The sequence below is a fragment of the Jaculus jaculus genome, chromosome 1 (assembly GCF_020740685.1).
Source record: "Jaculus jaculus isolate mJacJac1 chromosome 1, mJacJac1.mat.Y.cur, whole genome shotgun sequence".
NCBI classification, from domain to species: domain Eukaryota; kingdom Metazoa; phylum Chordata; class Mammalia; order Rodentia; family Dipodidae; genus Jaculus; species Jaculus jaculus.
The window spans coordinates 229358092-229499409 of NC_059102.1; the positions used below are offsets into that span (position 1 = coordinate 229358092).

At 48.4% G+C, this 141318-nt stretch overlaps 5 protein-coding genes across 8 annotated transcripts in view; 4 read left to right on the top strand and 1 right to left on the bottom strand.

Annotated features, from left to right (window-relative positions):
• The window catches only part of Rpl13 (ribosomal protein L13), a 3339-nt gene extending 3240 nt beyond the window's left edge, over positions 1–99 (top strand). The window contains exon 6 of the mRNA XM_004666078.2: positions 1–99. This exon is cut by the window's left edge and continues 86 nt beyond it. Within this exon, the coding sequence (XP_004666135.2) occupies positions 1–73 (73 nt within the window). The 3' untranslated portion in view covers positions 74–99.
• A 20963-nt stretch (positions 100–21062) lies between these two features.
• Positions 21063–40674, top strand: Cpne7 (copine 7). Of its 2 annotated transcripts, XM_004665957.3 has the most exons (15): positions 21063–21251; positions 23358–23540; positions 28061–28135; positions 28336–28410; positions 29129–29212; positions 29747–29836; positions 30136–30234; positions 30895–30981; positions 31290–31349; positions 32117–32250; positions 32963–33017; positions 33504–33555; positions 33629–33762; positions 39166–39402; positions 40027–40674. In XM_004665957.3, the coding sequence occupies exons 1-15, from the start codon at positions 21084–21086 to the stop codon at positions 40162–40164; spliced, it is 1671 nt and encodes a 556-aa protein (XP_004666014.1). In that variant the 5' UTR covers positions 21063–21083; the 3' UTR covers positions 40165–40674. The 2 variants fall into 2 exon arrangements, with proteins under 2 accessions (XP_004666014.1, XP_045011643.1); XM_045155708.1 differs by lacking the exons at positions 21063–21251; positions 23358–23540; positions 28061–28135; positions 28336–28410; positions 29129–29212 and having other exon boundaries at positions 29819–29836; positions 30206–30234.
• Positions 40675–50360: 9686 nt separating this feature from the next.
• LOC123453761 (sulfotransferase 2B1-like) lies at positions 50361–82171 on the bottom strand. Its single transcript, XM_045131748.1, has 7 exons — positions 82056–82171; positions 81405–81559; positions 61008–61222; positions 60057–60183; positions 59800–59894; positions 53825–54005; positions 50361–51281 (listed from the first exon to the last, which is right to left on the bottom strand). Exons 1-7 carry the CDS (start codon positions 82073–82075, stop codon positions 51166–51168), a joined length of 909 nt encoding a protein of 302 aa, XP_044987683.1. The 5' UTR covers positions 82076–82171; the 3' UTR covers positions 50361–51165.
• Positions 82172–82896: 725 nt separating this feature from the next.
• Positions 82897–90349, top strand: LOC123458489 (ER membrane protein complex subunit 4-like). The gene is made up of 2 exons (XM_045142541.1): positions 82897–82941; positions 89548–90349. The coding sequence occupies exons 1-2, from the start codon at positions 82897–82899 to the stop codon at positions 90052–90054; spliced, it is 552 nt and encodes a 183-aa protein (XP_044998476.1). The 3' UTR covers positions 90055–90349.
• Positions 90350–91926: 1577 nt separating this feature from the next.
• LOC123454703 (sulfotransferase 2B1-like) lies at positions 91927–117553 on the top strand. 3 transcript variants are annotated; one of them, XM_045133584.1, is made up of 7 exons: positions 91927–92041; positions 92538–92692; positions 103869–104083; positions 104908–105034; positions 105198–105292; positions 114101–114281; positions 117275–117553. In XM_045133584.1, the coding sequence occupies exons 1-7, from the start codon at positions 92022–92024 to the stop codon at positions 117388–117390; spliced, it is 909 nt and encodes a 302-aa protein (XP_044989519.1). In that variant the 5' UTR covers positions 91927–92021; the 3' UTR covers positions 117391–117553. The 3 variants fall into 3 exon arrangements, with proteins under 3 accessions (XP_044989519.1, XP_044989509.1, XP_044989525.1); XM_045133574.1 differs by having other exon boundaries at positions 91965–92041; positions 92532–92692; XM_045133590.1 differs by having other exon boundaries at positions 91965–92041; positions 92544–92692.
• Positions 117554–141318: the final 23765 nt, after the last annotated feature.

The following is a 141318-nucleotide window of genomic DNA, read 5'->3' on the forward strand; positions in this document are numbered from 1 at the left end:
TGCCCGTCTCTTTGGCATCCGAGCAAAAAGGGCCAAGGAAGCAGCAGAACAGGATGTTGAAAAGAAAAAATAAATTTCTAATAAATCAGGTCATTGAAAGTTGGTCTCCATGCGCTATTCCTGTGAGCAATGGCTATGGTTCTGTGCTAGGTTGAAAGGCACTCCAGAGCCAGGATTGTGTCATTTTCTTTCAGCATTGGATTTTGGTTAACTACTGATTTCCTTATGGAGAGGTTGTGAGTGCTGACTTGGGGTTGGTATTACATACTAGTAGATGCTGTACTTCGAAGCCCTGCTTACTGGTTTTACAAAACAGGGTGTCTCTAGCTCAAGCTGAACTTGAATTCACTATGTAGTCCCAGGCTGGCCTCCACTGTGATCTTGAGTGCTGGGATTAGAGGTGTCCATCAAGCCCTACATTTCAATTTCCAGTCACTTCAAGATCTCAACTACTTGGAAATGGCCATTGAGGACATCTGTCTTCATGAGTGTCTTGTTTACTGTGGAAGGCTGGCCTCACAGTTACGTCCCCTCTGGCCATACATACGGCAGCCAGGTCCCATAGGCCTTCCCTATGTTCGATTGACTTGCTGTTATCTGCATACAGCAAAGTCTGCTATTGGTAGCTGTAGCCAGTACAACCCCCAAAATATCTTGGGTCTAAGTCTTCACATTGTTTCCTTGTAACATTGCTACCACTGCCAGGTAGGTTTGGGTGCTGGTCTGCTCCTATCCTAACGATTCACTGAGTTGAGGTGGTGGTCCAGAACTTGTGCTTGGTCAGGAACACAGGTGTTGACTCCCCTGCCCCACCCACACATACAAGGCAGGACCTCAGTAGAAACTGAGGTGGGGTTACCTGATACTGCAGGAGTCTATGGAGTGTGACCCTGTGCAACTTGCTGATTGCACATCCTAGATGAAATATAGCAGGCATCTGCTGAGCCCTGAGGCCAGACCCTGGCTACCCGGTCCTATGGAACTGCAGCCTTAACAGGCACTGGAAGCATCCCCTGTAACGCCTCCAAAGAGGTTTCATCTTTGGAGGGTCCCTGGAGAAGACCTGTATTCCAGCCTTGTATGTATTTCTAAGCAGCTAAGTTTGTTTATTTGGTCCTCACAATGGGAAACTAAGTCCTAAGTTGTGCAGGAATCTTGGATGTTTATGCTCAGGCCAGTTTCCCCAGGATCTGGGCTTCTATATTCCCTACAGTAACCTGGTTTTAGTGCTAAGTTCCCAAAGCTAGTGGCAGGCTATTGCCTACAGTACCCTGGGTGGCCACAAGAGGGCCTATGCTTTTTTTTTTTTTTTTTTGCAGATGTGGGAAATAATCCTAGGAACACACTAACTTGATTGGGGTTAATTTACAAAATGTTCTTGAGCCGCGTGTGGTGGCACACAACTTTAATCCTAGCATTTGGGAGGCAACAGAGGTAGGGTCATGAGTTCGAGGCCACCCTGAGGCTAAATAGTGAATTTCAGGTCAGCTTCACCAACGCAGTGGATCCATACGAGAGCCCTGAGCAGCAGGGAGGCAGGTTTTTTTTTTATAGGGATTTGAACAAAGAAGGGGAATGGTTACATGATTGGTTGATTTAAGCAGTAACTGCACTTGTATTTTCTTAGGCTTAGGATACTGGTGGGTAGGGGGCTAGGGGATTTCAAGCAGATTAGGTAACCTTTATTGTGATTGGCTATGTGTATTTGAGGAACTTTAAGCAAACTTATCTATGACGACAGAACTGCATGGTACAGTCTATTTATCCTCATCAGGAGACTGACCTTGCTGGGAAGCAGAAATTTAGGCCTATTGATGATTCTGAGCTTATTGTGGCTTCCTGAGTCCTTCACTAGGAGCTTTGGGATGCTTCTGAATCCACCTTGCATTGGTACCAGCAAATTGGGATTATTGACAAGTATGCCACTGTGTATCCATTCTTAAATGGGTACAGAGGATCAAGACTTTGGGCTGTAGGCTTGGAGAGCAAAACATCTTAAAACTACTTAGCCATTTTTCCAGATGACTCCACTTGCCTTTTTTTGTTTTCTTGCTTAAAAAAAAATTTCTTTTAAGGGGCTGGAGAGATGCTTTTCAGTTAAGTGCCTGCAAAGCCAAAGGACCCAGATTCAATTCTCCAATACCCACGTAAGCCAGATGCACAAGGTAGCACATGCATCTGGAATTTCTTTGCAGCGGCTGGTGGTCCTGGCACGCCCATTCTTTCTCTTAAATACACAATTAAATTTTTTTCTAATTTTACTTGAAAGAGACGCATAGAATAGACATGCCTGGGCCTCTAGCCACTGCAAAGAAATTCCAGATGCATGTGCTACCTTGTGCATCTGGCTTATGTGGGTCCTGGGGAATCAACCTGGTTTCTTTGGCTTTGCAGGCAAGTGCCTTAACTGCTAAGCCGCTTAGCCCTCCCCCCCTTTTTTTAAAAAAAAGATTTATCTTTATTTGTTGATTGATTAGAAACGAGAGAGAGAGAGAGAGAGAGAGAGTGAGAATGGGCATGCCAGGGCCTATAGCCATTGCAAATGAACTCCAGACACATGCACTATCATGTGCATCTGGTTTATGTGGGACTTGGAAAATTGAACCTAGGTCCTTAGGCTTAACAGGCAAGTGCCTTAGCCACTAAGCCATCTCTCCAGCCCCCCCCCCACTTTTTTTTCTTTTTTAAGTTAATTAATTTTTTAAATTTTTATTAGCATTTTCCATGATTATAAAAAAATATCCCATGGTAATTCCCTCCCTCCCCCCCACTTTCCCTTTTGAAATTCCATTCTCCATCATATTACCTCCCCATCTCAATCATTGTACTTACATAAATACAATATCAACCTATTGAGTACCCTCCTCCCTTCCTTTCTCTTCCCTTTATGTCTCCTTTTTAACTTATTGGCCTCTGCTACTAAGTATTTTCATTTTCATGCAGAAGCCCAGCCCCCACCTTTTTTTGGGGGGGTTTCTAGATAGGGTCTCACTCTAGCCCAGGCTGACCTGGAATTCACGCTGTAGTCTCAGGGTGGCCTCGAACTCATGGTGATCCTCCTACCTCTGCCTCCCGAGTGCTGGGATTAAAGGCGTGCGCCACCACGCCTGGCCCCCACCTTTTTTTTGAGGTGTCTTGCTTTAACCCCGGCTGACATGTAATTCACTATGTAGTCTCACAATGGTCTCAAAACTCACAACGATCCTCCTACCTCTACTTCCTAAGTGCTGCCTAATATTTGCGAGTTCCAGGATTTGAGTCCCAGGATCACTGAAAGGGGTTAAGAAGCCAGACATGGTGATTATGCTTTTTATTCATCATTTTTTTAAATTAACAACTTCCATGATTGTAAACAATATCCCATGATAATGCCCTCCCTCTCCCCACTTTTCCCTTTGAAACACCATTCTCCATCATATCCCCTCCCCCTCTCAATCAGTCTCTTATTTTGATAGGTGACTATGCTTTTAATCCTAGCATTAGGGAGGGAGGCAGAAGTAGGATCACAGTAAATTGGAGGCCTGCCTGGGACTACAGAGCAAGTTCCAGGCCAGCCTGGGCTAGAGTGAGACCTTGCCTCAAAGAGATCATAAAGAAAGCCTTTAATCCCTGCATTGGGCAGCGATGCACAAGTTGGAGGATCTGTGAGTTCAAGGCCACCCTGAAACTATATAGTGAATTCCATGTTAGCCTGGGCTAGAGTGAAACCCTACCTTGAAAAACAAAAAGATAAAGAGGACAGCCAGTCTCTACTCTGTGCCAGGCCCTGTCCCAGGTTGTGGGGACATAGCACCTGAACTTTAAAATGACAGTGTTCACCTGCCTGCACTGTTTCCACTCTAAGCACAGGGTCTACCCCTGTTTCTGTCCCCTCTCAGGGTGCATGTCTACCTCATAGACAGCTGCCAAGTAGTCATAGTACTAGGCTTTGGGGACGCAGAATTCTAAAGGATATTAGTGAAAACAAGCTGCCATGACCGGCAGCAGCAGGAGCCTGGTCAGTTCCTCCCTCCTGCATGCATCATCCCATGGCTTCTGAGGCAGCCAAGGGAGACTGTCTGGTGACCTTAGGCCTGGGGATCTCCTAGAGACAGCCAGGTAGAGCAGGACAGCATGGCACCCTCCAGACTTTCTTCCTGGGAGAGGCTGGGAGCCTGGTCTCCGTTGCACAGCCTGTCTTAGGACCCCTCCTATAAAACTGACAGCTTAGTGGAGCCTGCCCTCTGGCCTAATGTGGCCCAACACTTGGTGCAGCAGGAGACTGTGCTGGGCAGAGAGGTTTTGTGTGATAACTAGCCCTGCCACTTGGCAGCTGGGGCCTGTGAGAGCCCTTCCTTGTCTGCTTTCAGACACACGTGCAGACAGATTGAGCTTAAAGACTAGGGAGGACATCAAATGGAGCCTATAGCCTAACCAATGCCTGCTCTGCTGGAGAATTCCCTAGAAAAGGGGGTGCTTCATAGAAGAAGGGAAAAGTAGGTTACTGATAAAAGGACCCCAGAAGAGTGGAGGGAAATGTCCAGGCGCCACCCTAAGCTTGCTCTTGCCAAGAATACCATCAAAGCTCTAGATGAGTCAAGTGGGACTAAAACCAGGCCGTCCATCAGCCGGGACCCGTCTGGGTATGCAGTGTGGGCCCTATTCCTGCCCGCCACTTCGGCCCACTCTGACTTTGCCATCACAAGACTAGTCTCTGGTCTCCCTGCTTTTGTCTTGTCCCCTGCCATGCCTGGAAGCCACTGATCTGGGACCTGGTAGTCGCACTCTTGTGAGAGCCCCTCCTACAGAGTGGGTCAGAAAAGCTGCTTCTGAGAGAATATGGCTGTCTGCTGTCTGGAGCCGTCTCTCTCTTCCTATCTCCCTCCCCTCTCTTTTCCTTTCTTCCCTTCCCCCACCCTCACCCCCTCTTTTCCCCTCCCCTCTCCTTTTCCTCTCTTCTCCTCCTTCCCTTCCTCTCTCGACTCCTTTTTCCCATTCTCTTCCCCCTTCTTACAATGCTCACCTGTTGGAAGCCACCTTGCATCACAGAAGCAACCCCAAGAGAGAGACATGGATGCCCCCAGAGGAATCCTGGAAGAGACCCTCTCCCATTGCCTTTCGCCATGATGGACCTTGCCCCAGCACCTCAGGCCACGGGATCCAGGTTCCTGGCACCGATGAACTGAAAGAGAGTAAGCACTTATTGTGTTAGCTGCTGCATTTTGGTGCAAACTGTTATGCATCAGTAGCTCACTAATCTGCCCACGGCTGCTTCTCCACAAAGCAGAGACTGATTGAAGTGTGAGCAACATCTCAGCAACCGCAGAGCTCCCCTAAACCAAGCAGCCGGCCTCAGGTGCCTTGTCCCTGGCCCTCCCGCTGTGACATCATGTCCCTCTGCGCTTCCTTAGTGCCTCCCGCCTGCCCGGTGTGGGCGTTCGTGGCTCTGGAGAATGGTGACTGCTTCGGTTCGGCGCACGTGGCTGTGGGGTGAGGGACGCTGGGGGACGCTCGGGAGGACAGGGCTGCTGTGCAGAGGGCTCTTTGGTTTCCCTGGGCCCCTGAAACAAGCCTCCTAGGAACCAGGTATGGAGCGGCTCGGATTTAGAAACCAATGTCTTACAGCCGCCGCCAGGGGGCACAGGTGGGCCACGTTGGGTGTGGTCACCAGCCCCTGGCAGCCTCTGGCCCTGTCAGCCAGAGACCTCTTGCACAGCCCAGGACCCTGGTGCTTGGGTACTCTTGACCTTCCAAAGAAGTGGCTTCTGAGACTCAGCTGAGGTAAGACTGACAGAGGAAGCAGAATGGGACAGCAGTCAGGAGCTCCTCTGCCCGAGTCCTGTGTCCCTGGAGTGCCAACATCTGGGTCTGGGCACAGTAGGCTCTGTTTCAGATGGCCTGGAGTGGGAGAAGAGCTGGTTCTGGCTCAGGTATGTGCATGAAGACTGGCCCACCATCCGCAGTAGGAGTCCTTCTTGGTCAGCCATGAGTATAGCTATGGTGGTGGGCAACAAAGCTGTCAAGACACATTTTATTTTTATTTTTATTTATTTATTTATTTGGGAGAGAGAGAGAGGAAAAAAAATGAGAATGAGTGTACCAGGGCCTCCAGCCACTGCAAATGAACTCCAGACACATGTGCCCCCTTGTGCATCTGGCTAACGTAGGTCTTGGGGAATCGAACCTGGGTCCTTTGGCTTTGCAGGCAAACGCCTTAACTGCTAAGCCATCCCTCCAGCCTTCAAGACACATTTGGTGGGCCTGACAGGTTAAGGAACGAAAAAGTATGGGTTCTGAGGCAGGAAAGAAGGACCAACAAGAGGCTGTGAGGGTAGTAGGTACCATTGCAATGCCCCTTACCCCTTGAAGGAGAATGATCCTACCACATCAGCATAACAGGAGCTACTGGAGAGGCTCACCTAGCCAGAGATGTGGCCTTAGGTGTGGCCAGCATCTGAATATCTCTTGGAGTGGCCAGGTGGTCTGAGCGTGTGCATGGTTTCAGGTCACTGTGTGTACATAAGTGTGAGTGTGTGTGTGCTTGGCATGGTCCTGGGTGCATGGGTTGTACACTGCCACAGTCCAAAGTGAGTGTGCACCATCAGGTCTCTGATGCTGTAATGAGGTGGCCAAGATCCACTCAGGACCTAATGGTGTTTTGTCATAGCCAGCATGGCTACACCAGGACATGGCAGACCTCCAAAGAAAAATGTCAAAACCTCTAGGACCAACACTTGGAAGGCAGAGGTAGGTGAATCACCGTGAGTTTGAGGCTACCCTGAGACTACATAGTGAATTCCAGGTCAGCCTGAGCTAGAGTGAGACCCCACCTCGAAAAACAAAAACCAAAACCCTTTAGGAGAGCAGTTGGCTGTAGACATGCTAGGATGCTCTGAGAAGGGAGGGTTGCAAGCAGCTTATAGAAAGCAGCTTCAGCTGGATACATGTAGACTTACTTTTTTGATTGATTTTTATTTTTTTATTGGCAACTTCCATAATTGTAGACAATAACCCATGATAATTCCCTCCCGTCCCTTTGAAACTTCAGTCTCCATCATTTTATTTATTTATTTTTATTAGAGACAGAGAGACAGAGAGAGAGAGAATGGGTGCACCAGGGCCTCCAGCCACTGCAAATGAACTCCAGACGCCTGTGCCCCCTTGTGCTTACATGAGACCTGGAGAGTCAAACCTGGGTCCTTAGCCTTTGCAGGCAGGCACTTTAACCGCTAAGCCATCTCTTCAGTCCCAGACTTATTTTTAAATTTTTGTTTTATTAACAACTTCCATGATTATAAAAAATACCCCATGGTGATACTCCCCCCCACACTTACCCCTTTGAAACTCCACTGTCCATCATACCCCCTCCCCATCTCAATCAGTCTCTCTTTTGCTTTTGATGTCTTAATCTATTCCTCCTCTTATGATGGTCTTATGCAGGTAGTGTTAAGCACTGTGAGGCCATGGATATCCAGGCCATTTTGTGTCTGGAGGGATCATGTTGTATGGAGTCCTGCCCTTCCTTTGGCTCTTACATTCTTTCCACCACCTCTTCTGCATTAGACCCTGAGCCTTGGAAGGTGTGATACAGATATTGCAGTACTGAGCACTGCGGTCATTTCTTTCCATCACCATGATAACTTCTGAGTCATCCCAAGGTCACTGCCATCTGAAAAGAGAAGGTTCTTTTTTTAAAACCTTTTTTTTTTTTAAGTTTTCTGTTCATTTTTATTTATTTATTTGAGAGTGACACAGAGAGAAAGAGGCAGATAGATAGAGAGAGAGAGAGAGAGAGAGATGGGCGCGCCAGGGCTTCTAGCCACTGCAAACGAACTCCAGACACGTGCGCCCCCTTGTGCATCTGGCTAACGTGGGTCCTGGAGAATTGAGCCTCGAACCGGGGTCCTTAGGCTTCACAGGCAAGTGCTTAACTGCTAAGCCATCTCTCCAGCCCATGAAAAGAGAAGATTCTTAACCAAAAGTGAGAGCAGCTTTAATATAAGGGTGTGAACATTAACAGAAGTGCTTATTGGGCAGTTTGATAAGCATAGTATATACATTTGGCCAGACAACAGCAGACGTTGCACCCCTAGGGCTCGTGACTACCCCTGTTTTAAGTTTTCAGTATCAGGGATGTATTCCCTTCCCATGGAGCGGGCCTCCAGTCTAATTAGAGGGCAGTTGGTTTGCCCCATAACAGACGTGCCACTTATTGCACCTGGTGGCTCATTTGGCCTGGCTGGCCAATTATAAGGCTTGCAGTGTCCACTGTTGAGTATCTTCACTGGTGATTTCTCTCTCTCCCATTGAACTGCATGCAGAATGGCTTCTTCCAGCTTTCTGTCAGCTGGTCTACATGGAGAGGTTATCAGCTCACATCCAGCAAGATTTCTCAGTGGCCTTACAGCCCAAGTATATGGAGTCTTCAGCAATAGGGTCTTACCATCTATTTCTGGTGGGAAACCAAGGGCCTCGGCAATGGCCTGTAATGTTTTGGGGGCATCAGGGACCTCCCTGGCCAACAACTCACTGGAAGATATCCCATCCCTGGCACTGAACTTTTTTTTTTTTGAGGTAGAGTCTCAATCTAGCCCAGGATGACCTGGAATTCACTATGTAGTCTCAGGGCGGCCTTGAACTCACAGCGATTCTCCTACTCTGCCTCCTGGGTGCTGGGATTAAAGGTATGTGCCACCACCCCCTGCTAGATTTCCTTTTTTTTTTTTTTTTTTAAAAATCCCATTAGTCAGATTGAGAGATAGATGGCTCAGCAGTTAAGGTAAAACCTAATGACCCATGTTTGATTTCTCTGTACCAATGTAAAGCCAGAAGCAGATGCACAAGGTGGCACATGCATCTGGTGTGCCCTGGTGCACTCATTCATTCATATTCTCTCTCCTTGCAAATAAATATAAAAAATTTAAAAAATAAAATAAAATCCACTAATGGTGCCACTCCCCTACAATTTCCACAGATCAAGGTGCCTTGGAGACAACCTCTTGCAAGCTGGCTGGCAGCCCTGAAGAGTGAGGAGGCCAGGTGAGGTATCCAGCTGTTTCTCACCTCTCACCTCAGCATCTAGGGGTCACCTTGAGCAACCTGGTGAGCAGAGGGTGCTGTACAGCCACACACTGAAGGAAATGGATTCAGATCTGCAGACTGGTCTGGCTATGACAGTCCTTCAAGCAAACCCTACCTATCAGAGCCAGGCCTAGAGTGGTGCCCACTTGTAATTCTAGTACTCAGGAGGCTGAGCAGGAGAATCAGTGCCAAGATCAAGGATACTCTGGGCTATATAGTGAGTTTCAGGCCAGCCTGGGATAGAGTGAGACTCTGCCTTGAAACAACCCACACACACAAACCTAGAGAGATGGCTCATGTAGTCAAATGCTTGTCATGCAAGCTTGAGGACCCAAGATTTCTTTTTTTAAAGATTTATTTAACCCTGAGACTCCATAGTGAATTCCAGGTCAGCCTGGGCTAGAGTGAGACCCTACCTCAAAAAACCAAAAAAATAAAAAATAAAAAAAAGATTTATTTATTTATTTTTAAAAATATATTTTATTTATTTATTTGAGACAGAGAAAGATAGAAAGAGTGAGAGGGAGAGTGAGAGAATGGGCATGCCAGAGCCTCCAGCCACTGCAAACGAGCTTCAGATGCATGCACCCGCTTGTGTATCTGGCTTACGTGGGTCCTGGAGAATTGAACCCGGATCCTTGGCTTTGCAGGCAAATGCCTTAACCACTAAGCCATTTCTTCAGCCCTTAAGATTTATTTTTGTTTATTTATTTATTAGAGACAGAGATATGGAAACAGTGAGAGAATGGGCCCCGCCACTGCAAGTGAACTCCAGACCTACGCGCCACTTTGTGTATCTGGCTTATGTGGGACCTAGAGAATCAAACCTGAGCCCTTAGGCTTCGCAGCCAAGTGCCTTAACTGCTAAGCCATCTCTCTAGCCCATGGACCCTAGTTTTGACCTCCAGCATGCACATAAATCTGGGTGTGGTGGTACACACCTATAATTGCCTGCTGGGGAGGCAGACAGGAGGAGTCCATGAGCCTGATGGCTACCTAGTCTAGCCAAATCTGTGAGCTCCAGGTTCAGGGAGAGACTGTCTAAAAAATAAGGTGGAGGCCAGGCGTTGTGGCACATGCCTTTAATCCCAGTATTTGGGAGGTAGAGGTAGGAGGATTGCTAGAAAAACCAAAAAAGGGGCTGGAGAGATGGCTTAATGGTTAAGGCAGTTGCCTGCAAAGCCTAAGAACCCAGATTTGATTCCTCAGTACCCATGTAAGCCAGATGCACAGGATGGCCACATGTGTCTGGAGTTTGTTAATAGTGGCTAAAGGCCCTGGCACACTCATTCTCGCTCTCTCTTTTTATTTGCTTCTTTCTTTCACATAAATAAAACTTTAAAAACTCAAAAAGGAGTTTTTTTAAAGTGGCTCATATGTCTGCAGTTCATTTGCAACTCTGGTGCTTCTTTTTTGTCTTGCCCTCCCTCCATCTTTCACATAAATAAACATAAATATTTAAAAATAAGATTGAGGTTGACCTCTAGCCTCCATGAATCATGTACATATGTGCCTATATGCATATGAACATGCACACCACACACACACATACAATACCTGCCAGGCATGTCAGCACATACCTATAATTCTTGGAAGGTAGAGACCAGAAGATCATAACAAGTTTGTGGCTAACCTTGTCTATGTATCAAGTTCCAGCTAAGCCAGCTGAGCCAGGAGTACCTAGCTAGACTCTGTCTCAAAAACAAACAAGCAAGCCGGGCTTGGTGGTGCACGCCTTTAATCCTAGCACTCAGGAGGCAGAGGTAGGATCGCGGAGAGTTCAAGGCCACCCTGGGACTACATAGTGAATTCCAGGTCAACCTGAGCCAGAGTGAGACCCTACCTCAAAAAACCAAAAAAGCCAAAAAAAAAAACCCAAAAAAAAAAACAAACAAAAACCAACAACCCAAGAAACAACAATGAAACCCACAAACAACGTATTCACAGTGAGACACATGCACCTTTATGTGGCCCAGGGAGCCAGGTATGAATGGCGTGTTCTGAGAGTCCTGGAGTTTGGGCAGAAGTGCACAGTACAGGCAGGGTGGCCCCTAACATGGCCCCTCTAGCCTGAGGACCTGGTATTAAGGGTGGGCTCTGAGGACCTTGCACCCCCAACTACTTCTTAGGCATGGGTTGCACTGGCTGTATTGAGGCCTCAGGCCCTGGTCACTGGCCCAGGGAGAGGAAGAAATGCTGGATTCCTGGAAATAGGGCAAGTAGCATAAACTCCAGGGTGTGTCTTTGAGGCACAGAGAAGGGGGGTAAGTCTGAGTGGGGTCTGTCAGGCCTTTTGAGACCCAGTGATAGCTGGAGAAGGGTCTTCCTGGTCCTTGTCAACCTTGCTAGTTTGAGGGAGCTGGGGACAGGGCACTCTCAGAAGATGGGAGGTGATCCCAGAGGCAGAGCAGGTAGGGAGCAGCCTCGGTCTATCTTTGTTTTTATTTTATTTTTTATTTTTTAAAATTTTATTTATTTATTTATTTATTTGAGAGCGACAGACACAGAAAGACAGATAGAGGGAGAGAGAGAATGGGCACCCCAGGGCCTCCAGCCTCTGCAAACGAACTCCAGATGCGTGCGCCCCCTTGTGCATCTGGCTAACGTGGGACCTGGGGAACCGAGCCTCGAACCGGGGTCCTTAGGCTTCACAGGCAAGCGCTTAACCGCTAAGCCATCTCTCCAGCCCAAGTCTATCTTTGTTTTTAAAAATATCTTATTTATTTATTTATTTGAGAGAGAAAGAGGAAGAGGTAGATAGAGGAAAAGACAGAATGGGCATGCCAGGGCCTCTAGCCATTGCAAACGGACTCTAGACACATGCACCATCTTGTGCATCTGGCTTATGTGGATCCAGGGGAATCGAACCAGGGTTCTTAGGCTTTGCAGGCAAATGCCTTAACCACTAAGCAATTTTCCCAGCCCTCACTCTATCTTTGTAACTTTCCTTCCTGTTTAGTGCCTTCACTCACTTGCCTTGGGTCTCCTTTGAGTGGGCTCAGGTCTCATTAACTCCTGGCGTAAAGAACCAGGCAACGGACAATACAGATCTGGACAGTGGGACCAAGCGGTGGGTGGAGGAGGTGTGGGCCCAGAGAGAGGGGGATCGGGGGATGGGGCAGACTGAGGAATTAGCCAGAGGAAGGAGCCTGCCCATGTAGGAGCATAGTAGCCTGAAAACCAAGTCTGAGTCCTTGATGCACTGCAGTTGTCCCTAAGACTGATGATCTAGAAACATCATCAGCTCTAGGTTAGCTTCACATCCATAAATTCAATCAGGTGTCCCCTGGGGAAAGCCTCTGGAGCTTCCAGCAAGGCCAGTGAAGCACACACAAAACAAATAAGCACTCCCCATCCATTCCCAAAAAGACAGCTCACAGGTCGGAAGCAGCAAGCCCCGTGGCCTCAGCCAACATTCAGTGAGCACAGGATTGGAGGATTACTTTGTGGTAATGCACTTGTCCAGGATATGTCAGCCTCTAATTTCTTTATTTTTTTTAAATTAATTTATTTTCTATTGACAACTTCCATGATTATAAACAATGTCCCATGGTAATTCCCCCCCCCACTTTGCCCTTTGAAACTCCACTCTCCATCATAGCCCCTCCCCCCCCCAAAATAAAAGACTTCTCTTTTATTTTGATGTCATCATCTTTTCCTCCTATTATGATGGTCTTGTGTAGGTAGTGTCAGGCACTGTGAGGACATGGATACTCAGACCATTTTGTGTCTGGAGGAGCACGTTGTAAGGAATTCTACCCTTCCTTTGGCTCTTACATTCTTTCTGCCATCTCTTCTGCATTAGACCCTTAGCCTTGGAAGGTGTGATAGAGATACTGCAGTGCTGAGCTCTCCTCTGTCACTTCTTCTCAGCACCATGATGCCTTCTGAGACACCCCAAGGTCACTGCCATCTGAAAAGAGAAGCTTCTGTAACCAAAAGTGAGAGTAGCATTAATATATGGGTATGAACATCAAGAGAGGTGCTTACAGGGCAGTTTGGTGAGCATAGTATATACACTTAGTCAGACAGTAGCAGACGTTACACCCCTAGGGCTCATGACTCACCCTGTTGTAGGTTTTCAGTATCAGGGATGTATTCGCTCCCATGGAGCAGGCCTCCAGTCCAAGTAGAGGGCAGTTGGTTTCCACAGTGACAGACGTGCCACTATAGTACCCGTTAGCTCATTTGGCCTAGTTGACCTAATCTAAGGCTTGCAGTGTCCACTGTTGAGTATCTCCACTGGTGATTTCTCTTTCTCCCTTTGAACTGCGTGCAGCGTGGCTTTTCCCAGCTTTCTATCAGCTGGTCTACATGGAGGAGGTTATCAGCTCAGTTCCAGCAGGATTTCTCAAGAAACCTTGTAGCCCGAGTATGTGGAGTCTTCAGCAATAGGGTCTCACCACCTATTCCTGGTGGGAAGCTAAGGGCCTTCTGCCTCTCATTTCTACCGTCAGTGCTGTAAAACAAAAACCATAACCAGGTGTGGTGGTGCACACCTTTGATCCCAGCCCTCAGTGAACAGAGACAGAAGAATTTTTGGGAGTTCATGACCAGCCTAAGACTACATCATGAATTCCAGGTCAGCCTGGGCTAAAGTGAGACCCTATCTTTGTGGCGGGGTGGAGGGTTGGAGAAAGATTTATTGCACACCAACTGTGTGCCAAACACAGTTCCAGGTTAGTGACATGGTTGTAAGTCAGCACCTACTGGCAGTCTGGTGTGCAATAACAAAACACCATAGTAACTCACCTCATACAGTGAGGGTCTGAGGCACTTGTCATAAAAAGCTAATGAAGCTGGGCGTGGTGGCTCACATCTTTAATTCTAGCACTCAGGGGGCAGAGTTATGAGGATCACTGTGAGTTTGAGGCCAGCCTAGGGCTACAGAAGGAGCTCCAGTTCAACTTGGGGATCATGAGTGCAAGGCCATCTTGAACTACATAGATAAAAAGAACCTCCTCGGGCTGGAGAGATGGTTCAGTGGTTAAGGTGCTTGCTTGCAAAGCTTAATGGCTGTTTTCAGTTCTCCAGTACCTATGTAAAGCAAGGTGCACAAAGTGACACATGTGTCTGGAATTCCTTTGCAGTGGCTAGAAGCCCTGGCACACCCATACGCTTTCTCTCTACTTGCAAAGAAATAAATAATTTTTTTAAAAGAGGGCTGAAGAGATCGCTTACCTATCAAGGCACTTGCCTACAAAGCCAAAGGACCCAGGTTCAATTCCCCAGAACCTACATAAGCCAGATGCACAAGGTGGCACATGCATCTGGAGTTTATTTGTAGTGACTAAAGGCCCTGGTGTGCCCATTCTCAGTTTCTATCGACTTCTTCCTCCTCCTTTCCTACCACCCTTCTTCCCTCCCTCCCTCTCTCTTTCTTTCCCTTCTCTCTCTCTCAAATAAATAAATAAATAACGTTTTTAGAAAATATTTTTTGTATTTATTTATTTATTTGGGAGCGACAAACAGAGAAAGAGGCAGATAGACAGAGAGAGAGTAGGCACGCCAGGACCTCTAGCCACTGCAAACAAACTCAGGCACATGCGCTACCTTGTGCATCTGGCTTATGTGGGTCCTGGGGAATCAAGCCTTGAACCAGGGTCCTTAGTCTTCACAGGCAAGCGTTTAACTGATAAGCCATCTCTCCAGCCCTCAATAAAATTTTTAAAAGGAACTCAAGCTGGGTGTGGTGGTGCACGCCTTTAATCCCAGCACTCAGGAGGCAGAAGCAGGAGGATCGCTGTGAGTTCAAGGCCAGCCTGAGACTACATAGTGAATTCCAGGCCAGCCTGAACTAGAATGAGACCATACCTTGAAAAACAAAAACAAAAAGCAAACAAACAAGAAAATGAAAAAGGAACTCCTCCTAAAAACCAAACCAAACAAAAAAAAAAATCCACAAAAGCACCAACTAGTGAAATCATTTGCTCGGGGCGGGCGGGGGTGGGGGGAACTGGAGGGATAAATACCAAAAGATTCATGTTTATCTGAGCACTGGAATTTTTATTTTTACCTGCTTATCTCCTTCCTTCCTTTCTTGTGAGACAGAAAGAAGCAGACACAAAGAGAATGGGTGCCAGGGCCTCTAGCCACTGCAAACATACTCCAGATGCATGTGCCACTTTGTGCATCTGGCTTTTCATGGGTACTGAGGACTTGGACCTGGGCTGTCAGGATTTGCATGTAAGTGCTTTTAACTGCTGAGCCTCGTTTTTATTTTATTTATTTATTTGCTTTTTAGATTTAGAAAATTTTTTGTGTTATTTTTGGAGGTATGGTCAAAGTAGACCAAGCTGCCCTTGAACATGAGATCCTGCCTTAGCTTCCCAGGTGCTGGGATATAGTCATGTATCACCATGTTTGGTCCCCCAAATAAACTGTAATATACAAACATTTTACTGTGTAGACCACAGTACTTAGGTGAATGGTTGTCTACAGAGGAAATGAAGTGACTCCTCAGTTTGTAAAAGTAAATTATACCTCAACCACAATTGGTGGGAGCTCCAAGGCCTTTTGGTAATAGTGGATTGCAAGATGAGTTAGGCCCAGTTGATGAAGGCCACGGCCCAAGTTGTAGAATGATTCCTGGCAAGGTCCACGAATACTGAGGAATCGATTAAGGAAGGAAAAGCCCTGCACTGAGAGAGCATGTCTCTTCAACACGTACTTCTGAGATGCCATGTGGATAAAGGTCAGGCCAATGCAGAGGTTAATAGAGTGTGAGCCTCTTTTAAAAGTATATATATATATATATTATTTATTTATGCATTTGAGAGTGAAAGGGGTAAGGGGAGAGAATGGGCATGCCAGGGCCTCTAGCCACCGCAAACAAACTCCAGATGCATGCACCTCCTTGTGCATCTGGCTTATATGGGTCTTGGAGAATCGAACCAGGATCCTTTGGCTTTGCAGGCAAATGCCTTAACCATTAAACCATCTCTCCAGCCCTCTCCAGTCTCTTTTTTAAAAAAAATAATTTTATTTTTTATTTTTATTTATATATTTAGCAGAAAGAGGGAGAGGAAGGGAAGGAGGGAGAGAGAGACACAGAGAGAGAAAATGGGCACATCAGGGCCTCCAGCCACTACATACATCATGTGGGTTCTGGGGAATCAAACCTGGGTTCTTAGGCTCCAAAGGCAAGTGCTTTAACTGCCAAGTCTCCAGCCTCTTATCTGCATTAAAAAATATTTTATTTATTTATTTGAGAGGGAGGAAGAGAGAGAGAATGTATGTGCCAGGGTCTCCAGCTGCTACAAACAAACTCCAAATGCATGTACCACCCTGTGCATCTGGTTTACGTGGGCCAGGGGAATTGAACCTGGGTCAATCTCTCCAGTCCCATCTCTCCAGCCCCATTTCATTTCTTTTTTCTTTCTTTCTTTTATTTATTTGAGAAAGAGAGAGAGAGGGAGAGAGAGAGAGAGAGAGAGAGAGAGGCAGTAGAGGGTGCCCTCCAGCCACTGTAAATGAACTCCAGTTGTGGCACCTGTGCATATGGCTTACATGGGTACTGGGGAGTTGGACCTGGGTCCTTTGGCTTCATAGGCAAACAAAATGCCTTAATTGGTAAGCCATTTTTCTTTTTCAAACTTAATTTTTTAAAAAATTTATTTGAGAGCAACAGACAGAGAAAGAGGCAGAAAGAGAAAGAGAATGGATGCATCAGGGCCTCCAGCCACTGCAAACGAACTCCAGATGCATGTGACATCTTCTGTATCTGGCTTACATGGGTACTGGGGAATTGAGCCTCAAACCTGGGTCCTCAGACTTCACAGGCAAGCACTTAATCACAAAGCCATCTCTCCAGCCTCTCCTTTTTTTTTTTTTAAAAAAAAAAAACTTTTTTTTTTTCTCTCCCTTCCTCCTTTATTTCTTTTCATTTCTCTTCTCTTCTCTCCCTCTCTTTTTGTTTATTTTTGAGGTAGAGTCCCACTCTAGTCCAGGCTGACTGTAACTCACCCTGTAGTCCCAGGCTGCCCTCCAACTCACAGTGATCCTTCTACCTCTGCCTCCACCACCACAAACTGGCGTACTTTATTTCTTTACTTTTTAAATTTTATTTGCAGCCAAGGGTGATGGCACACACTTTTGATCCCAGTACTTGGGAAGGCAGAGGTAGAAGGATTGCTGTGAGTTGCAAGCCAGCCTGGGACTATAGAGTGAGTTCCAGGTCAGCCTGGACTACAGTGAGACCCTACCTCGGGAAAAAAAAAAAATATTTGCAAGGAGAGAGAGAGAGAGAAAAAGAGAGAGAGAGAGAGAGAGAGAGAGAGAGAATGAGAATGGGCCTCTTACCACTGCAAACAAACTCCAGGTGCTTGAATCACTTTGTGCATCTGGCTTTACATGGGTACTGGGGAATCAAACCCAGGTTGTTAGGCTTTGCAGGCAAGTGACCTAACCGCTGAACCATTTCCCCAGCCCTTACTTGCATTTTCTTTTCTTTCTCTCTCTTTTTTGTTTGTTTGTTTGAGGAAGGGTGGCCTCGAACATACAGTGATCCTCCTACCTCTGCCTCCCAAGTACTGGCATTAAAGGCATGCACCACCATGCCTAACTGCCCTTATCTACATTTTCTAACATTTCAACACCAACATGTTATTATTTCCTGTATGATAATAACACAATATATTTGAAGGAGAAATCTCATTTCCTGTTGCTGGCTGGCCTAACAGGAAAACTTGAGGCACCAGGATCTAGGAGTCAAAAGATCTCACTGCTGTCTGGAGCTGACCTTGCCTCATCTGATCCTCTCTGATCCTTAGGCTATTTGGCTAGTGGTGAGGAGCAGGCACTGGTCCAGGTGCTGGGCAGATCAGGACACCAGCCTGTCTCCTACAATGTTTTTTTCTTTTCACAATTTTTATTAACATTTTCCATGATTATAACAAATATCCCATGGTAATACCCTCCCTCCCCCACCCCGTACTTTCCCCTTTGAAATTCCATTCTCCATCATATTACCTCCCCATCTCAATCATTGTACTTACATATATACAATACCAACCTATTAAGTACCCTCCTCCCTTCCTTTCTCTTCCCTTTATATCTCCTTTTTAACTTACTGGTCTCTGCTACTAAGTATTTTCCTTCTTATGCAGAAGCCCAATCATCTGTAGCTAGGAACCACATATGAGGGAGAACATGTGGCACTTGGCTTTCTGGGTCTGGGTTACCTCACTTAGTATAGTCCTTTCCAGATCCATCCATTTTCCTGCAAATTTCATAACTTCATTTTTCTTTACCGCTGAGTAGAACTCCATTGTATAAATGTGCCACATCTTCATTATCCACTCATTAGTTGAGGGACATCTAGGCTGGTTCCATTTCCCAGCTATTATACAATTTTTTTTAAATTTTTAAAAAATTATTTATTTTTTTTTAAAAATGTTATTTATTTACTTATTTATTTATTTATTTGAGAGCGACAGACACGGAGAGAAAGACAGAAGAAGAGAGAGAATGGGCGCGCCAGGGCTTCCAGTCTCTGCAAACGAACTCCAGATGCGTGCGCCCCCTTGTGCATCTGGCTAACGTGGGACCTGGGGAACCGAGCCTCGAACCGGGGTCCTTAGGCTTCACAGGCAAGCACTTAACCTCTAAGCCATCTCTCCAGCCCACAATTTTTTTTTTAAAGAGCTATTTTTATTTGCCAGGCGTGGTGGTGAGCACCTTTAGTCCCAGCATTTTGGAGACAGAGGTAGGAGGATTGCTGTGAGTTTGAGGCCATCCTGAGACTCCTTATTGGATTCCAGGTCAGCCTGAGCTAGAACTAGAGTGAGACCCTACCTTGGAAAACAAAACAAAAAAACTATTTTTTTTTAATATGCTAATTTTTATTTCCATCAATAACTGATCAGTCGTTTGCTTACACTGAGCAAAGGCTTCTTCTGTAAGTTGGCAGCTCTAACATATTTGTATTTTGTGAACAAACCAATGTTTATTAAAATTTATCTTACTGAAAATTAATACCTCTCTTTCTAATAAGAAATTTATAAAAAGTTCTTATCAGTGATGTACAAACTTTAGGGCCTAAAAATATAGCCAGATGTTTGGAAGCCATGTGTTAGCTACTGATGAAAGTACTGATTTCTACAGGGAATATTATCATTTCACAGTTTGAGATTCCCTGTAAAAAAACTATTTTTATTTATTAGAGAGAGAGAAAAAAATGAGAATGGGTACACCAAGGCTTCTAGCCACTGCAAACAAACTCCAGATGCATGGGCCACTTTGACCATCTGGCTTTATGTGGGTACTGGGGATTCAAACTTGGGTCATTAAACTTTGCAGGCAAGTGCCTTAGCAGTTAAGCCATCTCTCCAGTCCCTTCTCATTAAAAAATATAGAGCGCGCGAATGGGCACACCAGGGCCTCCTGCCACTGTCAAGTAACTCCGGATGCATGCACTCCCTTGTGCATCTGGCTACGTGGGTACTGGAGAGTCGAACCAGCATCCTTTGCCTTCGCAGACAAACGCCTTAACCACTAAGCCACCTCTCCAGTCCCTTTTGATTGTTTTTACTCATGTAAGTGCTGAGAGACCAAAAGCGGTGGAGGGCTTGATCTAGGGTTCGGGAATCCTAGAAGCAGAGCTGGGAGGGTCATGGGCCCCTGTGAACCATTGCAGCCACCATCACAACTGCAGAGACAAGTGGGCTGAGGGTGAGGTTTCGCCAGCCCTGAGAAACTGAGCTGGGAAGATGCAAGGCGGAGAGGCTCGGGGCCACCTAGACTGTTTTCTACAGAGGGAGGTGCCCTGGCTGGGCCAGCTTCAAGAACGGAGAACAGAGCAGTTGGCAAGGCAACAGGCGAGCCTCCAGGCCCTGCTGCACTCTGCCCGGCCTGTCCTTCCTCAGCAGCCTGGGGAGGGCGGGAGGCCCTGGAGCCTGCGATGCTTGACAAGTGGGAAGCGCGTGGCCAGGATGCCCTGCTGGAGGACCAGGTTCCCGCTGTGCCCAGCTTGTTTCCCACCTCAGCCACACCCCGCCGCCCTGCCAATCCCATCTGGTACTGGCCACCCCTTTGATCGCGGGGTTTCCCTCTGAAGTCCTGTTGAAGCTGAGTCCTGGGCCCTCCTGGTCTCCTCTTCTTTACCTCAACCCCTGCCACTCTCTTGGTCTCCCCAACTCCCACCTGCACTATGGCTTTTGGTCGGGTTACCACACTGTGATTAGGCAGAAATTGCCACCGAGAATGGGCTAGGAGGTGAGCCTCTTTGGGTCTTCTTTCTCTGCTCAGGGAGGGAGGTAGGAGTTTGAAACTTTGCACAGATGGGCCCCTTTCCCGGAGCCCAGGTCGGGCATGGGTGTGAACGGTGCCAGATGCGAATGGTCTCCAAAACTTCCCTGGTCTGCCCTCTGATCGGCTAGCGTACCACCGGGCCCGGCGAGGGGCTCCCTCTGCCCATCCCCTGGACTGTAAGTTTTTCAGCAACAGCTGTCTCCAGACCCAGGCCTGCGCGGCGCCTGGCAAATGGTGGGCGCCTGTTGATTCAGGCGGGGCGCAGGACTGTGGTGCAGAGCTGGAGTCAGGTGCGTCCTCGCTTCTTGCACGGGGCTGTCTGGGTGCAAATGCTGTGCTTAGGTCCCGGCAGTGCGCAGCCTCTGGTGCGGAATGAACCACCCAGCCGGGTCACTACAGTCCAGGAGCCTCGGTGTGACCCATCCCCACGTGTGTCAGCCGGAGATGGGGTGGGGGGCGGTGATGGATCAAAAGCTGGCTCCGAAGGGGGCGGTTGGTGCTCGCTCGCCCCTCTTTCGTCCACCCTTCCCCGCGGACCCCGGACCAGGCCCTCCTTGGAGCTGCCTCCTCCGGGGCACCGCCCCGGCACCGCCCCTCCACGATCCTCTCCGTCCCACCCTGTCTCGTCCCCGCCCCGCCACCCCGGTGCAGTGGCAGCCGCCCGAGCCACGTGTGCCCGCGCCCGGCGGGCGTGCGGGGGAGCGCGGCCACGCCTGGCCCGGCCACCATTTCCCTGGCGCCCACCGGTGCGGCCGCGGCTCCTGGCAGGCAGCATGAGCGGCGACTCGGAGCGCGCCACAGCCCCGGGGGTGGTACCCGCGCCCTGCGCCTCGAAGGTGGAGCTGCGGCTGAGCTGCCGGCACCTGCTGGACCGGGACCCGCTCACCAAGTCCGACCCCAGCGTGGTGCTGCTGCAGCAAGCGCAGGGCCAGTGGGTGCAGGTAGGGCGGCGGGCGGCGCCCAGCTGGGCACGCGGAAACCCAAGTGCGCCTCGAGAGACTTGGAGGTGGTGTCCGGAGCTGCCGCGGTGCCCTGGAACTGGGGTTACCGGGGGTAGAGAGTGGGTGTCCATGAGGTGTGAGGAGGGGCTAGTGACTGGATTAGTGGGGACAGAGACTGAAAGGGGCTTGATTAGAAAGTGACCAGGGGTCGGTGGGGCCGAGGCTTCCTGGGTGGAGATTTGGGGGGGTCCCCCCGAGTGAAGCAAGCGCCTAGGCAAGAGGTGTCCGCAAAAGGCTTGATTGAGGGGGAGAAGGAGATATTGGGGCTCAGAGGAAGGGACACTTCTTGAGGCGGTACACAGGAGCTGCTGACTGGGGTCACAAGGGTCCCCCTCTGTTGACCTTAGTAACAGTGGGCACCTCACCCACCCGTGTCCAGGCAGAGGCACCTGGAACAGGGCGGTGGTGGCATTTGGGTCGTTAGTTGTGCCTTGCTGGTTGGGGAGGATGGAGCTCTACTGAACAAGGCTAGGAGGTGACTCCATGGCTTAGACCCCCAGCTGCTCTGGCTGCAGGATTCTCTAACCTGTCGCCTGTCTCCTGTGGCTCTCATCAGCTCCCAGATCTTAGCTCTGGACCCTTGTCAGTGAGTGTCGGTGCGTTCTCAGTGCTGTGCAAAGCACTCTGTGATTTACCATCTCTTGCGCAATGCTGGCTTCATCTCAAGGCAGAAACAAGCACACCTCCTTAACTGGGGGACCACCAGCAGAAATGAGGGCACAGAGAAGGGGGTAGTCAAAGCAGCCCCCAGGGCTGGAGAGAACTCAAGCCCATATCCTCAGACAAGAGGGCTTTTCTTGGGCATCAGGGGCTCCCCAGCTGTAGCAAACCCCCTGGTTCTGTTGGCAGTGTATGGTGCTGGGAGGGTTCAGCAGGGGAGAGGGCAAGGGGGGTTAGATGGACCCAGTGGTTGCGGTGGAGGCAGGCAGGCGACCTAGGAGGTGGCAGGGTAGGATCCAGGTGGTGGAGGGGGACGCCTTGGGGTTGACACTTGCTACCAGATCTGCACATCCAATCTACAGCTTATCGAGTGCTGGGCCTGCCCAGAACCACTTGTTCGAACTATCATCAGGTACTGGGGTGGGGGTGGGGGGCTGCTGCTGCTTCCTTCTACCGGAGAACGGCCTTGTGCCCCAGCACCCCCCCCCATAGCATTTTACTACTTGGTGCAATATGTGCCTGAGGGGCTCCATGCAAATCCTTGGCTTGGGGTGCTTAAGGTGCAGGAGACTGTGGCATAGGGGGACTTGGAAGCCTATTGGCCTACAAGTGGTTTATCTTTAGGGAGGTGAGCTAGAGGAGGAGACCAAGCCCAGGGAGTAAGACCGACAACCCCAGAAGGGAGATCTGTACCCCCATTTCTTTGCTGCTCAGCTGGGGGCTGGGGAAAGCAAGTTCTCAAAGATCACTTTGGGGCAGCCCGCCCAAGGTTGGAACCTGACTCTCCTTGAGTTCTCTTTTTAAAATATTCTATTTATTTGTGTGTGTGTGTGACAGAGAGAGAAAGAGAGAGAGAGAGAGAGAGAGAGAGAGAGAGAAGGAGAGAAAATAGGCCTGGCAGGGCCTCTAGTCACTGGAAATGAACTCCAGACACATGCACCACCTTGTACATCTGGTGTTACATGGGTACTGGGGACTCGAACCAGGATCCTTAGGCTTTGCAGGCAAGCACCTTAACTGCTAAGTCATCTTTCCAGCTCTATCCTTGACTACTTTATCTTTGGGAAGAACCCTGCTGGTCTCTGAGCCTCAGTTTCCCTGTCTGTAATGTGAAGCTAGGGAAGACAGTCATGGGCATGAGATGATGAGAGGATGTCGAGAAGTTAGTCTGTGACTAGCTGGGAGAGCAGTGTGCCTTTATTCCAGGCAGGAAGGTTTCAGAGATCCATGGACTGACCCCTCAGGGTTACCTGCATGGGAGCTGGGCCCCAAGGGTGGGAAATAGGCTTGGAAGGGTACAGCCATGTGGGAGGGGAGAGCCCAGGAATCCGTGTGGGTCTGTGGGGAGGGCCTTGCTGTGGACTCACAGAGCATGGCTTGTTGCAGGTGGACAGGACCGAGGTGGTGAAGAGCAGCCTGCACCCTGTGTTCTCCAAGGTCTTCACCATTGACTATTTCTTTGAGGAGGTGCAGAAGCTACGCTTTGAAGTGTATGACACCCACGGGCCCAGTGGGCTCAGCTGCCAGGATGACGACTTCCTGGGGGGCATGGAATGCACTTTGGGTCAGGTGGGCACCCAGCACCTAGGAGGGAGGTGGGCAGGAGAGACCTAGGGGTGCGGTGTTGTCCTCAGCCAGGATGAGCGCCTGGCTCTGTCCATCTCCAAGACTCCCCTTTACAACAGCCCTTGCTTAGGGCTGGCGTGCTGGCTCAGTGGATAAAGCGCTTGCTTTGTAAGCATGAGGACCTGAGTTGGATTCCCAGCGCCCATGTAAGTGCTGGGTGGGCGTGGCTTCCAGCCTGTAATCCCAGGGCTCTGGAGGTTGAGGCAGGGGTCCCTGAGGAAAGCTAGCTAGCTTGCTCTAGGTTCAGATGAGATCCATGGCTTAGTAACTAGGTGGAGAGTGACTGAGGAAGACACCTCACATCAGCTTCTGGCTTCCACGCACTTGTAGACACACATGCATATGCACCCCTCACATGCACTCACACACATGCAAACACACATACATGTACACACACACACCTTGTTAGTTTTTGTTTGAGACAGGATCTTCCTGTGTAAACCCAAACTTTCTCTGAAGTCTAGATTCTCCTGCCTCAGCCACCCTAGTGCTGGGGTTACAGGGGTACCATCATGACTGCTTTTCTGTTTTTTTTTTTTTCTTTTTTGAGGTAGGGTCTCACTTTAGCTCAGGCTGACCTGGAATTCACTATGTAGTCTCAGGGTGGCCTCGAGCTCACAGTGATCCTCCTACTTCTGCCTCCCGAGTGCTGAGGTTAAAGGTGTGCATTCATTTTTTTTTGTTGTTGGTTTTTCTGAGGTAGGGTCTCATTGTAGCTCAGACTGACCTGGAATTTACTATGTAGTTTCAGTGTAGCTTTGAACTCACAGTGATCCTTTTACCTCTGCCTACTGAGTGCTGGGGTTAAAGGCTTGAGCCACCACACCTAAAGTATGATTTTGAAGGGGTGAATACATTCCTGTGTTCCCAGCAGATGTACCCCAGCACATCTCCCTGTTGTCCCTGCCCAGCCTTGCCACTGAGTACTTGCGCCCCACTCCAGAAATATATCTTCACATGAACAAGAAAGAAAGAAAGAAAGAAAGAAAGAAAGGAAGAAAGAGAGAAGCAAGCCAGGGTCAGGGGAGTAGCTCAGTTGTAGAGTGCTTGTCTAGCATGCATGAAGCCCTGGGTTTGATCTGCAGCACTGAATAAATTGTAGTGGCACGTGACTAATCCCAGCCCTGAGTAGGCAGGGGTAGGATATCAGAAACTCAAAGTCTTCAGCAACAGCGTGAATTTGAGGCCAGCCTGGGCTGCATGAGACACTGTCTCAAGACACAATAACAAAACAAAAACCAAATAAACCAGGCATGCTGGCTCACGCCTTTAATCCCAGCACTCAGGAGGCAGAGGTAGGTAGATCGCCAAGAGCTCAAGGCTAGCCTGGGTGAGTTCTAAGTTAGCTTGGTCTAGAGCAAGACCCTACCTTGAACCCTCCCCCCCAAACAAACAAATAAACAAAGAAACAACAACCAAAAAAAAAAAAAAAAAAAGACAAACCAGCTGCGGTGGCTCGCACCTGTAATCCCAGCACCACGGATGCTGTTAGGAGGATTGCCACTAGTTCAAGGCCAGCTTGGGCTACATAGTAAGATATTGTTTCATAAATGAATCACCTCTGAACACACACCACCAACACTATTCTGCAACTTGCTTTTTTCTCTTCTGTGAGCTGTTCCTTGTCAGCTCCTGAAAGTCTCCCTGAGCTTGAGGCCCAGCTCAATGGCAGTGTGCTTACCTCGCAGGCGTGAGGTCCTGAGTTCCATCCCAGCACGGGGGAAAGAAGTTTCTGTGTCCCTCCCTGCTGCAGAATGGCTGCTACGTGGGTCTGGCCCTGTCTGCGGGACACCGCCTGCCGCCCTCTGCCACTGTCCTCTCCTGTATGGCTCCTGTGACAAGCACTTGACTGTTACCACTTGCTCTGATTGCACACTGCACTTTGTGCTACACACATCTCAACTTGCCACATGGTGTCCTTTTCTGTTTTTTTTTTAAATGTTTTTTTTAAAATTTTATTTATTTATTTATTTGAGAGCGACAGACACAGAGAGAAAGACAGATAGAGGGAGAGAGAGAGAATGAGTGCGCCAGGGCTTGCAGCCTCTGCAAACGAACTCCAGACGCGTGCGCCCCCTTGTGCATCTGGCTAACGTGGGACCTGGGGAACCGAGCCTCGAACCGGGGTCCTTAGGCTTCACAGGCAAGCGCTTAACCGCTAAGCCATCTCTCCAGCCCCCTTTTCTGTTTTTATGTTTATTTATTTATTAGAGAGAGAGAGAGGGAGAGAGAATGGGTGCATGCCAGGGCCTCCAGCCTCTGCAAACAAACTCCAGATGCATGTGCCACCATGTGCATCTGACTTACGTGGGTACTGGGGAATCGAACCTGGATCCTTAGGCTTCATAGGCAAGAGCCTTAGCTACTAATCCATCTCTTCAGGGTGTCCTTTTCATTGAGGAAGAATTTACAAACAACAAAATGCACAGACTGTGGGCTCTGAGATACATAGGTTTGCATGACTGTATCTCAACCAGAGGACACACTTCCACCACCTGGCAGGCCCCCTCCCCTGCTGTCCCCTGGCTGTGTCTGTTCTTGAGCCTTCTGTACGTGAATCACACAGTATGTTCCATGTGTCCAATTCTCCCGGCCAGCATTGTGGGTGACTCAGCTCCAGCTCCACGGCTGCCTAGTTGAAGCCGGTTCCCTTTATTTTTTGTTATTTTTTATTTATTTATTTGAGAGCAACAGAAAAAGAGGCAGAGAGAGAGAGAGAGAGAGAGAAAGAGAGAGAGAGAGAGAGAGAATGGGTGCGCCAGGGCCTCCAGCCACTGCAAACGAACTCCAGATGCGTGCGCCCCCTTGTGCATCTGGCTAACGTGGGTCCTGGGGAGTCGAGCCTTGAACGGGGTCCTTAGGCTTCACAGGCAAGCGCTTAACTGCTAAGCCATCTCTCAAGCCCCCGGTTCCCTTTAGATGCCTGTGCTGTTCCCACCATACAGACCAAGGGATGAGATGCAGCAGGGCATAATGCCACCCAAGTGTCCACGAAAGAGGATAGCATGTGTGGACACATGTGTTGACATAGGCACAGATATCTGCACATACATGGACATATCACAGTCTGGGAAAGACACACATGTATGAACACACATAGACATATATGGGCACATGTGGACGTATATATGAACACACAGATCCTGTACACACATGTATCTTTGTAGACCATCTGTTCTGTACTCATCTTGGATGACTTGTCAGGTACTACAACCTTAGCCTTTTTCTCTCTTTTTTTATTTAGAGAGATTTTTATTTATTTATTATTAGGGACAGAGAGGGAGAGAGAGTGAGAATGGGTGCACCAGGGCCTTTAGCCACTACAAACGACTTCCAGATGCACGTGCCACCATATGCATCTGGCTTACGTGGGACCTTGAGAATTGAACCTGGGTCCTTAGGCTTGGCAGGCATGCGCCTTGATCACTAAGCCATCTCTCCAACACTTTTTTTTTTTTTTTTTTGAGGTAAGGTCACACTCTAGTCCAGGCTACAACTCACTATGTAGTCTTAGTGTGGCCTCGAACTCACAGCTATCCTCCTCCTTCTGCCTCCTGAGTGTTGGTATTAAAGGTGTGTTCCACCATGCCTGGTGTAATCTTTAGCCTTCTTTACCAGATGTGTGGCAGAGGGCACTTCTGAGTGTAAGGGTTATAGCCCTCCATGAACAGATCTGTATTGGGCTCTTGTTCTCACAGAGCCACCGTCTCCTCCAGGGAGGGATGAGGGGCTGTTATTTAGATGAGACTAGGATGGTTCACTCAGACCTTCCTCCTGGGCCCTGAAAACGACACTGGCTGTATGTAGCCTTGGCTTATGTGAAGCCTTCTTCTCCATTTGGGGGCTCACAGCTTGACGGGAGAGCCCCTACCCAATAGGACAGGTAAGGAGGGGAGACTCAGACTGGAAGATAAGCTCCCAAGGGCTGAGCATCAGGGTCCATGTCAGAATGGCTTTCACTAAACAGGTACCTGTGCAGAAAGACCAGATGGCCCCCTTCTGCCACCCTCAGGCTGTCTGGACTTGCTGGGGACAGTGGGGATCCATGGTGAGGTCCAAAGCCATTCAACCTGCCACTCCTCACTAGGGTCCTTGCCCAAAAGCTGAGGTGTGGAATCAGGCCCACTGCATAGCAAGGTCCTGGCTAGGGGTTGATGTGCTAACACATGGGATAGCTTCTACTGTCCTGCACTTATGCACAGAAGCGTGAGACATGTGTGACCTCATGCTGAGCCTCAGTGTCCTAGTGTGTCTACTAACTGGGCATAATGTGTAACCTATGGGCGAGCGGTCCAGGAGGCAGTGGAACTGAGAGGTAACACACAGGGATATCAGCAACGGGCGGCTGGGGAGGCAGGGTATCGTATGGCACTGCTGAGGGCAGAGGTAAAGCCCTGGGGGCGGGGGTGGTCAGGAGTGTCCCCTGCCTTCTCTGTCCCTGCTTGACTTTTCCTGATTTCCAGATTGTGGCCCAGAAGAAAATGACACGCCCACTGCTGTTGAGATTCGGCAGGAACGCTGGCAAATCCACCATCACGGTTAGATGGGGGCCTAGGTCTCCCCTTCCTCATGTGACTCTCTGTGGGGGGCATAAGGGAAGGTAAATAGGGAGATTACACATGGCCTATGGCCGCCTATCTGCCAGGAGAGGCTAGAGCTGCCTCAGCCAGCTGTGGTGAGGGGGGGGGGAGAGCAAGGTCATTGGCCTGGAGCCCACTGGTCCCATGTGATATCCTAGGTGATAGCCGAGGACATCTCTGGGAACAATGGCTATGTGGAGCTCTCCTTCCAGGCCAGGAAGCTGGATGACAAGGTGAGGCTGGGTTCCGCTGCATTGTGGGCTCCGAGCCCCTCTCAGACCATGGAGCCATTGTGAGAACCCTGTTCTTGCCCATCTCTGGCCCCTGGCTGTAGCACTAGTGACCCAACAGATGTGAGTTGGACCTTGGGCTACGGTTGCAATCTTGGTCGAGTCACTATTGTCTTCATGGTCACTATTTCATCACCACCGGACTCCCAGGATCATACTCCTTGTGGCAGGGCCATCCCTGACCTGTTTAGTGATGGAGAGACCGATGACCCAGGGAACCTGCTAAGGTCACCATCTTGAACTGGGCTTGAGCTTGGTTCTTTGACTCCTCATGTAGCATGAGGGCTGGACCCTGCGTACGTGTTTCCTCTGAGATTCTGAAGCTGAGACTGACGCAGGGTGGGTGGGACAGGAACAAATGGTCAGATTCCAGGCAGCAAGAGAGAGAGGCAGAACGGGGCTGGCGTGATGGCGACACACCCGGACAGAACCCAGGGTTTGCTGTGGGAGCACGGAGGTGGGGGCGGGGCACGGCAGTGAAGACTGCAAAATAGCAAGGTCTTGTTCCTGTAGACCTGGGGAGTGTTCCTGCCCCATTCTGCACCTCAGGAACTTGAGGTTGTTGGGGGATGGTGGCAAAGTACCTGCCAGGAGGGAAAGAGCCAGCCTCAGACCCCAAAGCCATTCAGCACCCTTGACAGCACACCCTCTGCCACCCCAGGACCTGTTCAGCAAGTCGGATCCCTTCCTGGAGCTGTATCGGGTCAATGACGATGGTAGCGAGCAGCTGGTGTACAGGACGGAGGTGGGTGTCCTGTGTCCCGCCACCCACCCTGCACAGATGCAGACCTGCCAACACTGAGGCTTCAGGGACAGAATGAAGTGATCAGAGAAGGGCCCGACCTGCAGCTCCCCCGCTGCCTGTCGTCCCAGCTGGGGCAGGAGAGTTTCCTGGTCCTGTGACCCTCAGGTCTTTATTTCCAAGACTCAGACTCCCTTTCAATGGATGGGGCAGCAGGTGTGGACTTGGCTGTCTGACCACAGCTAGAATTCAGCATGGTGGCTTTGTTGTGACCATAGTTATTTTTAGGGCTTACCTGCTCCTTCCTGCAGGGAAGTGAAATTTCAGTTACAGTGGGAAGAGAGTTTTCTTTTGAGACAAGTTAATTTGAGTGAAATCTATTTAAGGAGAAACACAGTCCAGATGGCCAAAGTGTGGCAGAAGCTATGAGGGTGACCCCATCCTGCCTGGTGCCTCCGGCAGGTCTGGTGGGCACAGTCTCAGTGGGGTAGGGGTCGGGGGGGACCCCCACTTGAGCCAGCCCCTCCTGGTCTACAGGTGGTGAAGAACAACCTTAGCCCGGTGTGGGAGCCCTTCAGGGTGTCGCTGAACTCCCTGTGCAGTTGTGAGGAGACGAGGCCTCTGAAGGTGAGGGACAAGGCAGTGGGTGGGGCTGGCGGATGAGGTGATGGGGAAAGCTGGACTTGGGGGCAGAGCTGGGGCTCAGGAGAGGCCGGGGGGAACACGGTAGGGCTGGGGGCAAGGCCAGGCTGAGGCTGTGTGCGTGCTGGGCAGAGCTGTGGCTAGGGCCCAGTAGGACCAAGGCCCTGCAGCCAGGCAGCCAGTCCCTCCTTACCTCGCTGGGGTCTTGGAGAATTGTAGACAGGGAAGAATGACCCAGGCCAGGCCTGGAAGGGCAGCCCAGCTGAGGGGCCTGGCCTCTCCAGTGCCTGGTCTGGGACTATGACTCCCGAGGAAAGCACGACTTTATTGGAGAGTTCTCCACCACTTTCGCAGAGATGCAGAAAGCCTTTGAGGAGGAACAGGTGAGTTCCCTGGCCCCGACTGGGGCCCACCTGTAAGTCCTGACCTATCCTATTCCACCCCAGAGAAGGCATGATGGTGACACCCACAAGGTGGCCAGAACACAGGTGTGCAAGCGAGCGTGTAAGCTAGTGTGTGAACAAGCATGTGGGTGTGCATGCCTGTGTGTTGAGGTGGGTAGAAAATGAGAGCACACAGATGGCTGGGAAGTTGGGGGAGAAGGAAGGTGCTCTTCCTGGCACTACATCATGGGCAGCTGCCAGATCTACTGTCCAGTCCATCTCAGCTGCGTGGGTATGGTGGAGGGCTGCCCTGGGCTTCTTTCTGTTCCCCTGGATCCTGGTATCCCCCAGCTAGTTCTGCAGGCTCTGCTTAATGAAGCCACACTATGTGCTGGATCTAACCTAGCCCCCTCACCTTGCCTATATTCTTATGCACGTGACTCCCCCATCTATTCTGCTATGCCAATGACTGCTCCCCTGTGAGATGGGCGTGCACAGAGGTCCTCATGCGTAGCGTGAGCCCTGTACTCACTATGGGGACACGAAGTTACCAGCAGGGCTGGGACTTCTGAGGTCTCCTGGACCCTTGGTGTGTGTGTGGGGGGGGGTCCTAGGTGTTTTTCCTACTCTGGGTGGGGTCCCTGCCTGTCCCTGCCTCAGGCCCAGTGGGACTGTATGAATGCCAAGTACAAGCAGAAGAAACGCAATTACAAGAACTCCGGAGTGGTGGTCCTGGCCGACCTGAAGGTGAGCCTCGGCTCTTCCTACACCCCCAGGAGGCGGGCTGCCAGGGCTGGCCCCTCCACAGTATCAGCTGGTCCTCCATGGGCCCATATTAAGGTCTGGTGGGGCAGCAAAAGGACAAGGGAGGAGTTGGGTAGACGATCAGAAGAGGGAGGACAGATGGGGGACATGCAGTATGGAATACAGTGCCCAAGGGGAGGGAAGACCCCCAAGATCCCAGCAGGCTCCCTTCCCTACTAGGCTTGCTTCCGTGGAGGGGGGGTCATGGCATGGGGGTTCTCAGGGGCCTTGCTGACGCCACTATCTGGAAGCTCCACAGGGTCCACTCCTTTCTGGACTACATCATGGGTGGCTGCCAGATCCACTGCACCGTGAGTCCCTGCCTTACCCTCGCTCTGCCTGCCACCTCCAGCCAGCCAAGCCACACCCCAAGTGGGAGCGGGTGGCAGAGGATGGCAGGCTCCTTAGGTGTCACCTCGTTACCTGCATCTCCTTTGGGATCCTAAACTATATGTAGATAAGGAACAGAATGCAAGGATTCAAGACCAGTCCAGGGCCACTCTCCCAAAGGTGCCTTCTACAAAGTCACAGTGATAGGAGAAAACCTGAAAGAGGAAAAATGAGACTGAGCACTTGACTGCCAGGGGCAGCAGTGACCCGCAGCAGGTATGGTCCTGGGCAGTGCCCCAGTAGCAGGAGGCCGGACCTGAGGCACAGACTGCTGCGGTGGCATCCTGGCGCTCAGCTGCACTGGCTGTGGTACATAAAACCAGAGCCAGGGTGGTGGTGGTGGTGGGGTAAGCCCAGAGAAGACCACACTAGGGAACGATGGTGGCAGCTGAGAAGAGATGAGCGAGTGTTCCCAAGGGCCATGTCCCTGTTGGGGGAGCCCAGTTCAGAAAGTCTCTGAGGAGTGCAGGAGTAGGTGCCCTCCCTGGTCCTGCTGTTGTCAGGATCTGTATAGACCTCTCCTTGCTTGGGGGAACAGTAGATACTCAGGCCTGCCTAGAACTGGGGAACTTGGACGCCTTTGGGCAGAAGCTCCCACCCCCTGACTCCCAGTTGGAGTTGGATCCCTTTTGCCTGCCCAGTGGGGGAAGGCAGAGGCCCAGCCCAGCCCATCGCTTTGGCCTTGCAGGTGGCCATCGACTTCACAGCCTCCAATGGTGACCCAAGGAACAGCTGCTCCCTGCACCACATTAACCCCTACCAACCCAACGAATACCTGAGGGCGCTGGTGGCTGTGGGCGAGGTCTGCCAGGACTATGACAGGTGTGTCTCCTCCCATTTCCCTGGGACCACTTGGACTTGAGGACCACCTGAGGTGGTACCGTGATGGGTAATATGAAGTATCAGAGGTTTCTGCTCATGCAAGCGTTGGGGAGGGGGTTACCTTCATAGTGGGCCACTGCACCCAGCAGACACCTGGCTTAGCAGACCCCAGCAGTGTGCCCAGGCCTTGCAGGGGACATGGAGGTGCTCTGCTGTGCCTCTGGCATGGCTACCTCCTCACTGATAAGACAAATCGGGTCACACTTTACAGACCAGCAAACAGTCAAGGAGGTTGGGGTCAAGGGGAAACCCAGATGGGCTGGACTCTGGACTCCTTATTATGGTCCATTCTCCCTGCCTTGCCCATGGAGCCTTCCCTGTGAGTGGTGAGGACGTGGAGCACCAGGAGCCAGGCTTTGCAGGCAGGAGACATAACCCGGGGTCAGGAAGCTCCCCACAGGAGGTCACTTGCAGGCGTGGAGAACTGAGGAGCATCTCCAGACCTCCCACTTCATTCTACTCTTTCCTGCCTGTACTCCTGGCTAGTTTCTCAGCTGACTGCCTCAGTTTCCCCCCTATGGAATGGCTGTGATCCCTAAGCTTGGGCCAGGAGGGCCCTGGTCTTCTGGGCTCTGGCCAGTGTGTGCACCTCCCCCCATTCACCTGTGGGAAATTCAGATTCCCCAGGCCATCAGTGATGCCTCTCTTCCAGTGACAAAAGGTTTTCTGCTTTGGGGTTTGGAGCCCGGATCCCTCCCAAGTATGAGGTAAGAGAGCCCTGGACTGGGGGTGTATGCCCACCCTCACCCATCTATCAGGGCTTCTTGTGCCCTTATCTCCCCAAGAGACCCCCAGTTGCTATCATTTCCTATTTGGATGGGGTGGCCCGTGGAGAAGCAGAAGCCCTAGCCTATTGGTCAGAGGAATGACCTTTGACCTCCTAGGATGTGGAGTAGGCAGCAGGCTCCACATGCCCGTCAGAAGGGTGCCCGTCAGAAGGGTGCCCGTCAGTTGGCTTACACTGGAAACATGATGGTGAGGGAGGATTTATTGTTAGTATAAGTTAGAAGCTTTAGGTACCACTGGCTTCAGGTACTGAGGCAATGACCCAGGATTTATCTGTCTCCCTCCCTCTTGACTTCTCTTCATGGAGGTCTTTGCGCCCAGAAACTACAAACCCACCCCTTCCATTAAGTGAGAGTCATGGATCCCAAGAGGGCTCCAGCTGACTCGTTCCTCTTGTCCCCATCCAGGTGTCCCATGACTTTGCCATCAATTTCAACCCCGAGGATGATGAATGTGAAGGTGAGAGCCGGAGGAGGGCTTGGCATGGGGGAAAACTGGGCCAGGCTCACTCTCTAACTCCCCCCTCCCCCAGGAATCCAGGGTGTAGTGGAGGCTTATCAGAACTGCCTGCCCAAAGTCCAGCTCTACGGCCCCACCAATGTGGCACCCATCATCTCCAAGGTGGCCCGCATGGCAGCAGCTGAGGAGCTCACCGGAGAGGCCTCTGTAGGTGACTGGGAGTGGGTGGGAACTGGGTGTGTCCAGCTGTGGCACTGGCCAGCTGTATGTGTAGCGTGGGTTCAGAGCCAGGGAGGTAGCTGTCAGGGTACAGCCCAGTGTAAGGCCTCTGGACTGGGTATCATCATCGGGGAGGACACTCAGTTTACCTCAAGACATCAGGGTTTTTGTTTGTTTGTTTGTTTATTTTTAATTTTTTGAGGTCGGTTCTTGCTCTAGCCCAGGCTGACCTGGAATTCACTATGTAGTCTCAGGGTAGCCTTGAACTCACAGCTATCCTCCTACCTCTGCCTTCTGAGTGCTGGGATGAAAGGCGTGCACCACCATGGTTGGCTAGAGGTCAGTTTTTATTTTGGGTATCTTGGGGCTGAGGGTTGAATTAATCATCTGAAGGTCAGCCCTCAGCTGTCTAGGACAGACACCTGTTTACTGCTGAATGCTATCTCCTTGTCTTCCGCGGCCCACAGGTGCCACTCAATTCTTTCCTTGTATACATATTATTATTTTGTTTGCATGCATATTTATTTATTTATTTTAGAGAGGGAGAGACAGAGCATGAGTAAGAGGCAGAGAAAGAGAGAGAGAGAGAGAGAGAGAGAGAGAGGGAGGGAAAGAATGAATGAGCTGGGTGTGGTGGCACACGCCTTTAATCCCAGCACTTGGGAGGCAGAGGTAGGAGGATGGCAGTGAGTTGTGAGTTCAAGGCCACCCTGAGATTACATAGTGAATTCCAGGTCAGCCTGGCTAGAGTGAACCACTACCTTGGAAAAAAGAAGAAAGAAAAGAGAATGGATGTGCCAGGGCCTCCAGCAACTGCAAACAAACTCTAGATGCATGTGCCACCTTGTGCATCTGGCTTATGTGGGTCCTGGGGAATCAAACCTAGGTCCTTAGGCTACACAGGCAAGTGCCTTAACCGCTAAGCCATTTCTCCAGTCCTATTTATTTTTATTTTTATTGAAGCAGGATCTCACTCTAGCCTAGGCTGATCTGGAACTCACTCTGTAGCCCTAAGCTGGCCTCGAACTCACGGTGATCTACCTACCTCTGCCTTCCAAGTGCTGGTATTAAAGGCTTGTGTCAACATGCCTAGTTGTACGCATTTTTAAAAATATTTATTTATTTGAGAAAGAGAGAGAGAGAAAGGTGCGTGCACGTGCACGTGCGCGCGCACACACACACACACACACACACACACACACACACATATATATATATATATTAGAGAGAGAGAGAGAGAGAGAGAGAGAGAGAGAGAGAACCAAGGCCTCTAGCCACTGCAAATGAACTTCAAATGCATGTACTGTCTTATGCATTGGGCTTATGTGGGTACTGGGGAATTGAACCTGAGTCCTTAGGCTTCACAGGCAACTGCCTTAACCATTGAGATATCCCTCCAGTCCCCTGCATGCATCTTTAATGTGCCACTTAGCAATGTCTTGGAATTGCGCTCTGTGTTGGTGGCCCTGTGTGTGCTACTGGGGCACAGCTGTCCCACTGCTTTCTTTAACTTGTCATAAAAAAAAAAACAAAAAAAAAAAAACTCAAGCGGGGTGTGGTGGCACACGCCTTTAATCCCAGCACTCAGGAGGCAGAGGTAGGAGGATCGCCGTGAGTTCGAGGCCACCCTGAGACTACATAGTAAATTCCAGGTCAGCCTGGGCTAGAGTAAGACCTTACCTCGAAAAACCAAAAAAAAAAAAAAAAAGGATTAAAAAAAAAAACTCATCAAGTTTACAAGTGACTTCAATAGGGCATGATTTCCAGTATGCCCTTCTCCTGCCCTTTGCCATGATATTTTCCCAGCTGTCCCTCTTCCTTTCCTTTCCCTCTCTGTCTTCTCCATCTTCTCCATCCACTTTAACCTCTCCTGGCTTCCACTCCCTCCCCTCCACCCATGTAGGTACTGGTCTCTGAGGCTTTTGAGAGGCTGCAGCCTTCTGTTACTTCCCCCTTTCGTTTCCATGGAGTCCTGGCTGTAGGGTGGATCTTGTGTACCTCACATGCAACTTTCTTTTCTTTTCCTTTCTTTTTTTTAGTTTTTTGAGGTAGGGTCTCACTCTAGTCAGGCTGATCTAGAATTCACTAGGTAGTTTCAGGGTGGCCTCCAACTCATAGCGATCCTCCTACCTCTGCCTCCTGAGTGCTGGGATTAAAGGTACATGCATGACGCCCGGCTTTTTTTTTTTTTTTTTTGAGGTAGGGTCTCACTTTAGCTCAGGCTGATTGGGAATTCACTATGTAGTCTCAGGGTGGCCTCAAACTCATGGCGATCCTCCTACCTCTGCCTTCTAAGGGCTGGGATTAAAGGCATGTACCACCATGCTCGCATGTGGTGCTTTTTAATTAATTAATTATGTGTGTGTATGCAACAGGGTCTTGCCAATGCAAATAAATGCTTGTTTGGTTATACATGGGTGGCTGGGGAATTGAACCAAGGCCTGGAGGCTTTTCAAGCAAGCACCTTTAACTGCTGAGCCATGTGTCCAACCCCATGTATGGTGCTTTCAGTACTACATACATACACACTTTTTTTGTTTGTTTGTTTCATGAGACAGGGTCTTGCTATGTAGCTCAGGCTGATGTGGAACTCTTATTTATTTATTTACCTTTTTTAAAATTTTTATTTATTTACTTTTTCTTCCAAATTTTTATTAACAACTTCCAAGATTATAAAAAATACCCCCATGGTAATACCCTCCCTTCCCCACCTTTACCCTTTGAAACTCCATTCTCCATCATATCCCCTCCCCACCCCAATCAGTCTCTCTTTTAGTTTTGATGTCATGATCTTTTCCTCCTCTTATGATGGTCTTATGTAGGTAGTGTCAGGTACTGTGAGGCCACGGATATTCAGGCCATTTTATGTCTGGAGGGAGCATGTTGTAAGGAGTCTTACCCTTCCTTTTCTCTTACATTCTTCTTCCACATTAGACCCTGAGCCTTGGAAGGTGTGATCGAGATATTACTCAGTACTCCAGTCACTTCTTTCGAGTACTGTGATACCTTCTGAGTCATCCCAAAGTCACTGCCATCTGAAAAGAGAAGATTCTCTACCCAAAGTGAGAGTAGCATTAATATAAGGGTGTAAATATTAAGAGACGTGCTTACTGGGCAGTTTGATAAACATAGCATATACATTTATCCAGACAGCAGCAGACATTACACCCCTAGGGCTCATGACTACCCCTGTTTTAAGTTTTCAGTGTCAGGGATATATTCCCTCCCATGGAGCAGTCCTCCAGTCCAATTAGAGGGCACTTGGTTTCCACCATGACAGATGTGTCACTATCGTACCCGTTGGCTCATTTGGCCTGGCTGGCCAATTATAAGGCTTGCAGTGTCCACTGTTGAGTATCTTCACTGGTGTATCTCTTTCTCCCATTGAACTACATGTAGAATGGCTTTTTCTAGCTTTCTGTCAGCTGGTCTACATGGAGGAGGTTATAAGCTCAGTTCCAGCAGGATTTCTCAATGGCCTTGCAGCTCAAGTATATGGAGTCTTCAGCAATAGGGTCTTACCATCTATTCCTGGTGGGAAACCAAGGGCCTTGGCAATAATGTATAATGTTTTGGGGGCATCAGGCACCTCCCTGACTCACTGGAAGGTATCCCATCCCTGGCACTGAAAATTTTCTAGCAACAATCTGCAGGTCCTGAGTGTCCCATTGTCCAAAACCAGAGGATCCCATGTGATTTATTTATATCCTCTTAGATTTTGATTAGCCCTCCCTCCACCTTTCCTTTACTCAATCTCTTCCCCTGACCTCACTTTGGGCCTTTTCACCCCCATTAATCTATCTTCTACTAACATATATATAATACCATCCTATTAAGTACCCTCTTTCTTCCTTTCTCTTCCCTTTATATCTCTTTTTTTAGCTTACTGGCCTCTGCTACTGAGTTTTTTCCTTCTCACACAGAAGCCCAATCATGTGTAGCTATGATCCACATATGAGACAGAACATGTGATGCTTGGCTTTCTGGGCCTGGGTTACCTCACTTAGTATAATCCTTTCCAGATCCACTCACTTCCCTGCAAATTTCATAACTTCATTTTTCTTTACCACTGAGTAGAACTCCATTGTATAAATGTGCCATATCTTCATTATCCACTCATCAGTTGAGGGACATCTAGGCTGGTTCCATTTCCCAGCTATTGAATTGAGCAGCAATAAACATGGTTGAGCATGAACTTCTAAGGAAATGAGATGAGTCCTTAGGATATATGCCTAGGAGTGCTATAGCTGGGTCATATGGTAGATCAATTTTTAGCTGTCTTAGGAACCTCCACACTGATTTCCACAATGGCTGGACCAGATTGCATTCCCATCAACAGTGTAAAAGGGTTCCTCTTTTTCCACATCCCCGGCATGCCTGGCTATTTTTTTTATTTTTTAAATATTTATTTATTGCTGGGCGTGGTGGTGCACACCTTTAATCTCAGCACTCGGGAAGCAGAGGTAGGAGGATTGCCATGAGTTTGAGGCCACCCTGAGATTCCATAGTGAATTCCAGGTGAGCCTGGGCTAGAGTGAGACCCTACTTCAAAAAACCAAATATATATATATTTGGGCACACCAGGGCCTCTAACCATTGCATATGAACTCTAGATGCATATGCCACCATATGCAGCGCTTATGTAGGTTCTGGGGAGTTGAAACTAGGTCCTTAGGCTTCACAGGAAGTGCTTTAAGCACTTATCCATCTCTCTAGCCCTGTACAAGTTTTTAATAAAATGACCATTTTCTGTTGTCTTGAGACTAGCAATGGACTTTTTTGTTCGTTTGTTTTTCGAGGTAAGGTCTCACTCTAGTTCTGGCTGACCTGGAATTCGATATGTAGTCTCAGGATGGCCTCAAACTCACAGCGATCCTCCTACCTCTGCTTGCTGAGTGCTGCGATTAAAGGCGTGCGCCACCACGCCCAGTTCTTTTTTTTTTTTTTTTTTTTTTTAACTTGGAAAGAACCCTACTCCTGTCATTCTCGAAGCATGAACTGAATGTGGGAGCCCTCCCTACCCAGGACCACAAAGAAGCCTTCTCCTTTGGCTTCAGATGCAGGTTCAAGTTCTGGCTTAGTCTCTTATGTAAAGTAGGCTCCACAGCGTCCCTCCCAGGAGCCTGTGGGCGAGGTGAGCGGACACTGAGCACAGCATGTGCGCATGCGCGCACTGCAGAGGCCAGCTTGGCATTTGTTATCATGACTGTGATAAGTAGTACTTTGTTGCGCTTCAGCAACAGAAGTTTTGGAAAAGTCTGGGCACTGCTGAGCTGCCCACAGCTGGGGCCTTTCCAGGCTGTGGGGGCCGCCACTGGTGTGGGGGGATGTGTCTGGGAGAGCTGGGGGGCTTGGAGGCTGGTGCTCCCATCCCTTCCTTTCGCCCCCCAGCAATACTACATCCTGCTGATCCTCACGGACGGCGTGGTGACTGACATGTCAGATACTCGGGAGGCCATTGTGCGCGCCTCCCACCTGCCCATGTCCGTCATCATCGTGGGGGTGGGCAACGCCGACTTCACGGACATGCAGATCCTCGACGGGGATGATGGAGTCCTGCGCTCCCCGCGGGGCGAACCTGCACTCCGTGACATTGTCCAGTTTGTGCCCTTCCGTGAGCTCAAGAACGTGAGTGCATGGAGGCGGGTGGACCCTCGGGGTGGTGCCCACTCCCTTATAAATGCGTGGCTTACTTGTTGAGCATGTGGCCCAGCCTGGCTTGTATTCAGCAGGAGAGCAACTGCTGGGTCTGGCTCCCAAGACAGTCTCCCTTCTTTAACTTGAGCCCTACCTGAGTGGAGGGGCTTGTGGTCCTAAAATCCTATGATGCAGAGAGAACAGTGGAAAAGGTGAGGGTGGATCCCTCAGTCACAGTGAACACATATCAGGCACACACACACACACACACAAACACACACCACACGCTCCATGTTTTCCTAGATGATTGTGGAGGTGGGCATGTAGGCCTGGGAACAGCCTCACTTTACCTTCCGTTCCAGTCACTTCCTGCTCTGCTGCTGGGAACCCTAGCACAGATACACTGGGGACAGCGTGGGCACCCTCATCAGCTGTTGCTGGCACTGCCCGGCAGTTTGGCGGTCTGTGTCCTTAGCAGAAGCTCAGCTGACTGTTGAGTCACTCATGTCCTGGTGGAGGTCCCTTGAACTGATCCGAGGCCTGGGGGCGATGACCTGGGTGGGGGCTTGAGGATCTGGAAGGTCATCGGATGTCACCATGTTGTCCTTCCACCAGGCCTCCCCTGCAGCACTGGCCAAGTGTGTGCTGGCCGAGGTGCCCAAGCAGGTGGTCGAGTACTACAGCCACAAGGAGCTGCCTCCTCGCAGCCTCTGCGCCAGTGCCGGAGAGGCAAACCCACGCTCGGCCCTGTGAGGATGATAGGAGAATGGGCTCTGAGCAGCGAGTGCACATGATCTTCATCTCTAGTAACCCCGGAGCTCCCAGAGACACCCCGAAGCCTCCTATCCCCCGCCCCAGGCCCCAGCCTCCCTTCTGTGGTCCTGCTGCCTTGAGGAGGTGGACGATGAAGAGACCCAGGCACTATAAGGTGCCCACAGCAGCAACCCCCATGCCTGGCCCTGCCTGAGCTGGGAAGGTATGAGAGCGGGGCATGCTGATTGGGGACTGGCAGCTGTTAAGGAGTCCCCCCTAAATGAAAGGGAGGTGGGATGGGGTCCTCCGCACCTGATCCTTGTTAGTGAAGGCAGCACCCCAACCCCTGACGATACCCAGGCCAGACAACCCCATCCCCATCAGATCTCTCTCTGCTAGTACCATTGCACTTTACCACTTGACCCTGTGCCTCGGCATCTGAAACCCTGGGGTCTGTGGGGTCCATGGAGGGGGCTACAGGTGTAATAAAGTACCCATTCGTCCTTTCAACAGCTTTGTGTCTTTCCTGCCATAAGGAACCTGGCACAAGGGTCCCCAAGCCCAGGCTTCATCAGGTCACCCACACCGGTGAGGCTAAGGCCCTAGGCCTTCAACTCATAACTGCTTAGGTGTCAGGAAGGGAGAGCAGCCCCAAGTGACTTCGGCTTGCACCCATGACTCAATATGAAGCATGAGCCATCAGCTGAGGGCAGCCCCCACCTGCCTGAGTGGGGGTGGGTTTCAAATTGAGATTTCCTCTCAATTATCTTGTCTAAGAAAAACAAATTGTCCCAACCCTGAATGAGGCCCGCCCCTCCCCCCTCCCATCAATCTATCCATCCACTCTGGGACTATTTTTGGCTCCTGATTCATCTCCTGTTAAGCCCAGATAATAGGCATCACCATGGTAACCTGGCTACGATTCTGGAAGGGCTGAGGGATATTGGTCTTTTGGGGGCCAGATGGGACATTGGAGCAATGCACTATTCATGGACATCTGGGGTAGCAGGGTTCCAAGAGGGTGAGGAAGTCATGGGTTCGGGCTAGGGGGGCGAGTGTGCATCCAGGTTCGACCCAGTGCCCACTGTGCGAGCGCCAGACAATTCCTTGCTGTCCTGGGCTCGCTGTTGAAGCTGTGGGGCCTTGGATCCCAGCAGCAGCAGCAGCAGCAGCGGTCGGCAGGGGACCAATGAAGGGAGCATATATGGATGTTGGAGGGGCAGCGTGGTAGACTCGGGATAACAGCCGTCCTTCCCAAAACTGGAAGCAGGAAGGAGATGGGTTTTCGTCGCATATGAAGATCCTGGACCCAGGCTCCCACTTTACAGACAAGTAAATCAAAGCTCAAGTCAGTGGAGGGATTTGCTGAGCATGGTGGCACATACCTTTAATCCTAGCACTCGAGATGCTGAAGTACGAAGTTTCCTGCTTGAGATCAGTAGGCTGCTGATGGCTACAGAAGGAGTTCCAGATCAGTCTGGGCTAGAGTGAGACCCTGCCTCAAAATAAATAAATAAATAAATAAATAAATAAATAAATAAATAAATAAATAAATAAAAAAGAGTCAGGCATAATGGCACAGGCCTTGAATCCCAGCCTTGGGAGGCAGAGGTAGGAGAATTGCTGTGATTTTGAGGCCAGCCTGAGACTACATAGTGAATTCTAGGTCAGCCTGGGCTAGAGCAAGACCCTACCTCAAAATAAATAAATAAAAGGGCTACAGAGATGGCTTAGCAGTTAAGGTGCTTGCCTGCAAAGCCTAAGGACCATATTTGACCCCCCAGATCCCACATAAGCCAGATGCACAGGTGATGCATGGGTAAGGTCGTACATGTACAGAAGGTGGTGCACACATGTGGAGTTCAATTACAGTGGTTGGAGGCCCTGCTATGCCAATTCCCCCTCTCTCTCCTGCTCTCTCTCATTACAAAAAGGCCAGTCTGTTGGGCTTACCTAAAAAAAAAAAAAAAAAAAAAAAAAAAAAAAGAGTGGCATATCTAGGTCACACAGCTGGTGGCTGCAAGACCTGTGTACAGGCTTTGTGAGGTGCCTGTTGTCATAACTTATATTACATTAAGGATTAAGTCATCTGGATTCGGAATCCAGAGAGGCTGCTAGGGAGGGAACCCTTGACAGGGCAGTCAGAAATCCTGCCGATGGGGCCTAGTAAGATGGCTTAGTGGTTAAATGCACTTGCTTGCAAAGCCTGTTGGTCTAGGCTTTGATAAACCAGTACATATGTAAATCCAGATGCACAAAGTGGCATATGTATCTGGAGTTCATTTACAGAGGCAAGGGGCACTGGCAGACCCTCTCTCTCTTTCTTTCTCTCTCTCTCTCACTCACAAACAAATATTTAAAAGAAATCCTGCCAATGGGATTTATGAGCATCTCCCAACTTGAGTTGGGAGCCTCTTTCTTGCTCATCCACCATGGGCCTCACTCCAGGCAGGCCTTGGTCAAGGAATTTACAAGTCAGCAGAACTAGGAATCATAGAGCAGCCAAGGAGTCCACAGCCCAGCCCCCTCAACCTTTCGTTGGAGGTCGCCTCCACCATGGTGTTGGAGCAGTCTCTCTTCTGTGTGTGGGGTTTGGGAGTAGGAAGCAGCTGGAAGTGCTTGCTGGTCAAGCTTACATCCAGTGTTAGCTTTTAATCTCTTTTGATCTTGGACAAGGCCTCTGCATCTGAAGGGCTCTGTGTCTTGCTCCTTGTCTGCCACAGGGGAGTTCATTCCACTGAGGGATGAAATTACACCCCATCTCCTCAAATATGACAGACTTGGGGTCCAATGTGTTTTTCACAGTTAGGTCATAAAAATGCTAAGAGCGGGCTGGAGGGATAGCTTAGCAGTTAAGGCGTTTGCCTGCAAAGCCGAAGGACCCAGATTTGATTCCACAGGACCCATGTCAGCCAGATGTACAAGGGTGCACAAGTCTGGAGTTCGTTTGCAGTGGCTGGAGGCCCTGGCACACCCATTCTCTCTCCCTCTTTCTCTGTTAAATAAATAAATAAATATTTTTAAAACATGCTAAGAGTGGAGCCAGGCATGGTTGACACATGCCTTTAATCCCAGCACTCGGGAGGCAGAGGTAGGAGGATTGTCGTTAGTGTGAGACCACCCTGATACTACATAGTTAATTCCAGGTCAGCCAGGGCTAGAGCAAGGCCCTGCCTCTAACAACTAAAAAACAAACAAAAATGCTAAGAGTTCCAGGTATGGTGGACACACCTTTAATCCCAGCACTTGGGAGGCTGAGGTAGGAGGATTGCTCTGAGTTCCAGGTCAGCCTGAGCTAGAGTGAATCTTCACACAAAACAAAACTAAACTAGACAAGATAGGTACCAAGCACTGTCCTGCTCAGTTGAGACACTGACCCTTGGAGACAACCATGCCTGGAGCTGCCCAGCAGCGAGTGGCATGAAGATGGGCTACCAGCCCCACTGGGCTCCCAGCTTGCAGCAACTGAACAGCTAAGCAAGTTTGGCCTCAGCGGGGTCCCTGCAGCCCTGTCCTCCCCAGGCTGGTTGAGCCAGCCTAGGCGACATCACTGTGAACCCTGAGCCAGAGCTACAGCACCAGTTCTTGTAGGATCAGAGGTGTTTGAGCAGAGCCAGGACCCTGCTCACTGAGAACCACGCTTTGGCTTGACATGTCCCAGATGACCTCCCATAGGAGTCTTGTGGGGAACAGACATTCAGGCCTGGCCTGGAACTCTAGTTTGGTGAGGAAACTCCTTTTACAGGTGTTCTCCCCCCCCCCCCCCGAAGAAACAGGCAGTCAAACTCCATCCTTTGTGTTCTAAATGTTGCCCCACTCCACTGGCTATCTCTGCTCCCCAGCGCTCTGGCTTCGGAGGGCAAACGCTGCCCGCCGGCCCTTGCCCGCCCTGCGTCCCGCGTGGGCATGCAGGAAGCGGGAAGGGCAGCCCCATCAAGGCTGTTCTTTCTCCTGCTGCTGAGCGGAAGCGGCAGGAGCCTGTGACTAAGCGCTGCTAATTGGTGCGGGGGCTGCGGGCTGTCAGACGAGCACCACGCGGTCCAGCCAGCGCCGCGAGATCCGTGAGCAAAGCTGTCCCCTGTCCACTGTGCCTGGCCTGTCCCTGGGCCAATGGACTCCTCCCCGCCACTGGAGGGCACCTGGACCCTGACCTCAGGGTTTGTCAGCCCCTTTCCCTCTCTTCCCTCTTTCCCCTTCCCTCCTTCCCCCCTCCTCCCATCAGGATCCAGACAGTCACCTACTGCCTGGGGAGCATGGCTTCCTTATCAGTGCTCCCCGAGCTTGGCCTAAACATCACCGCGCTGCATCCGCACAGGAGCCCCGTGTGCGGGCTTGCCGTGAGCGCATGTCACAGACCACGGAGCTGCCTCAGCACTGAGACCTTGGCTCAAGATGCACAGGAGAGTCCTGAGCTATGCCTCGCGCTCTGGCTCCCAGGATGACTCTGTGGGCTTGGCGCTGTGTGTGTGTGTGTGTGTGTGTGTGTGTTTAGGGATTGTCCGCATGTGTACAAGTATGTATGTATATATGCCTGCATATGTGTGCCCATCTGTAGTGTGTGGCTAGGTGTGCCTGTGTTTGCCACATGTCTGAGTGCACACACGCAGGCATGTGTGTGTGGGGGGGCTTTGTCTCAGTTGATTTACTAAAGCATCTTGTAGACCCCCAGTCTCACTTGGGATTCCCTTACTCTGGAATTTTCCTGACTTGGACATCCAGCCCTAGCTTGGAGGGTGTGACCTTCAGGGTCTGGGAGAGCCCTGCACCCTACTGGTGGTGGACTTCAGCTTTGGGCTTTCAGGAGGGTAGTGTGCCCTGTGTTACATGGGTGAAAATTAGGGTGCTCAGTGGGTGTGTGGGATGTGCCCTGTGGCAGCCTCAGGCCCAGAGGTCCCATCTCAGAGGCACTGGTAGAACCTCAGCCAGAGCAGGCAGGCTAGGCTGGGGAGTAGGGAGCCATGCTGCCTCCGGGTAGCTGGCCATGCTGTGCGGTGTGGGCACTGACGGCTGAGGACAGAGCGCTGTGTCAGCGTGAGGGGACTGAGACACAGCTCCTCAGTGTCATCCTTAGCAGTCCCGGGAGTTCCTCTAGACTTTTAGGGACCCCAAACTCAGGCTAAACCCAGGATTTGTGGAATTTCAGGAAGAGTAGGCAGGTATGAAGCAGAATTTAAGATTTTATCAAAGAGCTGGAGAGATGGCTAAGCGGTTAAAGGCACTTTTGTGCAAAGCCTGCTGACCTGGGTTTGATTCCCCAGCACCCATGTAAAGCTAGACAAAGTGGCACAAAGTATCTGGATTTCATATACAGTGTAGGAGGCTCCTCCTCTTCTCTTTCACCCAACTCTCTTTTGCAAATAAATAAATGAATGTTTTATTTATTTGTTCATTTGCAAAGAAAGAACATGAATGGCTCTGCCAGGGCCTCAGTCACTACAAATGAACTCTAGATGAATGTGCCACTTTATGCGCTTGGCTTTACGTGGATATTAGGGAATTGAACCCAGGTTTTTAGGCTTTGCAGGCAAGCATCTTAACTGCTGAGCCATCTCTCCAGGCCCCCACAAAATATTTTTAAAAAAGATTCGAGTCTGGCATGGTGGCACATGCCTTTAATCCTATTACTCTGGAGGCAGAGGTAGGAGTATTGCTGTGAGTTCAAGGCCATCCTGGGTCTGCAGAGTGAGTTTCAGGTTAGTCTGAGCTGGTGTGAGATCCTGCCTCAAAAAGTCAAATAAATCAGGTGTGGTGACACACGCTTTTGATCACAGCACTCGGGAGGCAGAGATAGGAGGACTGCCATGAGTTCAAGGCCGCTCTGAGACTACATAGTGAATTCCAGGTCAGCCTGGGCTACAGTGAGATCCTACTTCGAAACTCGTCCCCAAAAAATCAAACAAAAAGATTTTATTAAAGATGGTATAAAAGGTGCTCAGAAAGAGAATAAAAGTCTGCCCAAGATCATGGGTGTGGGTTTCTCTAAGAGAGTTTCAAGTTAAGTGCCCTCCTGATGGTGACTGTATATAGGATTTTTGAAGCCTTTTAAAATTCTGTTGTCCAATGGGTCTTTAGAGGATCTTTCCCTCCCCTATCTCAGTTCCTATCTTCAACAATTGAGATTACAGGGTGGCTTAATAGGTGCCACAAACTGATGAGATAAAACCAGGTGCCGCTAAGTTTGCACAAAGGATTTAGGCATAACTTTTACCACAAAAGTTTTTCAGTAAGATTCTTGGACAACTGTGAGTTTGTAGTTGTAGCTTGTAGAAATGCCTTAAGCAGTTGTCAATTGTGTTGGAATTTTTGTTTTTCTTTTTAGTTTTTCAAGGTAGGGTCTTGCTCTAGCCTAGGCTGACCCAGAATTCACTATGTAGTCTCAGGCTGGCCTCGAACTCACAGTGATCCCCCTACCTCAGCCTCCTGAGTACTGGAATTAAAGGTGTGCTCCACCATGCTCAGCTGTGGAATTTTTGCTTTTCTGCTGGTGAGAGGTTTCAATCAGACTCTTGGGTAAAGGAGACTCCTTCCTTTTCTCATGTCTCCCAAATTTCCTTCTCTCTCTCTCTTTTTAATGAGAGAGAGAGAATTGGCATGCCAGGACCTCAGTCACTGAAATTGAACTCCAGATGCTTGCGCCACCTAGTGGGTATGTGTGACCTTGCACTTGCCTCACCTTTGTGAGTCTGGCTTATGTGGGATCTGGAGAGTCAAACATGGGTCCTTAAGCTCCACAGGCAAGGACCTTAGCCACTAAGTCATCTCCCTAGCCCTCCTTGTCTTTTTTTTTGTTGTTATTGTTAAATTACTTTTATTCTATTTATTTGAGAGAGAAAGAGGTAGAGAGAGAGAGAATGGGCACGCAAGGTCTCCAGGCTCTGCAAATGAACACCAGACACATGCACCCCCTTGTGCATCTGGCCAATGTGGGTCCTGGGGAATCAAACCTGGGTCCTTTGGTTTTGCAGGCAAACTCCTTAACTGCTAAGCCATCCCTGCAGCCCATCTTTTACTATCTTGCCTCAGCTGGAATCTGAAATTGTTGGGTTATGTCATGAACCTAAGCCCCTTAGGGCAATTCTGTAGACGGGGCATCCCGAGAACAGCCTTGGGGTTGGGAAGGCATACATACTTTTCTCTTTTTACATACTTAAAAGGCATAGAGGAGCCTCTTCCCTTGCTCTGAGCCTGTGAATGTAGGTAAGTGGTGGTTTCACCTTCAGGGATATCTGCTTCAGCAACCAGGATGAGAGTTAAGGACTGAGCCTGAGGACACCCCAGCCAGCTTTTACCCAGTGCCACCTCCTCAGTGAGGGTCACAGCATTAACCCTGACCCTGACTGCTGAAGGCCTTGAGGGCTGCTCCTTCTAGTCCCCGAGGCAATCCTTGGAGGGCCTTCAGTTGAGAGCACCATGAAGACTGTAGCCCTTCTGTGGAAGAGAGGGGCGTCCTGGTTTGAGGTTGGCCTACACACTTCCACTGTCTTCCCGAGGCTGAGCCTGAACTCAAGAGTTTCCAGCCAGTGCTGCTTAGAGGTTCCATTTTGTGAAAATCCAACTTATTTGATGGAATAAAGCCTAAACTTAAAGGGTTTCCTGATGGAATGCAATCACTTAGGTGTTTTGCCAAGGTAAGCCTGGAAGGTATAGACTGCCATAGCTGTGGTCCAAGGGAGTCAGAGTACATGCCAAGGTAAAAGCAGAATGTGGCAGCGTTGTCCATATGGTTCTGGTTTTGGAGGCTTAAAAGATGCAAATTTGAGGGTTTAATGGAATCTTTCTTTAAATCATTAAAAATTATTTATTTATTTATTTGAAAGAGGAAGAGATAGGTAGGTAGGTAGATAGATACACATAGAGGAAGAGAGAAAGATTGGGTATGCCATGGCCTACAGCTGCTTGAAAAAAACTCCAGACACATGCGCCACCTTGTGCATCTGGCTTATGTGGGTCCTGGGGAATCAAACCTTGGCCCTTTAGCTTTGCAGGCAAGCACCTTAACTCCTAAGCCATCCTCCTACCTCTTTCTCCCAAGTGCTGGGGTTAAAGACATGTGCCATCACGCGTCACTCATTTTTTGAGGCAGGGTCCTAATGCATACTGATCTAGAACTCATTCTGTAGCTCAGGCTGGCCTGTAATGCATGGTGATTCTCTTCCTTCAGCCTACTAATGAAGGAGGATAGGAGAGAGGTAGCTTCTTTTAGACAGTTTCAGTTAGAGATTGAGGCCCAGAGAGAACCAGGAGATGCCACCCACAAGACACCTTACCCTGACACAAGTGGAACTCTTGGTAGAAATGGAACTTGTGTCTGATCAAGACTGATCTATAGCACCCCCCCCCACACACACACCGTCAGCAGTGTAGCACACTACCTGGATAGATGGCCAAAATGGGTTGGCTCTGGGATCTGCCCTCCAAATCTACAAACCAAACCCCCTTGCCTATAAAGGATGCTGTCTTCTTCCTATCTCTAGCTCTGCCTGCTCCACTCAACTCTGTTCTGCTTTTCTGCCTCTGTTTGACATGGCCTGCCTCATTTTGCTAGCCACATGGACACATATGAGTCTAACTTCCTCCTCACCTAGTCTGGCTGAGTGTGGGGTGGGGGAAGAGCATAAAACTTTTTCCTGGGCTGAAGAGATGGCTTATGGTTAAAGTGCTTGCCTACAAAGCTAAAGGACTCAGGTTTGATTCCCCAGCAGCCATGTAAAGACAGATGCACAAGGTGACAAATGTGTCTGGAGCTCATCTGCAATGTCTGGAGGCCCTAGCATGCCCATTTTCTATCCATCTGCTTCTCCCTACCCCTCTCAAAATAAATAAATAAATAATAAATAAATAAATAAATAAATAAATAAATAAATAAATAAATAAATAAAAGAATCTGTTTCTTGGTCTAGAAGAATTCTTCTGTTTGCCTTTGCTTTATAGTATGGAGTAACTTCTCCCTTTAATTGTATGTATAATTTTCCTCTGGTCTCTGATCTTACCATGTGCATATTTGCCTTACACTCCAGATCTATCATGTGGGTGGTTTTGTTAACTCTGGGCCAGCTGCGTAGTTTCTTTAAACTCAGGGTAACCACGAGTGCAACTCTCTTCATTATTCATTTATCCTCTGAATTTCTTGACCTCTGCTTTGATATTTTCCCTTTTATTATTCCTTGGGCCTCACCGTTTGTCCTCTTAACTTCCCTCTACAGCAAAGCACATATGGGCAGATGGCATGTGTGTTCTTTCTAAGTCTCCCTACATCGCAGGTCCATCCTCCACGTGCTTCCCGCCCTACCTCAGCCTTTCCTTGAAAGCCTCAGTTTAACTCCCCTCCACATACCTGCAGCTGTACTCCAGTTTTTTTTTCCAAAACCTCAATTTCTCTTAAATGAACTTTATAAACTATGCACTGTTTCCACACGAGAGCGCATTTCCTGCTTCCCACATGTTTATGACTCTGCTCTAGTTTTCCTACCTACATCCCAGTCTCCCTTAAATAAATCCCACTATTTGTGATTTATCCCAAATAAACTTAATAATTCATAACATCCTTCTTGAGTCCATCTTTATTAATTCTTTATTAAAGGTAGGTCAGAAACCAAAACTTGGGGTTCATAAATTCTGGGGGTCCCCTTGTGAAACCCAAAATCTTGTATAACTAAATGCTGGGACTTCAGCTATGAGCAACCATGAGCCACTGGATTGGTCATGGAGTCTGGTGTCACAGTTGCAGAGAGCCACTGAGGCCAGGCAGTGTGTGTCAGGGTCAGAATCCCTGACAGGAGGCCTTGAGAGGCCGCTGCAGAAGCTACGGAGACTCCAGTGCGTTGCCAGCACCAGAACCACAGGACGTCTGCCAAGGAAAGCGGCAGGCTTGAAGCGCAGCTGCCCAACAGAGAGTGTAAAAGTTCCACAGGCAGCAGAGTTGGGGTGCAGCCACCCAAGTCTTTTGGAGCCTGGATGATCCCACCATGAGCCCCAGATGCTGAACACAGAGCTGTAGAATTGGCCCTGTCAGGTTTTGATCTTACACTGGTCTGATCTATACTTGCTAAGGCCCCCATTACTACATTTTTTTCTTTCAAGGCAGGGTCTCACTCTAGCCCAGAATGACCTGGACTTCACTCTTTAGTCCTAGGATCTGGCCTCCAACTCATGATGATCCTCCTACCCCTGCCTTCCAAGTAGTAGAATTAAAGGCATGCACCACCACAGCTAGCCATTCCTCCTTTTTTGATTGGAAGTGTTTACTTTGTGCTGTCCTACGTTGAGAACATGTGACTTGTTTTTAATCATGACTTTCTTTTCAGCAGACAGGCATTAGCCCCTGGGGACAGAGTCAGACTATCACAATAAGCAGCAGGCTGGCCGTGCTGACAGTGGCCAAGGGAGCTGTGTCCTGAGCAGCCAGCTTTGCTTCTCTGACTATCTCTTTCCTGGAAGAGGTAGGCACTCCACTCAGGACAGAAAAAGTGCTGGGTTCAGTCATCCTCAGGTGGCCCAGTCATGAGGTCTCAAGTGTGTGAGAGCCCACACGGCCCGGCCTCATCTTATCCTCAGGAGCCAGGAAAGGTGAAGCAGCCAGACCCCCATGGGGTGGGGGTGGGAGTGGGGGCTCCCAAATCTTCTCACCACAGCAGAGCCTTGTGGACAACGTCTCCCCTCTGCCAGCTGGAGTTGGAGGACACAGGCACCCAGCAGAGAATGGCCCCAGCAAAAGCACATGGGCACATCCTCAGTGTCACTCAAGAGGGAGCTCCCATGGAAACCTCCCTGAGCCCTGACAGAAAGCTTTGGGATTGCAGCCCAGGGGATGGAGCAGGGTTTAGGGGGCAGAAGGGCTGCGTGGTCTTCCTCAAGTCCCAGGAAGAAGGGCTTTGGAATGCATAGGCCCAGGCTGGAGCTGAGACAGGATCTGAACAGCAGGCAACATGAGTTTTTAATGTCAGGCCAGGGGAGCAGAAGAGCAGGTTGGGAGTGCAGACGCTCTGGAGCAGGCTGGGCTCCTCAGTCCATGGTCCAGGGGAAGCAGAGGCCAGAGTCGCCCATCTGGGCCTTGTAGACGACATTGAACTTCTCGTCCTGCTCAGGAGTGAAGTGCTCCTTCCAGTTCCCCACCACACCTGGGGAATGTGCACAGATGGCAGGATTTAGACCTGGGAGGAGGGGCCTCAGGTGACACTGAACCCAAGGGTTTCCCATGTGAGGGAGCGCAATGCCAAAGAAAGCACAGCCAGACAGGAGTGGAGGAGGATTACCGCTGCCGCAGGCAAGCAGGGCATGGGGTCATCCCCAGATAATGCTTTTATGTTTTTATTTATTTTCAGGGATAGAGAAAGAGAGAAAGAAAGAGAACGAGGGCATCGGCATGCCAGGGGCCTCCAGCTGCTGCAAATGAACTCCGGAGGCATGTGTCACTTTGAGCATCTGGCTTCCCCCCCCTCTCCCCCCCACCGAGGTAGGGTCTCATCTGGCTCAGGCTGACCTGGAATTCACTATGTAGTCTCAGGGTGGCCTTGAACTCATGGTGATCCTCCTACCTCTGCCTCCTGAGTGCTAGGATTAAAGGTGTGCACCACCACGCCTGGCGTGAGCATCTGGCTTTTTGTGGGCACTGGGGAACTGAACTTGGGTCTTTATGCTTTGCAGGCAAACGCCTTAACCACTGAGCTATCTTTCCAGCCCGCTAGTACTCTTGTCAGAACAGAGGGGGTGTAGTGGTTTGATTCAGGTGTCCCCCATAAACGTAGGCATTCTGAATGCTAGGTTCGCAGCTGATGGCAATTGGAAATTAAAGCCTCCTGGAGGCAGTGTATTGTTGGGGGCGGGCTTATGTGTGTTATAGCCATTTTCTCCATGCCAGTGTTTGGCACACTGTCCTGTTGTTATGGTCTACCTTATGTGGGCCAGGGGGTGATGTCCACCCTCTGCTTATGACGTCATTTTCCCTGCCATTGTGGAGCTTCCCCTCGAGCCTGTAAGCCAAAATAAACCTCTTTTTCCCACAAGCTGCTCTTGGTTGAGTGATTTCTACCAGCAATGTGGACCTGACTGCAACAAGGAGCATGAGATTTTATTTAGGAATACATAGAGGGGCAGGACATTTTTTAAGCATGCTCAGTTGAGGTTATAATTTTTATTTTTTGTTGTGTTTTTGAGGCAGTGTGTCACTGAAGCTCAGGTTGACCTGGGACTCACTCTATGCTCCAGGTTGGCCTCAAAGTTGTGGGAATCCTCTTACCTCAGTCTCCCAAGTGTTAGGATTATAGGTATGAGCCACCTTATCTTAGGTCATAATTAAAAAAAAAAAAAGATAGTAGATACAATTTTTTTGCATATGCTTAGCTCAGAATCATGGAGCATGTATGTAAAAAATGATAAATAAAAATCTCTGGGCATAGCCGGGCGTGGTGGCGCACGCCTTTAATCCCAGCACTCGGGATTCAGAGGTAGGAGGATCACCGTGAGTTCGAGGCCACCCTGAGACTACATAGTGAATTCCAGGTCAGCCTGGACTACAGTGAAACTCTACTTTGAAAAAAAAAAAAACAACAACAAAACAAACTCTGGGCATGTTCGGTTTGTACAATAAATTTTGAGCTGAAAATAAAGGAAAGTATATTTTGAAGGGGAATGCCTTGCTTAGTCACCAACAATAGAAACATCATAGCCAATGTCAGTGGTTACTGGGAAAATCTCCGACCACGGTTCCTCCATGGCCACCCAGTAAACTGTGTCCTGCAGACGGTGGTGTGTGCCTCCTCCCTGGTACCTGGGAACGTGGCTTTACTTAAAGATTAACAGTGAAGTGGTCACGAGGGTAGCGAGTGACCAGTGACTGAAGAGAGGATGGGGGCAGAGCCTGGAGCGATGCAGCCACAGGTCACAGGACACTGGAGACTGGGTTTCATCAGGGACCGTGACAAGACAGAGATGTCCAGCTAAACACAGCCCTACACTGTGACCAAACACCCCACAGACACTTAGGGAAGTAAAGACTCTCTCTGTTCACAGCCTGATGTTTGGCGCTCAGCTGACTGTGCAGCCCAGGCTGGCCTCAAGCTTGTGCTTCTCCAGCCTTAACCTCGCCTGTGATCCACCACGCCTAACGGCCGTGCTGGTTTCTAAGTCACATGTGCCAGGGCGGCTCTGGGGCCTACCACCCTTCAGGATGGGGAAAGGACACACCAAGCTCCTCAGAATTGGGGGACATGGGGGTGGGGAGGCCGACATGGCAGTGCCGGGGCCCGCTCCCCACAGTACTGGAAGGTCAGTTTCTTTGGCAGTGTTTTAGATGAGACAGAATTGAGGCACCCACTTATCAGGGGCTGGACAGTCCGGCTTAGGGTTTCTGGGGTGAAAGGTGTGAGACAGAGCTGTAGTCTGGGGGAGATGGGAGCCCCTCGTGATGGCAGCCACCAGAGGACAGTGTCACAGCGCCTGCACTGTGTGCTGAGCTCTGCTGGATTTGCTCTGTGGCACGATTCTCTGTGGTAGGCCTCGTGCTGCTGGGACCAGGGAAGGCCGCAGAGGAGAGTGCGAGGAGAGCTGACGGGGCAGGCTTGGGGGCTGCCGTGGGGCACAAGAGGAAGAAGGCCGACAGGCCCCAGGATGGGTCCTGGCAAGAGGGGCTGATCTGAACGGAGGCTGGGAGGGCGGCTGGTACCTTTCCGCAGGAACTTGCCCCGGCTCTGGTCCATGATGTCCTTGGGCAGCAGGCTGTAGTTGACCATGCTGCTCTGGCTCATGAAGGAGAAAGTGCAGTGCTTCAGAATGACCGCCTCTTCTTGTGGCCCCAGCGAATGCCCCAGGAACTCACCGAGCTTCCGGATGGTGGCCCGAGGTTCCTGGACCCAGAAACACCAACAGACAAAGATCCATATTTGCAATAGATCTTTAAGGACCTTAAAATTATACAAGTAATGTGGGCTGGAGAGATTACCTAGTGGGTAAGGCGCTTGCCTTTGAAACCTAAAGACCCAGGTTCAATTCCTCAGTGTCCACGTAAGCCAGATCTACAAGGTTCACTTGTGTCTGGTTTGTTTGCACTGGCTAGAGGCTCTGGTGTGTCCATTCTCTCTCTGCTTATTTCTCTCTCTCTCAAGTAAATTAATAAAAATCTGCATAACAATTTAGTACAACTAACTAGAAATGTGAACCATTGTGCTCAGATCAACATGGTCTGCTACAGCAGGAAATTGAAAACTGTGTAGGTGTCCAACCATGAAGGGAACACTTTATTTGTGTGTTAGTTTGAATGTACATGTGCCACATGGCAGAGGTGTTTTGATTAGTCTTTGGGCGGTGGAGCCTGTGGTAGGAGGTGTGGAGGTGAATCTGGAGTCCAGCCTATGGTGTGCTCAGAGCCAGCTGAGCTCTGTGCCTTCTCTCTGTGGTGGACGTGATGACGTCAGCCAGCTTCAGCCACCATGAAGGAGCCTCCCCTCCAAACTGTAAGCCTGAGATTAACCTTTTCCTCCCATAAACTAGTTCTCCTCGGGTGTTTGTCCCAGCAATGGGAAGGTAACTACAGCAGTTTTTGTTGTTGTTGTTGTTGTTGTTGTTTGTTTGTTTTGGTTTTGACTTTTTGAGGGAGGGTCTCACTCTAGCCCAGGCTGACCTGGAATTCACTATGTGGTCTCAGGGTGGCCTCGAACTCCTGGTGATCCTCCTACCTCTGCCTCCCAAGTGCTGGGATTAAAAGCATATGCCATCATGCCTGGCTTTAATTTTTTTTTTTTTTGGGGGGTAGTGCCTCACTCTAGCCCAGGCTGACCTGCCAAGTCACTCTGTACCCCTGGCTGGCCTTGAACTCATGATGGTCCTCCTCTGCTATTCACTTTCTAGGGTACTGAGATTACAGGCATGAGCTATCAAATGTGGCTGGGAATTTATATAAGCTATGTCTATACCACAGAATATCATGCAACCATTAAGAATACATGAGAAAGAGGTTAGATAGATGGCTCAGTGGCTAAAGGTACTTACTTGTAAACTCTTACAGCCTGGATTAGATTCCCCAGTACTCACATAAAACCGGATGCATATGTGGTACATGCATCTAAAGCTCGTTTGCAGTTTCAAGAGGCTCTGACATACCTACTTTCTCTCTCTCTCACACACACATAGTCTGTCTATTTCTCTCTGCTTGCAAATTAATTAATTAATTAAAACTTTTTTTTGAGGTAGGATCACCCTCCAGTCCAGGCTGATCTGGAATTCACTATGTAGTCTTAGCCTGGCCTCAAACTCATAGTGATCCTCCTATCTCTGACTCCCGACTCCCAAGTGCTGGGATTAAAGGCGTGAGCCATCAACACCTAGCTTAATAAAAACTTTTTTTTTTTTTTTTTTAGGTAGGGTTTTACTCTAGCTCATGTTGACCTGGAATTCCCTCTGTAGTCTCAGGATGGATGGCCTTGAACTCACGGCGGTCCTCCTACCTCTGCCTCCTGAGTGCTGGGATTAAAAGCATGTGCCACCACACCTGGCTAATAAAAACATTTTTGAAAGAACAATTGAGACATCATATACATTGAAATATGAAAAGTCTATGTTGTATGTTCAATGTGAGCTTCATTTTATAAAAGTAGAGAGAACCTAAAAGCTATACAGTAGATATGTAAGTACAGGGGCAGAACAGTGGGACTGGAATGATCTAAGTAGGGTCAGGGGACGGGATATTGGAGAGAGGAGATGGAAGAAATGAGGGGCTGTGAGGAGGGTTAATTAAAGTTAAAGATGCTGGGCTGGAGAGATTGCTTAGTGGTTAAGGTGGTTGGCTGTGAAGCCTAAGGATCCAGTATCCACAAAAACTAGATGCACAAGGTGGTGCATATGTCTGGAGTTTGTTTTCAGTGGCTAGAGGCCCTGGCATGCCCATTTTCTTTTCTCTCTTTCTCAGTAAGCATGCCTTTAATCCCAGCACTCAGGAAGCAGAGGGTAGATAGGTAGTGGTAGTGGATGGTTGATGGAGAGGTGGATTTGCTGAATGGTGGATGGTGAGCAGATGGGTGAATTTCTTTTCTTTCTCCCCTCCCTCCCTCCCTCCCTCCCTCCCTCCCTCCCTCCCTCCCTCCCTCCCTCCCTCCCTCCCTCCCTCCCTCCCTCTCCTTCCTTCCTTCCTTCCTTCCTTCCTTCCTTCCTTCCTTCCTTCCTTCCTTCCTTTCTTTCTTTCTTTCTTTCTTTCTTTCTTTCTTTCTTTCTTTCTTTCTTTCTTTCTTTGGACTCATACTCATGGCAATCCTGCTATCTCTGCCTCCCAAGTGCTAGGATTAAAGGTATACACCTGGTCTTTTTTTTTTGTTTTGTTTTTTTAAACAGGGCCTCACTATGTAGCCCTGGCTGGTTGGAACTATGTAGCCCTGGATGATTTTGAACACAGGGGTCATCCTGCTTCTGCCTTACAAGCCCTGAAATTACAGGAATGCACCACCATGTTTGGCCACATGAGGGAAGTGATGGATGAATACAGAAATATGTAGATGAAAGCCGATGGGTGAGGGTTAATGGTATGCAGGTAAATGACCAGTTACCTTAAGTACCAAAAAGATGATGGGGCAGAAGTCACAGCACAACAGTGAATGGGCCCCAAGGTCCCAGGATCTATAGGACCAACCTTTCTTTTTTACCTCCTTTCTTTCTTCCTTCCTTTCTTTTTCACTTTGTTTAGTTCTTTGACATAGGGTCTTGCCCAGGCTGACCTGGAATTCACTATATACTCTTAGGCCTTGAAATCACATTGATCCTCCTACCTCAGCCACCTGAGTGCTGGGATTAACAGCATGCTACAGGGCCAGCCTCTCTTGAAGCTTGAAGCTACCATACAGTTATGGATAGTGGTACTCTTCTAGCATGTTCCTGGCATGCCAGCCCGGCCCTGCACATGACATTCATCCCCTGGGAAGGAGAACCTCACATCACCTGGCTCGTCTACCACCTCCATCCGAGTGAGCATCTGCTTTTCACTCAATCAGTAACATTTCCTAAGGATCCACTAGGCCTGACTCCAGGGACCTGGAACATGTCAAGAACCAGGGAAAAAAAAAAAAAAAAGATTCCCCAAGTCCAGATTCCAGAGAGTCAAAAGTAAAGCACATTGCGAGCACAGGACACTCGGGGTGTCTAGTCTCAGCCACAATAACATGCTACAACCAAACTATGTCCCACCAGTTCAACAGCATCCCTCATTACCTGCAAATGGTGTAAAAGTCTAAACAGTGAAACTTGCAGCATTAGCACTATTGTGTTAGGGGCTTCATGTGTCTGGCATTCATATTTAGGCAGAATCTAGCCAAAAATACAAAAAAACTTTGGAAATAATGTTTTAATTTCTGTACCAAAATTCATTTGGCTAGAATGACTCAAGCTGCCAGTGTCATGAATGGATCTGTGATAGTCTTTGTTCCCCTTGTTCCAGTGTCTTGAGGCCAAACAGGTGCTTTCTGCTGGGGCTGATGCATTCAGTTCCTGAGACCCAACAGATCCCAGATCCCTAAGCACAGGTGGCCTCAAGGGCTGGGGCCACAGCTGAAGGTGCCTTCAAGGTCAGCCTTGTGGATGTAATTTAAAATGTGCTGGTAAGAAATGTATTTCAGGGGCTGGAGAGATGGCTTAGCAGTTAAGCACTTGCCTGTGAAGCCTAAGGACCCCAGTTTGAGGCTTGATTCCCCAGGACCCACGTTAGCCAGATGCACAAGGGGGCGCACGCGTCTGGAGTTCGTTTGCAGTGGCTGGAGGCCCTGGTGTGTCCATTCTCTCTCTCTATCTGTCTCTTTCTCTCTGTGTGTCTGTCACTCTCAAATAAACAAACAAAATTAAAAAAAAAAAAAAGAAATGTATTTCAAGAGGGCTGGAGAGATGGCTTAGCAGTTAAGGCACTTGCCTGCAAAGCCAAAGGACCTTGATTCAATTCCTCAAGACCCACATAAGCCAGATGCACAAGGTGGAACATGTGTCTGCAGTTCATTTGCAGTGACTGACTGCCCTGGTGCACCCATTCTCTCTGTCTCTCTCTCTCTTCTCTCTGTCTCTCTCATTAATTGCAAATAAATAAATATAAAAAACAGAAATGCATTTCAACTTGTTATTCTCAGTGAAATCTTGCTGTTTACACACACACACACACACACACACACACACACACACACACACACGATTGGAACAGCTCAAAGAACTCAAGGTTCCCCAGCATCATGCATGCGATTTGCTGGCTGTGCCCACAATGGGTTGAGTAATCAGAAGGGCCGTCTGTTCTTTTAGAAAGAACAGGAGCAGAAAGAGGAGCAATAGACTGAATGTATTTGTGCAGTGGAAATGTTCTCAGGAGCTTAATTGAACTTATAAATGTAACCAAGCCCCCCTTAGACAAATAAACACAATCATAAAATTTGTAGACTGAATGAACAATTTAAGGCCAATTAGGATTTAGTGTCAGACATTAGTAAATCAAATTAGTTTTTGGTGTACATGCATGTGGGTTCATATTGGTGTGTGTGTGTGTGTGTGCACATGCATATGGAGATCAAAGGATTACCTTGGGTCATAGCCTCAGGAACACCAGCCACCTTTTTGTTTTGTCAGGTCTTTTCTTTTCTCTTTGAGGTAGGATGACTTCAAACACACAGCAATCCACCTACCTCTGCCTTCTCAGTGCTTGGATTAAAGGTATGGCTACCATGCCAGATTTTTTAGGTTTTATTTGGGAGGGGGGAAGTGTCTCACCCTAGGCTGGACTAAATTGGAACTCACACTATAGTCCAAGGTTGGCCTCAAACTCACAGTGATCTTCTTACTTCAGCCTCCTTAGCACTGGGAATAAACGTGTGTGCCACCACTCCCGGCTCAAGTAGTAAACTTTTAAAAATTTATTTTATTGATTTATCTATTTAGAGAGAGAGAGACAGACAGAGACAGAATTGGCACACCAGGGCCTCGGCCACTGCAGTGGAACTCCAGATGCTTGCACTGCCTAGTGAGTATGTGTGACTTTGTGCTTATCTAACCTTTGTGTGTCTGGCTTACATGGGAACTGAAGAATTGAATACTGATCATTAGGTCTCACAGGCAAGCCCCTTAACTGCTAAGCTATTTCTCCAGCCCTAAAATTTATTTATTTATTTATTTATTTTGAGGTAGTGTCTCACTCTGGTCCAGGCTGACCTGGAATTAACTCTGTCATCTCAGGGTGGACTTGAACTCATGGCAATCCTCCTACCTCTGCCTCCAGAGTGCTGGGATTAAAGGCGTGCGCCACCATGTCCGGCTCTAAAATTTATTTTTAAGGTAAGGTCTCACTCTAGCTCAGGCTGACCTGGATCTCATTCTGCAGTTCCAGGTCCTACTTCTGCCTTCCAAGACCTCAGACTAAAGGCATGCACAACCACCACTGCCTTTCAAATACTAAAATTTAAATGTACACGTAGAGCATTCTTGAAACTCCTGGCAACAAATTTCACAATTGCCCTTAGTTTTACAAAGTCGTTGACAGGAGGCCATACCTGAACCAGAGGAAATCATAGTTTCTAAAAACTCAGTTATCTTTGGCAGACCTGTTCCAGGAAAGTGTGCTTCACAGAATGTTCTGGAAGAGCTGGGGATCTCACTAAGGAAGTCAAGAGGCTGTGTGCAAGGGGTGCACACCTGTTGCAGCTCCTCATAGGTGACAAGAAGCAAATTCAGGTCCTGCTGGAGGCCCAGCCACCCCTTCACATGATCAAACCAGGAGCCAAAGAAACCTGGGGAAGGAAGACATGGAGAGGTCTCTGAAGCCCCAGGCACATGTGACCGGGGTCCAGGAGTAGCAGGGCACCCTCAGAGGTGGCTAAGGAAGCTACCCTGCCATCCAGGTGACATGGGAAAGGAGACCCCCCAAGAACCACGTTGTCCCCAAAACCCACCTGTACCCTTAAGAAACTCATCTACAAAGTTCTCGAAGGAACTGGGGTCAGGCAGGAAGCCAGCGATTTTATGGAAGTGGTAGAAGGAGACCAGCACATCCTTGGGGTTCCGTGCCACATAGATCACCTGAGAGAGACAGTCCTGAATCCCTACCCTGCGGTTCAGGATTTGCCCTGGCTGCTGTGACTCACAGCACAGAGCCCGGGACCCCAACTCTTGTCTGAAAGGATGGTGGGAGATTGAATCGCAATGCAGGCTTGAGGTGGGTGGCAGACACAGACCCGACATGGCTCTCTGAGCAGCAGCCAGCAAACCTCTTATGCTTGCTGAATGGGTGACTACACACCCACCTCTGCACCTGGGAGCAGGGTACCAGGAGGCAGCATGTTACCCCTTTGCTCTGGGCCGCGTGGGACAGGAAGGCTGAGATGAGTCTGTTGGAAGCGTCATGTTGTCTGTTATTCATGCCCTCAGGCTCCAGGCAGCCCAGGGCAGCCATCACCCCACAGGTTGGCTGAGCCTTAACTGTTCAGGCTCCTTCTGCCTCCAGTTGGCCTGGACACTCCTGCGTGGGGTCTGGGGTGGAGCCCATTTGGGTTTCTTCTCCCACTCGCTTCCCAGCTGTGAAGGGACATCTGTTCCCAGAGCTGACCATCCGGTCAAGGTGGTAACTCCGTCCTTGTCTGACCTGACTGACTCACCAGACCTGTCCACTCTGGCTTGGCCACACTTCCTGCCTGTCAGTAAAGCAGAGCTTCTTGCCAGGTAGTCCCTGCCTCAACTCTAGGCCGGCCTGTTGCTACTGGGCCTTTGGCTGCCCTGTGCTCCTCGTCCCGCCCCCTGACATGTGAGGGGCAATCAGACCCTCAGGACCCCTCTGCTCTGAGAGCCTGGCAGAGACCTGGCTCTGATTCTGGAAGGCGCAGGCCTGGGCCGGGCCCCTCCCCTACCCGGGCTTTGGACGTCCTCAGAGCTGCGGCCAGCGCTTTGGCAGGCAGGTGGGTGGTGAGCAGGCGAGGCCAGGAGGTGTTGAGCTGCGTGACTAAGTGGCTGAAAGAGATTTGCTCCATCCAGGGCGCACGGGCCCAGTTGGGAAGGTGGTGAATGGGCCACAGGCAGCCTTCACAGAAGATCAGACTCAGGACCTGTTGCATCCACGTGGTACCTGCAGGTACAAGAGGTGGGGACCAGATGGAGCAGACCATGAGAGGGGCAATGCGCTAGGCATGGGACGCACGCCTTTAATCCCACACTCCAGAGTCAGAGTAGGACAATCACGGAGAGTTCAAGGCCAGTCTGAGACCACATAGTGATTTCCAGGTCAGCCTGGGCTAGAGTCCCATCTTTAAAAACCTGGTACAGCCAAGGGCTCTGCCGCTTTTCCACCAGGGTTACCTTCCCTGGGATTCCAGTGGTGTGTTCCCTGTTTCCATCTGAGACTTCATCCATGTCACCATCCATGTTTCTGTCCATGCTCTGTACATGAGCACTTGAATTTTCTCTTTTTCTGTGTGTGTGTGTGTGTGTGTGTGCGCGCGCGCGCGCGCGTGTGTGTGCTTGTGCGTGGGTGTTTGCATGTCTGTGGGCGATTGGGTGCATGTGTGCACGTGCATGGAGGTCAGCTGTTGACGTTGGGTATCTTTCTCGATTGCTCTCCACCTTACCTACGGGAGGCAGGGCCTCTCATTTGAACCAGAGCTCGCTGGTTCAGCTAGTCTAGCTAGCCAGCCTGCCCCGGGGATGGCTGCGTCTGCTCCTGAGCTCTCACATTACAGGCAGGCCACCACATGGATGAGTGCTGGGATCAGAACTCAGGAGCGCACACTTGCGTGGCTAAAGCTTTATCCACTGAGCTGTCTCGCCTGCCCTGGGGAGATTTCTAAGGTGACTGGGGCTTTCTGTATAATGCACTTCTCTCCCTCCCATGTCCTCCCCTTCCTTTCCTTTCCTGTGGTGCCTTAGTTGGAACCCAGGGCCTTGCACATGGAGCCATACCATTGTCCTCTTTTTGTTTGTTTGTTTGTTTATTTATTTGCAAGGACAAAGAGAGAAAGAGAGAGAGAGAGAGAGAGAATGGGCAAGCCAGGGCCTCTAGCCTCTGCAAAGGAATTCCAGATGTATGCAACACTTTGTTCATCTGGCTTTATATGGGTACTAGGGAAGGATTTGAACTCAGGTAGTTAGGCCTTATATGCATGCGCCTTAACCCCTGAGCCATCTTTCTAGCCTTTCTCTTCTTTCTTTTTCTTTTTTTGTTTTGATTTTTCAAGGTAGGGTTTCACTCTAGTCCAGGCTGACCTGGAATTCACTATGTAATCTCAGGGTGGTCTTGAACTCATGGTAATCTTCTTACCTCTGCCTCCTGAGTGCCGGGATAAAGGTGTGTGCCACCACACTGGCATTTTTTGTTTTTTTTTTTTTTTGTGGTTTTTTGATGTAGGGTCTCACTCTAGCTCAGGCTGACCTGGAATTCACTATGTAGTCTCAGGATGGCCTCAAACGCACGGTGATCCTCCTACCTCTGCCTCCTGAGTGCTGGGATTAAAGGTGTGCACCACCAGGCCTAGATCATGCCTGGCTTTTATATGGGTTTTAGGATCTGAACTCAGATCCTCACACTTTCCCAACTGTGGTGGTTTGATTCAGGTGTCCCTCATAAACCTAGGTGTTTTGACTGCTAGGTTCCCAGCTGATGGAGATTTGGGAATTAAAGCCTTCTGGAGGCAGTGTATTGTTAGGGGCGGACTGATAGGTATTAATTATAACCAGTTTCCCCTTGTCAGTGTTTGGCACACTTTCCTGCTGCTATTGGCCACCTGATGTTGGCCAGGTGGTGATGTCCATTCTCTGCTTATGCCATCATTTTTCCCTGCCATCATGGAGCTTCCCTTGAGTCTATAAGCCAAAATAAACCTTTTTTTTCCCCCTACAAGCTGCTCTTGGTCTGGTGATTTCTGCTAGCAATGCGAACCTGACTGCAATGGTAAAGTTAGTACCAGAGGAGTGGGATTGCTGCTAGATATCTGACTGTGGCTTTGGCCTTTTAGAGCAGATTGTCAAGAGGAATGTGGAAGAATTTGAAACCTTGGCCTAAGAGATGCCTTGCAGTGCTGTAAGTACAACTTGATGGACTATTCTGGTGAGAGTTGAAAGCCCTGAATGCAGTAAGAACTATGGACTGTGAGGTGTGCCTTATAAGGGTGAAAAACAGCTTTTCTTGGACTGGGCTAGAGGTGGTTAGTGTGCAAGGCTTGCTGTTATGTCAGTGTCCTGAGAATTTGTGCATGGTTGCACTGTGTAGAAATGGACTGGTGTGAGTAAAGTGGATATGACACAGAAATAAAATCTTTGGGCTGAAACTTCTGCCCATTCAGCCGTAATTATATGAGAGATTACAGCCTTTGAGATTGGGTCAGGTGACCTGCACTGGGGCAACAGGAAGAATGTAGACTCTATTGAAGGGGCCTGAGTGCTCAAGGAGTGTCTTGTTCTTCAAAGTCTGCTTTATTCACCCATGGAGTAACAAGTTGGCATCCAATCTGGTATTATGGGGTATGAGAAATGCAGGAAAAAGAGGGTCATTGAATTTGCAACACGGTCTTGTGTTTTGGAAATGGCCATGGGCAATGTGAAGCGAGTTTGCTGGATGACTGCATGGAGACCTGATGGAGCTGTGAAGATGGACTGTGGGTTGCAATGGAGACCCAGTGGAGATGCCAGGACCATGAGATGGGTGCTAAGGAGAGCTGTCAGCCCCAGATGAAGTTTTCTAGGACTGTGAGTAGCCTACCTGGAGGGGCAGAATTGGAACTCCAGACTTGTTGCTGGTTAGAATTATCGGACTTTGAGATTTGTCACTGGTTACAGTTGTTGGTCTTGGAGCTAGAGTTTGACGTTTGCCCTGGCTGTTTTAAATCTTGTATTGGTTGAATATTTCTTTGATATTTCCAGTGCCATCTTTTGCAGTGTGATTGTTTATTCTATGCCATTATGGTGGTGTTTTTGGTATTGCAGCTCAGTTAAAAGACCTTGGACTATGGGGATGTTTGAACATCACTGGGATTGATAAAAATGATAGAGACTTTTAAAGTTAGTCTGAATGCATTGTATTTTATATCATGTTTAGTTATCAGTTTATGAGAGCCAAGGGTGGAATGTGGTGGTTTGATTCAGGTGTTCCCCCTTAAACTTAGGTGTTCTGGATGCTAGGTTTCCCAGCTGATGGAGATTTGGAAATTAACACCTCCTGGAGGCTGTGTATTGTTGGGGGTGGGCTTCTGGGTGTTATAGCTGGTTTCCCCATGCCAGTATTTGGCACACTTTAGTGTTGCTGTTGTCCACCTTATGTTGGCCAGGGGGAAATGTCCACCCTCTGCTCATGCCATCATTTTCCCCTCCCATCATGGAGCTTCCCCTTGAGTCTGTAAGCCAAAATAAACCTTTTTTTCCCCCACAAGTCACTCTTGGCTGGGTGATTTCTGCCAGCAATGTGAACATGACTGCAACACCAACAAACAGTTTAACCACTGAGCTATCTCCCCAGCCATGATGCAGGATTTTGCTAGCTTGCATCCACAAAATCTTTCTCCCACTTTTTAAGGTATTCATTATAGGCATACCCCCATTTCTTAATACAGGTTTCTGTACTAAGACCCCAGGAAGTTATTAAAAGTAACCTTTGGGATGTGGCTCAGTGGTAGACAACATACCTAGCTTCATGAGACTCTGGATTTGAGCATCCATAGTGCAAAAGAAAAAAAGAAAGAAAGGAAAAAGAGGAAACTTTTTTTTTTTTTTTTGAGGTAAGGTCTCACTCTAGCTCAGACTGATCTGGAATTCACTATGTAGTCTCAGTATGGCCCTGAACTCACCATGATCCTCCTACCTCTGCCTCCTGAGTGGTGGGATCAAAGGTGTGCGCCACCACCCCAAGCAGAAACAAGTATTTTTTGAGAAGTAAACTTCTTTTTTCTTTGGCCAGGTATGTTGGTGCATGGCTTTAGTTCTATCACTTGGGAGGCAGAGGTTGGAGGATCACCATGAGTTCAAGGCCACCCTGAGACTACATAGTGAATTCCAGTCAGTCTGGGCTACCTCAAAAAACCAAAAAAAAAAAAAAGGCGGGGGGAGAGAAGTACATTTCTTTTTTATTATTTTAGTTTTGAGAGAGAGAAAGAGAGAGAAAAAGGCAGAGGGAGGTGAGAGAGAAAGGGTGTACCAGGGCCCTTTCAGCTGCTGTAACCCCAGATATGAGTGCTCCCTTATGCACCTGTGCGACATTGCATGCTTATGACACTTTGAGTCTGGCTATATGGGACCTGGAGTTTTGAACAAGTGTTCTTAGGCTTTGCAGGCAAGAGCCTTGACAACTAAGCCCAAAAAGTACACTTCTAAAAACATTTCTTAAATTTAATTAATTTAGTTATTTGAGAGAGAGATAGAACAGGTGTTTCAGGGCCTTTAGCCTTTGCAAACGTGCTCCAGACACAAGAACCATCTTGTGCATCTGGCTAATGTGGGTACCGTTGAATTGAATGTTTGTCTTTAGGCTGCACAAGCAAGTGCCTTAACTGCCAAGCCATCTCTCCAGCCCCCAAAGTATGCTTTTGCAATTAAATCTATCCTCATATGCCTGTACAGTCTCTAGGTAGAGGTTAACAGTCAAAACACAGCAGTTACAGAGAACCAAAAGAGGAACATATAAAAGCTAGTTGGGTGGAGGTTCTTGAAAGATGTCTCAGTGGTTAGAGGTGGTTGTTTGCAAAGCCTGATAGCCTTGGGTTCAATTCCCCAGTACCCACATAAAGCCAGGAGTATAATGTGACACATGCATCTGAAGTTCCTTTTCAGTGGCACAAGGTCATAGAGCACAAAAACTCACTCTGTCTGTGTCTGCCTCTTTTCTTTCTCTCTCTCAAATAAATAACTAAAATATTAAATTAAAAAGCTACATGGGATTTCCAGTTAAAATGGCAGCGTAGGAACCATACCAAAGCAGCCTAGGAGAGAAAAAGCCAAACAAAACAAAACAAAAAAACAACAAAATACACTTTTCTACTAAAAAGTGAGGTGTATAAGAAATTAAAATGGCAGCAGAGAAGTAGGAGAGATCCAGAGCATCCAGAGCCCACATAGGCAGGCAGAAGAAGCTCCAGCAGTGGCAATACCAGGTTCGCAGGGCCACAGGAAAAGCTAGGTGAGGGGATTTTCCACTCATACCAGAGCTCTTCCCAAACTCAAGAAACATGGAGAACCACAGTGAACAATGGAGGAGCAGATCATGAGGTAGAAGATCATATGGACTAGCAAGAGAACTAGAGCCACCATCAACAGCCTCTCCTCCCCCACTGCCAGTGCAAGCGCCAGCAAGCAGCAGAGATCAGTGGAAGGGAGATCACAGCACTAGGCAGCAGTGACCAGAGCTGCGATCCAATGACCCAGCCAGCCTACTTGAACCCATAGTGCACCAAAGAGGGACCCAAGCAGGAGCCCAGCATAACTGAGACCAAAATCATCCCAAAAGGTAACTGGGATTACACCAGGTCAGTACCTGCCAAATAAGCCTTATAGATAGGCCTGAACTGGAAATGCTAATTACACCTCCCATATTGGCATAAATTATGTTAAATCTGATGGATGGTCAGATTTGCCATTCTTAAATAAGCTATATTTTGGGCTTGTTATTTGTTGCTTCTTGATTTATAGTGGCTTTGTTTTCTCTTCTGTTATACATTAGGGAAGGGTCTCACTTGGTCACAAGCTGACTTGGAACCTCAACAGACCAGAAATCTTTACCTCCTTACTGTCAGGATTAAGGGTGTGGGGCACCACACACCCTAAAGAACAGTTAGAGGATCTGGTTGTCATAATACCTACTCTTGCATATATACTCTGTGAAGTTTTTCATTGAAAGTGTACATTGTTTAGTTAAATTTTAGAATCTGCCTATATTTTACTCCACTCAGCCTACTTGAATACTCTCATAGCAGGCAAACCAAACACCTAGAGTCACTTTTGTAGACACTCTGAGAGTCTTGAGAGCCACACCTAGCACCTTAAGCTCCTACCCTGAAGATATAGAACATCAGATTGATTGATACATCTAATAATACTACAGCTAACTAGAAAATCAAAGCAGAAAATTAATCCAAGATGCAAAAATATATACATTATAACACAAGAAACACCAAAAATCAAGACAATATAAGTCCACCAAAAATTATTAATGCATCAGAAATGAACTCCAGTGAGAATGAGTTAGAGGAAATGCCTGAGAAAGATTTCAAAAGAATGATTATAAATATGCTCAAAGAAGTCAAAGAAGAAATCAAAGGAAAGAAAGAGGAAATGAAAGGAATCAAAGACAACACAGGACACCAATTTAATGAAATAAAGAGGTCAATACAAGACATAAATAAGGAAATAGAAATAATAAAGAAAAACCAGTCAGAATTACTAGCAATGAAGAACACAGTTAATGAAATAAAAAAAACAAACAAACAAACAAACAAAAAAAACTCTGTAGAAAATCTCACCAGTAGAATGGATGAAGGAAAGGACAGACCATCTAAGCTAGAAGACCAGGTGGCAGATCTAATACAGTCCAACAAAGAGAAAGACAAACTAATAGGAAAGTATGAATGGGAATTTCAAGATATTTGGGACACTATGAAAATATTAAACATAAGAATTCAGGGTATAGGAAAAGGAGAAGAATTTCATTCCAAAGGCATAGTAGGCATCTTCAACAAAATCATAGAAGAAAATTTCCCCCAAATTGGGAAAGAGGCGCCAATGCAGATAATGGAATCCTTTAGAACACCAACCAGACAAAACCTGGAAAGAACCCCTCCTCACCATATTATCATCAAACAACCAAATACACAAACTAAAGAAAAAAATATTGAAAGCAGTTAGAGAGAAAAAATCAAGTTACCTACAAAGGCAAGCCCATAAGGATCACAGCAGATTACTCAACACAAACTTTAAAAGCCAGAAGGGCTTGGAGTGATGTATTCCAAGTTCTGAAAGATAACAACTGTCAACCAAGGTTACTTTATCCTGCAGAGCTATTCATTTAAATAGACGGAGAAATAAAGACATTCCACAACAAAAGCAGGCTAGAGAGGTATTTGAAGAGAAAACCAGCTCTACAGAAAGTACTTGAAAGAATCCTCCATGCTGAAGAGAAGGAAAAGCACACATATAAGAAACCTGGAAAAAACAAACCATACTCAAATACTAGTTAACACAAGACAGCAAAGGTAAAACCGGAAGAACTACAAAAAAAATGGCAAAAATAAATACACACCTTTCAATAATATCTCTTAATATCAATGGCCTCAATGCCCCAACCAAAAGACACAGGTTTGAAGAGTGGGTTAAAAAGCAGGATCCTTCAATTTGTTGCCTCCAAGAAACTCACCTTTCTACAAAGGGTGGACACTATCTTAGGGTGAAAGGTTGGAAAACAGTGTTTCAACCAAATGGGCCTAGAAAACAAGCAGGTGTTGCTATCCTAATATCTGACAAGGTAGACTTCAGTCCAACATTAGTTAAGAAACATAAGGAAGGTCACTTTATATTGATTAAAGGCAAACTCGAACAGGAGGACATTACAATCCTAAACATATATGCACCTAACATGGGGACTCCCAAATTGATCACACAAACACTATTAGAACTAAGGTCACAGATAACACCAAACACAGTGGTAGTGGGTAACTTCAATACCCCACTCTCATCAATTGACAGGTCATCCCAGGAAAAACAGAAAGGCATCTGGATTAAATGAGGTCATAGAAGAAATGGACCTAACAGATATATACAGGACATTTCATCCAAATGCAGCAGAATATACATCCTTATCAGTAGCACATGGAACATTCTCTAAACTAGGCCATATATTAGGACACAAAACAAATCTTAACAAATACAGAAAAATTGAAATAATTCCTTGTATTCTATCTGACCACAATGGAATCAAACTATAAATCAATAACAAGAAGGGCTATAGAGCATATACAAAATCATGGAAACTAAACAATACACTACTAAATGATGAATGGGTCAATGAAGAAATCAAGAAGGAAATCAAAAAATTCATAGAGTCAAATGATAATGAGAACACAACATACCAAAACCATTGGGACACAATGAATGCAGTCCTAAGAGGGTAATTTATAGCATTAAGTGCCTATATTAAGAAACTAGAAAGGTCTCAAGTAAACAACCTAATGCTTTACCTTAAAGCCTTGGAAAAAGAACAAGGCAAACCAAAAATCAGTAGACAGGAAGAAATAATAAATATCAGGGCCAAAATTAATGAAAGAGAAACCAAAAAAAACAATCCAAAGAATCAATGAAACAAAGAGTTGGTACTTTGAAAGGATAAACAAGATTGATAAACCCTTAGCAAATTTGACTAAAAGAAAGAGAGAAGAGACACAAAGTAAGAAAATTAGAGATGATAAAGGCAACATCACAACAGAACCAGAGAAATTAAAAAAATCATAGGGACACAGTATAAAAACATATACTCTACTAAGTATGAAAATCTGAAAGAAATGGATGATTTCCCTGATTTATATGACCTACCTAAAATAAATCAAGATGAGATTAATCACTTAAATAGACTTATAACAAGCATGGAGATCCAAGCAGTTATCAAAAATCTCCCAACTAAAAAATGTCCAGGCCCAGATGGATTCCTGCTGGATTTTACCAGACCTTCAGAGAAAAACTAACACCACTGCTTCTTAAGCTTTCCCATAAAATAGAAAAAGGAGGAATCCTACCAAACTCTTTCTACGAAGCCAGCATCACACTGATACCAAAACCAGGCAAAGATAGAACAAAAAAAGAAAATTACAGACCAATCTCCCTCATGAACATAGATGCAAAAATTCTCAACAAAATATTGGCAAACAGAATACAAGACTATATCAGAAAGGTCATTCACCTTGACCACGTAGGCTTTATCCCAGAGATGCAGGGATGTTTCAACATATGCAAATTGATAAATGTAGTGTATTATATAAATGGACTGAAGGACAAAAATCACATAATCATCTCATTTGATGCAGAAAAAGCATTTCACAAAATCCAACATCCCTTTATGATAAAAGTCCTATAGAGACTGGGAATAGAAGGAACATATCTCAATAAAATAAAGGCTATTTATGACAAGCCTACAGCCAACATATTACTAAATGGGGAAAAACTGGAAGTTTTTCCACTAAAATCAGGAACAAGACAAGGGTGTCCACTGTCCCCAATTTTATTTAATATAGTACTGGAAGTCTTAGCCATAGCAGTAAGGCAAGAAACACACATAAAAGGGATACAAATTGGAAATGAAGAGATCAAGCTATCATTATTTGCAGATGACATGATCCTATACATAAAGGATCCTAAAGACATTACCAGCAAACTCTTAGAGCTGATAAACACCTACAGTCATGTAGCAGGATACAAAATAAATGCACAAAAATCAGTAGCCTTCCTATATGCTAACAACAAACACACAGAGGATGAAATCACAGAATCACTTCCATTCACAATTGCATCAAAGAAAATAAAGTACTTTGGGATAAACCTAATGAAGGAAGTAAAGGATCTCTACAATGAAAACGTTAAAACATTCAAGCAAGAAATTGCAGAAGACACTAGGAAATGGAAAAACATCTCTTGTTCCTGGATCAGAAGAATCAATATTTTGAAAATGGCAATCTTACCAAAAGCAATCTACATATTTATTGCAATCCCCATCAAAATTCCAGTGGCATTCTTCACAGAAATAGAAAAAAAAAATCCAAAAATTCATTTGGAATCACAAAAAACCTTGAATATATAAAATAATACTGAGCAACAAAAATAAGGCCGGTGGTATCACCATACCTTATTTTATCCTATACTACAGAGCCATAGTAACAAAAACAGCATTGTACTGGCAGAAAAGCAGACATGTAGATCAATGGAACAGAATAGAGGACGCAGATCTAAGTCCAGGTACCTATAGCCACCTGATGTTCAATAAAAATGCCCAAAATACTCATTGGAGAAAAGACAGTGTTCAGCAAATGGTGCTGGGAAAACTGGATATGTATCTATAGAAGGATGAAAATAGATTCTTCTCTCTCTTCATGCACAAGAATTAAGACAAAATGAATCAAAGACCTTAACATCAGACTGGAAACTCTGAAACTGCTAGAGGAAAAAGTAGGGGAAACCCTTCAACATATTGGTCTTGGCAAAGACTTTCTGAATATAATCCCAATTGCTCAGGCAATAAAACCACAGATTAACCGCTGGGACCTCATGAAATTACAAGGATTTTGTACTGCAAAGGACACCATGAATAAAGCAAAGAGACAACCTACAGAATGGGAGAAAATCTTTGCCAGCTATACATCCGATAGAGGATTAATATCTAGGATATACAAAGAACTCAAAAAACTAAATAATGAGAAATCAAACAACCCAATTAAAAAATGGGCTATGGAACTAAATAGAGAGTTCTCAAAAGAAGAAATATGGATGGCATATAAGCATCTGAGAAAAATGTTCTACATCCCTAGTCATCAGGGAAATGCAGATTAAAACTACATTGAGATTCTATCTCACTCCTATCAGATTGGCTACCATCATGAAAACAAGTGACCATAAATGCTGGTGAGGATGTGGAAAAAGAGGAACCCTTTACACTGTTGGTGTGAATGCAATCTGGTCCAGCTATTGTGGAAATCAGTGTGGAGGTTCTTGAGACAGCTAAGAATAGATGTACAATATGACCCAACTATAGCACTCCTAGGCATATATCCTAAGGACTCATCTCATTACCTTAGAGATACTTGCTCAACCATGTTTATTGCCGCTCAATTCACAATAGCTGGGAAATGGAACCCAGTGGATAGTGGATAATGAAGATATAGCACATTTATACAATGGAGTTCTACTCAGCAGTAAAGAAAAATGGAGTTATGAAATTTGCAGGAAAATGGATGGATCTGGAAAGGATTATACTAAGTGAGGTAATCCAGACCCAGAAAGCCAAGCGTCACATGTTCTTCCTCATATGTGGATCCTAGCTACAGATGATTGGACTTCCGTGTACATAGGAAGAAAACTAAGTAGCAAAGGCCAGTAAACTAGAAAAGAAATATAAAGGGAAGAGAAAGGAAGGGAGGGGGTACTCAGTAGGATGTTATTGTGTATATGTAAATACAGGGATATATTAATGGGGGTGAAAAAGGCCCAAAGTGAGGTCAGGGGAAGAGATTGAGTAAAGGAAAGGTGGAAGAAGGGCTAATCAAAATCTAAGAAGATATAAATAAAGCATATGGAATGCTACTTTTTTGGACAATGGGACACTCAGGAGCCATAGATTGTTGATAGAAAATTTTCATTGCCAGGGATGGGATACCTTCCAGTGTGTTGTTGGCCAGGGAAGTCCCTGGTGCCCCAAAACATTATAGGCCATTGCCAAGGCCCTTGGTTTCCCACCAGGAATAGATGGTAAGTCCCTATTGCTGAAGACTCCACATACTTGGTTTGGTGGTTTGATTCAGGTGTCCCCCATAAACTTAGGTGTTGCGAATGCTAGCTCCCCAGCTGATGGATATTTGGGAATTAATGCCTCCTGGAGGGAGTGTATTGTTGGGGGCTGACTTATGGGCTTTATAGCAGGTTTCCCCTTGCCAGTGTTTGGCACACCCTCCTGTTGCTGTGGTCTGTCCTATGTTGGCCGGGGGGTGATGTCCACCCTCTGCTCATGCCATCGTTTTCCCCTGCCATCGTGGAGCTTCCCCTCGAGCCTGTAAGCCAAAATCAACCTCTTTTTCCCACAAGCTGCTCTTGGTTGGGTGATTTCTACCAGCAGTGCGAACCAGGACTGCAACACTTGGGCTGCAAGGCCACTGAGAAATCCTGCTGGAACTGAGCTGATAACCTCCTCTATGTAGACCAGCTGACAGAAAGCTGGAAGAAGCCATTCTGCATGCAGTTCAATGGGATAGAGAGAAATCACCAGTGAAGATACTCAACAGTGGACACTACAAGCCTTATATTGGGCCAGCCAGGCCAAATGAGCCAACAGGTGCAATAGTGGCACAACTGTCATGGTGGAAACCAACTGCCCTCTAATTGGACTACAGGTCCACTCCATGGGTGGGAATACATCCCTGATACTGAAAACTTAAATCAGGGGTAGTCATGAGCCCTAGAGGTGTGATGTCTGCTGCTGTCTGGCTAAATGTGTATACTATGCTTATCAAACTGCCCAGTAAGCACTTCTATTAATGTTCATACCCTACCCTCACTTTTGGTAGAGAACCTTCTCTTTTCAGATGGCAGTGACCTTGGGATGACTCAGAAGGTATCATGGTGCTGGAAAGAAGTGACCAGAGTGCTCAGTACTATAATATCTCTATCACACCTTCCAAGACTCAGGGTTTAATGCAGAAGAGGTGGTAGAAAGAATGTAAGAGCCAAAGGAAGGGTAGGACTCCATACATTGTGCTCCCCCCAGACACAAAATGGCCTGGATATCCATGACCTCTCATTGCCTGACACTACCTACACAAAACCATCATAAGAGGAGGAAAAGATCGTGACATCAAAACAAAAGAGAGACTGATTGAGAGGGGGAGGGGATATGATGGAGAATGGAGTTTCAAAGGGGAAAGTAGAGGATGGAGGGTATTACCATGGGATAGTTTTTTATAATCATGGAAGTTGTTAATAAAAATTTGAAAAAATGTGGGCTGGAGAGATGGCTTTGCGGTTAAGTGCTTGCCTGTGAAGCCTAAGGACCCCGGTTCGAGGCTTGGTTCCCCAGGTCCCACGTTAGCAAGATGCACATGGGGGCGCATGCGTCTGGATTTCGTTTGCAGAGGCTGGAAGCCCTGGCGCGCCCATTCTCTCTCTCCCTCTATCTATCTTTCTCTCTGTGTCTGTTGCTCTCAAATAAATAAATAAATTTTTAAAAAAATTGAAAAAAAAATTTTAAAAACCACATGGAGGGGTTGGAGAAATGGCTTAGTGGTTAAGGCGCTTGCCTGTAAAGACAAAGGACCATGGTTCAATTCTCCAGGACCCATGTAGGCCAGATACACAAGGTGGCACATGCATGTGGAGTTTGTTTGCAGCAACTGGAGACCCTGGTGCACCCATTCTCTTTCTCTCTTTCTCTCTCTCTCTCTCTGCTCCTCTGGCAAACAAATATATAAAAATAAAATATTTGAAAAAACAAACTACATGGGAAGAGTGTGTCTGCCTCTGAGTGAAGACGTGGGGTGGGTTCGACAGATGGCGAGACTCCTTTGTCCCTGGGATAACTTAAAATAAATAGACCCGTTCTCCCACATTAATTTGTAATTCAAACACAATCCCAACAAAAAATACCCACAGGTTGCTACAGTTAGACAAGCCAGTGATGAAGTCACATGGACATGCAAGCAGACCTCAGCGCAGGAGTGTGCCCGGGTGGGCACAGCCCTGGGCTTGTGAGGGAAGCCCAGCGACAGACACAGGTGTGTGTGATCAGAGCTCTGGTCAAGCACAGCGCTCGGCGACGACAGAGTAGCTGTTTCATAAAGGGCAACATTAGCAGCGCGCCTCACACCCCACAAAGCTATAAGAAGAAAGAGATGGCCAATTCCTTAAAAATGTGCACACAGGAACTATTCCTCAGCATCGACGTCACTCGAATTTACAGACAAGTACTTTACTAGCAGAGCTGTAATGTGAATCTGAAATGTCTCTAAAAGGCCCACGTGTTAGAGGTTTGCTCCCTGGGGGTGGCATTCCTGGGGGTGAGGACCTTGAAGAGGTAGCCTCATGCAAGGTCATTGGGGGGTATGCCCTAGGCTAACTCTCTTTCTCTCGCTCTATCTGAAGACATAGTCTCATGTAGCCCAGGCTGGCCTCAAACTCACTATGTAGCTGAGGATGACCCTGAACTTCTGCTCCTCCCCCGTGCTCCTCCCCAGTGCTGGGATGACAGGCATGCACTACTTTGCCGGGTTCTGCAGTGCTGGGGATAGAACTCAGGGCTTTGTGTGTGCTAAGCAGCCCCTCCCAGCTGAACTACACCCCAGGTCTGTCCTCTTCCTCTTTCTGCTCCTCAGCCATGATTGAGCAATTTGCCAAGCACTCTCCACCACGGTGTGCCGCGCCAGGGCCGAAGCAGTGAGGACAATGGGTCAGGGACTGGAACCTCCAGAGAAGTGAGCCAAAATGAGACTTCTTCTCTTCATAAGCTGGTTATTGTAGCTGTTTGTCACAATGAGGGAAAGCCGAGTCACATGCTTATCAACTCCTAGCTGGTCAGTGCAGGCGATGGGTTGGAAAAGTCTGGGCTGGGGCGATTGCTCAGTGCTTATGATGCAGGAAACTAAGGCTCACAGAACCGGCACCAGAGACTGAGTGGAGAATCAGTCTATTTTCACCCCAGCATGGGCACAGGGGAATCTCTTCCAAAGCGAGCTCTGATGGCTTAGAGTTTATATTCCTCATCTTGGGCTATTCATTATTGTTAGTTCTCAGAACTCAGAGGCCAGGCCTAATGCCAGTGACCTTAAGTGTATGGTAGGCACGGTTTATAGAAACAGAAAACACTTGTTAACTAGATAAAAAGAAACATAGGATAGTTTACAATAGGGGCTGTAATGCAGATCATGGCCTTGAAACAGTGCAAAAACTTCCGTGTCAGTACAAAAGAATCTGCAGTTCAGGGCTGGAGAGATGGCTTAGCGGTTAAGCGCTTGCCTGTGAAGCCTAAGGACCCTGGTTCGAGGCTTGCTTTCCCAGGTCCCACATTAGCCAGATGCACAAGGGGGCGCACGCGTCTGGAGTTTGTTTGTAGAGGCTGGAAGCCCTGGCGCACCCTTTCTCTCTCTCTCCCTCTATCTGTCTTTCTCTCTATGTCTGTCGCTGTGAAAAAAAAAAAATAAATAAAGAATCTGCAGTTCAGAACATGACTAATACAAAAGTCCATGCAATACAGGACATAACTTTAGGGCAGGAGCTTCCAAAGTTCCTCACACAATTTCCATCTCAGTTAGGTCACTTGCTTGCAAAGCTTCTTGACCTGGGCTTAATTCCCCAGTATCCAAGTAAACCCAGATGCATGGGTTTGGAGTTCATTTGCAGAGGCAAGAGCACCTGATACACCCATTCTCTTTTTCCCTCACTTTCTCTCTCCTTAGAAATAAGTGTGTGTGGGGGAGGGGAAAATAGCTGGGTGTAGTGGTGCACATCTTTAATCACAGCACTCAGGAAGCAGAGGTAGGAGGATCACCATGAGTTCGAGGCCAGCCTGGGACTACAGAGTGAATTCCAGATCAACCTGGGCTAGAGTGAGACTGCACCTTGAAAAAGCTAAAAATAAAGTACAAATAGAGTCCCTGCTGGATGACTGTCCTACAATTGTTCTGGGCAGAGTCACCAGGAGTGCTAAGACTGTTGACAAAGTTTGATGACAGCCAGGTGTGGTGGCGCACACCTTTAATCCAAGCACTCGGGAGGCAGAGGTAGAAGACTTGTCATGAGTTTGAGGCCACCCTGAGACTACGTAGCGAATTCCAGGTCAGCCTGGGCTAGGGCAAGACCCTACCTCGAAAAACAAACAAACAAAAAATTTGATGAGAAAATAACTTCAGTGTCCTCCTGATGATGTTTACATTGCAAAGTGTCAAGTAGTAATACAAGCCGGGTGGTGGAGGTGCATACCTTTAGTCCTAGCACTCAGGACGCCGAGACAGAGGATCACTGTGAGTTGGAGGCCAGCCTGAGACTACATAGTATTAAGACATAGTATTCCAGCTCAGCCTGGGCTAAGGCAAGATCCCACTTGGAAAAACCAAACAGGAAGGTAGTGATGTTACAGTAACAACAAAGGGCAACTGTAACATCCTCTACCAGGAAATAGAGGTGATGAGAGCTGGTTGTCGTGCAGAAAATGTTACAACATCAACATCAACACAATGGAACAACTGTAACACTCTAACAGAGGTTTTGAGAACGGTTCTACGCCCTCACTTGCAGTAATTAGCTGGGTGCCTCAGCCCTTAGGACACCTGGCTACAGTTTTCCCACAAGCCCAATGCTTTCTGTGGCGACACTGTTTGTTTGTTGTTGATTCCGTCTTCATGAGCCAGGGTTTTACTCTAGCACAGGCTGACCTGTAACTCACTGTGGCCAGGATGGCCTGGAACGCATGGTGATCCTCCTACCTTAGCTTCCCAGGCACTGAGATTAAAGATGTGCAGTGCCAGGCCCACCTTTGACAGACCACATTCTTCATTTCTTCCATGCATAACTTAATCCCTCTTGCATCTTGTCTAAGCACTGAAAACCCACTGTGACAGCAGCAAAACTAGCTTGAATTTCTCATTCTTTCTTCATGATTTCATGCATAGATTTGTTTTTGCCACACATCATGGCAACCTCAGATGACTTTGTCCTCTTCTTAAGAAGTGGAGAACATTCCCTTTGCATTGAAGGAAACACGTCCTGGCTCCTCTTTGCAAAGTCTGGGTTTCCAGGGTCAATATTCTTCTCTTGAGTATTATGACTGATTAGTAAGACAACAACAACTTAAAAACCAGTACTCAGCACAGGATTGTGGATCTGATAACTGGGAACATTACTAAGTGAAAATGGGAGGGGACTGTATGCAGTGGAGGTATTCTAGGCAAATTACATCCCAGTTTGGATGGAGTAGGAGATTGTCCTGACTCAAGAAGAATTACTTATTTCTGGAAGTTTTCCTTTAATAATTTTAGTGACCACGAGTAACTGCAACAGCAGGTAACAGGGGACCACTGTGTGTGTAACATGACCTGAACTCCCTATGTCAAAAGGAGAGGAGAAATGTACATATGGGCCTCCCAAAAAGGTTCTGGAATCACACACATGACACTGGGTAGGAGTGGCTTCTAGGGAGGCTGGGGCTTTCCGTCTTCCTTAAATGTCTTTCGGGCACATTTTAGTCGTCGTGTGTTGATTCATGAGTAGGAAAAAAGGACAGGCAGTGCTCCAAAACTGGCAAGGTTGTGCCCCAGACTAGGAACAAGAGAGCGCTCGTTAGGGCTAGGTGCATTTTCATATTCTGCAGGCACAAAGAGCTTTGGGGACTCAGGGTGGAGGGTCACAAAGGGCAGCTACATCGTTATTTGTGAGGTAACACATAGGAGTGGATTCCCCAAGAGAAGGCACAGGAATGCCTGGGGCCCTCTGCAGTCTGGTCCTTGGGAATTGGTGTGTTGACTCCTGGGCCTCCGCACACGTCCATCCACTCCAGGCTGTGAGTGGCTGGCACCTGCATTATGCTGGGTGTCACATAGCCAGGATGGGGTTTGTGCCTTGCCCCACAAAGTTGGACAAAGATTTAGGCACCCTCAAGCACCCTGATATGCATGACCACCAACCTAGTGGCCAACAACACTGCGTACAGTCGTTCTGGAAACAGCATCAGCAGGCTGGCGCTGCAGAGGTTCAAGGAAGACCCATTCCTTGTCTCTTCCCATTTCTGGGAGTCACCACATTCCTTCCTGACTGCTTCCTCCACATTCCAGAGCAGCATCCCAGCACATTCTCATCTCCTACTCTGGCTCCTGCCTCTGCCCCTTACCACATCTCCTTCCCTGCCTCTGAGCCTCCTGCCTGGCTCTACCCCTCCAGGAAACTGATCTCTGTAATCCAGGATGATCTCCATCTCAAGGTCCTTAACTCAATCAGCACTGCAAAGTCCCTTCTGCCACCTGTGGTCACATGCCATGAGGATTAGCTAGGAGCCTCTGGGGCCATTGTTCAGTGGGTGGAGACAGGGAGAGAGGGAAGAAGGGTGGCCAAGAATCTTCTGCCAAGAATCTTCTGACGCAATAGCAATATTTGGTACAATGAGACCCCAAGGCAGGGAGTGGGCATCCCAGGGGAAGCAGAGAGCAGAACTGATCTGGGAGCCCCCACACAGAAGAGTTCTGGTTGGTTGGACTCTCCACGCCCAACCTTGCCCACATCCTTCCTGCCCAGAGACACAGAGGGCCCTAGTCTGAAATGAACACATGCCCCATGGAGGGCTGAGCTTTCTTGGCATGAGGGACTCTACAGAGGCTCTGCCAGGCAGGTCTGAGGTGAAGAGCTGAGGCAGAAAGGAGGAACCCGTTACCTCTGAGAGGCAGAAGCTATCCCTGGGCGTGATGGCCACCTGGGGCCAGGAGGGTGGTCAGCTGGAGTTCCATGAGGCAGAGTGCTGCGACAGGGGAACATCACAGCTCCAGGTGGCTTCCTGTGCACACAGAGGGTCAGGGGAATGAGCTCCCCAGAGTGGGGACCATAGACCTTTCTTCCTTTTTATTTTAAGTTTTAAGTTAGGGTCTCACTCAAGCCCAGGCTGACATGGCACTCGCTCTATATTCCTAGGTAGGCCATGAACTCACAGCAGCTCTCCTTCCTCCGCCTACTCACAGCTGGGATTAAAGGCGTTCACCATCTCAACTGGCTCCAGGACCATAGTTCTTAAAAAGCAACTACCACTTTCTGAATACTGTACTGGAACATTATAGCCTTGGTGTTGGTATTTTCAGAACATCTGTACCAGGCTTGCTGAGAATGGAACCAAGGGCTTAGCCCACATTAGTTGCCTAGTGCACTCCACTTTGCCCTCGGCTGGCGCTCTCTTCTTCAGACACTGAAAGGGTCTTGGCCATGACCACAAGACAGAAAGTTCTGGAGAGCTGTGTGGGGTGTCCAGTCACCAGAAGCAACCACACTTTTCTCTCAGAGATGTCAAATTCTGGGGTCCTGAGTTAGATGTAGGAACAGAGGGCACTGTGCCCTTCCTCAGCTTCTCTGCCATCCAGGGAGGAAGAGGGAGGCTCTGACCTCCTTTAAGTCTCACAGAACCATGGTGTGGACTAGGGGCTCTTGTCAACAATGAAGGAAAACTCAAGCCAGAAGGGGCTCTGCAGAGCTAGTCTGACCCACTCCACCCTGTCCCTGCCTCCATCTTTTATCAAGCCACCAGCTCACAACCCCTAGGTTTCCCACTGTTGCTTGGCTGGTCCTGTTTTCAGTCCCCTCTGCACATTCTCAGAAAGGCTCGCTCAGGGTCTGGCGACACCAGTCTGAGAGTGTTCTGTCAGGTGGAGGCCAGGCCCTGCGCTGCCTGCGTCTGCTCACACAGCTTCAGAGGGAAGGTCCCCTTTGTACAAGAGCACCTGGAGAACTGACTGAGGCCCCAGACCCGCAGCCCTGCAGCAGGATGGAGGAAGGGCTGCCTGCCTCCACAGCCTGAGGATGCCCAGCCCACCCACTGCCTGCTTCTTGGCAGGAAGCACCGCCCACAGGCCAGGCCCCTGGGTGGGTGTGGGGGACTCCAAAGGCGGAGTCAGGCTGAGTGAGAAGGGGCGTGGCAGGAATGTGGGCTGGAGGGAGGGGAAGCAGGTTAGGGTCTAGAAGGGGGAGAGGCCCCTCCCTGCATCACTGCTGTGCCTCACTGGAGCTCATGGAGCCCCTGGGCCATGGGAAGGGGGGTGCCAGGCCAGCCTCCCTCCCAGCTGCTCCTGTCTGCTGGCCCTGGTGTCTTAGCCACATTAGGTAAGACCTGCTCCAGCTGGGGCCAGACTGTCACTGGGAGGCCAAGGCAAGCTCCAACCTCCACCTTCCTCTTAGGAGACCTGCCATGGACCGCCCCTTGTTGGGACCCCCCCACTATGTATCCCTGGGTTTAATGGATTCAAGCTGGACAGGAGGGACAAGACACAAAGGGTCCTTTCAGCTGTCCTGCCCACACTGAGAGTAAGGAAACGGTCCCGTGCACTTAGTGAGTGGCTCAACCCACCACAATTGCTGAGGGAAAGAAGACAGACACCATTCACCTCAGCTTGGCAAGGGAGCCAGGGCCTCTCTCCGAAAGCCACACACCCATCAGCACCTCGCCACGAGCCATATTGGGAGCACGCAGGCATGCCATCCGCAGCGTCCTGCTGACACTCCGCGCACACTCCGAGACACAACCACCTAGGTCAAGAGAGACCATGGGGTGCTCAGGGGAGCCTGGTGAAGGTGGGGGGCAGTGCTGCTGCCACACAGTGTGAGAACACTTTAAATCTCCTGTGGACACCGGGTGGTGGAAAGCGAGTTGCCAGGATGACTGTGAAGGGCTCTGCAGACTCATGCCACAGAGGCCACGCTTTGATTCAAAGGTTCACAGGTTCACAGATGAAAGAGGAGGGCGCAGGCTGAATCCCGTGCCCCAAAGACTAGTTCCCTGAACCCTGTCTGCAGATGGTGACAGCGGTGTCTACACTGCCCAGGCTCCCTGCCTCGGCCCAGAGCCTCACCTGACTTGGGGAACGTCACCAGGAGGATGTCTGTGTCCTTGAACTGGAAGCCACAGGCTGCCCGTAGGGACTCCTGGCTGTGCATGAACCCTGGGAAGCGGATACCGTCGAAGACCTCCACGGAGTTCATTCGCTCGTTCATGCTGGCGCTGGCGCTGGCGCTGGCGGGGTGGTGTGAGGGGATCTGTTACTTACACCTGCTGGCCAGCAATTTCAATTTCATCATTTAAATGTGGACACAGGTCTACACCTGCTGGCTGCTGGCATTGTCTTCAAGTGTCCAGCAGGAGTTCCCAACCTTGATCAGGCTTGCCTGTCACCTGGGCCAGGCAAGACTCCAAAGCCCTCAGAGGAAATGACACTGTGTGCCTTGGCCCTGATCTCCCAGCAGCAGGCACTGGTACCTGCCACACCCACATGTTGTGGCCTTACTGCTTGGCAGAATTCTGCCCTACTTGCCAGCGTGAGCCAGGTGGTGCCTGCTGTGAACATCCCTGCAGGATGGACTAGAGGACCCCTAAGCAGTGGCATGTAGAGAACCCAGGGACGCGGCCTCACCTCCCATCACCTTCAGCCATCTGCAGCGTGAGCAGGGTCCTGCAGCCCCCGCTGTCAGCCCCACTTCCGGGTCCCCGCTGATCCCCTACTCACCCCGCGTTCCTTTCCTGCATGCCTTCTCCACCACAGGCACCCCCGCTCTGGAAAACTTAGCTCACCCTTACTTGGACAGTTCCAAGGAGGCTCCACCCTGTAATAGCAGTGCCCTGGGGCAGAGGAGTGCAGGAAGCCCGCCCACAAAGGGGAGGGCCTGAGAAGGGAGCCCAGGCAGGGAGCAGTAACTGGGCAGTGCCCAGGCCGCTTCTGAGCAGGCCAAGATTCAGTTCAGCAGTGACTGGCTATGACATGGCTTTCCTGTTCTAGAAACGCTGCCCGTGTGGCAGAAGGCACTGGCCACTTGGGGGCAGTGCCGCCCCCTCCTCTCTGTTCCTGGCTTCCCCAGAGCCAAGCTGTTTATATAATTTCCAAAACATTTGTGGGAAGTGGTGAAGAGCGTTCACAGAAATCTGAGTGTTATTGCAAAGTATACGCAGGCAGGCTTTTCCATCTCGTTCCTCCCCAGCTGCCAGCGCCACATTCACGTCCCTGCCATCACACTTCCGTTAGGCAAATGTCTGCAAACACCGAAGTGTCTCATTTCCTATGATGCTTTTACAGTGAACAATATCCTGGTGAATATGGTGATGTTAATGATTATTATTGTTTTTGTATTTCATGGTAGGATCGTGCTGTAGCCCAGGGTGACCTGGAAATCACTATGATGTCTCAGGCTGGCCTGGAACTCACACTGATCCTCCTACCTCTGCCCCTGGAGTGCTGGGATTAAAGGCGTGCGCCACCACTATGCCAAGCTCCTAGAGATTTCTATACAACAGGGCATATAATCTTCCTCAGTTTTAAAAGTGGTCACAGAAAATTTTTTTCCTGTGCCATCATGCTGCGGATGGACTCTGGGGTCCCCTCTGCAGTGGTTGTGCAGGTGGGTAGGGGGGTCACTACTCACACAGATCTGTGAAACGCATGCAGACCCTGGCAGCCATTTGTTCTTGACTTCTCTTCAGTTACAGCCCCAGCTCCTGGCACCTCTTTTTAGATTTTCCTGAGGCAATTTTCAGCCCACAGTCATCTTCCCTGAGTGACTGCAGCCACACTCTCAAAGGGTCCCACTTGTTTGATGTCCTGTGTTCACACACCATGTAAATCACTAGGAGGATGACTACAGTATAACACAGTTCAGTCTTCCCCAAAAGTTCCCTTGGTCCTTTAATGCAACACCCCCTCCCTGCTCCAGATAACTTTAGGCAGGTCTATTTCCATCCGTTATTTTATTTGCACTTGAATGCCACATTAATGGACTCATACACCCAGGATATGGAAATTTTTAGACCGTCAGAGTGTCTTTGAGAGGATCACAGCCTCTCTTGTCTATTGATTGGGCAATACCTCAGGAGTCAAAATACCAAAAGGTCATGGTCACACAGACCTGCCACTGAGTCAGTGGTCTCTGGGCTCTTGACTTACGCATTCTCTGAATGAACTTCACATATTACAGGGTTAAGATTTAGAATGGTTTTTATTACAGTTCAGGTTAGGGAGCTCTTATACAAAAGAAATAGCTTAGGAGAGGGAGAACTCAAGAGAAGTAATGAATACACAGTTCTTGTCAAAGATGAAGGCAAGAGAGGGTTCCTGGAGAATTGGGAAAGCCCTCCTAGAAGTCTAGAATGGGGTCTTTTATGAAGGCCCGTGATGGGGAAACTGAGCTGCCTAGTTCAGTCCTGACATCAGCTGTCTGGGGTCAGATTTTCTGGAGAAAGGGCAATCTTCCCTGGAATCTTAATCTTCCAGGACTGGTGTGATTATCTTTCCAAGGGAAGGAGTACTCCTCCAGGGGAGAAGAGATAAGACAAGGCCAGGCCCTTCTGACATCTGTTGTTTGGTAAAGTGGAATCACCTACACTCTCCCCTAAGGGCTCATTTTGCAGGGAGGGAGGTGCTGGGAGGGGTTGTTGCTCCTAAACTGCCTCACAAGCATTCTGTTTGGTCTGGCTTCATTCTTTCTTCATGTTTATGATATAATTTATAGCATATGTGAGCAGTTAGTACCTTTAAGCTGTTGTGTTGTGTTGCATTGTATGGATATGATGCAATGGGTTCACCCATCCACCTGTTAATAGGCTGATATGTCAGGGCTGTTTCTAGTGTTCTAATAGCTTTGTTGAGATGTCCATTCATGGAAAGGATTGGGTATGTAGGTTAGCTGGCAGTGGGATTATCTATCATGCAGGACTTCCTGTATTGGGTCCCAAGCACTTGAATACACTGAGCATAGTGGCTAAAGCTTGTAATTCCATCATTGCGGGGCAGGGGAAGACAGGCAGAAAGATCAGAATCTCAGGTATCACATCATTGGCTACATACAGTGTTCAAAGCCAGCCTTGGCTACATGAGACCTATTACCGAAAAATGTAATTTAAAGCCGGGCGTGGTGGTGCACACCTTTAATCGGAGGTAGAGGTAAGAGGATCGCCATGACTTCAAGGCCACCCTGAGACCCTACCTCAAAAAACAAAAACAAACAAATAAAAAAGATGTATATATATATATATATATATATATATATATATATATATATATATATATATAATTTAAGGGGCCTGGAGAGATGGCTAAGATGTTAAGGTGCTTGTCTGCAAAGCTTAAGGACCCAGGTTCTATTCTCCGGAACCCACATAAGCTGCATATGGTGGTGCATGTGTCTGGAGTTATGTAGTGGCTGGAGGCCCTAGCGTGTCCATTCTCTGTCTCTTCCCCCCGATTCTCTCTCATAAATAAATAAATAATAAATTTTAAATGGGGGGGAGGGAGGGAATTACCATGGGATATTTTTTTATAATCATGGAAAATGCTAATAAAAATAAAAAAATAAAATGTAATTTGACATAACATCTATTATGGTCTGAATGATCGTGTGCCCTCAAAGTTCTTATGTTGAGACCCTAACCCCAGTGTCAGGGTATAGGAGGTTAGCATTTAGGAGGTATGAGTGCAGAGCCTCCCTTTTACTTTTCTTTCCCCAGTGTTAGAATGCATTGAATAAAGAGAGTTATACCCATAGTTAGCCCGAGTTTAGAGAAATTGCATAGGTAGTAGACCCTTAGTTTAGAGGAAATACCCACGTGGTAGGTCTAAAGCATAAAGGAAATACACGCGTGGTAGACCCAGAGATCAGAGGAAAGTCATACGTGTAATTAAAGTGAGAAATCATGCCAGAGCATAAAGCAGAGGTAAGTGGAAATCTATGCAGGCCGGGAAACAGTGCTCTGCTCTCCCTGCAACCCAGCCAGGCTGGGGGAAGCCAGGCTTTCACGTAGCCAGGCAGAGATCACAGGGCAGAGAGCTGGAAACAGTTTATAGTCAACTGAAAATGGATTCTTTCATCAGATTCGGGTATGTAAGGGAAAGACTGGATTGCTTTGTAAATTCAAAGTGCAGACTCCAAAGCCTAGCCCATCTAAGGTGGTGAAGGCCAGCCCACCCAGGTAGTGGGCTGGACTGTGGGCAGCAGGGGGAACTGCAGCTGTTGTGCATGAATCCGGATCAGACATGAGCTCTATTCCTGCTGAGATGGAGTAGCGCCTTCTGGTTTTCTCTGTGAACTCTTGTCCCTAACTTCCTAGGAGAAGCAGGGTCACTTCACACTGAAATTGACCCACTGCATGAGATAACATGTATCATGGGCCTCAGCAGGATTTACACACAGCCCACAAGGCTTTCTTTCTAGAATGTTCTGTAATAACTGTGGCACCCATGCCCTCCTTTCCTAGCCACATTCCCTTAGCATGTTGGCTAGGGCTATTAAAGTTGTGTCCCTCTCAGTGGCTGGCTGTGACACCCAGGAAAGAAAAATTGATGAGCAAGAAACAAAAAACAAACAAACAATAAAACTGCTGAAGCGATGGCCCCATGGTTAAAGGCACTTGCTTGCAAAGCCTGACCTGGGTTCAATTCCCTAGCACCCATGTAAAGCCAGATGCACAAAGTGATTCAGGTGTCTGAAGTTTGTTTGCAGTGGCAAGAAGCCTTGACATGCTCATTCTCTTTCCTATTCTCTCACTCTCACTGCTTTATAGGTTTGTATGGGTAGTAACTCACCTACCCACCTGTTCAACCACCGCAGAGGGGACCCCAGGGTCCACCTGCAGCATGATGGCACAGGAAACAAGTACTTTCTGTGACCACTTTTAAAACTGAGGAAGATTTTATGTCCTGTTGTGTAGAAATCTCCAGGAGCTTGGCATAGTGGTGGCACATGCCTTTAAGCCCAGCACTCCAGAGGCGGAGGTAGGAGGATCGCTATGAGTTTGAGGCCAGCTTGAGACATCTTAGTGATTTCCAGGTCATCCTGGGCTAGAGCATAATCCTCCCTTGAAAAACCAAAATAATAATAATCATCAACATCATCATCACCATCATTTCCAGGATATAGTTCATTGTAAAAAGCATCATAGAAAATGAGACACTTCTGTGTTTGTTGGTGTTAGGTCAGGACAGGCTTCCAAAATGGAGTCACCAAGGACAGCAGGATGGCAACAGACGTAAGGAAGTGGCTCATCCACATTCCTGTAGAAGCCATCCAGCCATTATCCCTTTGCCTAACATTGCCCTCAGGTCACGGTTTCCTGCCCCTTATCTCTTAAGGCACTGTTCTGGTGTCACACCCTGGTTATCTTAGATCTCCCCTTAAGAAACTTTTTTGATTCAACTTTTCCTTTCCTCACCTTCCCTCCAACTGAAAGGCCCTATAAATCCCAGTATCTGGAAAGTCAGGTTGGCTGTGCTCCTCTCTTGTGAACCAGCCCTGGCAGCTGGTGTTTTTCCTGAATAAAAGCTTTCATCTTTGCCTCAGAGTGGTTTGCGTGATCTTGATCACTCCCAAACCTTACATCTGGTTCTCTGACTCAGATAGGAGGCTTCCGGTTGACCCCTTGGGCGGCCAGACCTCCTTTCCCCTGACCAGACCACCAAGCTGCCATTGACCCACTGAACGCTCAGACCATCTCTGCCTGGCATCAGCTTTCACACCCACCACAATTTGGCCTCGCTCCTCTTCCCTTCCTCGTCTTCTTCCTCCTTCTTGGTAAGTGTCCTTCTTGGGTTGGCCTGCTCTTGGGTTTAATCCCTGCTTATGGAAGCTGTGCTGGCATGCCAGGATACACCCCTTGGCTACTTTTGGGCCCCAACCCCAGGTCTTGAGAAAGATGCACTCTCGACACCTCGGGTCTCGTGCTCTCTGGTCTTCTGTATCCTAAGGGGAGACTTTTGGTTCAGTGGCACCATCTCAGGACACTCTCCCTCTCCCTCCTGAGGTGTCATCTTTCACTGCCAGCCGCTTTCACTATTGGGAGCATAGATGCGCACCTTGCCCACTAACAGGCTAAAAAGCCGACAGTTGTGACCTGTACGGCCTCTGCCCACGTGGGAGGTGCAGGCCCCATCTACTCTAACGGGCCAGGGGGTCATATTGGTGTTCTGTGTAAACCCAGCTTGAGCCCTGGTTCCTTTCTCTCACCCTTGTTTTGCTCTTTCCCTGTCTCCTTAAGAACTTAAAGCCTTTACAACTCCTGGATGACATCAAACCTCATCATCTGATTTTTCTCTGCAACTCTGCCTGGCCCCAATATAAGCTGGACAATGGGTCCAAATGGCCTGAGAATGGTACTTTTAATTTCCAAATTCTCACTGATTTAAAAAACTTCTGCCAATGTACAGACAGATGGTCTGAAATACCCCATATTTAGAGAAATACCCCATATTTAGACATCTTCCACTCTGCGTGCACAGCTTTCTACCTGCTCTTCTCACCAGGTCCTTCTAGCCAAGGTCTCAGGAATACACTCTCACTCAACCCCTCCCCCATATTCATCCTCACCCTCTACTTTTGACCCTGACGCCATAGAGGACCTCACCCCCAACAGTTCCTTCGGCTCCTCCAGCTCCCTCAGCCTCTCCTGACACCCTGCCTGGTAACAAGGTTTGATTTTGATCTCCAGAGTTGTAAATAGAATATAAATTTTAAATGGGAATGCATAGTTTTTGAATAAATAAATGAATGAATAAATGTGTGAAGGGGAAATGTTTGGAGTCTATATGAAAAGTGTACTTGAAATGAATGTGTGTGAGAGAATGTATGTGGCTCATAGCCCTAAGACTGCAGAATGATTTCTGCACTGCCATTTTTCACTGTGGGCGATGTTCTCCACCAAGCTCGCTGTACTAGATGGCATGACCACCTTTTACTGTTGAGTGTACCTCAAAAGGAACACTGAAAGTAATTAAGATCATAGACCAAAAAAAAAATATATATATATGATATTCTCCTACTCTTAAGGAGTTGCAAATGGCAGGATCAGAAAGATGCCTTGTAGCCCTGAGGGAAGTCCAAAACTATCTCTGAAATTAAAAAATAAATAAATAAAAAAGGAGGTTCTGCTGTCCTCCTGTGTCCCCAGGGGCAGGATGCTAGAGCCTGGTAAAAACTGTTGTGGCTGGGACAGCTCTTCATAGCAAGGACAAAAGTAGGGGACTGTGGTGGCTTGAGTCAGGTGTCCCCCATAAACTTAGCTGTTCTGAATGCTAGGTTCCCAGCCGATGGTGACTTGGGAATTAACTTCTCCTGGAGGGAGTGTATTGTTGGGGGCGGGCTTATGGGTGTTGTAGCCAGTTTCCCCATGCCAGTGTTTGGCACACTCTGCTATTGCTATGGTCCACCTTATGTGGGGTGATGTCCACCTTCTGCTCATGCCATCGTTTTCCCCTGCCATCGTGGAGCTTCCCCTCGAGCCTGTAAGCCAAAATAAACCTCTTTTCCCCACAAGCTGCTCTTGGTTGGGTGATTTCTACCAGCAATGCAAACCTGACTACAACAGGGACTTCCTATAAGAAATTTGCAACTGTTTTTAAGTTTACTTTATCTCTGTATGCTTCTGTGGGACCACTAAGAGAAAAACATTCTCAAGAATTATGTTTAAATTTAGAAGTGCTTGATACTAAGTTTATAAGAAAATTTCTAATAATGTTCAAATCTACTTTCATATTTTTTTAAAAAAAATGTGTTTCAGGAAAGTTATAAAAAAAGTTCCAAAATCAATAAATGATAAAGTCTCTATGTTTGTTCTGGATAAATAGTATAACGCAAAAAAGGCCTACTCCTTTATTAAAAAGTTATTTCAGGGCTGGAGAGATGGCTTAGCAGTTAAGCGCTTGCCTGTGAAGCCTGAGGACCCCAGTTCGAGGCTCGATTCTCCAGGACCCACATTAGCCAGATGCACAAAGGGGCGCACGCATCTGGAGTTCGGTTTGCAGTGGCTGGAGTTCCTGGCTCGCCCATTCTCTCTCTCTATCTGCCTCTCTCTCTCTCTCTCTCTCTCTGTCGTTCTCAAATAAGTAAAAATAAAACAAAAAAAAAAATTTTTTTTAAGTTATTTCAAAAGACCTTTCGAGGACCTGAAGGCGGCCGGGCCTGTGGCAGGTGCGGGCAGTGTCAGGACCTCGGCAGCTTTAGCGGAGGCTGTGGTCATGACAGCCCAGGGCGGCCTGGTGGGCCATTGAGCTGAGCGGGCCCGGAGGAGGCAGCAGGGGCCGCAGTGGACAGGGAGACTCACTGTATCCAGTCGGATACTTGGACAAACAAGTGCCTGATACCAGTGTGCAAGAGACTGACCGGATCCTGGTGGAGAAGCGCTGCTGGGATATTGCCTTGGGTCCCCTCAAGCAGATTCCCATGAACCTCTTCATCATGTACATGGCAGGCAATACCATTTCCATCTTCCCTACTATGATGGTGTGTATGACGGCCTGGAGACCCATCCAGGCACCAATGGCCATTTCAGCCACTTTCAAGATGCTGGAGAGTTCAAGCCAGAAGTATCTTCAGGGTTTGGCCGATCTCATTGGAAACCTGATGGGGTTGGCATCGGCTGTTTACAAGTGTCAGTCCACGGGGCTGTTGCTGACACGTGCGTCAGATAGGCTAGCCTTCATTGAGCCACCTGAGAGAATGGAGTTCAGTGGAGGAGGATTACTTTTGTGAATCCAAGAAAGAAGTGAAAGAAGTACCTACTACCCAAGGATATGGGCTTCATTTACATCCTGTTTAAGCTTACCCAGTGTCTCTTAAGTATACTCACTTTTAACATAATCACTTACACTGAAAAGAACCAAAAAGCTCACTTTTCTTCATGGTGAGGAAACAGATTCTAGAGGACAATGTGGATATTACTACAAAGAAACTAGACCAGAACTCCTGACTGAAAATAATGTAGAAAACTTTATTTATGTTTCCAATACAGAGCAAAACAACAAATAAAACCATGACACTACGTTAAAAAAAAAAAAAAGACCTTTTGAGGAAAAAAAAAAACTGAAATGGTCATATTAAAAATGTTATGGTGAGGACAATGAAAGCTTTTCTTGGTAGTTATGAGGTGAACTGACTGAAGAAGATAAACTGGAGAAAAACCTTCAAATATAGGATGTTCATTATTTGATGAAAAAGATTGTTATGTAGATTATAAGGTAAAAATATGTAGCTAAAGATATGAGTAAGCTAAAATGGAAGGTTAAAGACAAAGTACTTTATCAGATTACAGACTTCTTGAGATAAAAAATGACTATTAGCCTAGGACTTACATCAGACTAACAAAGGAAGGCCCTGGCTGGTAGCAGGTGACTATGGTATTCAGGCAGTAAATTTAAAACTTGAACTTATTGATGTTAATCTGGTCAGAATAGTGTTATGAAAGACTGAATTTAGAGCACCCAAACAAGTTAGCTGAATTCCTCTATTTGTCTACCTTTTAACTAAACCATTAATATTTAGTTAATGTTATTATATTCTATAATTATAATAAATGATATTATATAAATAACATTAAATTAACATATCATATTAATTATTATAATAAATATATTTGTTATATATTACTAAACATTAACATTTAATTAATAACTCATCACCTGCCCTGAAGGGAGACCCATTGACCAATTATCCATACTCTCCCATAAGAACTCATTGCCCTACAGTCAGCATGAAAAAAATTAACCTTCATCTCTTATCATTAATAAAAGGCTGAAATATTAATTTGGGATAGGCTCCCAAAATGGAGTCCCAAGGGCAGCAGGATGGCAACAACATAAGGAAGTGGATTATCCATATTCCTCAAGAAACCACCCAGCATCATCCCTTCCTTGCCTAACAATGACCCCAGGACATGGTTTCCTGCCAGCCTTATCTTTTAAGTTGCATTGTCACTGTTCTGGTGTCACACCCTGGCTATCTTAGATCTTCCCTAAAGAAACCTTTTTAATTCAACTTGTATCTTCCTCACCTTCCCCCAACTGAAAAGCCCAGTACTGGAAACTCTGGTTGGCTGTGCTCCTCTATCTTGAGCCAGCCCTGCCAGCTCTTGTCCACGCTCCCCCCACCCCCACTAACAGCTTACAGCTTTGTCTCAGCGTGGTTTGCCTGGTCTTGATCACTCCCAAACCTTACAGTTGGCATTTGCCTAACGGAAGTGTGATGGCAGGGACGTGAATGTGGCGCTGGCAGCTGGGGAGGAACGAGATGGAAAAGCCTGCCTGCGTATACTTTGCAATAACACTCAGATTTCTGTGAACCCTCTTCATCACTTCCCACAAATGTTTTGGAAATTATATAAACAGCTTGGCTCTGGGGAAGCCAGGAACAGAGAGGAGGGGGCGGCACTGCCCCCAAGTGGCCAGTGCCTTCTGCCACACGGGCAGCGTTTCTAGAACAGGAAAGCCATGTCATAGCCAGTCACTGCTGAACTGAATCTTGGCCTGCTCAGAAGCGGCCTGGGCACTGCCCAGTTACTGCTCCCTGCCTGGGCTCCCTTCTCAGGCCCTCCCCTTTGTGGGCGGGCTTCCTGCACTCCTCTGCCCCAGGGCACTGCTATTACAGGGTGGAGCCTCCTTGGAACTGTCCAAGTAAGGGTGAGCTAAGTTTTCCAGAGCGGGGGTGCCTGTGGTGGAGAAGGCATGCAGGAAAGGAACGCGGGGTGAGTAGGGGATCAGCGGGGACCCGGAAGTGGGGCTGACAGCGGGGGCTGCAGGACCCTGCTCACGCTGCAGATGGCTGAAGGTGATGGGAGGTGAGGCCGCGTCCCTGGGTTCTCTACATGCCACTACTTAGGGGTCATCTAGTCCATCATGCAGGGATGTTCACAGCAGGCACCACCTGGCTCACGCTGGCAAGTAGGGCAGAATTCTGCCAAGCAGTAAGGCCACAACATGTGGGTGTGGCAGGTACCAGTGCCTGCTGCTGGGAGATCAGGGCCAAGGCACCCAGTGTCATCTCCTCTGAGGGCTTTGGAGTCTTGCCTGGCCCAGGTGACAGGCAAGCCTGATCAAGGTTGGGAACTCCTGCTGGACACCTGAAGACAATGCCAGCAGCCAGCAGGTGTAGACCTGTGTCCACATTTAAATGATGAAATTGAAATTGCTGGCCAGCAGGTGTAAGTAACAGATCCCCTCACACCACCCCGCCAGCGCCAGCGCCAGCGCCAGCATGAACGAGCGAATGAACTCCGTGGAGGTCTTCGACGGTATCCGCTTCCCAGGGTTCATGCACAGCCAGGAGTCCCTACGGGCAGCCTGTGGCTTCCAGTTCAAGGACACAGACATCCTCCTGGTGACGTTCCCCAAGTCAGGTGAGGCTCTGGGCTGAGGCAGGGAGCCTGGGCAGTGTGGACACCGCTGTCACCATCTGCAGACAGGGTTCAGGGAACTAGTCTTTGGGGCACGGGATTCAGCCTGCGCCCTCCTCTTTCATCTGTGAACCTGTGAACCTTTGAATCAAAGCGTGGCCTCTCTGGCATGAGTCTGCAGAGCCCTTCACAGTCATCCTGGCAACTCGCTTTCCACCACCCGGTGTCCACAGGAGATTTAAAGTGTTCTCACACTGTGTGGCAGCAGCACTGCCCCCCACCTTCACCAGGCTCCCCTGAGCACCCCATGGTCTCTCTTGACCTAGGTGGTTGTGTCTCGGAGTGTGCGCGGAGTGTCAGCAGGACGCTGCGGATGGCATGCCTGCGTGCTCCCAATATGGCTCGTGGCGAGGTGCTGATGGGTGTGTGGCTTTCGGAGAGAGGCCCTGGCTCCCTTGCCAAGCTGAGGTGAATGGTGTCCGTCTTCTTTCCCTCAGCAATTGTGGTGGGTTGAGCCACTCACTAAGTGCACGGGACCGTTTCCTTACTCTCAGTGTGGGCAGGACAGCTGAAAGGACCCTTTGTGTCTTGTCCCTCCTGTCCAGCTTGAATCCATTAAACCCAGGGATACGTAGTGGGGGGTCCCAACAAGGGGCGGTCCATGGCAGGTCTCCTAAGAGGAAGGTGGAGGTTGGAGCTTGCCTTGGCCTCCCAGTGACAGTCTGGCCCCAGCTGGAGCAGGTCTTACCTAATGTGGCTAAGACACCAGGGCCAGCAGACAGGAGCAGCTGGGAGGGAGGCTGGCCTGGCACCCCCCCTTCCCATGGCCCAGGGGCTCCATGAGCTCCAGTGAGGCACAGCAGTGAAGCAGGGAGGGGCCTCTCCCCCTTCTAGACCCTAACCTGCTTCCCCTCCCTCCAGCCCACATTCCTGCCACGCCCCTTCCTCACTCAGCCTGACTCCGCCTTTTGAGTCCCCCACACCCACCCAGGGGCCTGGCCTGTGGGCGGTGCTTCCTGCCAAGAAGCAGGCAGTGGGTGGGCTGGGCATCCTCAGGCTGTGGAGGCAGGCAGCCCTTCCTCCATCCTGCTGCAGGGCTGCGGGTCTGGGGCCTCAGTCAGTTCTCCAGGTGCTCTTGTACAAAGGGGACCTTCCCTCTGAAGCTGTGTGAGCAGACGCAGGCAGAGCATGGCCTGGCCTCCACCTGACAGAACACTCTCAGACTGGTGTCGCCAGACCCTGAGCGAGCCTTTCTGAGAATGTGCAGAGGGGATTGAAAACAGGACCAGCCAAGCAACAGTGGGAAACCTAGGGGTTGTGAGCTGGTGGCTTGATAAAAGATGGGGGCAGGGACAGGGTGGAGTGGGTCAGACTAGCTCTGCAGAGCCCCTTCTGGCTTGAGTTTTCCTTCATTGTTGACAAGAGCCCCTAGTCCACACCATGGTTCTGTGAGACTTAAAGGAGGTCAGAGCCTCCCTCTTCCTCCCTGGACGGCAGAGAAGCTGAGGAAGGGCACAGTGCCCTCTGTTCCTACATCTAACTCAGGACCCCAGAATTTGACATCTCTGAGAGAAAAGTGTGGTTGCTTCTGGTGACTGGACACCCCACACAGCTCTCCAGAACTTTCTGTCTTGTGGTCATGGCCAAAGACCCTTTCAATATCTGGAGAGCGCCAGCCGAGGGCAAAGTGGAGTGCACTAGGCAACTAATGTGGGCTAAGCCCTTGGTTCCATTCTCAGCAAGCCTGGTACAGACTTTCTGAAAATACCAACACCAAGGCTATAATGTTCCAGTACATTATTCAGAAAGTGGTAGTTTTTTTTTAAGAACTATGGTCCGGGAGCCAGTTGAGATGGTGAACGCCTTTAAGCCCAGCTATGAGGAGGTGGAGGAATGAGAGCTGCTGTGAGTTCATGGCCTACCTAGGAATATAGAGCGAGTGCCATGTCAGCCTGGGCTTGAGTGAGACCCTAACTTAAAACTTAAAATAAAAAGGAAGAAAGGTCTATGGTCCTCACTGTGGGGAGCTCATTCCCGTGACCCTCCGTGTGCACAGGAAGCCACCTGGAGCTGTGATGTTCCCCTGTCGCAGCACTCTGCCTCATGGAACTCCAGCTGACCACCCTCCTGGCCCCAGGTGGCCATCACTCCCAGGGATAGCTTCTGCCTCTCAGAGGTAACGGGTTCCCCCTTTCTGCCTCAGCTCTTCACCTCAGACTTGCCTGGCAGAGCCTCTGTAGAGTCCCTCATGCCAAGGAAGCTCAGCCCTCCATGGGGCATGTGTTCATTTCAGACTTTGGCCCTCTGTGTCTCTGGGCAGGAAGGATGTGGGCAAGGTTGGGCGTGGAGAGTCCAACCAACCAGAACGCTTCTGTGTGGGGGCTCCCAGATCAGTTCTGCTCTCTGCTTCCCCTGGGATGCCCACTCCCTGCCTTGGGGTCTCACTGTCCCAAATCCTGCTATTGTGTCAGAAGATTCTTGGCAGAGCCATGGCCACCCTGCCTCCCTCTCTCCCTGTCTCCACCCACTGAACAATGGCCCCAGAGGCTCCTAGCTAATCCTCATGGCATGTGACCACAAGTGGCAGAAGGGACTTTGCAGTGCTGATTGAGTTAGGACCTTGAGATGGAGATCATCCTGGATTACAGAGATCAGTTTCCTGGAGGGGTAGAGCCAGGCAGGAGGCTCAGGGGCAGGGAAGGAGGTGTGGTAAGGGGCAGAGGCAGGAGCCAGAGTAGGAGATGAGAATGTGCTGGGATGCTGCTCTGGAAGGTGGAGGAAGCAGTCAGGAAGGAATGTGGTGACTCCCAGAAGTGGGAAGAAACAAGGAATGGGTCTTCCTTGAACCTCTGCAGTGCCAGCCTGCTGATACTGTACACAGTGTTGTTGGCCACTAGGTTGGTGGTCATGCATATCAGGGTGCTTGAGGGCACCTAAATCTTTGTCCAACTTTGTGGGGCAAGGCACAAAGCCTCATCCTGGCTATGTGACACCCAGCATAATGCAGGTGCCAGCCACTCACAGCCTGGAGTGGATGGACGTGTGCGGAGGCCCAGGAGTCAACACACCAATTCCCAAGGACCAGACTGCAGAGGGCCCCAGGCATTCCTGTGCCTTCTCTTGGGGAATCCACTCCTATGTGTTACCTCACAAATAACGATGTAGCTGCCCTTTGTGACCCTCCACCCTGAGTCCCCAAAGCTCTTTGTGCCTGCAGAATATTAAAATGCACCTAGCCCTTGTCTGTAAGTATAGAAGTTGTCAATAAAAAATATACATATTAAAAAAAAAAAATGCACCTAGCCCTAACGAGTGCTCTCTTGTTCCTAGTCTGGGGCACAACCTTGCCAGTTTTGGAGCACTGCCTGTCCTTTTTTCCAACTCATGAAATCGACACATGACGACTAAAATGTGCCCGTAAGACATTTAAGGAAGACGGAAAGCCCCAGCCTCCCTAGAATCCACTCCTACCCAGTGTCATGTGTGTGATTCCAGAACCTTTTTGGGAGGCCCATATGTACATTTCTCCTCTCCTTTTGACATAATGAGTCCAGGTCATGTTAAGCGCACAGTGGTCCCCTGTTAACTGCTGTTGCAGTTATTCATGGTCACTAAAATTATTAAAGGAAAACTTCCAGAAATAAGTAATTCCTCTTGTGTCAGGACAATCTCATACTACTGCTCCATCCTACCTGGGATGTAAATTGCCTAGAATACCTCCACTGCATACAGTCCCCTCCCATTTTCACTTAGTAATGTTCCCAGTTTTCAGATCCACTATCATGTTTTCAGTGCTGGTGTTTAACATGCTCTCATCTTACTAATCAATCCTAACACTGAAGAGTAATGAGGGTTGAAAGATGGCTTCGTGGTTAAGGCGCTTGCCTGCGGAGCCTCGGGACAGAGGTTTGATTTCCCTCCTGATCCCACATAAGCCAGACCTACAAAGGTAAGGCAAGCACAAGGTCACACATGCCCATTAGGTGGCGCAAGCGTTGAGCTCAATTACAGCGGCTGAGGCCCTGGTGCATCAATTCTCTCTCACTCTCTAAAAAAAAAAAATTAAAAATAAGAGTAGAGTAATAACCCCGGGAGCCGAGATGTTGCCAGAGGAGCCAGGAAGTGTTTCCTTCAATGCAGAGGGAATGTTCTCCACTTCATAAGAAGAGGACAAAGTCATCTGAGGTTGCCATGATGTGTGGCAAAAACAAATCTAAGCATGAAATCATAAAGAAAGAATGAAAAATTCAAGCCTGTTTTGCTGCTGTCACAGTGGGTTTTCAGTGCTTAGACAAGATGCAAGAGGGATTAAGTTATGCATGGAAGAAATGAAGAATGTGGTCTGTCAAAGGTGGGCCTGGCACTGCACATCTTTAATCTCAGTGCCTGGGAAGCTAAGGTAGGAGGATCACCATGCGTTCCAGGCCATCCTGGCCACAGTGAGTTACAGGTCAGCCTGTGCTAGAGTAAAACCCTGCCTCATAAAGAGAGAAACAACATCAAACAAACAGTGTCGCCACAGAAAGCATTGGGCTTGTGGGAAAACTGTAGCCAGGTGTCCTAAGGGCTGAGGCACCCAGCTAATTACTGCAAGTGAGGGCGTAGAACCATTCTCAAAACCTCTGTGAGAGGGTTACAGTTGTTCAACTGTGTTGATGTTGATGTTGTAACATTTCCTGCAGGACAACCAGCTCTCATCACCTCTATTCACTGAGGCAGGGAGAACATGTACTTATCACCTGCCTTGGAGTATGTTACAGTTTTCCCACTTTGTTGTTTTTAAGGCATTGTTTCTGAAACATCACTAGTTTGTGTTTCGTTGGTTTGTTTGGTTTTTCCAAGTCAGGTCTTGCTCTAGTCCAAGCTGAGCTGGAATACTATGTCCTAATGCTATGTAGTCTCAGGCTGGCCTCCAACTCACAGTGATCCTTCTGTCTAGGCGTCCTGAGTGCTAGGACTAAAGGCATGCACCTCCACCACCCGGCTTGTATTACTATTTTGCATCTTTCAATCTAAATGAACAATTTTCAGGACATAAGGTCCAGCAGGGACTCTTTTTTTTTTTTTTCTTTTTCCAATGTAGGGGCTCACGGTGGCCCAGGTTGACCTGGAATTCACTCTGTAGTCCCAGGCTGGCCTCAAATTCATGGTGATCCTCCTACCCCTGCCTCCTGAGTGTTGAGATTATATGTGTGAGCTCCCACACCTGGCTATCATTTTTTAAAAAAAAATTTTCACTTATTTGTAAGTGAGAGAAAAAAAGAATGGGTGTGCCAGGGGCTCTTGCCTCTGAAAATGAATTCCAAACCCATGCACCACTTTTTGCATCTGGGTTTACTTGGATACTGGGGAATTGAACCCAGGCCATCCAGCTCTACAAGCAAGTGACCTGAGATGGAAATTATGTAAGGAACTTTAGAAGCTCCTGCCCTAAAGTTATGTCCTGTACTGCATGGACTTTTGTATTAGTCATGTTCTGAACTGCAGATTCTTTTGTACTGACACAGGAGTTTTTGTACTGTTTCAAGGCCATGATCTGCATTACAGCCCTTATCGTAAACCATCTTCTGTTTCTTTTTATCTCCATAGCACAGCTGCAGACATCTGCCCACTAGTTAACAAGTGTTTTCTATTTCTATAAAACTTGCCTATCATATACTTAAGGTCTCTGGCATTAGGCCTGGGCTCTGAGTTCTGAGAACTAACAATAATAAATAAACCAAGATAAGGAATATAATCTCTAAGCCATCAGAGCTCGCTTTGGAAGAGATTCCCCTGTGCCCATGCTGGGGTGAAAATAGACTGATTCTCCACTCAGTCTCTGGTGCCGGTTCTGTGAGCCTTAGTTTCCTGCGTCATGACCACTGGGCCATCGCCCCAGACCAGACTTTCCAACCCATCGCCTGCACTGACCAGCTAAGAGTTGGTAAGCATGTGACTTGGCTTTCCCTCATTGTGACAAACAGCTACAATAACCAGCTTATGAAGAGAAGAAGTCTCATTTTGGCTCAGTTCTCTGGAGGTTCCAGTCCCTGACCCATTGTCCTCACTGCTTCGGCCCCGGTGCGGCACACCGTGGTGGAGAGTGCTTGGCAAATCGCTCAATCGTGGCTGAGGAGCAGAAAGAGGCAGAGGACAGACCTGGGGTGTAGTTCAGCTGGGAGGGGCTGCTTAGCACACACAAAGCCCGGAGTTCTATCCCCAGCACTGCAGAACCCGGCAAAGTAGTGCATGCCTGTCATCCCAGCACTGGGGAGGAGCACGGGGGAGGAGCAGAAGTTCAGGGTCATCCTCAGCTACATAGTGAGTTTGAGGCCAGCCTGGGCTACATGAGACTATGTCTTCAGATAGAGCGCGAGAAAGAGCTAGCCTAGGGCACACCCCCAATGACCTTGCATGAGGCTACCTCTTCAAGGTCCTCACCCCCAGGAATGCCACCCCCAGGGAGCAAACCTCTAACACGTGGGCCTTTTAGAGACATTTCAGATTCACATTACAGCTCTGCTAGTAAAGTACTTGTCTGTAAATTCGAGTGATGTCGATGCTGAGGAATAGTTCCTGTGTGCACATTTTTAAGGAATTGGCCATCTCTTTCTTCTTATAGCTTTGTGGGGTGTGAGGCGCGCTGCTAACGTTGCCCTTTATGAAACAGCTACTCTGTCGTCGCCGAGCGCTGTGCTTGACCAGAGCTCTGATCACACACACCTGTGTCTGTTGCTGGGCTTCCCTCACAAGCCCAGGGCTGTGCCCACCCGGGTACACTCCTGTGCTGAGGTCTGCTTGCATGTCCATGTGACTTCATCACTGGCTTGTCTAACTGTAGCAACCTGTGGGTATTTTTTGTTGGGATTGTGTTTGAATCACAAATTAATGTGGGAGAACGGGTCTATTTATTTTAAGTCATCCCAGGGACAAAGGAGTCTCTCCATTGGTCGAACCCACCCCACGTCTTCACTCAGAGGTGGGCACACTCTTCCCATGTAGTTTTTTATTTAATACTTAATTAATTAATTAATTTATTTATTCGAGTGAGATGAAGAGAAAGGGGCAGACACAGAGAGGGTGAGTTTTTTGACCTTGTGCCACTGAAAAGGAACTCCAGATACATGTGTCACATTATACTCCTGGCTTTATGTGGGTACTAGAGAATTAGCCCAAGGCCATCAGGCTTTGCAAACAACCACCTCTAACTACTGAGACATCTCTCAAGACCCTTCACCCAACTAGCTTTTATATGTTCCTCTTTTGGTTCTCTGTAACTGCTGTGTTTTGACTGTTAACCTCTACCTGGCAACTGTACAGGCATATGAGGATAGATTTAATTGCAAAAGCATACTTTGGGGGCTGGAGAGCTGGCTTGGCAGTTAAGGCACTTGCCTGTGAAGCCTAAAGCCCCGGATTCAATTCCCCAGTAAAGAGGTAAGCCAGATGCACAAAGTGGTGCATGCATCTGGAGTATGTTTGATGGCTAGAGGCCCTGACACACCCATTCTCTCTCTCTATCAGCTTCTTTCTCTCTCAAATAAATAAGAAATTTTTATTTTTGGTTTTTCAAGCTACAGTCTCACTCCAGCCCAGGCTGACCTGGAATTCACTATTTTGTCTCAGGGGGGCTTTGAACTCATGGCGATCCTCTTACTTCTGCCTCCCGCATGCTGAGATTAAAGGCGTGTGCCACCACACCTGGCTAAGAATTTTTTAAAAAGATTTATTTTTATTTATTTGAGACAGGGAGACAGAGGAGAGAGAGAGAGAGACAGAGAACAGGCACATCAGGGCCTCCAGTCATTGCAAACGAACTCCATACGCATGCTCCACCATGTGCATCTGGTTTATGTGGGACTGGGAGAATTGAACCTCGGTCCTTAGGCTTCGTAGGCAGGCACCTTAACCACTAAACCACCTCTCCAGCCCTAAGAGTTTTAAAAAATATATTTTATTTATTTATTTATTTGAGAGAGAGAAAGAGAGAGAGAGAGAGAATAGGCATACAAGGCCTCCAGCCACTGCATATGAACTTCAGATGCCTGCATCACCTTGTGCACCTGGCTATGTGGGTCCTGGACAGTCAAATTGGGATCCTTTGCCTTTGCAGTCAAATGCCTTAACTGCTAAGCCATCTCTCCACCTCCCCTGCCCCCAAGAAATTTTTAAAGAAGTGTACTTTTGGGGCTGGAGAGATGGGTTAGCAGTTAAGGTTCTTTCCTGCAAAGCCTAAGAATACATGTTCAAATTTCGAGGTCCCACATAGCCAGACTCAGTGATGCAAGCATGCAATGCTGCACATGCACACGAGGGGGCGCACCAGTCTGGAGTTTGTTCACAGCTGCTGAAAAGGCCCTGGTGTGCCCATTCTCTCTCTCTGCCTCTTCCTCTCAACATAAAAATAAGCTTCCTTCCTTCCTTTCTTTGTTTCTTTCTTTGAGGTAGGTTCTCGCTGTCGCCCAGGTCGAATCTCAGGATGGCCTCAAACTCATGACAATCCACTTATGTCTGCCTCTGGGCTACTGGGATTAAAGACTTTACCACCATTCCTGGCCAAAAAAAAAAAAAAAAGTACTTTTAAAAAAATACCTATTTCCTTTTTTTTTCTTTCTTCCTCTCTCCTCCCCTTATCTTTTTCTTTCTTCTGCAGTACAGAATCTCAAACTCTGAGTTTCATGAATGTATGTTGTCTACCACTGAGCAATATCCTGGGATCATAAAACAGAAATCTGTACCATGAAATGGGGGCACTCCGATAACAATGAAGAAAAAAGTGGGAGAAAGAGTTTGGGGGTGCAGGCTAGAAAAATCCTACATCATGGCTGGGAAGATAGCTCAGTGGCTAAAGTGTTTGTTGGGCAAGTCTGAGAATCTGAGTTCAGATCTTAAAAATCCATATAAAAGCCGGGCATGGTGGTGTACACCTTTAATCCCAGCACTTGGGAGGCAGAGGTAGGAGAATCACTGTGAGTTCGAGGCCACCCTGAGACTACAGAGTGAATTCCAGGACAGCCTGAGCTAGAGTGAGACCCTACCTCAAAAACCAAAAAAACAGGGCTGGAGAGATGGCTTAGCGGTTAAGCGCTTGCCCGTGAAGGCTAAGGACCCCGGTTCAAGGCTTGACTCCCCAGGACCCACGTTAGCCAGATGCACAAGGGGGCGCACACATCTGGAGTTCGTTTGCAGTGGCTGGAGGCCCTGGCGCACCCATTCTCTCTCTCTCTCTATGCCTATGTTATTAAAAATATTAAAAATAATAATAACAACAAAAAAAAGCTGTGCGCCAGCAGGCCCGGCTTTTAAAAAAAAAAAAAAAATCAATATAAAAACCAGGCATAGATGGGCGTGGTGGTGCACGCCTTTAATCCCAGCACTCCGGAGGCAGAGGTATGAGGATCGCTGTGAGTTCAAGGCCACCCTGAGACTACGTAGTGAATTTCAGGTCAGCCTGGGCTAGAGTGAGACCCTACCTCAAAAAACAAAACAACAACAACAAGAAATACAGGCATGAGAGCTGGGCCTGGTGGTGCACACCTTTCATTTCAGCACTTGGGAGGCAGAAGTAGGAGGATCGCCATGAGATCAAGGCCATCTTGAGAATACAGAGTGAATTCCAGGTCAGCCTGAGCTAGAGGAGACCTACCTCGAAAAACAAAACAAAACAAACAAACAAACAAAAACACAAGCAGGCAGGAACCAGGACTGGTGGCATATGTTTTTAATCCCAGCACTCAGGGGGCAGAGGTAGGGGGATGGCTGTGAGTTAGAGGCCATCCTGAGACTCCATAGTGAATTCCAGGTTGGCCTGGGTTAGAGCGAGACCCTACCATGAAAAAGAAAACAAAACGAAGACAGGCATGGTGGTGCACACCTGTCATACTAGCCCTGGGAGGCAGAGACAGGGCCATCCCTGAGACTGGCTGGCTAGCTGGCCTACTCCAATCGGGGAGTCCCAGGTTGAGAGACCATTTCTCAAAAAATCAAGGTGTGAGACACTTAATGTTGCCCTCTGGCTTCCACACTCATGCACACACATGTGCACCTAAACACCCATGTACAAACACAAAACATACCAAACACACAAAAAATGGGAAGGCCTACTTCATCATAAGCAGATGATTCTGGTGAACATGGAGAAAGAAGAGAGGGGCTAGAGAGATGCCTCAGGGGTAAAGCCTAAACCTGGGTTCAGTTTCCTTCCCAGTGCCCATGTAAAGCCAGAGTCACAAAGTGGCACATACATCTGGAATTCCTTTGCAGAAACTGGAGGCCCTGGCTCACCCATTCTCTCTCTCTCTCTCTCTCTTTATCTCTCTCTCTCTTCCTTTCCCTTACTCTCTCTTGGCAAATAAATAGAATCAAAAAAGAAGAGGACAATGGCATGGCTTCATGTGCAAGGCCCTGGGTTCCAACTAAGGCACCACAGGAAAGGAAGGGCAGGGGAGGACATGGGAGGGAGAGAAGTGCATTATAGAGAAAGCCCCAGTCACCTTAGAAATCTCCCCAGGGCAGGCGAGACGGCTCAGTGGATAAAGCTTTAGCCACGCAAGTGTGCGCTCCAGAGTTCTGATCCCAGCACTCATCCATGTGGTGGCTTGCCTGTAATGTGAGAGCTCAGGAGCAGACGCAGCCATCCCCGGGGCAGGCTGGCTAGCTAGACTAGCTGAACCAGCGAGCTCTGGTTCAAATGAGAGGCCCTGCCTCCCGTAGGTAAGGTGGAGAGCAATCGAGAAAGATACCCAACGTCAACAGCTGACCTCCATGCACGTGCACACATGCACTCACTCGCCCACAGACATGCAAACACACACACACATGCACACAGACACATACACACACACACACACACAGAAAAAGAGAAAATTCAAATGCTCATGTACAGAACATGGACAGAAACATGGGTGGTGACATGGATGAAGTCACAGATGGAAACAGGGAACACACCACTGGAATCCCAGGGCAGGTGACCCTGGTGGAAAAGCGTCAGAGCCCTTGGCTGTACCAGGTTTTTAAAGATGGGACTCTAGCCCAAGCTGACCTGGAAATCAGTATGTGGTCTCAGGCTGGCCTTGAACTCTCAGTGATTGTCCTACTCTGACTCCAGAGTGTTGGGATTAAAGGTGTGCGCCCCGTGCCTAGCGCATCGCCCCTCTCATGGTCTGCTCCATCCGGTCCCCACCTCTTGTACCTGCAGGTACCACGTGGATGCAACAGGTCCTGAGTCTGATCTTCTGTGAAGGCTGCCTGTGGCCCATTCACCACCTTCCCAACTGGGCCCGTGCGCCCTGGATGGAGCAAATCTCTTTCAGCCACTTAGTCACGCAGCTCAACACCTCCTGGCCTCGCCTGCTCACCACCCACCTGCCTGCCAAAGCGCTGGCCGCAGCTCTGAGGACGTCCAAAGCCCGGGTAGGGGAGGGGCCCGGCCCAGGCCTGCGCCTTCCAGAATCAGAGCCAAGTCTCTGCCAGGCTCTCAGAGCAGAGGGGTCCTGAGGGTCTGATTGCCCCTCACATGTCAGGGGGCGGGACGAGGAGCACAGGGCAGCCAAAGGCCCAGTAGCAACAGGCCGGCCTAGAGTTGAGGCAGGGACTACCTGGCAGGAAGCTCTGCTTTACCGACAGGCCGGAAGTGTGGCCAAGCCAGAGTGGGCAGGTCTGGTGAGTCAGTCAGGTCAGACAAGGACGGAGTTACCACCTTGACCGGATGGTCAGCTCTGGGAACAGATGTCCCTTCACAGCTGGGAAGCGAGTGGGAGAAGAAACCCAAATGGGCTCCACCCCAGACCCCCCGCAGGAGTATCCAGGCCAACTGGAGGCAGAAGGAGCCTGAACAGTTAAGGCTCAGCCAACCTGTGGGGTGATGGCTGCCCTGGGCTGCCTGGAGCCTGAGGGCATGAATAACAGACAACATGACGCTTCCAACAGACTCATCTCAGCCTTCCTGTCCCACGTGGCCCAGAGCAAAGGGGTAACTTGCTGCCTCCTGGTACCCTGCTCCCAGGTGCGGAGGCGGGTGTGTAGTCACCCATTCAGCAAGCATAAGAGGTTTGCTGGCTGCTGCTCAGAGAGCCATGTCGGGTCTGTGTCTGCCACCCACCTCAAGCCTGCATTGCGGTTCAATCTCCCACCATCCTTTCAGACAAGAGTTGGGGTCCCGGGCTCTGTGCTGTGAATCACAGCAGCCAGGGCAAATCCTGAACCGCAGGGTAGGGATTCAGGACTGTCTCCCTCAGGTGATCTATATGGCACGGAACCCCAAGGATGTGCTGGTCTCCTTCTACCACTTCCACAAAATCGCTGGCTTCCTGCCTGACCCCAGTTCCTTCGAGGACTTTGTAGATGAGTTTCTTAAGGGTACAGGTGGGTTTTGGGGACAACGTGGTTCTTGGGGGGGTCTCCTTTCCCATGTCACCTGGATGGCAGGGCAGCTTCCTTAGCCACCTCTGAGGGTGCCCTGCTACTCCTGGACCCCGGTCACATGTGCCTGGGGCTTCAGAGACCTCTCCATGTCTTCCTTCCCCAGGTTTCTTTGGCTCCTGGTTTGATCATGTGAAGGGGTGGCTGGGCCTCCAGCAGGACCTGAATTTGCTTCTTGTCACCTATGAGGAGCTGTACCAGGTACGCACCCCTTGCACGCAGCCTCTAGTCTTCCTTAGTGAGATCCCCAGCTCTTCCAGAACATTCTGTGAAGCACACTTTCCTGGGACAGGTCTGCCAAAGATAACTGAGTTTTTAGAACCTATGATTTCTCCTGGTTCAGGTATGGCCTCCTGTCAACGACTTGTAAAACTAAGAGCAATTGTGAAATTTGTTGGCAGGAGTTTTTTTTTTTGGCAGGAGTTTTAAGAATGTTCTATGTGTACATTTAAATTTTAATATTTGAAAGGCAGTGGTGGTTGTGCATGCCTTTAGTCTGAGGTCTTGGAAGGCAGAGGTAGGACCAGGAACTGAAGAATGAGATCCAGGTTAGCCTGGGGTGGAGTGAGACCCTACCTTAAAAATAAATTTTAGGGCTGGAGAAATGGCTTAGCAGTTAAGGGGCTTGCCTGTGAGACCTAATGATCAGTATTCAATTCTTCAGTTCCCATGTAAGCCAGACACACAAAGGTGAGGTAAGCACAGAGTCACGCATACCCACTAGGTGGTGCAAGCATCTAGAGTTCCACTGCAGTGGCTGAGGCCCTGGTGTGCCAATTCTGTCTCTGTCTGTCTCTCTCTCTCTCTCTAAATAGATAAATCAATAAAATAAATTTTTAAAAGTTTACTACTTGAGCTGGGAGTGGTGGCACACACGTTTATTCCCAGTGCTAAGGAGGCTGAAGTAAGAAGATCACTGTGAGTTTGAGGCCAACCTTGGACTATAGTGTGAGTTCCAATTTAGTCCAGCCTAGGGTGAGACACTTCCCCCCTCCCAAATAAAACCTAAAAAAATCTGGCATGGTAGCCATACCTTTAATCCAAGCACTGAGAAGGCAGAGGTAGGTGGATTGCTCTGTGTTTGAGGTCACCCTACCCCAAAGAGAAAAGAAAAGACCTGACAAAACAAAAAGGTGGCTGGTGTTCCTGAGGCTATGACCCAAGGTTATCCTTTGATCTCCATATGCATGTGTGCGCACGCACGCACACACACACCAGTATGAACACACATATTAACATACATACATACATGCATATGTACCACACATACAGAAACTAATTTGATTTACTAATGTCTGACACTAAATCCTAATTGGCCTTAAGTTATACATTCAGTCTATAAATTTTATGATTGCGTTTATTTGTCTAAGGGGGGCTTGGTTACATTTATAAGTTCAATTAAGCCTCTGAGAACATTTCCACTGCACAAATACATTCAGTCTATTGCTCCTCTTTCTGCTCCTGTTCTTTCTAAAAGAACAGACGGCCCTTCTGATTACTCAACCCATTGTGGGCACAGCCAGCAAATCGCATGCATGATGCTGGAGAACCTTGAGTTCTCTGAGCTGTTCCAATCATGTGTGTGTGTGTGTGTAAACAGCAAGATTTCACTGAGAATAACTAGTTGAAATGCATTTCTCTTTTTTGTATTTATTTATTTGCAATTAGTGAGAGAGATAGAAGAGAGAGAGAGACAGAGAGAATGGGTGCACCAGGGCTTCCAGCCAGTGCAAATGAACTGCAGACACATGTTCCACCTTGTGCATCTGGCTTACGTGGGTCCTGGAGAATTGAACTGAGGTTCTTTGGCTTTGTAGGCAAGCGCCTTAACTGCTAAGCCATCTCTCCAGCCCCCCTGAAATGATTTCTTAGCAGCATATTTTAAATTACATCCACAAGGCTGACCTTGATGGCACCTTCAGCTCTGGCCCCAATCCTTGAGGCCACCTGTGTTTAGGGATCTGGGATTTGTTGGGTCTCAGGAACTGAACACATCAGCCCCAGCAGACAGTGCCTGTTTGGCCTCAAGACACTGTAACAAGGGGAATAAAAACTATCATAGGTCCATTCGTGACACTGCAGCTTGAGTCATTCTTTTTTTTTTTTAAATTTTTTGTTTTAATTGTATTTATTTATTTGAGAGTGACAAAGAGAAAAAAAGAGGCAGAGAGAGAGAGAGAGAATGGGCGTGCCAGGGCCTCCAGCCACTGCAAGGGAACTTCAGACGCGTGAGCCCCCTTGTGCATCTGGCTAATGAGGGTCCTGGGGAATCGAGCCTCAAACCGGAGCCCTTAGGCTTCACAGGCAAGTGCTTGACAGCTAAGCCATTTCTCCAGCCCCAGCTTGAGTTATTCTAACCAAATGAATTTTGGTATAAAAAATAAAACCTGATTTCCAAAGTTTTTGGTATCTTTTGCTAAATTCTGCCTAAATATGAATGCCAGACACATGAAGCCCCTAACACAACAGTGCTAATGTTGGAAGTTTCACTGTTTAGACTTTTACACCATTTGCAGTCTTTGGTAATGAGGGATGGTATTGAACTGGTGGGACAGTTTGGTTGTGGCATGTGATCGTGGCTGAGACTAGACACCCCGAGTGTCTGGTGCTCTCAATGGGCTTTACTTTTGACTCTCTGGAGTCTGGAATTGAGGAAGGTTTTTTTTTTTTTTTTCCTGGTTCTTGACATGTTCCAGGTCCCTGAAGTCAGGCCTGGTGGATCCTTAGGAAATATTACTGATTGAGTGAAAAGCAGATGCTCACTCGGATGGAGGTGGTAGATGAATCAGGTGATGTGAGGTTCTCCTTCCAGAGGATGAATGGTCATGTGCAGGGCTGGGCTGGCATGTACCACTATCCACAACTGCATGGTAGCTTCAAGCTTCAAGAGAGGCTGGCCCTGTAGCATGCTGTTAATCCCAGCACTCAGGAGGCTGAGGTAGGAGGATCAATGTGATTTCAAGGCCTGAGACTAGATAGTGAATTCCAGGTCAGCCTGGGCTACAGCAAGACCCTACCTCAAAGAACCAAAAGGAAAAGAAACAAACAAACAAACTTTTTTTTTTTTTTTAAAGAGAGCTTCGTCCTATAGCCCCTGGGACCTGGGGCCCATTCACTCCTGTGCTGTAACTTCTGCCCCCATTAGCTTCTTGAAACTTAAAGTAACTGTCCTTTATCTATACGCCATCCACCCTCACCCACCTGACATCTGCGTATTTCTGTATTCACCCATCACTTCACCTTGTGTGGCCAAGCATGGTGGTACATGCCTGTAATACTAGTGCTTATGAGGCAGAAGCAGGATTGTCCATGAGTTCAAAGCCAGCCAGGGCTACATGGTGAGACTCTGTTGAAAAACAAAAACAAAAAACAGCCAGGCGTGGGGCTGCACACTTTAGTCCTAGCACTTAGGAGGCAGAGGTAGTTCAATCTCTGAGTTGAGGCCAGCCTGAGACTACAGAGTGAGTTCCAAGTCAGGCTGGGCTAGAGTAAAACCCTATCTCGAAAAACCAATGTATGTATGTTTTTATCCTTCTGCCCAAAGTCCCTCCATCATCCAGCAAATCCACCTCTCCATCAACCATCTACTACTGCTACTGTGTATCCACCCTTATCTCCCTACCTAACCATCAACCCATTTATCTGTCCCTGTACCCATCCATCCATCACTCTAGTTTTTGTTGGTGTTGATTTTTCGAGGTAGGGTCTCACTATAGTCCAGGCTGACCTAGAACTCACTGTGTAGTCCCAGGCTGGCCTCAAACTCACATTAATGCTCCTACCTCAGCTTTCTCAGTGCTGGGTTTAAAGGTGTTTGTTGCCATGCCCCACCAGTCTATCTTTTTAATTTTATTCACAACCTCCATATATATGTTTAGTTTTACTTTGTTTTTATTTATTTGTTTAAGAGAGAGAGAGAGAGAGAGAGAGAGAGAGAGAGAGAGAGAAGGAGGCAGAGAGAGTGACGGAGAGAATGGGAATGCCCGTGCTTCCAGCCACTGCAAACAAACTCTAGATGCATGTGCCCCCTTGTGCATCTGGCTTACGTGGGTCCTGGGGAATTGAACTGAGGTCCTTTGCCTTTATAGGCAAACGCCTTAACTGCTAAGCAATCTCTGCAGCCCTTGTTTTTTTGTTTGTTTTTGAGGTAGGGTTTTACTCTAGTTTAGGCTGACCTGGAATTCACTATGTGGTCTCAGGGTGGCCTTGAACTCACAGTGATCCTCCTACCTCTGCTTCCTGAGTTCTAGGATTAAGGGTGTGCATCACCATGCCCAGCTGACCATGTATCATGATCATTATTTCTTTTACTATCTTCCCTTTCCCCTCTCCTACCTCTACTGAATCCCTTCTCCTTTCCAACTAGTCTGTCCTTTATATCCTTAAAAATATTTTATTTATTATTTATTTATGAGAGAGCAAGAAAGAGGCAGATAGATACAGAATGGGTGTGCCAGGGCTTCTAGCCACTGCAAATGAATTCCGATGCATGTTCTACTTTGTGCATCTGGCTTACGTGAGTACTGGGGAAACAGAACCAGGCAAGCACCTTAACTGCTGAACCATCTTTCCAGCCCTGTCTTCTACTTTATTTTTATTTATTTATTTGATGGAGAAAGAAGGGGAGAGAGAGAGAGAGAGAGAGAGAGAGAGGGAGGGAGGGAGAGGGGGAGAGGGAAAGAGAGAGAATGGGTGTGTCAAGGCCTCTAGCCATGGCAAACAAACTACAGATGCATGCGCCCCCTTGTGCATCAGCCTTATATGGGTCCTGGGGAATCGAACCTGGGTCCTTAGGCTTTGCAGGCAAATGCCTTAACCGCTAAGCCATCTCTCCAGCCCTGTCTTCTACTTTTATGTCAGCATTTTTCTCCTCCTAGTATACAGGTATTCTGTAAGTAGAATTAGCCACTGTGAGGTCATGAGTGTCATGCAACTTTTTTTTTCTGGGAGACAGTTTTGCAAAGCACTCCCCTTCCTTTAGCTCTTACATTCTCTTTTCTTTCTTTCTTTCTTTCTTTTTTTTTTTTTTGTGGTAGGGTTTCACTAGCTCAGGCTGATCTGGAATTCACTATGTAGTCTCAGGGTGGCCTTGAACTCATGGCAACCCTCCTACCTCTGCCTCTCTGAGTGCTGGGATGAAAGGCATGTGACACCATACCCAGCTCAGACTGCCTTTTTTTTTCTTTTTTTAATGCAAGAGAGCAAGAGCAAACGAGAGAGAGAGAGCGAGAGAGAGAGAGAGAGAGAGAGAGAGAGAATGAGAATTAGTGTACCAGGGCCTCCGGCCCCTGTAATAAACTCCAGATGTATGTGCCACCTAGTGTGCATGTGTGACTTTGCACACTTGTGTCACCTTGAGTCTGGCTTACCTGGGACCTGCAGGGTTAAACATGGGTCCTTAGGCTTCGCAGGCAAGTGCCTTAACTGCTAAGCCATCTCTCCAGCTGGCTCTTGCATTCTTTCTACCACCATTTCAGCAATGGTCCCTGAGCCTTGGTGAGAGAAAGATGTCTCAGTTATGACCAAACACTTCACTGTTATTTCTTCTCAGCACTTGAGGAATTTTGTGTTTCCCCACTGGTCACTACCACCTGAAAGAGAAGCATCTCTAACTGAAAATAAGAGCAGAATAAATATATGGGTGAAGACCTAAGTATTTAGAGGGCAGCTTTGTGGGCATAATATATCCACTGAGCCAGATGACAGTAATAGTTTTCCCCCTAGGGCTTATGACCTTCCCAGACATATAGGCTTTTGATTAGGTTTTTAATACCAGGCGTGAATTTATCTACACATGACAGACATGCCACCATGGCACCAGTTAATATATCCAGCCTGGCTGGAGAGCTTTGAAACTTCCAGCAGGCTCCATAGGTCTTCCCAGCATCCTGACAGCTAGTCAAAGGCTTTCAGCTCAGCTGCAGCCTGATTTCTCAGTATCCTACAGATTAAGCATGTGGTATTTTCAGCAATAGGGCCTTAGCATCTAGTTCAGGTGGGCAACCAAGAGCCTTGGCAATGGCCTGTAATGTTTTGGGGGTATCAGAGGCCTCCCTGACCAACAATTTGCTGAAAGGTATCCCACCCCAGAATAAAATTTTCTTATAACAATCTATGGCTTCTTGGAATAGCATTATCCACCTCCACAGGTTACTCCTGCCCACTCTTTTTTTTTTTTAAACATATGTATTATTTGGCTAGTGAAGAAGTTGGATTCTATATATTTCATTATATATAGCTCATTTTTAAAATATATATTTAATTTTTAAATTTTATTTTATTTATTTATTTGCAAACAGAGAGAGAGAGAGAGAGAAGAGAGACACAGAGAGAATGGGCACGCCAGGTCCTCTAGCCACTGCAAATGAACTCCAGACACTTGTGCCCTTTGTGCATCTGACTTACATGGGTCCTGGTGAATCGAACCTGGGTCCTTTGGCTTCGCAGGCAAATGCCTTATCTTCTAAGCAATCTCTCCAGCCCTATACAGCTCATTTTTAATTTTGATTACTTGTCCTCCCAACCGCTATTTCCTCCATCCTCTCTCCTGACTCTACTTAGATCATTCTGCCCCCCACTGTTCTGTCCCTCTGTTTACATATCTACAACACAGCTTCTTGATTCTCTCTACTTGCATAAAATGGAACTCACATTGCACATATAATATTTTACAACATAGATTTCTTCATATTTCACTGCACGCCTTTCATCCTAGCACTCGGGAGGCAGAGGTAGGAGGATCACTGTGAGTTCGAGGCCACCCTGAGACTACCTAGTGAATTCCAGGTCAGCCTGGGCTAAAGTGAGACCCTACCTTGAAAAACCAAAAAGAAAAAAAAAAAGCTTTTAATTAATTTATTTGTAAGCAGAGAGAATGTGTGTGTGTGTGTGTCTGTGTCTGTGTCTGAGAGAGGGAGAATATGGGTGTGATAGGGCATCTTAAAACTGCAAGCAAGCTCCAGATGCGTGCATCACATGTGCCTCTAACTTTACGTGAGCACCAGGGTATCTAACCCAGGCTGACAGAATTGTCAAGTACCTTTAACTGCTGAGCCATCTCCCCATCCCCTTTCTCATGTATTCTCATGTGGCATAGACATAATTTATTTTTTATTTTTAATTTTTTTTGTTTTTTTGAGGTAGGGTCTCACTCTAGCCCAGGCTGACCTGGAATTCACTATGTAGTCTCAGGGTGGCCTCGAACTCATGGCAATCCTCCTACCTCTGCCTCCCAAGTGCTGGAATTAAAGGCGTGTTCCACCATGCCTGGTGCATAGATATGATTTAAATAAATTCCCAGCCAGACTTGATGGCTCATGCCTGTAATCCCAGTACTCAAGAGACTCAGATAGGAGGCCTGTCATTAATTCAAGGTCAGCCTGGGCTACAGAGTGAGTTGGCAGATGAGCTTGGACTACAGTGCGGGCCTACTTCAAAAAATTACTAAGATAAACTGCTGTAGTTACCTTCCCATTTCTAGGACAAACACCTGAGGATAACTAGCTTATGGGAGGAAAGGGTTGATCTCAGGCTTACAGTTTGGAGGGGAGGCTCCTTCATGGTGGCTGAAGCTGGCTGACATCATCACGTCTACCACAGAGAGAAGGCCCAGAGCTCAGCTGGCTCTGAGCACACCATAGGCTGGACTCCAGATTCACCTCCACACCTCCTACCACAGGCTCCACCGCCCAAAATCTACACCAGCTGGCACTAAGTAAAAGCTTAATCAAAAATACCTCCAGAGGGCTGGAGAGATGGCTTAGCAGTTAAGCGCTTGCCTGTGAAGCCTAAGGACCCTGGTTCGAGGCTCGGTTCCCCAGGTCCCGCGTTAGCCAGATGCACAAGGGGGCGCACGCGTCTGGAGTTCGTTTGCAGAGGCTGGAAGCCCTGGCGCGCCCATTCTCTCTCTCTCCCTCTATCTGTCTTTCTCTCTGTGTCTGTCGCTCTCAAATAAATAAATAATTAATTAATTAAAAAAAAATACCTCCAGAGCCTGGCATGATGGCACATACCTTTAATTCCAGCACTCAGGAGGCAGAAGGAGGAATATTGCCATGAGTCTGAGGCCACCCTCAGACTACATAGTGATTTCCATGTCATCCTGGGCCAGAGTGAGACCCTACCTCAAAAAACAAAAATAAGGGCTGGAGAGATGGCTTAGCGGTTAAGTGCTTGCCTGTGAAGCCTAAGGACCCCAGTTCAAGGCTTGATTCCCCAGGACCCACGTTAGCCAGATGCACAAGGGGGCACACATGTCTGGAGTTCATTTGCAGTGGCTGGAGGCCCTGGTGCACCCATTCTCTCTCTCTCTGCCTCTTTCTCTTTCTCTCTGTCGCTCTTCAATAAATAAATAAAAATAAACAAAAAATTTAAAAAAAAACAAAAATAAGTAGGATGCGGTAGTGCACACCTTTAAGCCCAGCACTCAGGAGGCAGAGGTAGGAGGATCACCGTGAGTTCGAGGCCACCCTGAGACTACAGAGTGAATTCCAGGCCAGCTTGGGCTAGAGTGAGACGCTACCTCGAAAAACCAAAAAGGAAAAGAAAAAAAGTAGCTGGGCATGGTGGCACGCACCTTTAATCCCAGAATTTGGGATTGCGTAGTCATTAAGGCACTTAACACAAAGCCAGCGGACCTAGGTTCGATTCCCCAGTACCCACGTAAGCCAGATGCACAAGATGGCGCTTGAGTCTGGAGCTTGTTTGTGGTGGATGGAGGCCCTGTTGTGCCCATTCTGTCTCTCTCTTGCTCTGTCTCTTTCTCTCTCCCTCATAAATAAATTAATTAATTAACAATTTGGCCCTGAGGTACACTGACACTCAATCCACCATACAAACAAAATGTTCCCTTCATGGTTGGACACACGCAGTTTGCAATTTCCTGCTGTGACAGACCATGCTATTCTGTGCGCAGTTGTTCATACACGTCTACTTACTTGTACTAATTTGAAGATCTTTAAAGATCTATTGCAATTTTGGATCCTTGTCTGTTGGTGTTTCTGGGTCCAGGAACCTCGGGCCACCATCCGGAAGCTCGGTGAGTTCCTGGGGCATCCGCTGGGGCCACAAGAAGAGGCGGTCATTCTGAAGCACTGCACTTTCTCCTTCATGAGCCAGAGCAGCATGGTCAACTACAGCCTGCTGCCCAAGGACATCATGGACCAGAGCCGGGGCAAGTTCCTGCGGAAAGGTACCAGCCGCCCTCCCAGCCTCCGTTCAGATCAGCCCCTCTTGCCAGGACCCATCCTGGGGCCTGTCGGCCTTCTTCCTCTTGTGCCCCACGGCAGCCCCCAAGCCTGCCCCGTCAGCTCTCCTCGCACTCTCCTCTGCGGCCTTCCCTGGTCCCAGCAGCACGAGGCCTACCACAGAGAATCGTGCCACAGAGCAAATCCAACAGAGCTCAGCACACAGTGCAGGCGCTGTGACACTGTCCTCTGGTGGCTGCCATCACGAGGGGCTCCCATCTCCCCCAGTCTACAGCTCTGTCTCACACCTTTCACCCCAGAAACCCTAAGCCGGACTGTCCAGCCCCTGGTAAGTGGGTGCCTCAATTCTGTCTCATCTAAAACACTGCCAAAGAAACTGACCTTCCAGTACTGTGGGGAGCGGGCCCCGGCACTGCCATGTCGGCCTCCCCACCCCCATGCCCCCCGATTCTGAGGAGCGTGGCGTGTCCTTTCCCCATCCTGAAGGGTGGTAGGCCCCAGAGCCGCCCTGGCACATGTGTCTTAGAAACCAGCACGGCCGTTAGGCGTGGTGGATCACAGGCGAGGTTAAGGCTGGAGAAGCACAAGCTTGAGGCCAGCCTGGGCTGCACAGTCAGCTGAGCGCCAAACATCAGGCTGTGAACAGAGAGTCTTTACTTCCCTAAGTGTCTGTGGGATGTTTGGTCACAGTGTAGGGCTGTGTTTAGCTGGACATCTCTGGTCCCAGTGCCCTGGCAACAAAAACCCTGTCTTAGCTGAGCATGGTGGCACATGCCTTTAATCCCAGCACTTGGGAGGCAGAGTTAGGAGGATCACCATGAGTTCAAGGCCACCCTGAGACTACATAGTGAATTCCAGGTCAGCCTGAACAAGAGTGAGACCCTACCTCAAAACAAAAACAACAACAACAAAAGCCTGCCTTGTCACGGTCCCTGATGAACCCCAGTCTCCAGTGTCCTGTGACCTGTGGCTGCATCGCTCCAGGCTCTGCCCCCATCCTCTCTTCAGTCACTGGTCACTCGCTACCCTCGTGACCACTTCACTGTTAATCTTTAAATAAAGCCACGTTCCCTAGGACCAGGGAGGAGGCGCAGAACACAGTTTACTGGGGGGCCATGGAGGAACCGTGGTCGGAGATTTTCCCAGTAACCACTGACATTGGCTATGATGTTTCTGTTGTTAGTGACTAAGCAAGGCATTCCCCTTCAAAATATACTTTCTAAAACTGGGCATGGTGATGCACACATTTAATGACAGCACACAGAAGGCAGAGGTAGGAGGATCATTGTGAGTTCACCCTGAGACTACATAGTGAATTCCAGGTCAGCCTGGGCTTGAGTGAAACCCTACCTCAAAAAAAAAAAAAAAAAACCAGACAAAACAAAATATACTTTCCTTTATTTTCAGCTCAAAATTTACTAAGAAACTGAACATGCACAGAGATTTTTTTATTTATCCCTTTATGTTTTTACATACATGCTCCATGATTTTGAGCTAAGCATATGCAAAAAAATGTATCTGCCAGGCATGCTGGTGCACACCTTTAATCCCAGCACTCGGGACACAGGGGTAGAGGGATTGCCATGAGTTCAAGGCCACCCTGAGGCTCCATAGTGAATTCCAGGTCAGCCTGGGCTAGAGTGAGACCCTACCTCGAAAAGCCAAAAATAAATAAATAAATAAAAGTATTTATTTATTTATTTATTTATTTATTTATTTATTTTGAGGTAGGGTCTCACTGTAGCTCAGGCTAACATGGAATTCACTAGGTAGTCTCAGGGTGGTTTTGAACTCACAGTGATCCTCCTACCTCTGCCTCCTGCATGCTGGGATTAAAGGCGTGCACCACCACACTGGCTACTATCTTCTTTTCTTTCTTTCTTTCTTTCTTTCTTTCTTTCTTTCTTTCTTTCTTTCTTTCTTTCTTTCTTTATTTATTTATTTATTTATTTATTGTTTTGGTTTTTCAAGGTAGGGTCTCACTCTAGCCCAGGCTGACCTGGAGTTCACTATGGAGTCTCAGGGTGGCCTCGAACTCGTGGTGATTCTCCTACCTCTGCCTCCCAAGTGCTGGGATTAAAGGCATGCACTACCACACCCAGCTGCTACTATCTTTTTTTAAAATTATGATCTCAGCCAGACAGGGTAGTTCATGCCTGTAATTCCAGCACTTGGCAGGCTGAGGTAAGAGGATTCCCATGAGTTTTAGGCCAACCTGGGGCACAGAGTGAGTTCCAGGTCAACCTGAGCTCCATTGACACCCTGACTCAAAAACACAACACAAAACCAAAAATTAAGCTGGGCGTGGTGGCACATGCCTTTAATCCCAGCACTCAGGAGGCAGAGGTAGGAGGATCGCCATGAGTTTAAGGCCACCCTGAGATGACGGAGTTAATTCCAGGTCAGCCTGGATCAGAGTAAGACCCTACCTCGAAAAACAAAAAAAAACAAAACAAAAAAAACAAAAAACAAAAAACAAACAAACAAACAAAAAAACCACCCCAAATTATAACCTCAACTGAGCATGCTTAAAAGTTGCCCCACTCCTGTTTGTATAGGCTTCCTAAACAAAATCTCCATCCCCTTTTGTTCTGACAAGAGTACTATTGGGCTAGAGAGATGGCTAATTGGTTAAGGTGATTGCCTGCGAAGCCTAACAATCTGAGTTCAGTTCCCCAGTACCCAGATGCTCAAAGCACACGCATCTGGAGTTCATTTGCAGCAGCTGGAGGCCTGGCATGACCATGCCCTCATTCTCTTTCTTTCTCTATCCTTGAAAATAAATAAAAACATAAAAGCATTATTTGGGGATGACCCCATGCCCTGCTTGCCTGCGGCAGCGGTAATCCTCCTCCACTCCTGTCTGGCTGTGCTTTCTTTGGCATTGCGCTCCCTCACATGGGAAACCCTTGGGTTCAGTGTCACCTGAGGCCCCTCCTCCCAGGTCTAAATCCTGCCATCTGTGCACATTCCCCAGGTGTGGTGGGGAACTGGAAGGAGCACTTCACTCCTGAGCAGGACGAGAAGTTCAATGTCGTCTACAAGGCCCAGATGGGCGACTCTGGCCTCTGCTTCCCCTGGACCATGGACTGAGGAGCCCAGCCTGCTCCAGAGCGTCTGCGCTCCCAACCTGCTCTTCTGCTTCCATGGCCTGACATTAAAAACTCATGTTTCGGGCTGGAGAGATGGCTTAGCAGTTAAGCACTTGCCTGTGAAGTCTAAGGACCCCAGTTTGAGGCTCGATTCCCCAGGACCCACGTTAGCCAGATGCACAAGGGGGCGCACGCGTCTGGAGTTCGTTTGCACTGGCTGGAGGCCCTGGCATGCCCATTCTCTTTCTCTCTATCTGACTCTTTCTCTGTCTGTCACTTTCAAATAAATAAATAAAATTTTTTAAAACTTAAAATAAAATAAAACTAAAAATAACTCATGTTTCCTGCTGTTCAGACTCTGTCTCAGCTCCAGCCTGGGCCTATGCATGCCAAAGCCCTTCTTCCTGGGACTTGAGCTTCCACGCAGCCCTTCTGCCCCCTAAACCCTGCTCCATCCCCTGGGCTACAATCCGAAAGCTTTCTGTCAGGGCTCAGGGAGGTTTCCATGGGAGCTCCCTCTTGAGTGACACTGAGGATGTGCCCATGTGCTTTTGCTGGGGCCATTCTCTGCTGGGTGCCTGTGTCCTCCAACTCCAGCTGGCAGAGGGGAGACGTTGTCCACAAGGCTCTGCTGTGGTGAGAAGATTTGGGAGCCCCCACTCCCACCCCCCCCATGGGGGTCTGGCTGCTTCACCTTTCCTGGCTCCTGAGGATAAGATGAGGCCGGGCTGTGTGGGCTCACACACTTGAGAGCTCATGACTGGGCCACCTGAGGATGACTGAACCCAGCACTTTTTCTGTCCTGAGTGGAGTGCCTACCTCTTCCAGGAAAGAGATAGTCAGAGAAGCAAAGCTGGCTGCTCAGGACACAGCTCCCTTGGCCACTGTCAGCATGGCCAGCCTGCTGCTTATTGTGATAGTCTGACTCTGTCCCCAGGGGCTAATGCCTGTCTGCTGAAAAGAAAGTCGTGATCAAAAACAAGTCCCAGAATTTAGTTATACAAGATTTTGGGTTGCACAAAGGGTCTCCCAGAATTTATGAACCCCAAGTTTTGGTTTCTGTCCTACCTTTAATAAAGAATTAATAAAGATGGACTAAAGAAGGATGTTATGAATTATTGTTTTTTGGGGATAAATCACAAATAGTGGGATTTATTTAAGGGAGATAGGGATGTAGGTAGGAAAACTAGAGCAGAGTTATAAACACGTGGGAAGCAGGAAATGCGCTCTCGTGTGGAAACAGTGCATAGTTTATAAAGTTCATTTAAGAGTAATTGAGGTTTTGGAAAAAAATAACTGGAGCTGCAGGTATGTGGAGGGGAGTTAAACTGAGGCTTTCAAGGAAAGGCTGAGGTAGGGCGGGAAGCACGTGGAGGATGGACCTTCGATGTAGGGAGACTTAGAACACACATGGCATCTGCCCATATGTGCTTTGCTGTGGAGGGAGGTTAAGAGGACAAACGGTGAGGCCCAAGGAATAATAAAAGGGAAAATATCAAAGCAGAGATCAAGAAATTCAGAGGATAAATGAATAATGAAGAGAGTTGCACTCATGGTTACCCTGAGTTTAAAGAAACTACACAGCTGGCCCAGATGTAGCAAAACCACCCACATGATAGATCTGGAGTGTAAGGCAAATATGCACGTGGTAGATCAGAGACCAAGGAAAATTATACATGCAATTAAGGTGAGAAGTTACTCTAAATTATAAAGCAAAGGCAAGCATAAGAGTTCTTTCAGACCAAGATACAGTTCTATTTTATGTATTTATTTTGAGAGGGATGGGAGAGGCAGAGAGAGAGAGAGAGAGAGAGAGAGAGAGAGAGAGAGAGAGAGAGAGAGAGAGAGAGAGAGAGAATGGGCACACTAGGCTTATAGACACTGCAGATAAACTCTAGAAACGTAAGTCACATTGTGCATCTGGCTTTACATGGGTACTGGGGAATTGAACTTGAGTCCTTTAGCTTTGCAGGCAAGCACTGTAATCATGAAGCCATCTCTCCAGCCTAAGAGACATTTTTATGGTCTTCCCCCAACCCAGCCAGGCTGGGTGAGGGGAAGTTAGACTTATGCATGCCCTGTGGACAGGCCATGAGCAGCAGGCTGAATTGAACAGAACCAAGCTGAGTCAAACAGAGCCAAAAAAAAAAAAAAAAAAAAAAGCAGAGTGGAGGTGAGCAGAGCGGGACAGAGCTAAAGACTGGAAGAAGACAGCAGCCTTTATAGGCAAGGAGAAGACACAATTGATTTGTAGATTTGGAGGGTGGATCCCAGAGCCATTCTATTTCCAGGTAGTTCACCGCAGGGGGCACTGTAGATCAGTCTTGATCGGACACACGTTCCATTTCTGCCAAGAGTTCCATTCTTGTGCCAGGGCAAGGTGGCATGTGGGGTGGCATCTCCTTGTTCTTTCTGGAACTCAATCTCTACCTGAAACTGCCTAAAAGAAGCTGGCTTTCTCCTTCATTAGGAGGCTGAGGGAAGAGGATCACCATGAGTTCTAGGCCAGCCTCAGTTACAGAGTGAGTTCTAGGTCAGCATGCATTAGGAGACAAACACACACACACAAATGGGGCCTGGAGAGATGGCTTGGCAGTTAAGGTGTTTGCCTGCAAAGCCAAAGGATCCCAGTTCGATTCTCCAAGACCCATGTAAACTGGATGCACAAGGGGGCACATGTGTCTGGAATTAATTTGCAATGGCTGGAGGCCCTGGCACACCCATTCTCTTTCTCTCCCTCCCTCTCTCTTCTCTGTCTCAAATAAATAAATTTTTTTTTTTTTTAAGTGAGGCATGGTGGTGCACTTCTTTATTCCCAGCACTTGTGAGGCAGACGTAGGAGGATTTCTGAGTTTTAGGCCACCCTAGACTACATAGTGAATTCCAGTGAGCATGGGCTAGAGCTACACTCTACCTCAAAACAAATAATAAAAAAGGGTTGGAGAGATGGCTTAGGGGTTAAGGTGCTTGCCTATAGCTAAAGGACCTAAGGTTTGATTCCCCAGGACCCACATGAGCCAGATGCACATGGTAGCAATTGCATCTGGAGCTCATTTCCAACAGCTGCAGGCCATGGCATGCCCATTTTCTTTATTTCTCTCTCTTCCTCTTTTAAATAAATAAATAAATATTTTTTAAATGTTCAAAAACAAGATTCCATAACACCCTCAAATTTACATCTTTTTTGTTTTGTTTTGTTTGTTTTTAGAAGTAGGGTCTCACTCTGCCCTAGGCTGACCTGGAATCCACTATATAGTTTGAGGGTGGCCTCGAACTCATAGACAATCCTCCTACCTCTGCCTCCTGAGTTCTGGGATTAAAGGCATGCACCACCACTCCTTGCTTCAAATCTACATCTTTTTTTTTTTTTTCTTCCTTTTTGGTTTTTTGAGGTAGGGTCTCACTCTAGCCCAGGCTGACCTGGAATTCACTAAGGAGTCTCAGAGTGGTCTTGAACTCATGGCGATCCTCCTACCTCTGCCTCTTGAGTGCTGGGATTAAAGGCGTGTACCACCATGCCCGGCTCAAATCTATATCTTTTAAGCCTCCAAAACCAGTACCACATGGAAGACGCTGCCACATTCTACTTCTACCTTTGAATGTACCCTGACTCCCTTGGACCACAGCTGTAGCAGTCTATACCTTCCAGGCTTACCTTGGCAAAACACTTCCCCAAGTGGTTGTATTCTATCAGGAAGCCCTTCCAACTTAGGCTTTCTTCCTTCAAAAAGTTTGGATTTTCACAAAATGGAGCCTCTGAGGGTAGAATTTTGCACTCAGGGCACCTCTCTCATTGTCCCAGTGTAGCATATGAGTTTTCTCATCAATGGTGCTGATCTCTTTAACATTTATAGCTGCCTTCTTGACAATACTACTCTGTCTGGAGATTTCCTCTGCAATCAAATTAGCCAACTACATTTGACCATCATTCAAATTCTTAGGACATAGACAGAATTTAGCCAGTTTCATTGACAGAATGTAACATGAATGGCCTCTTGCCCCAGAAATAGTCTTTGGTGCATGCCTTTCATCCCAGCACTCAGGAGGCAGAGGTAGGAGGAACCCTGTGAGTTTGAGGCCACCTGAGACTACAAAGTGAATTTTAGGTCAACCTGGGCTAGAGCAAGACCCTACCTTGAAAAATCAAAAAAAAAAAAATTAAAAATTTTTATGATGGAGAATGGAATTTCAAAGGGGAAAGTTGGGGGAGGGAGAGTATTACCATGGGATATTTTTGTTTTGTTTTGTTTTGTTTTGTTTTGTTTTGTTTGTGAGGTAGGGTCTCACTCTAGCCCAGACTGACCTGGAATTCACTATGCAGTCTCAGGGTGGCCTTGAACTCATGGTGATCCTCCTACCTCTGCCTCCCGAGTGCTGGGATTAAAGGCGTGCGCAACCATGCTCAGCTACCATGGGATATTTTTTATAATCATGGAAGATGTTAATAAAAATTGAGAAAAAAATAAAATTTTTTTAAAAGGCCCATTGAGCTTGCTCACAGCATTCAGGGGCTTTCCAAAGTCCTAAACTCTTCCACATTTCTCTGAAAGCCAGTTCCAAAGGCCTATGAACCACATGGTCAGGTTTATCACAACGAAATCCCATTCCTGGTACCAATTTGTTTAGTCAGTTTGCTGATTGAATGGACAAAATACCCAAGAAGTAAGTTAAGGATGGGAAGGATTCCGTTTGGCCATCTCTCCAGCTCTTTGATAAAATCTTAAATTCTGCTTCATACCTGCCTACTCTTCCTGAAATTCTTTTCAGCATTGAAGCCACAAATCCTGGGTTTAGCCTGAGTTTGGGGTCCCTAAAAGTCTAGAGGAACTCCCGGGACTGCTAAGGATGACACTGAGGAGCTGTGTCTCAGTCCCCTCACGCTGACACAGCGCTCTGTCCTCAGCCGTCAGTGCCCACACCGCACAGCATGGCCAGCTACCCGGAGGCAGCATGGCTCCCTACTCCCCAGCCTAGCCTGCCTGCTCTGGCTGAGGTCCTACCAGTGCCTCTGAGATGGGACCTCTGGGCCTGAGGCTGCCACAGGGCACATCCCACACACCCACTGAGCACCCTTATTTTCACCCATGTAACACAGGGCACACTACCCTCCTGCAAGTCCAAAGCTGCAGTCCATCACCAGTGGGGTGCAGGGCTCTCCCAGACCCTGAAGGTCACACCCTCCAGGCTAGAGCTGGATGCCCAAGTCAGGAAAATTCCAGAGTAAGGGAATCCCAAGTGAGACTGGGGGTCTACAAGATGCTTTAGTAAATCAACTGAGACAAAGCCCCCCCCCCCACATGCCTGTGTGTGTGCTCAGACATGTGGCAAACACAGGCACACCTAGCCACACACTACAGATGGGCACACATATGCAGGCATATATACATACATACTTGTACACATGCGGACACATCCCTAAACACACACACACACACACACACACACACACACACACACACACACACACAGCGCCAAGCCCACAGAGTCATCCTGGGAGCCAGAGCGCGAGGCATAGCTCAGGACTCTCCTGTGCATCTTGAGCCAACAGTCTCAGTGCTGAGGCAGCTCCGTGGTCTGTGACATGCGCTCACGGCAAGCCCGCGCACGGGACTCCTGTGCGGATGCAGCGCGGTGATGTTTAGGCCAAGCTCGGGGAGCACTGATAAGGAAGCCATGCTCCCCAGGCAGTAGGTGACTGTCTGGATCCTGATGGGAGGAGGGGGGAAGGAGGGAGGGGGAAAGAGGGAAGAGAGGGAAAGGGGCTGACAAGCCCTGAGGTCAGGGTCCAGGTGCCCTCCAGTGGCGGGGAGGAGTCCATTGGCCCAGGGACAGGCCAGGCACAGTGGACAGGGGACAGCTTTGCTCACGGATCTCGCGGCGCTGGCTGGACCGCGTGGTGCTCGTCTGACAGCCCGCAGCCCCCGCACCAATTAGCAGCGCTTAGTCACAGGCTCCTGCCGCTTCCGCTCAGCAGCAGGAGAAAGAACAGCCTTGATGGGGCTGCCCTTCCCGCTTCCTGCATGCCCACGCGGGACGCAGGGCGGGCAAGGGCCGGCGGGCAGCGTTTGCCCTCCGAAGCCAGAGCGCTGGGGAGCAGAGATAGCCAGTGGAGTGGGGCAACATTTAGAACACAAAGGATGGAGTTTGACTGCCTGTTTCTTCGGTGGGGGGGGGGGGGGGGGAGAACACCTGTAAAAGGAGTTTCCTCACCAAACTAGAGTTCCAGGCCAGGCCTGAATGTCACTAGTGTGTTCCCCACAGACTCCTATGGGAGGTCATCTGGGACATGTCAAGCCAAAGCATGGTTCTCAGAGAGCAGGGTGCTGGCTCTGCTCAAACACCTCTGATCCTACAAGAACTGGTGCTGTAGCTCTGGCTCAGGGTTCACAGTGATGTCGCCTAGGCCTGCTCAACCAGCCTGGGGAGGACAGGGCTGCAGGGACCCCGCTGAGGCCAAACTTGCTTAGCTGTTCAGTTGCTGCAAGCTGGGAGCCCAGTGGGGCTGGTAGCCCATCTTCATGCCACTCGCTGCTGGGCGGCTCCAGGCATGGTTGTCTCCAAGGGTCAGTGTCTCAACTGAGCAGGACAGTGCTTGGTACCTATCTTGTCTAGTTTAGTTTTGTTTTGTGTGAAGATTCACTCTAGCTCAGGCTGACCTGGAACTCAGAGCAATCCTCCTACCTCAGCCTCCCAAGTGCTGGGATTAAAGGTGTGTCCACCATCCCTAGAACTCTTGGCATTCTTATGACCTCCTGTGAAAGCTACACTGTACCTTAAGTCTGCCGGATTCGAGGAGATGGGGTGTAATTCCATGTCTCAATGGAATGAATTTCCCTATGGAAGACAAGGAGCAAGGCATAGAGCCTTTCGGATGGAGAGGCCTTGGGATCTTGGGATCAAAAGGGATTAAAAGCTAGAGCTGGGGCTGAAGAGATGGCTTAGTGGTTAAGGTGCTTGCCTGCAAAGTCTAAGGACCTCGGTTCGATTCTCTAATTCCTGAGTAAGCCAGTTGCCCAAGGTGACCCATGTGTCTAGAGTTCGTTCACAGTGGCTAGAGGCTCTGGCATGCCAATTCTTTCTCTCCTCTCTCTCTATCTAAAAAAAAAAAAAAAAAAAGCGATAGCTAGATGTAAGCTTGAGCAGTGAGCACCTCTAGCTGGTTCCCTCCCCCAAACCCCACACAGAAGGGGACTCCTCCCACAGCATATTGGAGTAACCCTCAAGGGAAGGTACCAGGGGGCAGGACTGTGGGCTTCTTGGCTGCTCTGTGATCCCTACTTCTGCTGACTTGAAAATTCCTTAACCGAGGCCTGGAGTTAGGCCCAGACTGGCTTAGCAAGAATGAGGTTCCAGGCTGGAGAGATGGCTAAGCTTTTAAGGCACTTGTTTGCATGCTGTGACGGAATGGGTTCAGTTTGCCAGTGCCCACGTGAAGCCAGATGCACAGAGTGGCACATGTGTTTGCATGTGTCTGGAGTTTGTTTGGCAGTAGTGGGAGACCCTGGCAGGACCATTTGTTCCCTTGCTTGAAAGAAAGAAAGGGAGGGAGAGAGAGAGAGAGAGAGGAAGGGAGGGAGGGAGAGAAGGAAGGAAGAAAGGAAAGAGGGAAGGGAGGAGGGTCCAACTCAAGTTGGGAGATGCTAATAACTTGGGGACACAGGATTGATTTTAAATATTTTTATTTATTTGTGAGTGAATAAGAGAGAGAGAACTAGAGAGAGAAAGAATGTGCATGCCAGGGCCTTTTACCCCTGCAATCAAGACACATGGGTCACTTTGTGCATTGGTTTTACATGGGTACTGGGGAACTGAACCCCAGCCAGCAGGCTTTGCAAGCGAGCGCCCTTGACCACTGAGTCATCTCCTTAATCCCCATGAGCAGGATTTCTGACCGCCCTGTCAGAGGTGTCCTCCCTAGGAGCTTCTCTGGATTCCAAAGCCAGATGACATACTCCTTAATGTAAAGACAGATGTAACAACAGGAGCTTCAAACAGCAGGGTAAGGCCTGGTGTGGTAAAGCACGCCTTTAATCCTAGCACTCAGGAAGCAGAGGTAGGAAGGCAGCTGTGAGTTCAAGGCCAGCCTGGGACTACAGAATGAGGTCCAGGTCAGCCTGGGCTGGAGTGAGACCCTACCTCAAAAAACAGAAAATAAACAACAACAACAAAAAGCATTCTAAGTCAGCCTGGGGTACATAGCAAGACCCAGGTGTGTGCATGTGTGTGTGTACTAATGAGATTAAAGCACTATGACTAGGGTTGGAGAGATGGCTCAGCAGTTAAAGGTACACATCTCCACCCTCGGCTCTAACCCTTCTACCTTCAAGCAAAGGAACTAAGTTTCAAGTCTAGGCCTCTTTTCCAAGTCCAGCACCTCAATTTTTTTTTAAAATCTTTTTATTTATTTATTTGCTTATTTATTAGAGACAGAGGGAGAAGGGGGGGGAGGGAGAGAGAGGGAGAATGGACACGCCAGGGCCTACAGCCACTATAAAAAAACTCCAGATGTATGTGTCACCATGTGCATCTGGCTTATGTGGGACCTGGAGAATAGAACCCGGGTCCTTAGGCTTTATAGGGAAGTGCCTTAACCACTAAGCCATCTCTCCAGCCCTCAATTTTTTTTTGTTTATTTATATTTATGTATTTGAGAGTGACAGACAGAGAGAATGGGCACGCCAAGACCTCTAGCCACTGCAAATGAACTCCAGATGCATGTGCCACTTTGTGCATCTGGCTTACATGGGTCCTGGGGAATGGAGCCTCAAACTGGGGTCCTCACAGCCCTCAATTTTTTAAATAATAATTTTTATTTATTTATTTGAGGGCTTGTTTGGAGGTTCTAGCAGGGGAGCACAGCTACTCATATACCCTTGACTGAAGACCAGTCCTCCTGTATTTGGGGAGGGCCGTTCTCTTCAATTGAGCACCCATCTTCAGGAGGGACGCCCATGGAGCAGTGAGGGAGACAGGGGACACCTGCCTAGCCAGCCAGATCCACTGAATCAAACCTGGTGATCAATGGGGTGACAGCTGTTACAGCTAGATCACCCTCACATCCTTACTTATTTGAGAAAGAGAAAGAGAGAGAGAGAGAGAGAGAGAGGGAGGGAGGGAGGGAGGGAGGGAGGGAGGGAGGGAGGGAGGGAGGGAGAGAATGGGTGTGCTAGGTTCTCCAGCTGCTGGAAAGAAATTCTAGATGCATGTACCACCTTGTGCCTAGCTTATGTGGGTCCTGGGAAATTGAACCTAGGTCCTTTAGCTTTGTAGGCCAGCACCTTTACTTTTTTTTTTTTGTTTTTTTTTTGAGGCAGGGTCTCCCCCCCCCTCTCTCTCTGTAGCTCACTGACCTGGAAGTCACTATGTAGTCTCAGGGGGACCCTAAACTCACAGCAATTCTCCTACCTCTGCCTCCCAAGTGCTGGGATTAAAGGTGTGCACCACCATAATGCCTGGTGGGCACCTCAATTTTAAACTCCCTCCTTCTTGCAGTCCTTAATGGTCACACAGTTCCTGTCATCTTTTGGTCCAGTCCACCTCTTTTTAAAAAAAAAAAATTATGGTTTTCTGAGGTAGGGCTTCATTCTAGCCCAGGCTGACCTGGAACTCACTATATAGTCTCAAGGTGGCCTCGAACTCACAACAATCCTCTTACCTCTGCCTCCCGAGGGCTGGGATTAAAGGCGTGTGCCACCCCGCCCAGCCTCCAGTCCTCTTCTTGTCCTTCATCTGGCCTATTAACAAGTCCTGCCTTGCCTGATACCTCATTAGATAGCAGATTCTGTTCTTTTAACCACAGAACCTTCTGGAATTTCTATTGCTGCCGCTTTGCTGGTTCCCACAAGACCACAGCAATGAGGTGGGGTAGGTCTGGCTAGGGCTTTTTGCTTCCCTTACTAGCTTCTATTCTGGAACCAGAAAAACCTTTCTAAGGCACACACCCATCATACCTCCCTTGTTTTAAATACTTCATTCTGTTTCCACAACCCAGGTTAACAGTGGAAGACTTTGTATTCAGGTGTTGTTTTTCTTTTTCCTTTCTGATTTTGTGGTCTCATCTCTACCCACATACACCCAAAGTACGGCTATACTAGTATGCCATAAAGTGGACAGATGTGACAAATAATTTTACTCTTATGTCACCCATAATTTGCTCCTCCTTGCTGGCCCTCCCATCTTGGTGTGAGGTGCAGTGAGTCCAGGGTCTCCTCAGGAACTGTTCTCCTCGGAAGCCACACTCCAGCCTGCACATTTTCTCGAGGTTCTGCCCCAGGATGTGACAGGTTGAAGGAATTACAGTGACACCAGAAATTACCCAGCCCTCCTATGTGTGACCTCTCACCAGGCTCTCTTTGGAACGTAAGGCCGGCCTAGACCTCACTATAGAATGCCAACTGGCCATGAATTAACAACCTCCTGCACAGCCTCCTGAGTGCTGGGATTTCGGGTGAGTGCTGGGATTCAGCCACAGGCCCCCGGGTGTACCACAGGAAAACACCCGTGCTACGCTCATAAACGACGCCGAGAATTCTGGATATGAATCTACTATCTCATCAGGGTCTTGGAAACAGACCCCAGCCCAGAGGCCGTGATGTCTCCTACCTTCGTAGGAAGCAGAAGACTTCCTATGCTTGGTCGACCCGGACCCTAACAGGTTATCGGAATGCTGATTCAAGGCCTCCTTCTCTCCCTGCTTGGCCTCCTTCTCCGTCGTCTTGTCCTTAGCCTTTGGAACTGAATGGGGGGGATTTGAGTGAGTGGGGGTCCTCTTTTGCTCCTTATCTGAAACACACGGATAATCAGTTAGACTCACACAGGACTGATGCAGGGGGATGCCCCCTCCGGCTCAGCAGTCCGCTCAGGTGCAGCCATACTGGCCACCTGTGAGAGGCCACCTGCCCACCGCGTCTGGCCTCGGAGAGCGCGCCTCAGGCTGGGCAATATAAGAGCCCATAACAAGGTTCAACTGTGAACCCAGATGGCCTTGCCAGGAGCAGGTAGTTGGTAGTATTGTGCCAGCTGCACCACACTGATGCATGTACCACCACACTGACCATGGACGGTAGGGGGCACTGCCCATCTAGGGCTTGGGATGGGGTTTGGTGATGCTGGAGCCTAACCCCTACATCCAGACCAGAGTCCACTCCCTGGTCTCTGCTGCATATCCAGACTTGTATGTGACCCTGGGCCTTGGCCTCAGACCCTGACCAAAACCAGCCTCAGGGCCTCTACCCCAGGTCCCAGACCAGGACCTCTTTCCTGAATTCCTCTCCGTACTCCATCCTGGATCTGCCCCTCCCTTCACCCCAGATGCGACTGGTCTTTCTAGGATCCCCACCACTATCCCTCGGTTTCTGACCCCATGATCCCAGGTCCAGACCCCTCTCCTCTCTCGCTTCTTGGTATGCTTCTGCCTTTGGGGCCCCGGATGTTGGCTCAGAAGGCGTCAGCAAAGGCGAAAGTTGCACCCTTGACCTCAGCACCACCTGGAGAAACCAGACTGATTCAGATGGACAGGGCTTCTAGTGCAAGCAGAGGGATTGCAACAGTTCCTTGAGACAGGACCTGCATGCCCCATTCTGTCCTTTCTCAAGGATAACAGGTTCGGAGGGAGCCACCCCTAGCGTTCAGGCTCGCCTCCATCCATGAGTGCTGAGTTCCAGCATCCCAAAGAACTAGAATAAATGCAAAATGTTTTAATAGACAGAGTAACCACACACACACCCAGGTAGGGTCTCCCTCTAGGACCTGAATTCACTCGGTAGTTCTGGGATGTCCTTGAATTCACAGAAATCCTCCTATCTCTGCAGATCTTCACACTTCAAAATTCTGGGCTGGTGGCTAGCTGATTCTGTAATCAAATGTGTAGATTTAGAAACTGAATAAGCCAAGTATGGTGGCACATGCCTTTAATTCCAGCACTCTGGAGACAGAGGATGGAGGATCATTGTGAGTTCAAGGGCAGCCCGAGACTACCTAATGAATTCTAGGACAGCCTGGGCTAGAGCGAGACCCTACCTTGGAAAACCAATAAAAAGGGGGTGGAGACTGGAGAGATGGCTTAGTGGTTAAGGTACTTGCCTGCAAAACCTAAGGAACCAGGTTCAATTCCCAAGTACCTATGTAAAGCACAAGGTGGCGCATGTGTCTAGAGTTCATTTGCACTTGCTAGAGGCTGTGGCACACCCATTCTATCACCTCTCTCTCTTTCAAATAAATACATTATTTTAAAAAAGAAACTGAGTAAATTTAATGCATGTGATGGTTCATACCTATAGTCCCAGCCTTTGGGAGGTGGAAGCAGTGGAATTAGGAGTTCAAGGACACCCTTATCCTTGGCTACGTGAGACGCCTCCCCCCCTTTTTAAATGAGAACTGGGGAAATAGATCAGTCAGTAAAGTGTCTCACAAGCATGAGCCAGAGCACCTGCATTTGGTCCCCAGTACCCCTGTAACTTCCTGTGGGCATTACAGCCCACACTTTAAAGATGAACTGTTCCTGAAGACAACAGTGGGGTTGGTCCTCTGTCTCCCTGCCTCACTAACAAAAAACGGAACTGGAAAGGTGGCTAAACAGCTAATGGTTCTTGCAAAATCTTCCAGCTTGAGTTCAATTCCCAAGCCAACTATGGGATCCAGAAACAGAAAGGGGTGCTGTTATGGGAAACTGAGGTACACAGAACCAGCACCAGAGTCTGACTGGAGAATCGGTTTATTTCCATGCCAATGTGGGGCCAGGGAAGTCTCTTCCAAATCCTGGACCCCGATTCTTGATGGTTCCGAGCATAGATACGTTACTGCTCCTATTATATCTTAGATCTCAGAGCCCTGGCTTAGTGCCACAAACCTTGAGTATGCCATCAGCAAGTTTTAGTGAAGACAACAAGCCTGGTTAATTAGCAGACAGATGCCTGCAGCTGTGCTATGGAAATAGAAAGATGATTTTCAGTGCAGGTCAGAAGCTACAATACAAATCATGGCCTTGATCCAATTAAAAAGACCACACAGTGTTAGGATAAAAGACTACAGTGTACAATGTACCCGATACAAAGTCTATATGGTACAGTGACATAACTTTGGGACAGGGGTTTCTCACTTTAATTTCCTTACCCCAGTTGCCATCTCAGTGCAAGGCTCTGCTGTTTGAGGTGGCAAGAGGCCCTGGCATGCCCATATACACACTGCAAATGAATAATTTTTTTGTCTTTTCTTTTTTTCGAGATAGAGTTTCAGTGTAGCTCAGGCTGACCTGGAATTCACTATGTAGTCTCAGAGTGGCCTTGAACTCATGGCACTCCTCCTACTTCTGCCTCCCAAGTGCTGGGATTAAAGGCAGGCAGGCACTACCACGCCCGGCTTTTTTTTTTTTCTTTTTTTTTTAACAGTAGTTAAAGGCACTTGTTTGCAAAACCTAATGGTCCAGGTTCCACTCCCCAGGACCCACATAAAGTAGAACATGCATCTGGAGTTCATGTGCACCAGCATGAGGCCTTGGCATGGCCATATTCAGTCTGAGTCTCTCTCAAATAAATTATGTAAAAACATTTTTAACCAGGTGTGGTAGTGCATGCCTTTAATTCCAGAACTTGGAAGGCAGAGGTAGGAGGACCTCCATACCTTGAAAAATAAAACAAACAAACAACAGTAATAAAAAGAAATTGAATAAATTGACATCAAAGTCTACTTGGCCCTTAAGTCTTTCTTATTTCTGGATGAGTAGTTTGACTAGCAGTGAATTTAAATTTTTTATTTTATTTAATTTTTATTTATTTGTTTGACAGAGAAAGAAGGAGAGAGAGAGAGAAACAATGGGCGCACCAGGGCCTCCAGCCACAGCTTACGAACTCCAGATGTGTGCACCCCTTGTGCATCTGGCTAACGTGGGTCCTGGGGAATTGAACCTGGGTCCTTTGGCTTTGCAGGCAAATGCCTTAGCTGCTAAGCCATCTCCAGCCCTAGCAGTGAATTTATAACATATTCAGGTCCCTTTGTTGAATGGGTGAGGGACAGTGTGGTGGGCCTGATACACTGGCATAGATACAGCGGCTGGCATGGCATCAGCTCTTTGACAACCTAAGACTTCTCACTTTTTTTCCATTTGCCTTTGGGAAGATACAGGATGTGAAGAAACAGGTTGTCAGAAATCAAACATTATTAAATTGGGAAAGAATACCAAATTCTTTTTTCTTTTATTGTTTTATTGACAACTTCCATAATTGTAGATAATATCCCATGGTAATTCCCTCCCTGCCCCCACTTTCCCCTTTCAATTTTCACTCTCCATAATACCTTTTCCCCCTCTCAACCAGTCTCTCTTTTATTTTGATGTCATGATTTTTTAACTCCTATTATGATGGTCTTGTGTAGGTAGGGTCAGGCACTGTGAGGTCATGGATATCCAGGCCATTTTGTGTCTGGAGGAACATGTTGCAAGGAGTCCTACCCTTCCTTTGGCTCTTAGATTCTTTCTGCCACCTCTTCTGCAATAGACCCTGAGCCTTGGAAGGTGTGATAGAGATATTTCAGTGCTGAGCTTGACTTCTCAGCACAATGATGCCTTCTGAGTCATCCAAGGTCACTGCCATATGAAAAGAGAAGCTTCTCTAACCAAAAGTGAGAGTAGCATTAATATGTGAGCATGAACATTAACAGAAGTGCTTACTGGGCAGTTTGGTGAGCATAGTGTATACATTTAGCCAGGCAGCATCAGACATTACACTCCTAGGGGCTCATGACTATATGTTTGTAGGTTTTCAGTATCAGGCATGTATCCCCTCCCATAGAGTGGGCCTCCAGTCCAACTAAAGAGCTGTTGATTTCCCCCATAACAGGCAAGTCATTATTGCACCTGTTGGCTCATTTGGCCTGGTTGGCCAAACATAAGGCTTGCAGCATCCACTGTTGAGCACCTCCACTGGTAATTTCTCTTTCTCCCACTGAACTACATGCAGCATAGCTTTTTTCAGCTTTCTGTCAGCCAGTCTACCAAATGTCTTTTTTAAAGTTTTCCTAGTTGTAGACTGTCATCTCTACTGTCACCATGGCCAGAGCTGTCTATTCTCAAATTAATCGTTTTAGGTCAGCTTGTGCCATCTTGTTCCCAGCAAGAACAGGTTTAGCAAATGTCCTCCACATGACCTGGGCCAGCTCCTGGTCTCTGCAAGAATGTCATTGAGCCTGTTTGCTTGTTAGAAATGCTACTTGCCACATTTCTTAAAATCCTTAAACTGTTTCCTTTGTCCTTGCAGATACCCTGTTCCAGTTGAAGGTACGTATCGAGTGACCATTCCTCAGCCCTGTCCTGGTGACTAGCCAGTAAGGACAAGTATGGAGACACTCAGACCACAGATATGCAAAGTCAGGGGCAGATTACAACAGTGAGTGGCTGCCACACAGGGTTTGGACTGCTGACCAAAGACAGGATTATTGACTGGGCTTCTGCCATGTTCATTCTTTCTTTGTTTTCAGCTAAGTGGAAGCAGATCTCTCAGCCCCGTTCATGAAAGCCCGAGTATACTATCTTTTAGAAACACAGCTGGGGTGTTAGCTGCATGCCTTGATGTTCTGCTAAGCGTTTCAAGCCGTGGCCTGAAATCCTGTGAAGGGGAGCTTCGTGGGCAGCTCAGTGTCCTTCCTACTGGGGATGGATTTGTAGCCTCCCAGTAACACTGGCCGTGCTTCTCGCCACCTTTCCCTTAATGCCGTCTTCAGGGTGGGCTTCACCTCGTATCTTGCTTTCTGAGGAGCTGGGCAGTCGCTGCTCACAGGCTGCAAATGTGGCTCTGGAATACTTGGGACCACCTGAGATCAGATGGCATTGTGTGGGCCACCACCCACAGGAGGACAGTGTTGGCGGAAGGGCTTTAGGGTGTCAGCTTGTGCTGGTGGCCGTGGCCTGGTCTCTCGTCCCAGAGTGATGCTGCAGGAGGGTCCTGCAGGCCTCGACCCCGCTTTCTCTCGGTGTTGCCGACAGCAGTGAGGCTCCGCATAAGCAGGTTCTGCAGGTGGAGCACTCGCAGGAGTAGGTGTCTGCTCAGGAGAAGGAGGCGTCCTCGGTCTTCTGAGAGGCTGCTGAGAGTTGCCGCTTGGCTTTCCGCACCAGGGGAGATTCGGGCTAGGATGACCCTGGAGATGACATATTCTAGGAAACTTGTTACAGCCTCCTTACAGAAAGGGTCTAGACAAGGGTGGCCTTTCTCCAGTGAGGGTCCTCGCTACCTCTGGGGTCATTGGCCACCTATGTCCCAGGTGCAGGAGGCTCTGGGGGAAGCAGGGTGAGTATGACAGGCAATGACCCACCGGGGGTCAGTCTGATGGGCTTTGTCTCATTTATGCAAAAGGGGAGTGGGTTTATAAGCACTTGGGAAAGGTTGAGAAGGCGCATACAGACTATAAGGCGACTGGGTACATCGGTTTATGGGTTGCTATCTAATTGGCTGGTGATGGAAGGCAGAAGTTGTGAGGGAGAAGTTGCAAGGGAGATAACAGCAGCGGTGAGAAAAGCTACCTGACTTCAGCCACATGATGGGTGGCTACAGCGGCAGGGGGACTGATGACTCCCATATGAGGGTCTCTTGGGCAGTTAGCCACAAGGTCAGGAACTGTGGGGTGCAGAACCTTAGACTATGGAATGCTCAGGTGCTTTGGGATAGCGGGTGGGCACACCAGTCCTGTTTCCTCTGGGTGAAGATGAGAGCCACTACAACCCTGCGAGACTGGAGGGCCAGAGTGGGTTTCCGACGATAAGGCCGACTGCAACCCCCACAGCCCAAGGTCCCGGGTCATGTCCAGCAGCCCAGGCCCGTTTTCTCACATTCCCAGCCTGCATTTAGCAATGCCTGACTCGCCCGCTGCTGCAGTCTCAGCCCCAGGCTGACCACCGGTACATACACCATAGGCTTTGTGCTGTCTTGGCACAGGATTGGGCCAAAGATGGGCAGATGTGGGAGGTGTGGGACCTGGAGGGTTGGTTCAGCACATGTGGTTTGGGAGGTTATGGTTTCCATTGAGTCCAGAGTGAAGCACTTGGAGGACTTAGCCAAGAAGGCAAAGGAGAACTTTGAGGCTGAGAGGACCAACGTGAAGGAGGTGTGTGACTTCTCTTGTCTGGGTTACTTTCTTCCATTCATTTATTATTCACTCATTCAGGCATTTATTTTTTCTTTCAGGAGAATTTGAGATAGGTTCTCCTACTGTAGCCTTCACTGTCTTGGAACTCTCTGCAGGTCCTAGCCACTAAGCTGTCTCTCCAGCCCTGTTTTTTATTTTTATTATTTTAATCATTTTATTTATTCATTTATTTATTAGATACAGAGGGTCAGTGGGAGAGAGAATGGGCATGCCAGGGCCTCTAGCCCCTGCAAACGAACTCCAGACACATGTGCCATGATGTACATCTGGCTAATGTGGGACCTAGAGAATTGAACCTGGGTCCTTAGGCTTCACAGGCAAGTACCTTAACCACTAAGCCGGAAGCTCTCCAGCCCCCTGTTTATTTATTTATTTATTTTTGTTGTTGTTGTTTTTTGAGGTAGGGTCTCATTCTAGCCCAGGCTGACCTGGAATTCACTATGGAGTCTCAGGGTGGCCTTGAACTCACGGCAATCCTCCTATCTCTACCTCCCGAGTGCTGGGATTAAAGGTGTGCGCCACCACGCCCGGCTACCTGTTTTGTTTTTTCATAATTGGATCTGAGCATGGTGGCTCCTAGAGCAACCCCAGTACATGGGGTAGTCGAGTCAGCAAGATCAAGAATGCAGAAATAGCTTTGACTATAAGAGACCCGGTCTCAAAAACAAAACACAGGGCTGGAGAGATGGTTTAGTGGTTAAGGCACTTGCCTACTAAGCCTAAGGAACCAGGTTCGATTACCCAGAACCCACATAAATCAAGATGTACAAGGTGGTGCATGCATCTGTAGTTTGTTTGTAGTGGCCTGGTGTGTCCATTCTCCCTTTCTCTCTCAAATAAAAAAAATATTTTTTAAAAAACAATGCAAGGGCTGGAGAGATGGCTTAGTGGTTAAGCGCTTGCCTGTGAAGCCTAAAGACCCCAGTTCGAGGCTTGGTTCCCCAGGTCCCATGTTAGCCAGATGCACAAGGGGCGCACACGTCTGGAGTTCGTTTGCAGTGGCTGGAAGCCCTGGCGCGCTCATTCTCTCTCTCCCTCTATCTGTCTTTCTCTCTGTGTCTGTAGCTCTCAAATAAATAAATAAAAAATGAACAAAAAAACAATGCAAAAAAACCTAAACCAACCAAACCCTCCCAAAAAAGAATCCAAATTAAGCCTATTATTATTATTATTATTATTATTATTATTATTATTTTGGTTTTTTGAAGTAGGGTCTCACACTAACTCAGGCTGACTTGGAATTAACTATGTAGTCTCAGGGTGGCCTCAAACTCATGGTGATCCTTCTACCTCTGCCTCCCTACTGCTGGGAATTAAGACAAATTCAAACATGGAAAGAATCTCATAATCAAGAACAAGACGGGTCTAGGCAAGACAGCTTGACCTCCCCGGGGGAGGCATCAGAGGACACAGGACAGTATCCAGACTGGCCCGGATGTTTCTGCCAGGCTGGGACCAGTGCGGGGAGCTTGCAGCTCATTCCATGAGCGTGAGGACACTGATGCAACAACAGCATTTCAAGGAATGTACCCAAAAAAGGACTGGGGACAAGCAGAGGCGCGAATCAGAGTAAGCACCTCGGGAGAAAGTCAGTACAATGAACAATGAATGCAGGGGAATGTGCTGCCCCCGAACCCTGTGGACGTGACTTAGACACGAAGGATTCTGCACCACAGACAGGGTCCAGTGTGGCTGCTGGAAGACGAGACAATGCTCGGCAAGCGGCGACACCAAACAGAATGGGCCAATTAAGGGATGTGGGTGAAGAGTTACTTGAAAAATGTAGCACAAGCATCTGGGTGTGGCGGTGCACACTCTGCTCCCAGCACTAGGGCGGCTGAGGTGGTAGAATTGCTGTGAGTGTGAAGCCAGCCTGGGCCACACAGTGGGCTGCAGGCCAACCTGAGTTACAGAGTGAGACGGTGTCTCAAAAAGAAAATAGTACGGAACAAAAGTGCTGTATACCATCCCACTCTGCAGTGACAAGGAGCCTGTCACCCTAAACAGCCTTAAAACACATTTACCAAGCTATTGCAAGTCCAGGGGTGCTGTGATGGCCTTCATTGTGGAGGACTTCCTGCCTGTTCCTGTCTGGGGCAGGTCAGGAAGGATGAGTGTGACTGAACACAGAGAAGGGCCCAGACCCCACGAACCGGGGCATGGACGGCAGAAGTTCCTGCCCAGGGCCCTGATACTAAGGGTGTTTGGAGGTCACTGGAAGATCCCAGCCGGGCTCCTCCCCTAAGGCATGAGGATAGAAAGAGCAGATAGGGGCTGGGGAGGTGGTTCAGTGGTTAAGGCATTTTCCCACAATGCCTAATATCCAGGGTTCAATTCCCCAGTACCCACGTAAAGCGAGATACACAAAGTGGCTCATACATCTGGAGTTCATTTGCAGTAGCTAGAGGCCCTGGTGTGCCCATTCTCTTTCTCTGTATATGTGTCTCTCTGCCTCTCTCTGCTTGCAAATAAGTAAATAAAAACATAAAGAGTAAGCGTACAGAGTTTCTACCCACCCCAGTACCCTCAGCAGTCATCGAAGATGCTGCCAACAGGAGGGAAACTGAAGCTCAGAGGCCTAGGTCACTTGTCCAGGAACTAGAATAGAAATAGCCAGGCATGGTGGCACACACCTTTAATCCCAGCACCTGGGAGGCAGAGTGTGATGATTTGATTCAGGTGTCTCCCATAAGCTTAGGTGTTCTGAATGCTAGGTTCCCAGCTGATGGAGATTCGGGAATTAATGCCTCCTGGAGGGAGTGTATTGTTGGGGCAGGCTTATGGGTATTATAACCAGTGTCCCCTTGCCAGTGTTTGGCACACTCTCCTGATGCTATTGCCTACCTTATGTTGGCCAGGGGGTGATGTTCACCCTATGTTCATGCCATCGTTTTCCACTGCCATCATGGAGCTGCCCCTCGAGTCTGTAAGCCAAAATAAACTTTTTTTTTCCCCCAAAAGCTGCTCTTGGTCAGGTGATTTCTGCCAGCGATGCAAACCTGAGTGCAATGAGACTACATAGTGAATCCCAGGTCAGCCTGGGCTAGAGTTAGACCTTACCTCGAACCCCCCCCCCCCAAATGAGGTGGGCCCACCCCTCCATGGTCTCTTTGTAGGCTCCCCATACAGCTCCCCCACTCTTGTTCCTTCCCATGGTATGTTGAAGTCTTTGCATTCCAACAGGCCCTTTCTGGTGGCTGACATTGGAAATGCTGGGTGTGGTGGCACACGCCTTTAATCCCAGCACTCCAGTGGCAGAGGTAGGAGGATCACCATGAGTTCAAGGCCATCCTGAGACTCCATAGTGAATTCCAGGTCAGCCTGGGCTAGAGTGAGACCCTACCTCGAAAAACCAAAAAATATATATACTTTTTATTTTTATTTATTTATTTGAGTGGAGGGGAAGAGAGAGAAAGAGAGAAAATTGCCATGCCAGGGCTTCCAGCCACTGCAAATGAACTCCAGATGCATGCACCACCTTATGCATCTGGTTTACGTGGGTGCTGGGGAAACAAACCAAGGTCCTTTGGCTTTGCAGGCTAAGGATGATTTAACCGCTAAGCCATCTCCCCAGCCTCCCCTTTTTTTTTAAGAAAGAGAGCAAAAGAGAGAAAGGGAGAGAGACTTGGTGTGCCAGGGCCTCAGCCACTGCAATTGTGCGCCAGATACTTGCACCACCTAGTGGTTATGTGCAACCTTGTCTTTACCTCACCTTTGGGCATCTGGCTTATGCAGGAACTGGAGAGTTGGACATGGGTCCTTAAACTTCGCAGGTAAGCGCCTTAATGGCTAAACCATCTCTCCAGCTCCAATCACTTATTTTCGTTAAGACAGGGTCTCTCAAACCAAGAGTTCCCCAATTTGGCTAGACTAGCTAGCCAGCAATGCCAAGGGCTGGGATTACAGGCATGCTCCACCCTACATGGCATTTTATCAGACTTGAGGATTGGCACTTGGGCCCTCATGCTTGGACCTCAGTCAGGCCCTTTACCCCCTGAGCCATCTCTGTAGCGCTTTAGAGTCTTCACGCATTTATTTTTTTTTTTTTCCTTTTTTCCCCACTTGATGGATGAGAACAGGAGGAAATACGCATTTCATGCTGACACCTTGGAGGATGGAGTGGATGTGGGAGTTATGCTTCTGTCTGTTTTGTTTTCTTGCTCTCACTCTGTAGCCCTGCTTAGCCTCAAACTTGCAGGGACCATCCTGCCTCAGCCTCCCCAGTGCAGTGGCAACAGGCATAAGCCACCATACCCAGTTGGGATTCTGTTTTCTGTTGCTGTTTCTTCAAATATTTATTTATTTATTATGAGGGAGATTTTTTCAAGGCAGAATTTCACTCTGCCTCAGGCTAGCCTCGAACTCACAGCAGTCCTCCTTCTGCTGCCTACCCAGTGCTCTGGGATGAAAGGTGTGCGCCATCCCCGCCCCATCCCAGCGCCCGTTGCTATCTCTCTCACTGGTTCTGCATGCCTTGTATGGCATTGTCTCTTGCACCATCATGTTCTCAGCTGACCTGGATGCTTCCCCAGGCTAGGAGCCAGGGCCTGGCTGGGCAATAGCACTGTAGGGTGTGGCGGGTCCTCTGTTATTGACTCACCATTAGGAAGGCAGCAAAAGATGGAAACAGCCATTAATAGCGCCAGATTCCAGTAGGACAGCCTTGGTCCGGCACTGGCCGTGACAGGTTTACAGGTTCCAAAATCCCATCCCAACTGCTCCTGTTGTCATGTGACACGGCTCCATCGAGGTATAGGAAAATGGCTGTGATGAACAGAAGACAGCTGGCCAGATGCCAAGTGGCTTCTTCGTGTCACCTGTCTCCCAGAATGCTTCTCTGGAAATCCAGAAGCCATGATGGGAAGAAGCTTGGGGACTGTGTGGGGGCAATGGTTCCCCTGTGTGTGCCTTGAGGTGGTCCCCTCATGGCTGTCCCCTGACGAGGACTCCACAGCTGCTTCCAACAGGCCGTCCTCTGAGCGGCTTCTGTGCGAGTCCTCAGCCAATGAGTCAGAAGTCAGTGGGAGGCCTGGGGACATCTCAGCAGTTAAACACACTTGCTTGCAAAGTCTGCTAGCCTTGGTTTGATTCCCCAGTACCCATGGAAAGCCAAATGTGTAGAGTTGCCCGTGAGTCTGGAGTTCTTTTGTAGCCCTAATGTCTGTCAGTTTCTGTCTTGAAAATAAACTTAAAATAAAGTTTTTTTTGTTTGTTTGTATTTAATATTTTATTTTATTTTTCTTTCTTTCTTTCTTTATTTATTAGAGAGAGAGAGAGAATGGGTGTGCAAATGAATTTCAGACACAATCACCCCTTTGTGCATCTGGTTTATGTGGGTCCTGGGGAATTGAACCATGATCCTTAGGCTTCGCAGGCAAATGCCTTAACCACTAAGCCATCTCCCCTAAAATTTATTTTTTTAAAAAGAACTCAAGGGGTTGGAGAGATGGCTTAGTGGTTAAGTGCTTGCTTGTGAAGCCTAAGGACCCAGGTTCAAGGCTCGATTTTCTCTCTCTCTGTTTCTCTCTCTCTGCCTCCTTCTCTCTGTCTATCTCAAATAAATAAAAATTTTTTAAAAAGTCAAGGAAGCTGGGTGTGGTGGTGCATGCCTTTAATCCCAGGGTATAGGAGGCAGAGTAGGAGGACTGCCATAAATTCAAGGCCACCCTGAGATTACATAATGAATTCCAGGTCAGCCTGGGCTAGAGTGAAACCCTACCTGGGAAAAAAAAAAAAAAGGTCAAGGATCAGGCAAGGAGGCGACGCCTTTAATCCCAGTACTTGGGAATCAGAGGTAGGAGGAATGCTGTGAGTACAAGACCACCCTGAGACTACACAGTAAATTCTATATCAGAATGGGATCGAGTGAGATCCTACCTCAAAAAGCCAATAATAATAAGTCAAGAAGAGATTCACTGTCTGAGTTACCCATGGGAGGATCATCGCATTAGGTGAGAGATCCAGCAAGATGGACCCCAGCGAGGAAGATTGCATGGTGCCCAGGGCTCAGACATTCCTTCCTTTCAGCCTTGGTCCTCACTTCCCTAGGATCTGCACACAGCCCTTGCCTCAGGTTTGGTTCTCAAACGAGGCATTGGCCTTGAATCACATCACCTTTAATCCAGACATGGAGTAAAGAAAATCAGCTTCACTTGCCACATGCAGAAGGAGCACGGTGGGGTTGGAAGATGGCTCAGTGGTTAAAGGTGTTTGTTGGGGGCTGGAGAGATGGCTTAGTGGTTAAGCCCTTGCCTGTGAAGCCTAAGGACCCCAGTTGGAGGCTCGGTTCCCCAGGACCCACGTTAGCCAGATGCACAAGGGGGCGCACGTGTCTGGAGTTCTTTTGCAGTGGCTGGAGGCACTGGTGTGCCCATTTTCTCTCTCTCTCTCTCTCTCTCTCTCTCTCACTCTCAAATAAGTAAATAAAAAATGAACAAAAAAATTAAAAAAAAAGCCGGGCGTGGTGGCGCATGCCTATAATCCCAGCACTCGGGAGGCAGAGGTAGGAGGATCGCCATGAGTTCAAGGCCACCCTGAGACTACAGAGTTAATTCCAGGTCAGCCTAGACCAGAGTGAGACCCTACCTCGAAAAACAAAAAAAAAAAAAAAAAAAAAAAAATTAAAAAAAAAAAGGTGTTTGTTGGAAAAACCTGCTGACACAGGTTCAGTCATCTGGGGCTCATTTGCAGTGGCAAGAGGCCATGCCCTCCCAGGCTCACTTGTGCTCTCCACAATTAAACTTAAAAAAACAGGGCTGGAGAGATGGCTTCTCAGTTAAGGCATTTGCCTGCAAAGCCT

What these genes read in the sequence shown, in the direction of transcription:
- LOC123458489 (XM_045142541.1), top strand. Translation starts at nt 82,897, where the DNA reads ATGCTGCGGATGGACTCTGGGGTCCCCTCTGCAGTGGTTGTGCAG. An exon ending in CCTCTGCAGTGGTTGTGCAG is followed by an intron (nt 82,942 to 89,547) that starts GTGGGTAGGGGG and finishes TGGTCATGACAG; the next exon opens with CCCAGGGCGGCCTGGTGGGC.
- LOC123453761 (XM_045131748.1), bottom strand. Translation starts at nt 82,075, where the DNA reads ATGCAGGAAAGGAACGCGGG. An exon ending in GGTGACGTTCCCCAAGTCAG is followed by an intron (nt 61,223 to 81,404) that starts GTGAGGCTCTGG and finishes TTGTACCTGCAG; the next exon opens with GTACCACGTGGATGCAACAG. An exon ending in CCTATGAGGAGCTGCAACAG is followed by an intron (nt 54,006 to 59,799) that starts GTGTGCACCCCT and finishes TTCTGGGTCCAG; the next exon opens with GAACCTCGGGCCACCATCCG.
- Cpne7 (XM_004665957.3), top strand. Translation starts at nt 21,084, where the DNA reads ATGAGCGGCGACTCGGAGCGCGCCACAGCCCCGGGGGTGGTACCCGCG. An exon ending in TGGTCCTGGCCGACCTGAAG is followed by an intron (nt 30,982 to 31,289) that starts GTGAGCCTCGGC and finishes ACTATCTGGAAG; the next exon opens with CTCCACAGGGTCCACTCCTT. An exon ending in GGATCCCTCCCAAGTATGAG is followed by an intron (nt 33,018 to 33,503) that starts GTAAGAGAGCCC and finishes GTCCCCATCCAG; the next exon opens with GTGTCCCATGACTTTGCCAT.
- LOC123454703 (XM_045133574.1), top strand. Translation starts at nt 92,022, where the DNA reads ATGCAGGAAAGGAACGCGGG. An exon ending in ATGCAGGAAAGGAACGCGGG is followed by an intron (nt 92,042 to 92,531) that starts GTGAGTAGGGGA and finishes CCACCCCGCCAG; the next exon opens with CGCCAGCGCCAGCGCCAGCA. An exon ending in TGAGTTTCTTAAGGGTACAG is followed by an intron (nt 105,035 to 105,197) that starts GTGGGTTTTGGG and finishes TTCCTTCCCCAG; the next exon opens with GTTTCTTTGGCTCCTGGTTT.